The sequence below is a fragment of the Rhododendron vialii genome, chromosome 7a, assembly GCF_030253575.1.
Source record: "Rhododendron vialii isolate Sample 1 chromosome 7a, ASM3025357v1".
Classification (NCBI taxonomy): Eukaryota; Viridiplantae; Streptophyta; class Magnoliopsida; order Ericales; family Ericaceae; genus Rhododendron; species Rhododendron vialii.
Window position 1 is genome coordinate 35,018,722 of NC_080563.1, and position 141,369 is coordinate 35,160,090.

Sequence of the window (141,369 nt, forward strand, 5' to 3'; positions counted from 1 at the left end):
ACATGGCCCGAAACAACATCTTGTCCCACTTCACATCAAATGTTTGAGAGACTAAAGCCAGAAGTCATTCAATGGAACAAAGAACGGAAAAACTTACCATGGCAACAATACCATAAGAAAAGATTACAAATGTAAAACACAATTCCAAGAGACGCTCTTTTTTCTAGCATTGTGACAAAAAGTACCCACCCCACTGAAGGGTGTTTAACTTACTTTTTCTTTTTCCTCCTTTCCAAATTGGGCTGCCTTGTCTACTCTAAAGTTTCTACTTTTGCTCCTTTTAAAAAACCTTCATTAAAGTTCCAAAAATCTAACAATACTTTCAATCTCACATCAACAAAGCCTTTAGTAGAATAAACTCCCTCAACAATTTGAATGGCAATAGACAACTACTAACAAGCAAAAAGTTGTATCAAGATAGATATATATGTAACAACTCGTTCAATACCAGGTACAGTTCTCTGAAACTTGAAAGGGGATTTCGAGTGCATTACCAAAATCTTTCCGCTCGAAGCGAAAAAGCAGACACACTTACATGTACTCATTTTACAAGTGTGAACTTTTAAGCAAAACTCTTTTGCTGAACTATCAATTTTTAGCAAGTAGAAGTAACAAACATAGGAAGAAACTTTGTCAAGCGTTACTTCAATAAAATCACATAAGAAATAGGTGATGATGTACATGTATGTGTAGGACAATCCGATGGTTGATGTCATCAAGGAAGCTTAGCATAATATGCATCTTTGCAATTTTTTCTAGTTCGTAGTGGAAGATCTTATCAAGAATCAGAAATGACTTTATATTTTCTCCTTAAACGATGTCCAAAAGACAAAAAGATCAGAGGGCTCAAAACTTTTCCAAAACCCAGCAGTATGACGTTGCCATATATGGATATTACTATCCTCAAGTACACCGGGGGATGGAGGAGACAACTCAGAGTAAACAGCTGCTAGAAAATCACCATTCACCGAGAAAGCATGACAAAACAAGTTCACTTATCACAAGGCAAATTACCAGAAAATACGAAGTCATTTCGACTCTTCCATATAGACCAATACACATGAGCAATTAAACCGAGTTTGGGCAACCGATCAGTAGATAGACAATCAAACTAATCAAACCATTTGATAGCAGAACCAACATTGAAATCTCATATTTCTGATTTGTGTTATGCCTATCTACACAACTTCCAGGACAAGCAAATCCACTCTCAGACATACATACGAAAACAGAAACACACAAGCATACGCACGTTCGAAAGCCAAACAAGTAGTAATAGGTCAATGAATCAGCGATATTCTAAGGCCGATACTATTCTTTCCAAAACGACGAAATTGATAATTATAGAAAAAATATTTTGACCTTGTAATGAACGACTAGGACTTAGATATTGACTAATGAAGCGCATAACATAACCTTTGACAATCGACCCAACGAGGCGTCAGCTTTTGAAAGCTTGGTAAAATGGTATCGTTTCCAACTCCATCAATGATATCTTGCTCTAGGTACAAAACCAGCCTATCACTCATCCATAGGTCTCCCGTTTCATTGGCCAACCGATTCTTCACAATGTTCAGACCAGAAAACGCCCTCTTAGCAGTCGCAACTGGTAAATACCAATGCTAACGTCAAAAGCAAGTAAACCAATGAGTTCACTGATCTACTCTCCACCAATTTTTTTTTTTTTTTGAATCAGCAAAGAAAGGTTTCCCTATCACTCTCCACCATTTTTTACCAAGCTCACTAATTGTATTCAGCCTTAAGAAGTCATTACTAGAGCGCACATCCAAAAGGTAAGTTTCAAGCTGATTGTCAAGTACCATGAGTTCTATTGGAGAAAAGTCATTTGGATAAAACTCAGCAAGGCACGTCAATTTTTTCTTGTCAATCCTAGAGAACCAGTTAGATGGAATCAAACATGCCACACAAAGTAGCAACTCAATGCTCGAGTCAGGAAAACGAGCATTAATTGGTTCTTGAATCTGCAAGACATCACAGAATACCTCGACCCTGTAGTATTGCAAGTTCGTAATCTCCTGAACTTCACCACTTCTTTGCCCTTTCCTAGTTAAGAGATCATCCATATTAGGAACGTCAATTTCATTGTCTGCACAAAATGTGGAAACCTCATCAAGTAATTAGGAGGTCCAACCACTCTCCCTCATCATGCAAAATCGTCTTTTGGACACTTCAAGTAATTCCACAGCATTCACAATACCGCTATTGTCTCATTGAGATCTATCAAACAATATCCATATTGCATATAAATAATAATGTAAACGGTGCCAAATGAATTAATGTAGTTCAGAAACCGCAATTCCTAAAATTGCAGAGACCTCCGGACGCGTTTTGAATCTGAATTTCAAAGAATATGAGCAAGAACTTGGACCACTAAAAAGGAAAATACAACCATAGCACTGCATTCCAATTGATGATGAAAGAACTTTCAACAGACATTAAGTAGATTGAAAAAAGATGCAACAAGCAGTTTGTTGGTCCGCTTTTCAAAGTGCTTACATCAAACTGAAGGTGGATTTGGATTACATGGTAGCAGATTTGTTACTTCAAGTTGGATATATCAAGGTCCTGCCAACCACATTATATGTTGCTAATACTTCTACTATATATATCAGGTATATATATCTTAATCACTTGTGGCAAAAAGTTTGAGCTCTCGTTTCAGAATTGTGCGACATTATATTGTGTGCTTCCCTAGCGAGCTGTGCGTTTGTGCCTCCACCTTTTTTCGAGAGAGGAGATAATAATTAGTGGGGGAATAATGCGAGGCCAAGTGGAGGGAGTTGAGGAACCGGAGTCTATTGCATGTAGAGAAAAGATGGGAGGGGTGAGTCTTTTGAGGGTGCTGTGGTTTGAGCACATTATCTGCAATAGGCTTTTCCCTTCCCCACTTTCATATACTCTTTTGTTAGTACTCTTATAGGTAGTGGACTTGTCTCATGTTGTGAGATTAAATGCTGTGTTCTCATTGATCCAATATCCGTAAATGTGTGTGGCATACTAAATTTCATTGTTGATCTATCCTTGAATTTTGTTTCTCATCCTATCTAAGGGGTCTGTCGCCATGTACGTTACGTACAGATTTCTCGTTTTGTGGGGCTGATTGGTGTTCTCAGTTTTTGCGTACTCATCGAAATCTTTCAAACAAAATCAATATTGCATATTTTTATATTTCAGTAATCTCATTATTTTTAAGCTTGAAAATTGCAAAAAAATAATAATAAATAACATTTTTGAGTTTGTGGAACGGCCCCTAAGCTAATGATCAAGCGTTCAAGGTCGGTAATGAGGGGTTGGAGGAACAATGGATGCATGCAATCCAAATTCCAAACTAAACTCTAAACTTCTTAAATAGAGGCATAAGGAGTACTTAAAAATCCAATAATAATTATAAAAAAAACAAAAAACAAAACCACAAGTACGACGCTTTCTGTAAAAGCTTTTCTTTTCTCCAGGAGCACCTGAAAAAAGTACGAGGAAGCTTACCATGTTCTCACTAGGCGTCCGGGGAAACCATAGAATCTCATCAAAGCTTTGCTACCGATTGACAATTACTACAATCTTTTCTTTTTGCTAATGTATAGGAGGGAATAAGGAAAGGGAAAGAAACAATTCCTGGAGTTATATAAAATTTGAACCCAATCGTCATGCTTGAACGAAAGTGCCTTGATCAGTAGGCCACTGACAATTATGTCCTCTAGTTTTACTTGTAAAATCGAACAAATTCGTATGCAAACTTCTTACGTGGAACTCAGACCGGGTGGTTGTTCAAAAGCATTTGGTGATTTATTCGTTCTTTCTTTTTTGGCCTAATCCCTGTCAAAGGTACGTTTTGCAATATTATCGCAAGACCGATAACATAACAATCCCCTTAGCAGACTACGACTTCCCATGTCAAACGGAAACAAAAATAAATAGCAAAACGAAACAAGAAAGCAAGCAAGAAAGAAATGATAGAAAACAACGATTTTTAACTTCATAAGTTTTCAAGATTTTCGCCCATTTGCCTAATTGGTCCTTTCAACGCGTCCTATGTGGAAACTTCGTTACTTAGCTGCCATTACAGGGGAATCATCAAGAATTTAATAAGTCTTTCCAAAGCCAAATAAAAATACGGTAGACTAGTACAAATATGCACACACTTATATTATGGGCAGAAAAATCATATGGACAATATCGCGTAGAGATAATATTAGTAACTTTTGTAGGGACTTGGAGTCCAAGTCTTACGGATCTCCTATTTTGTGGTCCTAGTCTTAAGGATCTCCTAATTTGTAGCTATTTGCCTAGTTAGTTTACAATCTCTATATAAGATACCGCAACTCATGAATAAAGAAAATTATCGTTTATCATCAAACACTTGTGTTTAATCAGAGGCTTGGGTTTCTCAATCAACCAAAGTTAACTTGTTGCTTCATTTTTTTTTACCTCTTTTCACAGGGTTCCCACGGACAATAGAAAATCCTTAATTCATACCAGACAATTCAACCCACCCCAAGTGGTTTAGTCAAGTTGGATGAGAAAGAAAATAGGTGATTGTCTATATATCTTTGATGAGGTCGCATGTTCGAATTACACATAGGCCAAAAAATTCCAAACCTTGGATCCACCCGAGAGTTTGCCCAGTCAGTAACTTCACAATCACGGAACTAGTTGAGGTGCACGCAAGCTGGCCCGGACAACGAGGTGTGCGCAAGCTGAACTATCAAGGAGTTGGGGCACGGTGTTTGGGCTCTTACTCACTGTTGTTGTAAAGTGTGAACACAGCATTGTATTTGACCCGTTTGGCCAAGAAGGGTGACAAAGTGGATGAAAATGACAAAGATTTGTGGGCTGATGTGAAGGCCGGGCTCATGATTCTGTCCGACGTTGTATCCATAGGAAATTCCCTCTAGCTACGAAGAGAGAGGAAAAGTTTTGAACTTGTACAAATTTGTGATGTTGTCAACACAACTAGTCTTTGTTGGCGTTCAACTCTACAGAGCCACTATCGCAGCATCAGGTGATCTGGCGCCAATGACTAAAGAGTTTTTTGCTGATAAGTGCGTCGTTTTGTTCGTTATCTCTTGCTCTACAGTTGAATGGCCCAGGATTTATTCAAATTTTGAGGTTTGTTCATGGTAGCAGGATATCTTTATTAGGCAGGTATGCTTCCATTATTCAACCTTATGATAAGTGCATGGTATTGTTTGTTATCTCTTGCGTATTGTTGGGTCTGATTTCACTGGTCAAGCTAAAGGGAAATGAAAGTGAAGTAGTATTGGAGGACCAATATGTGGAGTTAGGATTGCTTCCGAAAAGTACTACATATCCTAGGACGACTCAAGAGTTCTGGCAAGGCCTAGCTGACTGAAACCATTGCAAGGAAACTCTCATCGACATGCTAATTGACAACAAGAGAATTAAAATACAGCTAATTCAAGATGACAAAATTCTATCGAGCAGAATGGGTGAATCGAGCAGAATGCGAGTAAAGAGGACCAATATGTGGAGTCAGGATTGCTTCCGAAAAGTACTGCATATCCAAGGACGACTCAAGAGTTCTAGCAAGGCCTAGCTGACCGAAACCATTGCAAGGAAACTCTCATCGACATGCTAATTGACAACAAGAGAATTAAAATACAGCTAATTCAAGATGACAAAATTCTATCGAGCAGAATGCGAGTAAAGAGACCTCTTTAAAACTACTTTGACTCTATTGTTTCTCAATCCAACTTTTAGATATTGTTGTACTCCTGTAAACAACTGTCTCCATATCTTATTTCCATGTATTGTATTTGATTGTACTGATTCTACTGAATATATTGTAGGCTTATTTGGTCCTTACAAATAAGGCTCGGTTTCAATTTCATCCTCCTAAAAATTTTCGTTTCAATTTTACCCTCATAGTTTTAACACGATTTCAATGTTACCCTTCCCATTAAATTTGGATGAAAAATGCTTGTGTAGCAAACGGTTGGGTGATTATGGGACATTTTTTACACAGTCATCCTCCACCTGTTAAAAAAAAAAACCCTAAAAACCAAAATCCATTCCCTATCTCTTCGTTTCCCCCCAATTTTCGTTCCCCTAGTGACTTAAAACCCTAAACCTAAATCCCCCAAATCATTTCCCTCCAAACCCAGCAAACAAACACCTTCCCTAAATGTTTCCGCCGAAACCCACCCTTAACTCGACAATGTTGGCAAAATCAAGAGAAGAAGATCAACGCGCAGGGTCAACAACTCGAACAGGAGTGGTACACGCTAAAGCCAAGGTAAATCAATGGGATTGAGGTTTTTCGTTTGTCGGCTAAATCTATCTTAAATAATACTTGGGCAACAAATATTAGTATTATAGTATTTTTATTTTTAAACACCATCTTTTTGTATTGTATTCGTTGAAAAACAAAGGCCACAATAGAGATTGGTTGGAGGCAATAAAGACTTGCCTGGGGAATCTTCAAGTCAAGCAACACAAACACAGGTAACAACCGTAACATGCAAGCCGTACCCCCCTTTTCTAATGCTTAACTGTATGTTTAAGTCTTGTTTGTACCTTTTTGTAATGGTTTATATATCGGTGCAAGGTACAAGGGCAGACAAGAGTATTATTGGTCCAAGGGGAGGTCAAAAGCAGGCACCAAAAGGTGGTCCCAAAGCTAGCCCAAAGAAAACTCCAAATGGTAGTCCCAAAGCTAGCCTAAAGAAAACTCTAAATGGTGGTCCTAAGAAGGCTCGAAAAGGTCATTCCAGTGGCCCACAACAGAGGTCCATTCCGGCAAGTTTGACCCAACCACCTCCAACCATTGTGACTCCATCCCAATTCCAGCCACCATCCTCAATTCTAGCCTCCAGTTCTGCTCCACCCGGCCCCAGCACAATGAGAAAGAAGCCCACCACCCAAGGCCCAAACAGAGGGTTGAAAAGATCAAGGGTTAGCAATGTCAGATTGAAGGACATTTATGACTGGACCTAAACGACAAGTTTGGGCTGTACAAACTGTTAAATATGCTGTCCCAATCAATGTTTTTTGTTTATGCAATCCTAGTAGGTATTGTAATGGCCAAAAACTTTAAGTTGGCTTCTTTTGGGTAATTATTGAAGTTAATGGTATTGTACTGGGCACAAACTTGAAGTTGGCTTCTAATAGTATTTGGTAATGTAATGACTTTTGGAGCAGGCTTGGCTATGAAATGACTTCTCTTGGGTAATTATTGAAGTTGTGTCTCCAATGTTTTAGTGTATTTTTGGTATACTGTGATGATGCTGAATCTGATGAGAATCTGGTACCATTATGCTACAGCAACTTTGATTTATGTGATGGCATCTTTTGCTAAATCTGCTACCATTATGCTGAATTTTTTTTTACTACGTTGTTGTTTGCTGTTGGTTCTGCTTTGGATTTGGCTCATGGGGTAAGCCATGTTAAAAGACATGGATTTGGTTCTACTATGGTAACTAGCTCTGTCAATCACTATAGAGATTTGTGGTGCAAACTGATTTTGGAATGTAATTCTGCTACTTTTTTTTGGTCCTTGATTGATCAATGGTTCATGGGGTTAGCAATGTAGTGCACTGCATTAGTTGTAACATGACACATGTTTTTGCATTAGTTGTAACATGAAGTCGTCAACACTGGTTTCTCGCCTCACTTGCAAACCCGATCCCTTCGACTGCTTGCACTGCTGTTTGATGAAGAGGTAGCCATTACTAAGGTCGACAATGCATCTCCTTTGTGATGGTGAGGGTTTTTGGTAAGGTTCACGATGGTTTTGGGGGATCACATTTAATGGGAGAAGAGATTTGAGAGAAGAGTTTTTGGGTGCAGCTGGTTTAGTTTTAGGTTTTAGTCACTGGAGAAACTAGAATTGGGGTGAAACAAAGAGTAAGGAATGGATTTTGGTTTTTAGGGTTTTTTTATCTTTTACAGGTGGAGGATTACTGTGTAAAAGAATGTCCCACAATCACCCAACCGTTTGCCACACAAGCATTTTCCATCCAAATTTAACGGGAAGGGTAACATTGAAATCGTGTTAAAATTCACTACTACAAAATGGTATAAAGATCACGGTCCAAAAATTAAAAAGATCTCACTTTTTGTAAAAGCATAATAAAATGTTATGGACTATAGTTTTAATCTCAGTTATACGAAAAAACTGAGATGGAAAGATTTTTTAATCTCAATAATCTAAAAAGTGATATTGTAAGTTGAAGAATAGATCTCATTCTAAAAAAACTAAGATTATATATGAAAGAATATATCTCGTTTCAAAAAAAACTGGGATGAAAAGATTTTTTAATCTCAATAATCTAAAAGTGAGATTGTAACTTAAAGAATAGATCTCGTCTTTGAAAAACTGAAATTGTATATGAAAGAATATATCTCATTTCGAAAAAACTGAGAAAAAAAGAACCTTTAATCTCAGTCATCTAGAAACTGAGATCGTAATTTAGAGAATACATCACTTTTTTTTTTAGACTTGAGATGAAAGCTCTTATATTGTAAAAGTTGAAAGTCGCTTACTCCTTAATCGACTCCGCGCGCAATACCCTTAAATAAATACCACTCTCAACCATTCTACAAAAAATATTTCGTCAAAAAATGGGGTACTTTCGACAATGAAAATATATTTCATCGCCAAATGGGTGCCTTTAGTGACAAAATTTATGAAGGTTGTGTTTCGTCGCCAAATGTATTTCGAGTATAACTCTATGCTCAGAACTCCATTAATTGAGATAATTCAAATTGGGTTTGAATAATAACATAAAGGGCTACAACTTTCATGTTTATTAAAATTTCTAATTTTAATATTTAAAGGTTCAAAATGATATTCGAAATATATTTTAATGTTAAACCCATATGTTATATATTAAATATTTCAATTATATATTGAAAAGTGTGTGTGGTGCAGTTGGTTGAAGCTTCTATACAAAATTGAAGAGACTCAGATTCAAAACCCAACAGGGAAAAAATAGGAAAACACCATTTTTAATCTCAGTTTTTCAAAAATTGAGATTATTTCTCACTAAACAACCACGGTTTTATAATAAAATTGACGTGTTAAGTTATTAAAGGTCACGGTTTTGTCATTTTTTAATCATAGTTTTTATGTTTTTTGTCACGGTTTTAATTAGTTTTAATCACGATTTTTATCATGTGATTAAAAGATAGGGACTTTTAGTTACACCTTAATAGACCCCGGTTTTAAATGCGAGATTAAAAGTAAAAGATCACACTAGATGACCGAGGTCAATATCTATTTTTGTAGTAGTGATTAACTATGAGGGTAAAATTGAAACCGAGCCTTATTTGTAAGGACAAAATAAGTCTTTAAGCCTATATGATATTGTATTTGTTTGGACTCTCTCTCTCTCTCTCTCTCTCTCTCTCTCTCTCTCTCTCTCTCTCAAATAAGTGAAGTACGCTTGGAAAATCTGTACAAACATATTTCGATCACTAATATATCTTTTCATAGTTAGAAAGATTACACATGATTGTTGAGCCTATCAGAAGTTAGAACTACTATTTTTATTGCCACCGATGATCTCTAGAACTAAGCACCAATGATTATTGCATATAGCAACAGATCTTTCGTCAAACATGGAAATTCCGGATAATGAAGGTAGGCTCGTAAAATAATCATTCGAGTTTTAACCCTTTTTATGAGGGATTTAATGAGATGATAAAATAGGATTCATTTAGTAACCAGATAACAAGTTTTGCAATTTTCCTAATTTAGGTAGGAAGTTGGGGGATTTTGTCAAAATTAACTTCTAGTGAGACTCGTGACAGTGCATCTGCTTAAGCTGGAAACATCTTTTCTTCTATGATTAGGCAAAAGTATCAAAGCAAGGCAATTTTACCAACAAGGAGAGCTATATTATAATAGTCAGTTTACTCAATTAGCATTCCTTTTATAGAAATTAACAGATATGCTTATTGCTGAAATCACATTCTTGTTCAAACATATTTGGTTATAGCTGAAATCACATCTTGAGAATTTAACGTGGATCCAACTATGTAATTGATACTTCATTAATTGAATGATCCGACACAGCCATTCCATGACCATGTGGAAGCTCAGAATTGGTGCTACCACTATGCAGAAAAAATGCTGGCTCTGATGGTACCGGAAGGCTGAGGGAGGAACTACTAAGCATCAGAACAACTGAAGCCATAGTCGGTCTTTCCACGATATTTTCCTGGACGCACAGTAACCCAATGTGAATACATCTTATCATTTCCTGCATGGAACCCGAATTAGCCCTCAATACGGGGTCTATGAGATTTGAAGATGTTCCTTCCCTCCAAGTTTTCCAAGCCTGCAAGATTCAACATGTGACTTAAGTTTCATGGAATCTACCTTCTTTCATGACTTGTAAATGTCATGCGTTTTTTCTTTTTGTGGTAAACAATCTTTCATGGAATTTTCATACTTACGTAGCTTAAAAGGTCCTCTACGTTCTCCCCATTACGGAAAGAGTTGTTCTTCTGACCACTCAGAATTTCAAGAACTAAGACACCAAAGCTAAAGACATCTGATTTGACCGAGAATTGCCCATGCATCGCATACTCTGGAGCCATATATCCACTGCAATGGTTAATGGGGTGGTATCAGTACAAAAATTAATAGGGGAAATTTTATAAATGGTCCCTCTAATTTGCACGAATTCTCATTTTCGTCCCTCTAATATTAATTGTATCAATTTTAACCCTATAATTTTCATTCCATCTCAATTTCGTCCCTCTCCCTGACGCCGTCAATTAAACAAACAGAATTGAAGGGCAAAATTGTCATTTTCTCTCATAGAGGGACTAAATTGAGATTTTATGTAAACCAAAGGGACTATTTTTAAAATTATACATTTTACTTTCGTTTTTTGTAAATAAAATAAAATAAAACCATAAGTAATGTATTTGATAACTAAATTATTTTTTATTGGGTAATTGAACTATATTGAAAAAATTTACTCCCTCCGTCCCATAATATTTGTCCGGTCCGCAAAATGAGGACTACAAAATAATGCATTTCTTTCGAGAAAAAATTTAAATTTTTTTCATAAGTTAAAAGAACTTGTCGAGATCTAGTAAATTGTTGAATTTTTTTTCAACTTTTCTCACAAAAATAGTATTATTTTTACGTCTCCGTTTTGCGGACCGAACAAATATTATGGGACGGAGGGAGTATATTTCATTACACATTACAAAAATATTAAAAAATGCACAAATCAACCCCTTAGCTAATGTCTTTGGATCATCTTATAATCTCTTTATTTTTTCACCCGATAAAAAAAATGTTCGAAATCCATGTTTATTTGTTATTTGAGTGATCTTATGAGTAAGTCCCAAAATAAATACACTTGTACCCATATTTTAATTTATTTGATCTCTTAATATTCAATAGTGTTTCATTGCCTAATTAAACACAATTACAAGATTTTTAAATACTACTGAACAACTTTTTCTTTTTAATCATGTGACAAAGAAAATAACGGGAGTGAAAATTCAATTGAAAAAAAAAAATACAATGCCAAGACATTTAACATAGGGGTTGCTTTTCGAATTTTCTCATATTTTTTGTGATATATACAAGAAAAACTTTAAAAAAATTCAACATATTTTGATTATTCTATATGAAATGAGATGAGAAATATATTACATATGATGTATTTTAATTTATTTGCAAAAACAAAAGTAAAAAATAAAATTGTAGAAATAGTCCCTCTAGTTTGCATGAAATCTCAATTTAGTCCCTCTGTGAGGAGAAATGACAATTTTGTCCTCCAATTCCGTTTGTTTCATTAACGCCGTAAGCGAGAGGGATGAAATTGAGACAGAATGCAAATTATAGGGCTAAAAGTAACATAATTAATACTAGAGGGATGAAAATGAGAATTCATGCAAACTAGAGGGACCATTTATAAAATTTACCCAAATTAATATGTTCAAACTGCATGAAGTCCTTTCCTTGGAATTTATGTGATCAAATACAATGCTTTATCCATAAATGCACCAAAACCATTTGGTAAGAAACAATGAAACATAGTGGCTATAGATATAGGATGGGGCCAGAATTGAAAACTTACTAGGTTCCCACGATTCTACTTGTACTCCCTTGAGTTTCATCCACCACAAACAATCTTGCCATGCCAAAATCTGAAATTTTTGGATTCATGCTTTCGTCTAATAGAACGTTACTGGCTTTGAGATCACGATGAATGATCCTTAGTCGTGAATCTTCATGAAGATAGAGAAGTCCCCGGGAAACGCCTCCGATGATCTTGTAACGTCTATCCCATCCCAATAGTTTGCGCTTGTTTGGATCTATATGTTTTTCCATACATATGGTTGAATCAAAGCTCAAATAAATTTCTAAAAAAGTAAAAACATCGAAATCTTTTGCTTACAAGGACTTTATTCTAACTCTAAACTATCATAAGCTGAAATGGTATTTGCATCAAAGATATATATTCAGATCTATATTAGTCTTACTGAATAGGAAGTGATCAAGGCTTGATTGGGGCACAAACTCGTAGATAAGAAGCCTTTCTGTTCCTTCCAAGCAGAAACCAAGCAGCCTAACCAAATTCCTGTGTTGAAGCTTGGCCACTAGCATAACCTCATTCTTAAACTCTGTTTCTCCTTGTAGAGATTCCTTAGCCAGCCTCTTCACTGCAATTTCTTGTCCATTCAAAAGCCTACCCTGAAAGTGTAATGGAATATATGTGAACCAAACCAAACCACTTTGACCTAAAAGGAATTTTTTATTTGTTAACACGAGATTCAATTACCTTGTAAACGGCACCAAATCCACCTTGTCCAAGCTTATTACCATCGGAAAAGTTATCCGTTGCAATGCTAATAGTTTTAAAGTCATATTGCAAAGATTCCACGATGCTAATTTGATCCTCAGCTTCAGAAACTGCACAAGTTAACAGTTGAGTCAGCGTAAGTTACAAGTAAAATTACCAAGAAGATTTCTGCATTTGGAGACTTTCTTCAAAGATTCTACATAATAAGATTAGCCAACTGATACGGATTGTCACCTTGTCAGTATACTAAAATTTTCACCTGTTTTTCTTTATCTACCTCTGTTTTCGAGGAGCAAGTGATTTCAACTATAGTAAATGGAGGCCAAACTCCACTTAGGGTCAAGATAAACCATTTTAAGCTTACCTTCAACCTTTAGTTTTGGATTCTTCTTCTGCTTCCTCTTTCTTAGAAAGATGCAAACGCAGACAATGAATCCTATCACAGAACCTATTGTCGAAACAACAATAATAATGACTGTTCGAGTTGTATTATCATCCTTTCCTGCAAAATCCAGAAATTCTTTCTTGTAAAAGCACTTTACATAAGCCAAAAATATATTCAAAATGTTCCATAAGGCTGTAATATATAGATGTGAAGTTTTCAAGATCCATGAAATGTAAAATGGCCATCACATATCAGGTGTTTCTCTTTCAGGACTGCACGACAATCATATTCGTTTGATAATTATTTGTCCTGAAAACTAAAGTTGTTTGGAAGGTGATCCAACAGCGCACTATTCCTCATGTAAAACCTTGTCTCGCATGCCATGATACTATGAAGAACCAACAGGCCTAAGTTGTTGCGACATGTATGGAGAGTTTGTGCTCTTACATGGTACCAAAGCTTAGGTTCTAGAAGATCTTGAGTTCAAGACTCTTCATTTACAATTTGTTCCCCGTTTGAATTATGTTTCTCCCCTTTGCATTTGTCTTCGCTCAATGTATGGATGTTTGCATCTCTATGTGCAAGACGGAGTTGCACGTGAGGGAGGGTGTTGAATAGCTTGATATATTATCGGGCCTATCTCCTAACAGCTTTAGCTTTTGGGAGAGTTAGTTTTCTACCGACCCGCCTCACACATACATACATGTGTGACAGGAATGATAAGAATATGTCAACTCAATGCAGTCTTAGCAGCACTACATTTTTCTTCTGTTCAGCATGGGCCCATCAAAAGGAATGTAGTGCTGCCAACACAGTATTTTTGCGGTTCATTCTACAATGTGGTTCGTCCAGATTCCTAAAAAAAGAGGCCAAAAATTAGCCGAAGTATAGCCTTGAGTTACTAATAGTAAATTTGTGCTAGAATTGGCAAGACTCCATGCAGACATGAACATACCTGGCGACGGCGGCGGTGGAGGGGGCGACGGCGGCGGTGGAGGCGACGGTGGCGGTGGAGGGGGGGGCGGTGGCGGTGCAGCACCAACTGAAGATTCCACAAAATCAGACAAATCATACTGAAAAATACAGCTTGGTGTCATAACATTCACAAATCTCCTCCTCAAAAAACCGTCCTTGTAAACTCCCACCGCTGCCCTTAGACAACTGGTACAATCAACAGGTGAAAGGCCAGGGATACACTGCAATAGTCCGTACACAATATTCTCGTACTTATACTGGGTATAATTTTTGTCACCCGTTGCAAACTTAAGGGAAGAATTACCCTCAGCCGCCCTGATTATCAGCTCATCGACCAAATCATCCAAGGTCTTATCAAATTCATCGATGTAGTCTGTAATGTTTCCCCCAAACACGACTCTGGCCGGTTGCGACACCATGGATGCAAAAAATGAGTTGTTAGAGGACCGTACAATACAATGAGAATTTGATCCCCAATCAAGCGCATCTTTTTGGTTTGGACAATTCGTCATTATTGCCTGGATCGAGGAATTGACGCATTCAAAACAACTTTGGTAGGCAAGGTCACCCCTGCAGAGTGCGAGAGCGTAGATAGTCTCGGAGTCTTGCAGTGGGATAGTGGCGGTGTAAAATCCACCGTACGTGCTGTTAGCGGTGACATTGTAAGGGAGGGAAGAGAGAATTAGGTTGCGGTTTACGCCGTACGCGCTGTTTGCAGTGAAATTATTGGAACAGATTTGAGCAATCGTCAGGGGAAGGGTTGCGAGTATACAAGAAAGAAGAACAAGCGAATTCAAAGTGCCCATCAGTAATTGAGTTCAAGAATGACGCTTTCTAAAGGCTTTTCTTTTCTTCAGGACTAGTTGTAAAAGTACTGGAGGAATATCTAGTTTCATGTTCTTTTATCCCAATTTTTTGGGTTAAATAGAGCATTCATGAATTAAAGAGAATACCTACAATGGGTTTATTAACTGAGTCGTTTTTCTTGGTCGTTGTCGTAAATACTACGAGAGAAATTTCAAAGTCAGCTATGGGCCAGAGGAAGGAATACCAAAAGCAGAGGGAGGGTCGATTTCAGACACTAAATTGTACTCCTATAATGGAAACAACTACAGAAACCCACCCCAAAAGCCTAACGAAGCTGCTCAACAAGTTGAACCTGTCACAGGTTTTTTCAAAAGCAATTTGGTGATTCATTCTTTCTTTCATCCTTCTGTGACCTATTCCCTAGTTGAACTTGAACCTATCAAAGGTTTTCAACGATTTCTAACTCCAAAAGTTAATTATCAGGGTTTTCGGTCATTTCCCTTATTGCTTCTTTTAACGCGTCGTATGTGCAAATTTAGTTACGACTCAGCTGCCATTACAGGGGAATCATCAAGAACTTAAAAGTCTATTCATCAAAACCAAACAAAGTTTGACAGAGATAGGAGGGGTCCAGGCAATAAAGAGAAACCATCAAGGTGTGGGAAATTTCCTGCCTTGCTCATGTGGTCAGACCAAATACAATTCATCCTGACCAATTAAGTCACCCTCAGCATTACATGCACCTAGAGAAAATTTCCAAGTAGCCATTTTAATTTGACAAACAAGAGGAGAATTGTACACAATACTCAACGATAGGAACAATCAATAATTGTTGTATAATTGATAAGTGCCGAAATATTAATATTTTGGCCCTCCAAACTATACTTGTTAGTCATCTATATTTGTTACTTGATATTTATTTTGTTTGTAAGTTGTTGGAGCTCGTTGTCCAAGATATTAGATAAAACAAAAAGTTTAATTAAGTTTGGGCTCAAAGTGCAAAAGTGTTGAAAAAAAGGATCGGTCCAACTAACGTGTGCCCAATAGACACACTTCAAAAATGTGTGAGAACAATATTTAAATATTAATTTCCTCCCCTTGGTTGTCCTTTCTATGCAACTTTCTTCAAAAACTAGTCTATGTTTCTGACTTTAATTGCAAAAGACAATTTTACCCTAGAACCATTTGTTTTTGCTTTGCTTTCTCTAACCAGTCATGTTTCTTGCACATACACTTTTACACATATTTTGAACATATAATTTTAAGGGGCCCATCTCGGGTCTCACTAATATGATTCGAACCGCTCATTATTTTTAAAATAATTTTTTAAGAGTTCCTGTAAAAAATTAACTCGATAGGATATTGGTAAGGACTTTTTCAAAAATCATAGGGTGAAACAGTCTAATTCGCATTGCGATTTCTGAAAAAGCCCTTACCGATATCCTATCTAGATGATTTTTTACAGAAACTCTTAAAATATTATTTTAAAAATAATGAGCGGTTCGGATCATATTGGTGGGACCCGATGTGGGCCCCATAAAAGTTATGTGCAAGATATGTGTACAAATGTATGTGTCCTTAGCATTTTTGTTCTCTAACTAAAAAAGGACGCCAGGTTTTTTTTTTTTTTTTTTGGGGGCAGAAGAGCACCACATTTTCTCAGTGCACATTAAGATAGGCTCATTGATGTATTCTATTTTTTTAACTCAAGTGTCCGAGCTAGTTCATGTGTATTTCGACTAATTTTTGGAAACCAATCTCATCGTTCGTTTGTGGGAGTTTCAATTAATGTCAGAGTAAAATTCTGTATGGACTAATTCCACAGGAGTTAATAACACCTGTGAGATTTCGAACTTAAAACCCAAATAAAAATATTTTATTTTACACATACAAAAGAAATACTAAACAACGTCCATTTAGCTTGAACCCAAAAGATAAAGCCAAAAAGAATATAAAATATTTCTTGCTCAGTCAAGACTTCCATGCAAAAAGAAACACTAAAAAAAACAAAGAGATGAACATGTACATACATTGCGATGTCCATCTTATGGTGGATTTGGATTGAAAAGTTAAAAATTTATATTTTTGTCTTTTTTTGAATTTTTTTTGCATTTGTTTGTTTTATGTCAAACTTTTGTTACGTATTGATTCGTCTCGTTGAGAGGAATCAAAAAAGTATAAAATTTTGTTCGAAACTCATAATTTTTGTATATTTTTTACTTATTTTTGTCTTAATTCAAAAAATTATGGGTTTCGATCAAAATTTTATACTTTTCCGATTCCTCTCGCCGAAACGAATCAATAAGTCACAAAATTTTGACACAAAAATAACAGATGCAATTTTTTTTTGGATAAAAAAAATAACTATTTAACTTTAAAAGCCAAATTCACCCTTATTTAGTACCAAATACAGTACATTTATACACTTGCGTATCCTAGAAGAGAACGGCTGTACGTATCCTAAAAGCAAAATGACAGGTTGGAGAGAAAATTGCCCGCCACATGTAAAATTGGTGCCTTAAATATTGGATTTGTTATTAGTTGAAAAGTGAGGGTTAAAATTGTCAAGTTAAGTAAGTATCTTTTTCCTTGAACGAGTCAGAAAACTTTTTCAAAAAAGTAATATATTGGGCCCACTAATCGTCCTCAGGCCGCGGAGATTAACATTTGCCACTGACTTCGCGCGGCAGCTTTTGAAGACCAGGGAATTGGACCCGTCGGCTATGGTAGGAAAGGATTGAAGGGAATTTGCTGTTCACTTGTTCTATAGTAGTACTATGGAGACTAAACGGACATCATCTTATCTAATATTCTCCTTCCGATGGCCGGCTAAGCTAACCCCTCTTCTAGGGTGTAGATAAAGCTCGTAGCTCGAATTTTAAGTAATACTTTATGTTTTGATTTAAATTTTATTATTCGAATCATAATTATATGAACTTAAATGATTTATTTACAATATTAATTCTTTCTATCAAATTTTGTGTATGAATTCTTAGATTTTATGCACGTTCATATAATTGTTTTATGATAACCGGCTGGATGGATTATACTACGTAAGATGCGTCGTGACGATCCTTGCTTGATTAGAGATAGTTTGTACTAGTAAGACGATTCGTGCTATGCGAAAGTAATCCATGCCGATTGGTAATTCATAAATTATCTTTAAGAAATATCGTTAGGGCTTGCAATCCTAAGGTATCGAGCTGGTTGATTCGAGTAGTTGACCTCTAATCGAAACATATTTAGGTTATGAAGGGAAAGAGTGGATTCGAAACACTAGACCTTTTTCCCATTAACTTTGCTCTACTTTTCTGTTGCCTTTAATTACAGTTCAATAGAACGTTCAATAGTTCTAAGAAACAACCAATCAATCAATCAATCTTTCTCTTGGATTAATATAAAAATTAATTGAAATAACTGTAACTCAAGCTTATAATCCCTGTGGAGCGATACTCAGAATACTCATTACTGTTCATTTGAGTAACAGTAATTGTTTCGTTTTATTAATTATTTTTATACGGAAAAGACATTGTCAATAATCAACCATCGACTTTTCTGTGGCGGTTTAATGAGACTAGGTGATAACCTACATGCTACATCCGACGAACATGCTCGTTGGTTTGGAATCGTACGATTTTGTTCGGGTACATATGCATGTAATTTATATGAAGAGGTATAGGAAAACAGAATTTAAGTTTATACTACATAGAAGTTGAGAGCGTATTGGTAGATGCTCAAACGTTTGTAGGTTCAAGTTTATATCACATAGAAGTTGGGAGCATAATGGTAGATGCTCTATACGTACATCCGAATTATTTGAGTTCTGTTGAAATTTGCAATGACACTGTTAGAGATCACTATTGTTCAGCTTTTGGAGTTCCAAAAGTTGCTGAATTGAATAGCTTACGCAACATGGTACTCCGCAGATCAACATAGAAGTTGGGAGCATATTGCCAGATGCTCTATACGTACATCCGAATTATTTGCGTTCTGTTGAAGCTTGCAAAGACATTGTCAGAGATCACTATTGTTCAGCTTTCGGAGTTCCAAAAGTTGATGAATTGAGTAGCTTATGAAACATGGTACCCCGCAGATCAACATAGAAGTTGGGAGCATATTGCCAGATGCTCTATACGTACATTCGAATTATTTGTGTTATGTTGAAGTTTGCAAAGACATTCTCAGAGATGACTATTGTTCAGCTTTCAGAGTTCCAAAAGTTGCTGAATTGAGTAGCTTACGGAACATGGTACTCCGCAGATCAACATAGAAGTTGGGTGTATATTGGCAGATGCTCTATATATACGTACATCTAAATTATTTACACTCTGTTGAAGTTTGCAAAGACATTGTCAGAGATGACTATTGTTCAGCTTTCGGAGTTCCCAAAATTGCTGGATTGAGTAGCTTACGAAACATGGTACTCCGCCGATCAACAGAAATGAATAAAGGTCAAACTAAATGTATCACACCAAGAAAGCTTAGGAAAAAAAATACAAAACCAATGGAATGAGAGGGATGGTGTAGAAAATACCAAGGAACAGTATCAAGGTAAATGTATCATCCATTTCAGTATCTTTAGAAAAATGGATTCGTCGGAAGCACCTTCACAATTTAGTCACCACCCAAGAACACCCAAGAACCACCAGACATGGATCACAAAGTTGGCCTTAACCCCTCCACAAACATAGAACCAGCTCAAAGGGGGTCTCTTGGCTATGCTCACTGCCTAGCTACCTAGCTATCATATCATAAATAAAAGAAAGTCAAGGAAGTGCAAGACTACAAGTTATGATAAAGGCAAGCACAGGTAGCCCTCGTGTAACACACGAGCGTCATGCCCATTGGTTGCAAGATTGAACATGTATCCAAGGCTTGGCCTATGGAAATTGTCGATCATGAGTTTCACGGGGGCCAATTTGATGTAAAGAATATTTTCTCTACATGCCACACGAAAGAAATAAATATGCATAGCAGAGTGAATGTATTGAGGTGAACATCATCCAACAGCAAATAACCATGTAATTCCAAACATCAAAAGGTTGTTATTCTACTATTCATTCGTGGAACAAAATATGAAATATTCCAACCATCACAAGTCACAAGTTCTTGAATAAACAGAAATTCCAAACTCGGGAAGACTAACTATCTTGCTGATTGAACATGCCTCATGACAATCACTAACCTTTATCGAGTAGGTAGCTGCTCAAACTAAACCACAAGTGTGCTGCCAGTGGTTGACTCGCTGAAAATAAGAAGCTTCAAGTTAGTGTTTAATCAATGAGCAAACATCAACAAAAGTAGTTACATGACACTATCTTTTGAGGTTTGTACAGTAGAAGCAATAGAACCTGATGATACATTGACCTGATATAGGAATAGAACATTGAGCATGAGGACCAAGTTTTTTCATCTTACAGGAAGAGGGGATCATTCCATAAATCGCAATGCACAATATTGAATAAACAATGTGTCCAAAATAGTACACATGGAACGCATCTGAGGCTTGCATGATGAATATTCAGATTTCAGCCTTTGCATATAGGAATGAGGGAAAAGGAAAGAGAGGAAACAAAACTGATTCTTCATATACTTAAATGCTCTCATTGCAACACTTTTAATGAGGAATATGGTTAATGAAATGATGGAAATCTTTACAGAAAATTCGCATATAACCATCAACTAAATCCTTGAATTTCCATAGACTGGAAGATGAAGGAAATTACCAACACATGTTGATCGAAACATGGCCCGAAAAAACATCTTGTCCCACTTCACATCGAATGTTTGAGGGACTAAAGCTAGAATTCATTCTATGAAACAAAGAACGGAAAAACTTACCATGGCAACAATACCATAAGAAAGATTACAAATGTAAAACACGATTCAAAGAGACACTCTTTTTCCTAGCATTGTGACAAAAAGTACCCACCCCACTGAAGGGTGTTTAACTTACTTTTTCTTTTTCCTCCTTTCCAAATTGGGCTGCCTTGTCTACTCTAAAGTTTCTACTTTTGCTCCTTTTAAAAAAACTTCATTAAAGTTCCAAAAATCTAACAATACTGCAGTTTCACTCTCACATCAACAAAGCCTTTAGTAGAATAAACTCCCTGAACAATTTGAACGGCAATAGAAAACTACTAACAAGCAAAAAGTTGTATCCAAATAGATATGTAACAGCTAATTCAATACCAGGTACAGTTCTCTGAAACTTGATAGGGGATTTCGAGCGCATTACCAAAATCTTTCCGCTCGAAGCGAAAAAGCAGACACACTTACATAGTCATTCTACAAGTGTGAACTTTTAAGCAAAACTCTTTTGATGAACTATCAATTTTTAGCAAGTAGAAGTAACAAACATAGGAAGAAACTTTGTCAAGCTCTACTTCAATAAAATCACATAAGAAATAGATGATGACGTACATGTATGTGTAAGACAATGCGATGGTTGAAGTCATCAAGGAAGCTTAGCATAATATGCATCTTTGCAATTTTTTCGAGTTCATAGTGGAAGATCTTACCAAGAATCAGAAATGACCTTTATATTTTCTCCTTAAAAGATGTCCAAAAGACAAAAAGATCAGAGGGCTCAAGTGCACTAGGGGATGGAGGAGACAACTCAGAGTAAACAGCTGCTAAAAATCACCATTCATCGAGAAAGCATGACAAAAAGCTTACTTATCACAAGGCAAATTACCAGAAGATGTGAAGTCATTTCGACTCTTCCATGTAGACCAACACACATGAGGAATTAAACCAAGTTTGGGCAACCGATCAATAGATAGACAATCAAACCATGTGATAGCAGAACTACCATTGAAATCTCATATTTCTTATATGTGTTATGCAAATCTACACAACTTCCAGGACAAGCAAATCCACTCTCAGAGATACATACAAAAACTGAAACACACAAGCATACGCACGCTCAAAAGTCAAACAAGTAGTAATAGGTCATTGAATCATTTATATTCTAATGCCTATGCTTCTAACAACACAATTGAGTGGAAATTGATTCAATGGACAGCAACCAATCACATCCTCCAAAACGACGAAATTGATAATTATAGAAAAATATTTTGACCTGGTAATGAACGACTAGGACTTAAATATTGACTAATGAAGCGCCTAACATAACCTTTTACAATCGACCCAATGAGGCTTCAGCTTTTGCAAACTTCGTGAAATGGTATCGTTTCCAACTCCATCAATGACGTCTTGCTCTAGGTACAAAACCAGCCTATCACTCATCTATAGGTCTCCCGTTTCATTGGCATACCGATTCTTCGCAATGTTCATACGAGAAAACGCCCTCTTAGCAGTCACAACCGATAATACCAATGCTAACATCAAAAGCAAGTAAACCAATGGATATATTGTCTTTTCTACTCTCCACCATTTTTTTACCAAGCTCACTAATTGCATTCAGCCTTAAGAAGTCATTACTAGAGCGCACATCCAAAATGTAAGTTTCATGCTGATTGTCAAGTACCATGAGTTCTATTGGAGAAAAGTCCTTCGAATAAAACTCAGCAAGGCGCATCAAATTTTTCTTGTCAAACCGAGAGAACGAGTTAGATGGACTCAAACATGCCACACAAAGTAGCAACTCAATGCTCGAGTCAAGAGAAAGAGCATTTAGTTCTTGAATCTGCAAATCTATGACATCACAGAATACCTCAACCCTGTAGAATTGCAAGTTCGTAATTTCCTGAACTTTACCTTTTCTTCACCCTTTCCCAGTAAAGAGATCAGCCATACCATATTAGGAACGTCAATTTCATGTTCTACACAAAATGAGGAGACCTCATCAAGTAAAGAGGTCCAACCACTTTTCCTCATCATGCGAAATCGTCTTTTAGACACTTCAAGTAATTCGACAGCGTTCACAATACCGCTATCCCTCGTTTGCAATGTCATTGACAACTCATTTGTAATTCCCAATATTGTTTTCAGCAGATAGAGACTGAATACAAAGTCAAATGTGAGCATTACGCCCAACAAGCTGCGTGCTTTTCCTCGGTCTTCACAGCTGCGAACATACCGATCAAGTTAACCAAAGCACTATAGTGTGAGCCACAACACATATCACCAGAAGAGTCATTTCGGTTCTCTTGATTTAAGCCTTGGCCACTTGAAAGCTCTCAAATATTAAGTGCCTCGACAATTTTGGCAGCTTGTTTCTCCCTAAGAATATCTTGATGTTAGCATGGAGCTCCAACAACATTCACAATTCTAGAGACACAGTAAAAGACTACAATTATCTCAATATTAGTCGGTGCCAGATCAACAACAGCTGATTGCAGTTTCTAAGCAAAAGAGTGAACATAATATAAACATGGATTTTCTTCAAGTAAAAGTATTTTGACACCATTTAATTATTCCCGCAAATTATCAGCCATGCCATAACCCTGCCCACGCGATCTAGAAACAACATTCACAATTCTAGAGACACAGTAAAAGACTACAGTTATCTCAATATTAGTCGGTGCCAGATCAACAACAGCTGATTGCAGTTTCTAAGCAAAAGAGTGAACATAATATAAACATGGATTTTCTTCAAGTAAAAGTATTTTGACACCATTTAATTATTCCCGCAAATTATCAGCCATGCCATAACCCTGCCCACGCGGTCTAGAAATACTTAGTCCATTCCACTGCTATCTTGCGCGAGAAAGCACCAGTACTTTTAACATGACCAATACCCAAAAAGCGTTCAATCACCTGCCCCTTTCTGTCCACATACCTTAGCACAACTGCCATTTGATCCTCCTTTGAGACGTCACGGGTTTCATCAATCCAAATAGAAAAGGGTCCATCACCCAGATCCCTAATAATCTCTCTGATTGTTTCAAATGCAGCCACACACTCACTATATCCTTCCGAAGATCAGCAAATGCCAATTCAAGATTTTGAGGACCATCGTCCAATGCAAGTACTGCTTTGATATGTTCATTTTTGTCAGCAGCAAAGTTCAACAGTTCAAGAAATAACCCTTCATTACTTACATTGAACAAATTCTCATCGGGATCACAAAAGAGAAATCCCTGCCTTAGAACGTACCAAACTGAATCAATTGATGCTTTCAAGAAGGTTCGGAATTCATTTTGAGCATGGTCTGATTGCTTAGGAGAAATCTCCTAAATAAGCTGCTTTTGGCCCAGCAAGTCTAGACATTTAGACCATGCTTGGTTTTGAGCACTATTATGGCCTCCCAAATGAGTTTGCAACTTGCCTTTCTTCTTCCAAGATGAGAAGCCCGCACTAACGAAAGATCTACCACCCGCCTTACCTCCATTATCTGGTCTGAAAAGAAAACAACATAAACAAAACACAGCATCTTTTGCTATGCTGTACTCTAACCAGTTAGGACATTCATTAAACCATGCCTGATTGAACTGTCGGAGGGATTGTCCAATTCTTTTCTGAGGATAAACCTGGTTACGAGGTTTACAAGGGCCCCTTTGAAGATAAAAAATTGCTATCCCCCCCCCCCCCCCCCCCCCCCCGGCCCCACCACCATTTTCCCAGACTACCCCCCTCCTTCTCTCTCTCTCTCTCTCTCTCTCTCTCTCTCTCTCTCTCTCTCTCTCTCTCTCTCTCCCTTTTCTTTCTTTTTTCCTTTATACAGTTTGATTCTTTTCTTTTTCTTTTTTTCCTTTTCTTTCCGGTTTGTTTTTTTTTATTTTTTTTATTTCCTTTTATTTTTTTCTAGTTTGAATTTTTTTTCTCTTTAATAATAGGTTCAAGTCTAATTTTAGGCTTTATAAAGTAATTGAGAGAAAAAAAAAGTGTTTCAATTGATCATGTTTATCCGACTGTTTTATTTTTCTTTTTTTGTCCTTCATAGATTAAAAAATATAGTTACGAAAATAAGTGTTTCAATTTTCAATTCGTTTGAACCAGTGCAAAGATGTTATTTTTCTGATCATTTCATCATAAATGGTCGTAATAAATTTTTGGCTCCAAGGCCTTTCAACAAACACCTTAAGACTCATTATTTAGTTTTAAGACTCGCTTAGGGTGTCCATTGAAAGGCCTTGGAGCCAAAAATTTATTATAACCATTTAGGATGAAATGATCAGAAAAGTAACAACTTTGCACCGGTTCAAACGAATTGAAAATTTGAACATTTATATTTGTAACTATATTTTTTAATCTATAAAGAAAAAAAAGGGGAAAAAAACAATCGGATAAACATGATCAATTGAAACACTTTTTTTTTCTCTCAATTACTTTACAAAACTTAGAATTAGACTTGAACCTATTGTGTAAGAAAGAAAGAACAAATTTTTTAAACGTAAGAAATAATAGTTTGATTAGTAGCATGGTTACCTATTGTGTTTTTATGTATTTTAATATTTTGACAATATGTACTCAATTATAATAAAATGAAATTTTATTTCAATTTATTATTGTTCATTACAAGTTATTTTTATTATTCATTGTTAAGACTAATTAATTAACTAATTAAAATAATATAAATTTATTGAGTATAAAGTCAATTTTAATTGAAAATAGAATTTGAGTTAACCAAAAAAAAATAAGAAGGGAGCTAAATGGGAAAAGAAACAAATAAAGAAAATAATAAAAAAATAAAAAAGATTCAAAGTGGAAGGAAATAAAAGGAAATAAAGAGAAAAAAAAAAGAAAAAAAAATTAGCCGAAAAGAAACAAAAGAAAATAAAGAGGAAAAAAGAAAGAAAAAAGAAAGTAAATGATCGGAGGGGGGGAGCAGGAGAAGGGAGGGGGGAGGGGTAATAGGGGAAATAAGGTGTGGGGGGGGGGGGGGGGGGGGGGGGGGGGGGGGGGGGGGGAAATAGAAAAGCAGGCCTCTTTGAAGATATGCCTGTCAGATTTTTGGTCTCGGTCATTGGGATGATAATCCATGATCCGAGGTCGTAGTCCTGGATCTTCGGGAAGATCCATCAAGTTGATATGTCTGTTCAATCAAGTTGATATGTCTGTTTTTTTTTTTTTTTTTTTGAGGTTTTCATGTATATGCAAGTCAGAAAAATAGATACACTGCAAAATATAAATAAAATACAGAATTCTTGATGGGGCTTTTCCCAATCCTCCATAAATTATATGCCCTCCATTTCAAGTAGCAGTTTAGCACAAATGAATCATTCAACGTTTCCTTGGAACACAACATTCCACCATCCCCACAAAGTGCCAAATGCTCTGTTTGGACTTTGGAACATAGGGAAAAGAAAAGAAAAGAAGGGAAAGTTAAAAATTTTCCCATTGTCATGTTTGGTTTGAGAGAAAAGAGAAGAGAAAATGGTAAAACTCTCCCTCTATTTTTTCTACCAATTTCCCTCTTGATCATTTTCCTTTCCTTTCTCCCACTTTCCACAAGTTCCAAATGGAGATATTTTCTCTTCTTTAAGCATTTTATTCATACGAACTCTTAACCCTAACTACCCTTAAGTCTACCCAAAATGCCAGTTTTCTAACCCAATAATATCACCAAACTATCCAGAATATAAGCCAAAACCAGGATTTCCACCCTTGACTGCAACTCCTCTTTGTCAACAAAAAAGAAAACGCTGGAAAATCAACACTTTGCAACTGAGATGACTAAGGCTCTGTTTGTTTGGGGTGAAAATGTTTTCCGCAAAAATATTTTCCTAATTTTTGGTGTTTGGTAGCACAAAAGTTGGGGAAACTTTTTACAAGTAAAATATTTTACACCAAATCAGCGTAAATTAACTTACCACTGAAATCTCCGTAAGTTATTTTACCATTGCTACTCACGACCCTCTCTTCCACTAAATCAACAGTCACTTGCCAAGAATTGGAACTTTCAGTTTCATTCTCTCTCTAGATACACCTATTAGCTATCTCTCTCTCTCTCTCTCTCTCTCTCTCTCTCTCTCTCTCTCTCTCTCTCTCTCTCTCTCTCTCTCCTATGTATTGTATATGTTTACATGTATCTGTCGGTATAAAGGATTCGTATCCAAATTTGTTGCGGAGACATGATCTCCACATCCAACAAAACCCAATTTCTAACATTTCACATTTCATTCTTCCAAAACCGATCACCAGTATGGAAATGTTTGTTTACAAAAGTTCAAAGCACTGTTTTTAAGAATGTACCAAACACCAACAAATAGAAGTTCAAAAATTATTTTACATGTAAAAGATTTTTCATGAAAATATTTTTTGTTGTAAAATATTTTACGTCAAAACAAACGGAGCCTAAATCACAACATTGAACAAACTGTTCCCAACACAATACCCACATATATTAGGATCCCTTGAAAGATTATACAGAATGTGAAGGCACATTACCTTGATTTTTGAAGGGTTTCTTGTGCGGATTTAGAAGGACTGGGCTCTCTGGAGAACTTCTGATATGCCGCCCTAGTTCTCATTTTGGAGGGAAATAAAAACGGGTTTTCCATTTGCCCTATGAAACAGGGAGGGAAAAGTACCGGTGTGGTTTTCCATCCGCTCAATCTCAACCATTCATTCACTCAATAAAGTAATAGCTAAGATATGTTTTCAAGTTTGACCTACCAGTTAAAATCGATTTTCAATTCGGACTATTCAAAATACTTTTGAATGTGCGCGATTTAGCAACATAAATCTTCTTTACGGGACGCCCCGTAAAGAAGTTTTTATCTACTCGATAAAGGGTGTTTTGGTTAAATAATTGAGTCTCAAGTTTTTTTTTTTCCTTAATCAACCTTTTTCGCATTTGTTATTTTTGAGTTCATTTTTTTTATTTATTCAAAAATTGACAAAAGAAATCTAAAAAATAAAGAATTGTGACCAAACATAAATGGTTTTTTAGTAAGGACAAAATTAATCTAAAAAATCTTTCTGTTTTGCATTGTTTTTTGTCTTTAGTAACCTTTTAAAGATTTTGATTATAATTTTTTTTAGATTTCTCTCATTAAAGCGAACCAATAATCCACATAAAATCAACGCAAAACTAATAAATGAGATTTTTTAAATAAAAAAAAACACAATTCTTTAGCGAAAGCCTCCTAAATGGGACTAATCTTTTCTTCCACTAGCGGGAAATCCCAATTAAAATTGAAACCAAATTACATATGGACTGCCCCGATGAATTGTAACATAGCCATGATTTGAATCGGGAAGTGTCGGTATTACATGATGTTTACACCTATTTTTTGCACCAAATTCTAGACCAATACTGAAAGGCCATTTAATTATTATTTAATTATATTAGGCCGAAAAATAAAAATTTATTGGGCTAAAATTTATGAGCCAAGACAATATTAATTGGACCCGATTATTTTTTATTGAGTTCGGTCAGGAGCTTAAAGCTTTTTGGGCTTTATTATTAAGAAATAATTTCAAAGGCCCATGACGATGTTGGTTGGTTAGTATTCTGGAAGAATCTCTCATATAAAAGGAAAAGTGGGCTCGTGGAAGATACAGTACATATTAATTGGCCATTGGCCCATCATCCTTTAATTCCCAAGAAGGTTGTGAGGTGGCTTATTACTCTGATTAACTTTTAGTAACTTCCTATGATATGATAGAAGAAATGAAATTGATTTTCGCGCTTCACTTTTATTGATGGGGCTTCACTTTTAACGTGAAGTTACTAGTAATTTCTTGAATAAAGTAGAACGCTATCAATAAAAAGTGGAACACAAATATCAAAATCCTAAAAGAAAATATGTGGATTTTCTTTTAAACTTCCAATAGCCACCTGTTATCTTCATGAAGTGCACAAGTGGGAAGTTACAAGGACACTTGGCTCGCTATGGTGAAGGTGGGAAATCTCCCTCCAATTCTGTGAAGACCCTTTGAAGCCTATAAATACTAATTCTCAAGACTAAAAAAGGATTCCAACACCAATCAAGCCTAATGCTGAAACTCAAACACAAAATTCCAGCAAGTTTGCTTATCTTTACTTTTTCAATCAGTCCAATCCAATTACTTCATCAAGTAATTCAGGTTGTTACCTTTTCGTTGTATGCCAACTCTATTATTCCCATATATAATAAAGTATTTTATGTTGTTCTTTCTTTCCTACACGGTTAGGAAATATTTAAGTCGATCCACAACCATTATGGCAAACCACGAACCATCATTTTGATCTTGCCCTTAAGATCACAACACTTTCGCTTTCACGGTTACGAAGTCAAAAAAGGATATCCAGTCTTTTATGTTGAACGCGACAAGTCCTAACACGCCCATATTCAGTCCTTGCACCTCAAGGAACTTTTTGTGCAAAACGTACACATGGTAATCCACTTTTATTGTTACATTTTGTTACTAAGAAGATGAAGAAAAATGCTAAAAGTCGGATTTGGTCCCGAACTTTGTTTTTAGATTAAAGATATAGAGATATATTAAAGAGTTAATTCAATTCTGTTGTAGTCTATAAATGAAGCCATATTGAGATACTCCTATTTCTCTTTATAATTGGAATCGTTCATTTTATAATCATTGTTTTTCATTATTTTTGTAAAAAAAAATAAAGTTGGATACTGATAAGTACCTAATAGACTTCAATTTGTGTAAAATTGGGGGTGGCTCATGCCACATCCGCCTCTGTACGCCCCATCCCTATTTGAATATGAGACCATAGAAGTGAGCAAAGCCCTACGTGTCAAGATTTGATAATGGCATGTCACCGGGCTAGGCGAGACATGACATGACATGTGCTTATTCCTGAGCTAAACAAGGCATGACACGACATGTGTGCATGTCAAAGGACTAAGCAACGCTCGCCATAACATATACTACTTGCTATCGGGCTAGGCAAGGCATGGTACACGGGCCAACCCCTTGGGATTTGGAGCCAAGCCAATCCCTTTCTGATATCTAACACTTGGAATATACAGTGACAGACTCGACGTTAAGGCCCTTTGGCTTATTTGCTTATTTCCTTTCTTTGTTTTTCTTGTGTTGTTGAATAATTCCAAACTTTTATGGTGGTTTTTAATGTGTGGAGTCATTTTTGCATGGAGGCCTTTTTTTTCTTCTGTTAGATTTGTCCCACATCGCTCATTCAAGCCATCCAAACTTGGTTAATATATTCTAGAGGCTACTTCACCTATTACCAATTAATTTTAGGTTGGAACTCTCCAAGAAATTAAACACCCTCTTTAGAAATTTATTATCGTGCATCGATTTAAGTCATTGTTTCAAACAATTCAAATTGCATTTTCAGTACTCAGAATTCCATTACAGCATCTTCAATGGTTTTTAGTTTCATTTCGAGCATGCAAAAGATAGTTTTTGACTAATTGCTAGTACAACAAAGGTATATAGCCGAAATTTGAGAAAGTTGCTCTAATGGTGTCAAAATCATTTTTACCTTAATCTATCACAGCCATTTGATCAATTGAATCATGTCACATATTTGAATAAAAATACAGCAACACACACATATATTGATGTGATCAATCGTAGATGACTTTACCATTTGTTGCGTTAAATTTGGCTTTAAAATGACACAATCAGTTTTTGACTTGAGAAATGACTGATCATTGATAAATAGTACTCTTTTTATTATTTTACGTATTGTTATCTTTTATTTTCTAAATAATGGACAAATCTGTTAGTGGTCCTAACTTTTAAGTAAATAGTTTTCGTAGGGATTTGGAGTCCAAGTCTTTCGGGTCTCCTATTTTGTTGGTAGTCGTTATATATCCTATTTTGGAGCTATTTTTCCTAGTCTTAAGGATCTCCTAGTTTGTAGTAGCTACTTTCCTATTTTTCCTGCAGGTTTGTTTACAATCCCTATCCCTATATAAGATAGATATGGCAACTCATGAAGGAAATTACCATTTATCTTCCAAACACTTGTGTTCGATCGAAGGCCTAGGTTCCTCGGTCAATCTAAATTACCTCTTTTTTTGGCTAATGGAAAGAGTGGAGGAGGGGACGACTAAGCGTAGCGACCCTTCTCTAAGCGGGATCATAGAGACGCTAGACCCGCGACGAGCCCTCTGAAGAAAATCCAAAACTCAAAGATGTGCACCGCTCCGGTACCATCTTACCATTGGATAATTACGCATGTTTTGATGACTCAAAACTGATGTACATGCATATCAAAGTCCTATGCGTCCCTATCGCAAAGCATGTAGGTTTTACACCCCACCGTTTTCGTTGGTCTGTTGTATTTCTCTAAGCCCATAAGATAGGTCAATCTAGCTCCATTCTGTGTCCTATGTCCGCACTGATTACCCGAACCGCTTGTTTTTCACATGATGAGTTTTGAAGAAAATCACTATGAAAAAAATCAATTTGATCGGACATAGGATGGTACGGAAACATTATTACTATTGTTTGTCAAAGGGACGGCTTAAGTTTCAAACTTCAACTATTGTAAGCAAAATACAAGATGATTGCATAATTATCGATGTGGATGTCTGATCAAATTTTTTTTTGTTTGTTTTTCCAGATATGGGGGATATGCACGCCAACGGGGCTATCGCTGTCTGCCACATCATCACTCGCCAAATGAAATCAGAGTTCCATTTGGTATGCTCAATCTTGAGATATACTCACACCAACCACATGGGGTCAAGGAGGCTTGGTAGTATGCTCAATCTTTATCTTTATCTTTATTATATACAAGCGGGCAAACTTGCTGTTTTGGCAAAATAATTCATTTGTATTATTTTTTTTTGTTCTTATTCAAAAAAACATTCGTATCCGTTTGTTTTCCGTTGAGTTTTTTTTGATCATTGTTTTGTCATGATGAGAGGAATCTAAAATATAAAAAATTACTATCAAACCCCAAATTCTTTTTGAATTTGGGTTTTGACAATAATTTTGTACTTTTTCGATATATTCATCCCGTCGAGACATATATACCAATAATCCACAGAACAATCAACGCAAAACTAATAAATGCGAAAAAAATTTGAATGAGAACTAAAAAAAATCCATTTCCAAGTCTCCTTTTCCCTTGTCTCAACTTTTTCAAGCTCGGTTCAGTTTTTGCTTTTCTAAATTTTTTTGGGGACGACTAAATAGTAAGTTAAAATTAATAAAGTCAAATTTCCATAACTAATTTAATAATCAAATTAAGCCGAATCACCCCTATAAGAGTATTAAATACTGAACTGGGTATATAGTAGTGTTTACCCATGACCAAAAGAACACTTGATGCATGAATAATTTTTCTATTTTTTGTTAAGAGATAGTTAATTTTTTAGTTCATCAGAAATCCTAAATATTATATTCAGATAAACTATTTCAGAAAAAAATTTAAAAACCTAGTAAATTCTTTTTACTCTTCTTGTCTAATTTTTTATTTTTTATTTTTTAACATTCCCTTGTTACCTTTGTTTTTTTCTAGTTCATCTCGTCAAAAGAAACTAAAAAGGGGAGGTAGTATTTTTTGGACACGAAACTAATTAAAAGGTAGTAGTATGAATTTTTGAATAAAAAAGTCTAACAAAAGCTTATAAAAATTACTCACATGCGACACACAACAGCACGGTTATAATTATTTTATTCATGTTATTGAGTTTGAACTAGATTAAATTTATTTTGACAATTATTAAATTCGAGTAATTTTACAAGAATTTCTAAAACGTGTATTGTACCACTCAGCCGCCGCCGGCCTCCATCCCAGCTTCAATCTGCCAGGGAGTCAGTGATCGACAAAAGGCTAACTACCTATTTCCTCCTGTTTTACATACGAGGCTCCTGCGTCACACCAAGAATTGAAGTTCATGCTTCCAACGCTATTGCAGCATATGAGAGAGAGCTTAAAGAAAAGGAGTTCTATGTTGCCATTATTAGACTTGAGTTGACATCAGTTGGAGAATAGGAAAAAATCTTAAAGTGGAGCCCAAAAAGACGCTGAAGGTTAACGTGAAGTTGGTGTTAGAGAATGTAGTTTTTAAAAAGGAGCATAACAAGGCGTTGACCTTAGAGAATGGAATTCTTAAAGATGAGCAAACATATCTTGCATATGCACATACAAAGATATTTAAGAACCTTTATAGGTTCTTAAACTGACATCCTTGGCTATTTGCAAGATATATTTGCTCCTCTTGAAGAATTCCATCCGCTAACACCAATTCCTTTATTAACCCTCAGAGTCTTTATTTGCTCCTCTTTTAAGGGCTCCATTCTCTAACACCAACTACTTGTTAATCTTCAGATTCTTTTTGTGCTCCTCTTTTAAGATGTTTTTCTTGTTCTCAAAAAGATGTCAACTCAATTCGCATTATGGCAATATATAGCTCCTTGTCTTTGAGCTCTCCACAATAGCGTTGGCATGCATGAGCTTCATTTCTTGGTGCGACGCTGGAGCCTAGTACGAATGCAAGAAGGAATCAAGTAGTTTTATAGTCTTTTCATTGATTAGTGATCGTCGAGGTCCATCTCAATGGCAACGTCGTTTTGCACTGTGTCAACTATAAAAACCCTAACCTTGATGACTCGTGGTTCTTGCTTCTTGATTGATTTGATTCGATCAATAGCGGAGCCTTCAATCTGCTAGTGAGTAACTGATTGATAAAAGGCTAACTAAGTATTTCCTCTTGTTTTATGTACGAGGCTCCTGCGTCACACCACGAATTGAAGCTCATGATTCCAACGCTATTGCATCATATGAGAGAGAGTTTAAAGAAAAGGAGCTCTATGTTGCCTTCATTAGACTTGGGTTGAAATCTGTTGGAGAATTTATATAGGAAAAAAATCTTGAAGTGGAGCACAAAAAGACTCCAAAGGTTAAAGAGAAGTTGGTGTTAGAAAATGTAGTTTTTACATTTGAGCAAAAGAAGATTGCGATGGATAACAAGGTGTTCGCCTTAGAGAGAATGAACTTATTAAAGAGGAGCAAAAATATCTTGATGAACACACAAAAATATTTAAGAACCTTAATGGGTTTTCAAACTGACTTTCTTAGCTATCTGCAATATATTTTTGCTGCTCTTCAAGAATTCCATTCTCTAGGGCTAACTCCTCGTTAACCCTCAAGGTCTTTTTTTGCTCATCTTTAAGAACTCCATTCTTTATCACCAACTTCTTGTTAATCCTCAGAGTATTTCTGTTCTCCACTTGAAGATGTTTTTCCTGTTCTCTAAAAGATGTCAACTCAAGTCTCATTATGGCAATATATAGTTCATTGTCTTTAAGCTCTCTCCACAATAGCCTTGGAATGCATGAACTTCATTTCTTGGTGCAACGCTGGAGCCTAGTACGAATGCAAGTAGGAAACAAGCAGTTACATAGTTTTTTCATCGATCAGTGATCGCCAAGGTCAAGCTCAATGGCAACATCTTTTGGCACTAAGTCAGCTATAAAAACCCTAACCCTAATGTCTCTGGATACAGTTGTGTTTCTACACCTTTTTTTTTAATAGATTAAGGTAAATACTGTTATATAAGCAATGGGGTCTGGGAATAGATCAAGGATTATATGGTAGTAATAAATAATAATAGCATTCATTAGTAGTTTTAAAGGGTAGTCCTATGGTACACACCCTTTATTCGGAGGTGTGCCGTACGCATCATGATTTTAAACTCTTGGATTTCAAAGTAAATAATCCAGACCACACATTTCTTAAATCAATTAATAAAATAAAAAAAGGGCTTAGCAGGTAACAGGTTGTTCTCTCTTCTTTGACTTTCCCTCCCTCTCCCTCATGTGTAAAATACTACAAATTATACAACATAACCACAATTGTTATGACAACACAAAAATTTGATATTTTCTTACCACAATGTGTCGTACCAAAAGAAATCGATCAAAAGATACTAGATACAAGATCAAAATATATCGTTGCAAAATCAATAATTATTATACCTAAACAAGATACATGTCTAAAATATCACAAATTAAATATTGTATAACTTAATATCCTAACAGTCCTGATCGATCATTTTAAAAATATACACACTAACGACATTTAGATTGTTCAGTTAATTTATATTTGGTATGAAACCTAGTCCTCTATTGTAGTTGAATGTAATGTAGCCATGCGACTGTGACACAATAATGACAATCAAATCCGTTGAATTTTTTATGTTTGTTGATTAAGTCACCTACGTAATTTTTTGTCTCTATCAAGTTTAGGAAGCTCCATCATCAGCACGCAAATTGAATAATAGAATGATATTTTTCATCCAATTAAGTGTTTAGCTATAAGCCATCAACTTCATTTTTGGTACGAATGACTTAATTAATATTATGTAAAAGACAAACGATTTTGATAAAAAAAAAAAACGCCTTACGTGGGGCTCAGATGGTGCATTATTATATTTTAATGTTGTATTGAAATTGAACGACGAGATTTGTTGAAGTATGAAACTTCAAGGACTAATTATGTGATTTATTCTAAAAAATAACAACATTCTTAAAAAAAAAAGGAACGAAGGGTTTAAGACTTGAACTCCAGATCTTTTAGATAAATGTCCAAACTCTAACACCTTATCACTATGGTACACAATTGAGAATTTGTAATTCTAAAGGCTATTAATTATATAATATTTTCTTGTATGTAAGGGCTTTATTTTCAGGCTGAAAATTTGAGAAAACAGAGGCCTCAAATGCCTCCATCCTAGTGCTGGGCCTACACTTATAGATCAATATTATAGCCTATGTCATTAGTGTAAATCAAAATGTCGACTATAATAATTTTTTTTGAAAGAAAGTACAATGACAATAAATTTACAAAATTATTTCGATTTTACTTTCACGACCTAATTCCAAGGACCACCATTAAATTTGGATTGGTAGGCATAGCGTGAAGGTTTAACACCGATCCATGTGTCAAATATATAGTGCCAATCGTTAAGTGCACCGCCCTGAATATTAATAAGATTGGGTATTAATATAATTAATTTCACCAATTAAAAAAAGGAGAGTAATTTTCACACTCTATTTTTTGATATTCACACTTATTTTTTTGTACTTCATTTTAGTGTTGAAATTGTATGCATTTGAGACAGTTGGATAATTATTTTTTTCGTGACCTCTCATTTTTCCACGAAGGAATTTTGATTTTTTGAATTAAATTTTGTAGAAAAATAATTTGATTTAGACTAATATTTTGAGAGGAAATTGTAGTTGTATTCAAAAATTTGTGTATAATACTTACTTTTTGGTGAATTTCTTGGATGAAAATTTTGTACGAGAACTTCATTTTTAGTTTAAATTATTGAGGTATTGTGTAGGGACGAATAAGAATTTGAAAAAATAGTGTAGAGGAAATCGAAAATTAAGATAATATGGTGGAAATTTTAAATTTTGAAAAAATAATGTGGCGGGAATTGAAAATAATTAGTGGTATTGTATTTTGTCAATTATAACTATCATTTACTGAACATTCCAATTGAATTTTTTTTATACGATACGTTGTGGATATGAAAACGCCAATTTATGGTGTTGTCATAACAAATGTGGTTATATTACTGAATTTGCGGTATGGTATTTTGCTAATAATAACTATCGTTAACTGAGCATTTCAATTGAATTTTTTTTATACGAAACGTTGTGGGTATGAAAACGTTAATTTATGGTATTGTCATAACAAATTTGGTTATATTACTGAATTTGAGGTATGATATTTTATTGATTATAACTATCGTTAATTGAACATTCTGATTGAATTTTTTTATACGAGACGTTGTAGGTATGAAACGTCAATTTATGGTGTTGTCATAATAATTGTGGTTATTGTATAAAATTTGTAGCATTTTACAAATATTTTTGGCTTGGGTATAACAATTGTTGATTCTGGTACGACATATTTTGATTTTGTTACGGAATATCATACGAGTCAAAAAAATTTGGTACGATTCATTGTGATAAGATAATGTCAATTTATGGTGTTGTTATAACATTTGTGGGTAACATTATTTAATTTTTGATATTGTACGCATATATTTGGTTAGGGTACAAGTATTATGGATTTCAGTACGAATAATTATGGTTACATAATAACAATATTTTTTAATTATAGGTAACCTGCTAATGACCTGTTCAACAGGTAAATTTTAATGTACAAGTCGTAACTAGAATCATAAATATGCATTAGAAAACCAAAAATTGGCATAAGGAAAATCACAAATTGTCATAATTTAAGCATACGGTATACCCTGTGTACCATAGCTTCCTCCAATTTTAAATTTAACTAATCTTAGCGCTTTCCTTTGTATATTCAGACTAAAAGAACACTCTAGCATTGCATTTTGCGATATATGGTTCCGATCAAGGTGAGCGGTTTAGTAAGTGTTCCCTTTCTTCGGAATCCCTTTGAGTCTATCTATTCTTGGCAATTCCTTGTTGTGATTGATAAATGTTTATTCGTTGTCCTCGTACTTATTATTGATGATCATGGACTTACAAGATGCCATACAAAGTTAATGAGTAATATTTTCGATTGACTGATTGCCTTTATTTTTAATTTCTTGATGTTTATCCGTTGGCTTTACAATACGGTTGAAACTATGCAGTGGCACGGGAGCATGTTTATCCGTTGCTCTTTTGTCTTCGGGACCATATTTATGTTTGTGAAAGTTCAAAGAAAAGACTCGTGAAATATCATGATGACTTTGGCCGCTTAATTGATTAGGGAAAAAACTTGTAAAATATAATGTGATTTTAGTGCTCATTAAGAAAAAGACTAGCTAGTGAAAAATTAACCATGTGACTCTACTCCGGCTTAGGAAAAAGCTTTCAGGTGTCGTACATACGTTGTTATGACACTTCATTAATCAGTGAATCATCCCGTTGATACAAGTTGAGTCATTGACTACATCATTTATTACTTCGTTTGTTGATACTATTCATTGGGCCATCGATCCTTATTTTTTGAAATAATTTCTTTGTCATCCTTAGTTATCAATTGTTCATACATATGTCATGTTGTATTCTTTGTCCTCAGCATGCTTGACTAGTCACTGAGCTTTCAACTGATAGACCTATTTCACATTTTTATATGTTATTTCATTAAGCAGAGTAGTGGACTTTGAGGCATTGTCGTGACCCACCGTTGGACCTATTTCACATTTCAATTCGTGTGTAATTTTTCTTGTACAATCATACAACCCGAACTGGAGGGGGGATGCATCTTCAGCGCATTATAGCTGAACATTGATGAGCTCCATTGCCTCTAATGAAATGCGACTTCTTACTTGTTGAAAAAGTTCGTCATGTATTTGCCAATGGCGGGGGATGTTAATAGATCTCTGGAATGACCTCTGAATCTCCCTGAACTGATTTTCCAACATCTTGTGTATTATCCCAAAAGTTTTTTGTAAGGATGACATGGTACCCTCAAATGTAGCTTCAGCCTCGCATATACGAACTCTGCCCTGTAATATAATAATAAATTGTGTTTAAATACGAAAGTTACAGAAATATTCTTTAGTGTAGTAGAATAATGTACATAATTAGTGAAGGTAACAATGCATAAAGTGATTATACCTCTGGCTTGAATTGCTTCCGAGGTGCATACACGTATTTGTCCATGCTGCCACAAACCTATCTCTGTACGGCCTTAACCATGTATTGAGAAGGTATTGTAAGAGCTATGGTGATGTTTATAGTCATCGCACATGGCATTCCACTTCTGATTGAAAGACGTTTCGGTCGTTGAATTAATAAGCAATGCCATGACATGTTAAAGTCGTTAAACGACGGACCAAAGACCCCTCTGCAGTGCTTTATTATACACTAGTTGATGTGCCAAATGCAAAGGATGTGACGTGCTGAGGGAAAACATGCTTCAATGATGCTAAGAAGCGCCAAATTCCGATCTGTAACAAACATCGATGGCAACAATGCCCCCTTCCAAGCATCCATTTCTTTAAGGTACTCATGGCCCATGTCAGGTTCTCTCCCTTCTCATTTTGTAAGATGTGCAAGCATGAGAGAATAAGTGCACATTGTGGATATCATACCCACAACCTCTAATAGTGGTAATCGGTACTCGTTGATTTTGTATATGGCATCAATGACCAATACGGACGGAAAGTTTACAGATAGCTCTAGGCTTTGAGGATGAACCCAAACAATATCTGTGATTTCATTGGTGTGTGGATTTGTAAGATATTCATGCAGGTATCTTTTATTTATTAGTTGACGTAAGACAAACGGAGTAGAACTTAGACCGTCCCGTTTTGCTATGTTATCAGTATATTTGAGGTTGTAAATGCTCTGAGCACTTTTAGTATTTAACGGGTTTCTTTTCTTCAAAACACTAAAAATTTCACGAAACGCGGTGTTGTTCGTCATGTCGTGCATAATTTCTTTCTCCTCTGGTATTAACTTTGATGGGTACTCATGCCTATGAAAAAAATTTACTGTTTCATGGTCATGGAATCCACATTCAACTTTACACCCCACATGACACCCCCTGGAGGTATTGGTATACCTCGCAACTCAAATGGGCACTCGCATTTTTTTGTCCCAATATTCTTTTGCAAGGATTGCCCTTCAACTACATTCTGTGTCGATCTATACTTCTCACTTCTTTTACAACTAAGAATGCACTTTGGCAGCTTGCCACCAATTAAACTACCAAATTTCTTAATGACAACAACAATATCATTTTCCCGACCGACTTTTCGCACCCAAGCTATCACGTCGTCTTTACTTGGAAAAATCTATAAACAAGAAAAAAAGAATATGTATAAGTTGTTAAAGCATCCAACTCCAAATCAATTGGCAAAGAGTGGAGAGGCCGCCAGGCTCATATACTAGTATTGGAGGAGATAATTAACCAATGTGGGACGTTAATGGTATCAAAACTAAAGTTTCGGAGGCTTTTCCCCTTTGTCTGTGCCATAGTTACACTTTCTTTCATTGTGATCCGTGTGTGTGTATTCCGGATCCGCACGTGCGAGTCAGGGGTTGCACATGCGGAGGAATATTGGGATTTGTCCTACATTAGTTAATTATCTCCTCCAATACTAGTATATGAGCCTGGGCAGCCTCTTCACTCTTTACCAATTGGTTTGGAGTTGGATGCTTTAACATAAGTACAATATGATCCAGTCTTATTATAATTTCTGTACTTTTAAATTAAATAAGTAGTATGCATAAGAACAACGGTAATAATTAACCTCATCAGTTATGAATTTGGGTGTATAATCGCAAAAATTATGGGAGACGACCTCCCCACTAAGAATATCATTCTCAATGGACCAACTATCTGAAAATGAGAAATTGTAGTAATCCATAATGTTTTTCTATGTTTTACAAAATCAGTGTGGAAAAGGAGGGAAGAGCCGTAACAGAGGAAGAGAGAAATGATATTGGAAAGATGGTGATGTTTGAGAGATGAGCAAGGATAGGGAGGTGATGGAAGGAGATGGTGATTTTGGAACGATAATGTTGGATATATAAGGATAAGAGGTGATGATGAATGACTATAGTTAAATATAACAAGATAACAAAAAATCTTGTAGTTGTAATTGAAGATAAAAAGAAAATCTAAATAAGTGTTTATAGTTGAAGATAAGATGATAAAAGGAAATCTAAATAAGTGGTTAGAAATAAAATAGATAAAAGATATAAATAAATACAAAATTAATAAATTTAATAACATAAAAGAATTATAAAATTTTTAAAAAAAGAAATTTACTCATGTATATAGTATTAAATAATTAAAAAACATATAAAGTGTAAAATATATAAATAAAAAGACCTAAAAAATAGATAAATGAGTAATTAATTAAATAACGTAAATGGATTAAGAAATTAAATAAAAAATAAAATTAATTACATATCCATAAATAAAAGAAAAAAAATAAAATGAATATTACATAAATAAAAGTGCAAAAAAAGATAATAAAGAAAATAATTCAATAATATAACAGAATTATGAAATTTAAAAAAAAAAAAAAACTGAAAAAGGGGAGGTGGGGGAGCCGGGGGGTAGAACAAGGGGCTGTGGGGCCGGGGGCGAGAAGAGAATTGCTTATAAATTCTTATCCACACTGACAAGTGACAAGGCTCAGAATTGACAAGGCTCACAATCTCATCTTCAACAAACAACCTCAACCAAACCCAAACACAAACACAAACACAAACACCAACACCAAACGCAGAAAACAAAACAACGATGGGCAAGGAATCCGACTCCAACACGAAAAACGGTGCCGACGAGTTCAAGCTGGTCGGGTTCAACAACTTCGTCCGGTCCAACCCCAGATCCGACCGCTTCACCGTCCTCCGCTTCCACCACATCGAGTTCTGGTGCACCGACGCCACCAACACCGCCCGCCGCTTCTCCTGGGGCCTCGGCATGCCCATCGTCCTCAAGTCCGACCTCTCCACCGGCAACCTCTCCCACGCCTCCTACCTCCTCCGCTCAGGCCGCCTCAACTTCCTCTTCACCGCCCCCTACTCCCCCGCAATCGCCGCGGCCTCCGATAACGCTAAATCCACCTCATCCATCCCCACCCTCGACCACTCCGCCTGCCGCGCCTTCGCCGCCTCCCACGGCCTCGCCGTCCGCTCCATCGCTCTCGAAGTCCAGGACGCCGCCCAGGCCTACTCCGTCAGCCTTGCCCACGGCGCCAAGCCCTCGGCCCCACCGATTCCCCTGTCATCAGACGGTGCCGTTATTGCCGAGGTGCAGCTGTACGGCGACGTCGTCCTGAGGTACGTGAGTTTTGGAAACCCTAGCCGTGACCCGGATGGGTTCTTGCCGGGGTTTGAAAAGATGGATGGAACGGCGTCGTATGCGGATTTGGATTTTGGGATAAGGAGGCTGGACCATGCTGTGGGGAACGTGCACGAGTTGGCGCCGATGGTGGAGTACGTGAAGGGGTTCACCGGGTTCCATGAGTTTGCTGAGTTCACGGCGGAGGACGTGGGGACGAACGAGAGCGGGTTAGTTGTATCAAACCCTGGTTAATTTTTTATTTATTTTTGGTTTCCCCCCATGGTGTCCCGCGGCACCGTGCGCGCCTCGGACTATTCCCTTCTCCACAGCGGTTTGACACGCTTACGCGTTGTGTGAGGTGACCCCAAGAGTAACTGGCAAGGGAATCAAACACCTTAGGATGGAACAGACGCTAGGCCAAGACCACCAAGTCAACTCCTCGGGGTTAACCCTGGTTAATTTTGTTAGAGCATCTCCCCTGCTTACTTCAATTTTTACTCAAATGGGAAAACCCCAATCTAAGCATATGGGTAAAAGCTTTCATTTGGTATGAAACTTGTACCCGAATGGGTGAACCCAAATCTAAGAATAAATTTGAGTAAAATGTTTCATTAATGGCATGGTTGTAAATTTGAGTGGCACAAATAGCCTTTTAAAATTTGAAATCTGAGTTCACCTTGATTTGAGTAAAACTCACTTTGAAATAAGTTGGAGTCCGATAAGGGAGTTGATTTTGTCTTCTTTTTACTCAAATTTTGAGTAAAAATCTGAGTAAAAGCTTCATTTGGTATGTACCATTCGAGTAGACAAACTCAAATTTAAGTGTAAATTTGAGAAAAAAGCTTCATTAATGGCATAATTGTAAATTGTGAAGAGAAAAGTATGTGTTTGAGTCAACGATTGCAGTGAGAACAAGGGCTGGAATGGAAAATGATTTGTTGGGCCCGTTGGATTCGAGTAGACAAACTCAAATTTGCTTTTTGCTTTTTCCATTACTTCTATGGAAAATTTCCCCTTTTTGTAACTAAGAACTGAAAAGCTTTTATGAAAAAAAACCAATAAGCAAAATAGATAAATGATTTATTAGGCCGAGGACAGGGGGACCAATGAGAGCGGGTTAGGCTAGGTTTGGCTTAAAAAGTTAAGTTCAAATTTTTTTTCTTCTTTATGACTTATTTTTATCCTTTTTAAAAAAATTATGAGTTTCGATCAAAGACGAATCAATAAGTCACAAAAATTTGATGCAAAACTAACAAATACAAAAAAAATAAAAAATTTTGAATAAAGACGAAAAAAGTTAAACTTAACTTTTTAAGCCAAACCTAGCCTTAGTTTTATAAAATCTTGCTCCTTAATTATGTTACCGAAATGGATTTATTCGGCCTGTTTGATTTTTTTACATCTTGCTTTTATTTTTACCCATATTTTGTGGACTCTTTTAGCATTTTCCATTGCTTTTATGAAAAAATTCCCTTTTCTGTAAAGGAGAACTGGATAACTTAAAAAGAAAAGAATACCCAATACCAAAAATAGATAGACAAATTTGGCCTATAGTTTGCAGTTAGCAAAATAATACAGTGAAAACCAGAAACACCTTGAACACCAGAATCACTGGCAGTAGATAAGGTGGTGTGTGCTTTGAGTCTTGAAAAATATGTAACTTGTATACTATATGTTCCAATTTTTTGGGGAAATAAGTAACAAAGAAAAGCCATATTTGTTACGTGTTGGATATACAATCTACATCGTCAAGGAGTGTTATTCTGACATGATCTTTAATGGTAGCGTATAATGAGTCAATGACCGCCTAAAGTGCTCAAAAATCACAGTACTATGGCCCATTGGCTGCGCTTTCAACAGGCGTGTTTTAATAATTAATACTCCATTAAGTACCCAAAATGCTGGATGTTGTTCCTCTCATTGGAGACATTGGTATTATATCATCAGTATACTAATAAACTAGCTCATTGCTATAAAACATTTCCGACTGTGGTTAGCAAAAAACTAGAAAGCTGCAAATTACTATAAAACATTTCCAACTGTGGTTAGCAAAAAACTAGAAAGCTGCAAACATTTCTTTACGATAAATTGACAGTTACTAGAACAAAACCCAATCAGTCACCTCAAAGAATGGACACATGATTTTTAACTGTGGGGGTGAACACATATAGTAAAAAAAATTGGAACGAGATGTAGAAAACTCGATGGTGCAGGTCACTAAATTTGGAACGGCAAATTGAATGAATGAATTATGTTATATAATTTTATTAATATGTTCCAACAGGTTGAATTCGATGGTGCTGGCTAGCAATGATGAGATGGTGTTGTTGCCGATGAACGAGCCGGTGTTTGGGACTAAGAGGAAGAGCCAGATACAGACATATCTGGAGCACAATGAGGGCCCCGGGGTGCAGCATTTGGCGCTGGCCAGCGAGGATATATTCAGGACGTTGCGGGAGATGAGGCAGCGGAGTGGGGTTGGTGGGTTTGAGTTTATGCCGTCACCGCCGCCTACTTATTACCAAAACTTGAAGAACAGGGCGGCGGGTGTGCTGAGTGATGAGCAGATTAAGGAATGCGAGAAGTTGGGGATTTTGGTGGATAGGGATGATCAGGGTACATTACTCCAGATATTCACCAAGCCTGTTGGAGATAGGTACGTTAAGGACTGCATTTATGATTATCGGTTATGTCTTTGGCTCTTTGCAGGGAGTACATACATCATGGTTTAAGGTCAAACCAAATTTTCTGAATGCGGAAAACCTTTAGCTTACTTTATGACTAGAATCTTGAAGGAGATGAGAATATTTTTCTAAGATTCACATGATTCCTGCATTTGAAACGGATTGAAGTGGAAAAGTGATTCTTGATGACCTATGCAGCAGGGAACCACATTCTCAAACAAAGTACTTTAATTTCTTTAAAAAATGTTCACTGGCTAATATCCAGAATTAATCCAAACATTTCGTTGGAATTATCTCAGCCATAAGCTTACCTTATGGCTGATTTGTGATTCCTATTAATCAGATTCCTCTTCCTACTAAAAGATTAAAGGCATTCGAACCTAGTCTTGTGTCTTTCTTGAGTCATATGTGAATCAATCTATCTTGGTTTAAAGCAAAACCCAATTTGTTGAATGAGCAAAACTTTGAACTATTGACTTTCTATTTAATTCTTCTTTGTTGATTTTGGGTTCAAACTTATATCTAGGCGATATTGGTCATGTTTTGAAAGCAGACTTGGCTTGTAGCTTTTTGTGCTTTGGTATCCAATAGCTTGAAGTAGTTGTATTTTCGAGTAATTGTTGTCTGGAGCGAAACATGCTGGGCTTGTTCGTTTGGGGTACTCAAAACCCCTGCGCACGGTCCCCAATAAATTTTCTCTATCTTTCTCCACTCATTACACTTTAAAACCTCCCTCAAAACCCGAATTGAACAAGCCTGCTAAGTTTTCTGCGCATCACACTCGGTATATTCTCTTCGTGTAATGGCCAGTCGGAAAAAAATCTCCACCCATGCAAGTTGCTGTAGGAAACTTTATCTTGAATGATGATTGGTGCGGATTAAGTCAAAGTTCAATAATGATAGGCACGCTAGACAGGAGGCTGTGCTATGAACCATTGCCTGGTGAGCATGGTATTATGCACCTTGTGACAACAGATGGCAACTACTGTATTCCTTCTCTAGGGAAGACAACTGTTGCAGCCAGGACAATGATTTGCTCTCAGTCCAATCTAATTTATTAGGGATTCTTTTATCTGGACACCCTCTGCCTATTTTGAAGTGGATATATCAGTGGAATACGTATCAAAAAAAAAAATTGGATATACCAATGCAATGGGGAGTTTGATGTATGATGTATTTCTTGTTTGGAGGCTTGACCGTTTTGTACAAGATTCCTTTGGTCTTCTGTTGTTTTCATAATTATCTGCCTTGTTTGTGTGGGGCTTCCAATTAAGTGATGCTTCGGTATAATTCACCGCCAACAAAGCATTCCAGATATGTAATTGTAACTTAGTAATCTTGCTAAGATATGTAATTAGATGCTTATCATGTTCCTTTGTTACCACAATCTTCTGATGAAATGCTGGGAAGTGTTCGAGTTCGAGTTTGAAAAACCTTTTCAAAAACTATCTTTCCCATTGAATATTCTGCTACTGGAAACCCACACACCACACCGCCGCCCCCCAATCCCCAATTTTGCTCCTTGCATATGATCTAGATGTTTGTGAACATGATATATGTGCTCTGATCCTTGTACTGTATGTTCTTGAGCAGGCCAACCCTGTTCATAGAGATAATCCAAAGAGTAGGGTGCATGCTCAAGGACGATGAAGGGAAGGCATATCAAAAGGGTGGTTGTGGAGGATTTGGCAAGGGAAACTTCTCAGAGCTCTTCAAATCCATTGAGGAATATGAAAAGACACTTGAAGCAAAAAGCATTGCTGATCCAGCTGCTGGCGCTGCATGAGAGCACCATCCTTGGTTTTTGCAGCCTTTGTGTTGCGCTGTTGCAAAGGAGAAGTAGAAAAAGAATAAGAAAAATAAGCCAACAATAGTGTTGAGTAAATGATGAAAAATGCTAGCCATGGGCGGTGGTTACGATTTCATAACTGTGTCGGAGTATCTGAAAGTTGTATAGAAGTATACGAAGGTGAATTGAAGTGCGAAAAGAGTGTTGAACGTCAAAATTTGTTGGCATTTTCAATAAAGGCAGAATCAACAAGTTATTAGTGAGACTGTGTTTGTTGTGGTGCTTTAAATAGAACTTTTGTCATTGCAAGTTCATGGTTGGGTTTAGTTGATGATGTCATATGTGTTGGCTTATGTCATTTGTCTGTTATTTACTTTGTCTGTATTTTGTTGGTCTGTAAACATAGCTACTTGCCCAAGTCACCTATAGAATTGGGCTGTGAAATTCTTCGCTGCTGTTGGATGATCATGCCATATGCTGCCCAAGTCACTCATGGTTGGCCACCCAAGACGAAGTGTGACTTGTGATTTGGTGATTCCACTCACTTGGACGATGGATCCATGTTGTGAAAATGAAGCCTATTCTCGGCTTGATGATTAGATGGGATGTTGCTTGTGTCAGGTCCCACTTGGTTCGGAAATCAGGATGATATAATCGCTACTCCTTGGGATGTGCATGCTATCATGTTTGTTATCCTATCTCATGTTGGAGCTCTGCAGGTATTCTGCTCGATGAGGTATGTCTCTTCTTTGAGACTTCAGATGTACTTTTATGTGATTTAATGAAGTTTTTACTTATGGCTACAGTGAAGTTGGACGGTTGGTATATTTAACACTTAAAGTCAAAAAAAAAAAAATTTCACAGAAAGTTGCACATTGTTAGAGTTTGTCCCACATTGGTTAATTATATTCTCCAAAACTAGTATATGAGTCTAAACAGCCTCTACACTCGTCAATTTGTATTGAGTTGGATGCTATAACATGATGTTAGAGCTAGGGTCTCGGAGAATTTGTTCCCCTTTGTTTGTTCCATAAGTGCACTGTTGTTTGTTGTAATCCAAGTGTTATGGATCGTTTGATTAACTCTCCACGTGCGAGTCAAGAGTCGCACATGCAAGGGAGTATTGGAGTTTGTTTCACATTAGTTAATTATTTCCTCCAAAACTAGTATATGAGTCGCCTCTCCACTCATTGCCAATTGGTATTGAGTTAGCATCTAACTCAATACCAATTGGCAATGAGGGGAGAGACAACCCAGGCTAGTAAACTAGTTTTCGAGGTGATAAATAGCCCATGTGGGACAAATTCCAACACTACCCCGCATGTGCGACCCTCAACTCACACGTGGAGAGGTCAACAAAGAATTTGGATCATATGGATCACAGCAAAATAAAGTGCAATTATGGCACAAAGGGGAAAAGCATCCGAAAACTTAGCTATGATACCATGTTAAGGCATCTAACTCAAAACCAATTGGCAATGAGGAGAGGCAGCCCATGCTCATGTACTAGTTTTCGAGTTGACAAATAACCCATGTGGGACAAATTTCAACACATGTAATATTACGTTCCCGAGAGATTATGTTTCACTGCCACCCAATTAACAAATCAGTTTTTCGAGTATCTATTTTGGTCTATTTCATAATATCCAGGTGATAATCTACTGGGATTGTAAACTTATTGAAAACTCGACGTGCTCCTAGAAATTTTTAACATGGCGTTTTGAGACCAGATGCGTTGATCCTATTATCACACTTCTTATGGCCTTGGTAGGTTACGGTTGATCCTATTATCACACTTCTTATGGCCTTGGTAGGTTACGGTATGACAATGATCCACTAAGTTTGACATTACTTCCTAGAGTTGTGCTTCTAGAGGGGCTGGTTCAGGGTATTGCTTAAGCTCAACTTGTGGGAGGCCTTTGCAGAGACGTGGATTTGAAGGGAGTAATGGTAATTTTTGGTAATCTTTACTCAATAGCTTAAAAGTTTTAGAAATTCGACGCGAGAGTTTCTTTAGCTGGTCATTCTACGAATCTACCAACCGCTTGAAATATTGATTTAAGAAAGCTAGAGTCTTCTAATATAGAGAGCTAAACCGACTTCCTTTTAGTTTTGGATTTTGAAGGATTGATTTAGGTTTTCCACAGAATCTTATAATTGATTTTCTCTTTATAAACAACGCATAGGATTTTCTTTTTTGGGTTAGGTGGTTATCAAAGACAACATCAAAGCAATTTGCAGGGAAGATATTAGCTAGTGGTGACCGTTGTATACAGAACCCATCCTTTTTGTTTTTTTGGTTATACACAAGGAAGGCCTAAGCCCTGAACACCAAAGCCACTGCTAGCGACAGATCTTAATCTGCCAATGCCATCAACATCGTTCTGCAAATACTCCAGGACCTCCAAAGCAGCTTGCTCGTGGATTAACTCTCTCTGCTCCAATTTTCATACATTTTGGCTCTGTTTTATTGCCACTGTGATAGTGGTGACCATTTGCTGAAATCGTTCGTAATTTGGAAGTTGGGACTTATGTAAAGTTCAACGCAAATGGCCATTTTATTGAGCCTCTTGTATGGAGAGAGATTGGGTTTGATAATGAAAAATTGGTAGTTCTGTTTAATTTTTCATGAAGTTGCTGCTAGTATTTAGATTTCCAAATTAAAAAATAAATAAAAAAATTGATTTTTTCTATACCAGGAGCATGAATACGTATATGCTGGCAAACATTTTCAAATGCAAAACCAATCAAATGATAGGTAATCAGCAGGTTTCTCATAGTCGTGGTTAAAGGAATACACACGCAGAGAGAGAGAGAGAGAGAGAGAGAGAGAGAGAGAGAGAGAGCAGTGCCACTGGAAGAAGGCTCCAGTTTGAGCAGTGCCAGAGGAAGAAGCTAGGCTCCAGTTTTGTTTGTGCTTTGGTTCCCACATCATCTAAGCACAAAAAGTGAGAGAGAGAACATGACTAATAAAAGAAGCAGACAGAGAAGGGGAACTCATACTTTTCTTGGCCTTTGGCTAAGATCAAGTGTAGTATCTATTCTTATCAGTCTAATACTTGATACGTGAGTCATCAATTAACATGATATTAAATTAATTTTTTGAGGGGTAGGGACCTATTATAGTAGCTTGCTAATTGCTATTGGGGTTTCTTGAGCGTTGCCTTGGCGTTGCATTATTGCCTTGGCTTGGTGCATCTCACCCAAAACAAGTTCTAAATTTTATGTGTATGGACCGAAAGAGATGGAGACTGGGATTAGTAACATTCAAAGCAGATGTTCATTGAGACTCGTTACATTAGCATGCTTATGAATCTGCGGTTTATTCAAATTTATGAAACATGATAATTTGTTTGGATTAGCTTATGGGAGTGTATCAATTCGGCCACATTTAAAGCTACTAGTTTGATTTGAACTGCTCACGAATAAAATATAGTTGATCAGATTCTCTAAAATTCGAACATATCGAGATCCTCTAAAGTTTGTGGTGAGTGGATTCTATCGGAACTAGGCAGGCTTCTCTGCAGTCCATATGTATGTGGACTACAGAGAAGCGGTTGTGAACCTTCGGATGGTGTTTTTAACTGTCGAGATTTTAAAAAAAAAATTCAAGGGAAAATTTTAACTTTTCTCCGGAAAAAGTTTTATAAAGTTTGGACCATTGAATGCAAAGAAAAATGGCTGAGATTGGACTGTATGGACTCTCTGCAGTCCAACCGCAAAGAATCCGCCTCCATTCTGTCGTTCCTCATTCCCTTACTATAAAGGTTGTCATCGGGTGGCTCAACCAGCCAACTCACTACCTTGGCCTGCCCAGGGGCTAGGCCGTTCGGACTTTTTTGGCAGGCCGGACTACATATCGCAAATCACTACCCGACCCCGCCCACGGGCTAACCAAATTGACGAGCTAGCAGGCCAAAAGTCAGGCCGGGCTGGCGGGTGGGCATTGAATTGAATTGTGCACTGCTGCTCTTTAAATTGAATTGAATGTCCTTGGGCTTGAATTGTTCACGGCGTCACGGGCTAGCCCAAATATTGTTCACTGCTTTTGTGCGAAAAGTGCCGTGTGGCCCATGTGCAGGACTTGGGATGATAAAAAGTGGCATGTGCATGTGTGCTAAAATATGAGTCTTAGGTGATTTTTGGGCTATCGGGCGGGCGGGCCAAGCAAAAATCTCTAGGTTCAAGTCTGGCCTATGAAAAATTCGGGCTGGGCTAGTCTGTCCGTTGAACGGACTCGGGCCAGGCAATAGACTAATGGGTCGAGCAGGCGGCAATAGCCTAAATGATGACCCTACCTTTAGTAGGGGCTTAATTGCAAGAACACCCCCTAAACTATCGCGTTTTGGCAAGTTCACCCCCTTAAGTTTAAATTCGAGCAACTTCACCCCCCAAACTACCAAATTCGAGCAACTTCACCCCCTCCCCCATTTTCCGTCCATTTCTGTTATAAATTTGGATGGAAAGTTTTCACATTTGGTACTGGTACCGAATTTTAGGTGGTACTGGTACCCAAACTTGATATTGGTACCGAATTTTAGGTGGTACTGGTACCCAATTTTGAAACTTTCCATCCAAATTTATAACAGAAATGGACGGAAAATGGGGAGGGGGTGAAGTTGCTCGAATTTGGTAGTTTCGGGGGTGAAGTTGCTCGAATTTAAACTTAAGGGGGTGAACTTGCCAACACGCGATAGTTTAGGGGGTGTTCTTGCAATTAAGCCTTTAGTAGGAGTACAAACTTGTGGTGAGTGGTTTCTCTCGTTCTTCGTTCCCTTTCTCTTTGTTAAGGGGGTGTTCGGACAAATAAGACAAAGTGGCTTATTTTTTGTCCTTATTCAAATTTTTTTCGTATCACTTGGCTTATCCTCATTTTTTTTGGGAATTATTGCATCTTCATAACGAGAGGAATCTAAAAAGTATAAAATTTTGATCGAAATCCAATATTTTTTGAATAAAAATGAAAAAAGTGGCTTATTGGCTTATTTTTGTTTTTATGTGGGTTTGTTTGGCTTATTTTTTGTGGGAAAGCCAATGGCTTTTTTAGCCGAACAGGGCCTATAGGGTAGAAAATTTTGAATTGCTATTTATTTTTAACTAACTAAAAGAAATGATACTTGAGAAAGTGTCAAATTTTGAGAAAGAAACATATACATAAAGGACGAAAAGTCTGAGGTTCCCAACCGGGAATCCCGACTGGATTCCCGACGGCCCTCCGACCCACTCCGGCCACCAGACGGTCGATCTGAGCCGTCCAAAATTTCTAAAAAAAAAATCGAGTGGGCCTACTTGAGGACAAACGGCATTCGACGTGTGTATGTGGCTGATCCAAACACTCCATTTTTGTGTGTAAAATAAATGGAATATTTGGATCAACTACCTACACACGTCGGATGTTGTTTATTCCCGCATAGGTTCGAATCAACCGTCCGGTGGCCGGAGTAAGCTCGAAGGGCCGTTGGGAATCCAGTCGGGATTCCCCCGTCAGGAACTGTAGCACCACTCCATAAAGGAGTAGTCTTTCTCCTTTGTTTCAATACACCCGACAGAGATTAAATTGTAACACGGCCCCGCCGTGTACAAGGATTGTGCAGCAAACCCATTGATCAACGCCACATCACCATGGCTCATCCAGCACGTTTAATTCTTCTCTCTCTCCGGTTACTTTTCTCACACTTTAGTTTAATTCTTTTAGACTATTTATATATTAAAAATATCATTAAAAACTTAATTATTTTGATTTTCAAAATTCAATTAAATCGGTGCGAAGATTTTATTTTTCTGATTATTTTATCTTTAAGAATCATAATTAAATTGTCTTTAGAACTTTCATAATTATGTATCTACTCTTTATTTAAGATCCTATGGAGCAGAAACTTGATTATAAGAGCCCTAACGATAAAATGTAATTATGACCATTGAGAATAATAAGTTCAGAATAACAAGATCTTCACATCGGTTCAAACGGATTAAAAATTGGAGCACTTAAGTTTCTAACCATATTTTTTAATATATAAACGGTCTAAAAAATTAAGTGTTCCAATTTTTAATCTGTTTAAATCCATGCAAAGATCTTATTATTTTGATCATTTTATTCTAAAGGGTCATAATTAAAGTTTTTTTCTATAGGGCTCTCATAATCAAGTTCCTACTCTATAGGGTCCTAAATAAAGAACAGATACTTAATTATGAGAGCTCTAGAGGCAAAATTTAATTATAATCCTTTAGAATAAAATGATCAAAATAATAAGATCTTCACACTGGTTCAAAATATTCGCCTAACCAGACTAATAAAAATCCTGATTTCACTGTCGTATGCCATGGCGTAGTTAGTATATCTGTATAGATTGTATAGAGTCTCTGTGAGCAAATAAACAAGCTTGGCTTCAAAATTTGCATTCAGAATTCACATATCCAGAGTTCTTTCTAAACACATGCCTTGGCATATCACACAAGTCCTAGTCTCTCTGTGTCAAATGGGAAGTTGAAGCCAAAGAAAAAAAGAAAACCACAAATAAACAAACAACATCAAAACCAACATTCAGGAGATGTATCGCTCCTTCCGACCCCTTTTTGTATGCTTGTTGCGTAAAATCGTGTCATTTTGACCTTGAAAAATAAGATGCTTGCAAGAATATTTTTTCGAACTTTTTGAAAGCATTCAAAATACTCGAGATATTTTGAATAATGTAAAAAAAATTCAAAAAATTATTTTGAGAAGTGATTTATTTTCGGAGTTCAAAATGGCATGCACAGTCTTTCGTAGAAAGCAAACAAAATGAGACATAGAGAGAGTTCATGTGTAGTTATTAACATGGACAACAACCATAATTCAATCAAATTATGGGCTGTAAGTAAGAGCAAAAAGTCTACGCTCACCGCTCATCTTTTACCGCTCTCCCATCGGTCTCAATCTCACCGTAGAGACCGTTGATTGCCGAGATGGACGGTGAGATTGAAAGGTGAATGTGAGCAGTAAAAGATGAGCGGTGAGCGTAACACCGCTGAAGAGAGGGTTGGATCAGTTAGTCTGAGGGCCCCTTCCTGAGTTAATAGGTGGCCGTGAAGGTCTCCTCGCAGCTGTTGTTGCAGTATCTTCCTGCATTCATTTACAATACAACATCAAATACGTACTCTAGTTACAACTAAGAAAAAAACAAATCTGGTTACTCATATAGAGTGTACGTAGGGCTGATAAATGTACCGAATGAGTCAAATAGTTTACGGTTGAAACTTGGTTTGAAATTTTGACAAATTTTAGAAATATATTCGAGTTTGGCTTATTAATAAGACAAATCAATCGCAAATGAGCTTTGATCGATCAAGCCGATCAATCTAGAGTAGCTTGAATGTTTTAAACAACATATGTCAAATGAGAGCAATAGTATGTTCGAACTTGGTGCGAATGCTTAAAGCGCTTCAAAAAAACATTGAAGTATATAATAAAATTTATGAAATAAATTTATCACAAACGATCGCTTTTAAAATGGCCTTTTACCAAAAATATAGTGAAAACGACCCTAACATTGCTTATGAAAAATTCTAAGAGTAGATTCTGCACACATGATAGGAAAGAGAGGAGGTTGACTATACACAATCAAACTTCGGTATGGGCTCTATCACAAAGTATATACTAGCTCTCACACCAATTGGCCTTATTCGTTTTGGGGTCTCAAAATTCCTGAACGCGGTCTCTAATAAATTTTTTCTATTTCTCTCTTCCCACTCATTACTATCAAGAAACCTCCCTCAAAACAGAACAGGGTAAATGACTTAAGAGTTAAGAATGACTCCAAGAGAGAGAGAGAGAGAGAGATGGTCTTACAAGTGATATTATAGCAGAAGAAGCTAAAGCAGGGTCTGGTGTGGAAGGTGAATCAGCTGCATCTGGGTCGTCAGTTGTTGAAGCTGCTGGATCCGTTGCTCCTGATCCCCCTCCTCCAGCGTCTGAACAAGTAGAATCTTGGACAGCACTTGCTACATTTAGTACTCCACAATTTTCTGAACTTATAGAAGAAGAAGAAGAGTCCACCACCACCTCCTTCTCCTCCCCAGATTTTGTAGATTCGTGGTTCGACTCAAAAAGAAAAAGAAAGAAAAAAGAAAATACAATCACCTTCATGAAGAAAGCATAGTTTATTGGATTCACTAGAATATGAATGCATCCTGTTTCTCTTAATACTTTTGGCGAATGGATTCTCTCATTTCCCATTACCTTTGCAGTAGGCTAGAAATTATGAATTGTTGTTTGACGAAATAGAACCAATGGTGCTTCGAAAAGTGTCGAATTATGAAGAAGAAAAGTACATCGATCATATATATTTATAGTGGGTTACCGTGGGTTAAGGAATGTCAAACTCTTGACATGAACCAAGTTATTAACGCTCTTTTTTGTCACTTCAGCTAGACCTCAAGTTCAGAGATTATCAATCTGAACCCCAAGAAGTTCCTACTATGAAGGGAACACATTCAGCTTTCAAACAGGGGAATGTGCATGAGGTGGTTACGATTGATTAAGTTTTTAAATTTACCATCTTAGTGGGTTAGCGTGGGTTAAGGAGATCGAGTCAAACTCTCAACATGAACCTAGTTATCAACGCTAGCTAGCTCTTTAATTACCACCTGATCCAGATCTAAGGTTAAGAGATTAACGATTTGAACCCCAAGAAATTCCTAATTTGACGGGAACATGTTAAGCTTTCAAAAAGGGATATGTGCATGAGGCGGTCACAATTCAATAAGTTTTAGTTTACCATCTTATCCCTCAAAGCTAACTCAAGCCAGCTAAATTTCGTCATAACTTTGTCTAGTTTGGGGGTATTTTAGGAAAATGAAATATTCGCCCAACGACACTGAATCTTGATTTTTTTTATTGGTGGAAATTGGCTTATTGCATCAAGTATATAATGTACACAATACCTAGGAGAAAATAAACAAGCCTGACTTCAAAATTTACATTCAGAAAATACATGTCCAGAGTTCTTTCTAAAACACTTCCCTTGGCATATCAACACAAGTCCTAGTCTGTCTCTCAATCAGAAAGTCGAAGCCCAGGAAAAAAAATAACGAAATGAAACCAAAAAAAAAAATGAATTTAATATGTAGTTATATATGTACCAACATATATATTAACACCTACCGATATATTTGTGGGGGGCCGGAATATCCATGGTTCGGAAGGTCCAGAGGGTTCTTTCGTACTCAGAACCAATAGGGCAGGACCCTCAGTTCGCTTGTAACATCACTGCACATCGTGGGAAGGCACTCGATCTGCTGTTCCGCTGAGCATGTGCTAACCCCCAGAGGCTCTCCCAAGCGTATTCCCTTCCTGGCATGTTTTACCGCATGATCGCTCGGTAAGACCTTAGCACATTCGGCGGTATAAAGCTTTCATTCGGAAGGTACGTTATCATTCGGGAAAATATCTCAGGAATAGTGCTTACAAGTGGGAATCAAAGGGTCATCTAGAAGCTTTCTACTTATGGCCGAAAATGACATGATCTAGAAGTTTTCTACTTATAGCCGAAAGTGGCATCATCTACTTGTCCAAAACTCAAAGCCTTGCCTATACATAAGAGGTGATACCACAAGGTAAAGGATCTAATCTCTCTCATTCCTACAAACTTCACTAAAAGCATACTTTCCTCTAACTCTCGGGCTCTTACTAACTTGCTCGTCAGAGCATCTTCCCGGAGGTACACTCCCCTTCGGTTTTTAGGTACCCAGTTCATCGTTCTATATACCCTTTCACCATACAACAGCAAGGAGGAAGAGGTTCAAGGATTTCTTCAGCCCCCACAATATTTTTACATCCCACAGCTTCGGCAGATCGCTTGGCCTTGTTCTACAAAGACGAAATTATGGGGTGCAAGTAATTAAAGCTAGAGGAGGGCTGGGGTTGGATCACTTAGTCCCATGTAGGGCCACTTCCAGAGTTAATAGGTGGTCTTGAAAGTCTCCTCCCAGCTGTTCTTGCTGCATCATCCTATTCATTTACGGCATCAAATAAGCTGATTAACCATCCAAAATGTAAGCATACAGAGAGATATACCAACTTAAAATTTACAAACCACATAGAGTGTCAGACCTTATGAATTGACATCCATGTTTGCCTCTTCACTTGATAATTTAAGTGTTAGAAATCCGACACAAGAGTTTCTTTAGCTGGTCATGCTAATACAGAGCTAAACCGACTTCCTTAGTTTTGGATTTTGGAGGATTGATTTAAGTTTTCCACAGAATCTTATAATTGATTTCTCTTTTATAAAAAAAAAACGTATAGGATTTGCTTTTTTGGGTTAGGTGGTGATCAAAGACAACATCAAAGCAATTTGCAGGGAAGATACTGGCGGTGACCGTTGTATGCTAGGCTGCTTAGATGGGAATTAATCTACTTCATATAGAAGCCCATCCTTCAATTTTCATACATTTTGGCTCACTTTTATTGCCACTGTCATAGTGGTGACCATTTGCTTAAATCGTTCATAATTTGGAAGTTGGGACTTATGTAACTTTCAATGCAAATGGCCATTTTATTGAGCCTCTTATATGGAGGGTGATTGCGTTTGGTAATGAAAATTTACAGTTGACACATGCTTCATCATATTATGACATGGAATGAAGGAAAACTCAGAAGTTGTGTTACCAAAAATGAAACCAATGCCATATTGAAGATTCCTATTAGCATCACAAAGTCTGAAGATAAAGTAGTTTGGGGCCCCTACAAGTCTGGCAAATATACTGTCAAGTCAGGATATGTCCAAGCTTACAACTTGAAAGCTAGAGTGAGAATCCAGAGGCCCTCTTCTTCTCGTAGTATTCCTCAGAAAGTATGGACAAAGCTCTGGTCCATTCCCACCATTCCAAAGGTACGTAACTTTATATGGAGAATTGTGTGTAATTGGATGGCATCTAAGGAAAATCTCTACAAGAAGAAATGTGCTCACTCCCCGCTTTGTCCGATCTGTGAGAAGGAAACCGAATCCATTGAGCATATTCTGTTCAGATGTTCATGGACTAAAGCTATCTGGTTTCGGTGTGGCCTAACTTACTGGATTAACGAGAAATCAACAGTAACGGTGGATAAATGGGCGGAAGATATTCTATGTGGTAGCATGGCTAAGGAAGCTGGAACTGAGGTGGTAGGTCTGGTGTTTCAAGTTTGCTGGTCCATATGGAAGGCACGTAATGATTGTGTTTTCAATGGTAACCTTCCTAACCCTAATAGAACAATTGCCATGGCAAACCTTGCAAACACAGATTACCTCTAGGCCACGTACGTACAAGGTTAGTGAAGGTAGGGGGGTTCTCAATAATCCTAGAAGAATGGAAAGGTGGGTTCCCCCCCACCCTACCCCCTAGTCATTGCGTTAAATTCAATTGTGATGGAGCATTTTCGTCTTCCCACAGCAAAGCTGCCTTTGGTTTTTTAGCTAGAGATAGTGGTGTACAAGCTCTTTTTTGGAGATCTAGACGAATCATTGCCTCCTCGGCACTCTTTACAGAAGCTTGGGCCCTTCGTATAGCGTGTGGGGCTGCTACTGATATGGGCACTATGGATGCAATTTTTGAATCTGATTGCAAGGAGCTGATCGACTATTTTTTGAAGGAAGGCCACCACTGCCAATGGGAAATTTCTTCGCTGGTTGCTGATGTCAAATGTTGGGCTAAAGGGAGAAACTGGAAGTTCTCATGGGTCTACAGGGAACAAAATCGTGCAGCTCACAGGCTTGTTTCTTCAAGTTTTGATAGGAATTTTTGTATTTATCCAGGTTGTATCCCTCCTGGGATTGAGGATCTCATTGCTAGAGAAAAACCCCCTTAGTTTTTTATTTTATTTTATTTGTATCTCTGTTTGTCATTTCAAAAAAAATAAAATCTTCTATATGAAGCTGCAGTTTGTTCAAATACTTTTTTGGTTACGCGTGGATTTTTCTTTATGTGCAAGTCCTAGGCCATTACTATTCGTACGTATCATGGCAAGAGAAATTTATGGAGAATTTACAGTAGACTATTGCAAGTTAGAGCGGTTTCTATTATTCTCCTCATGAAATTGGTGGTTCTGTTTAATTTTCCATGAAGTCGCTGCTATTATTTAGATTTCCAGATATAAAAAAAATCGATTTTCTCTCTATCGGGAGCATGAATACATATATGCTGGCAAACATTTTCAAACGCAAAACCAATCACATGATAGGTAATCAGCAGGTTTCTCGTAGTCGTGGTTAAAGGAATACACACGCAGAGAGAGAGAGAGCAGTGCCCCTGAAAGAAGGCTCCAGTTTTGTGTTTTGCTTCCCACATCGTCTAAGCACCAAAAGGGAGAGAGATAAGATGACTAATAAAACAAGCAGACGACACATTCAGCACTCATACCTTTCTCGGCCTTTTGGCTAAGATCAAGTGTAGTATCTGTTCTTATCAGTTTAATATCTGATACGTGGGCCATCGGTTCACATGATATTAAATTAATTTTTTGAGGGTGAGAGGCTCATCACAATAGCTTGCTATTGGAGTCTCTTGAGCGTCGCCTTGGCGTTGCACTACTGCCTTGGCCTGGCGCACCCCACCCAAAACGAGTTCCAAATTTTACATGGATGGGTGTTTTGAGCATAAAGATTCCACTGACCTATAAATAGTGGACCTAACCCTTGGCTATAAACAGTGGACCTAACCCTTGGGGATGCGGAAATAGACGAAAGACTTGGATTAGTGTTACATTCAACGTAGATGGCCAGTTTATTGAGCCCCTCACGAAGGGTTCGGTGATGAAAAATTACAATCGCATGTTTCATCATTTTAAGACCCCTTTCCTATCCTACGACGAATCCATCGCCAATGCCTGTTGCCGCTTCAAAGCCATAGCCCAGCCGAAGCCTTAATCACCGGGTAGAAGAACCAGTTAGCGGCCAGGTTTTCCGGTGACGAAAGAGTAAACTGCCACTGAATCGATAGTTGGAAACTTGGAATGGCTGGTGAATAAAATTGATGTTAATGGCTCTGCTGGAATTGGGTGACATTTTCTTTTGTTGTACTGGAATTCGTTTCAAACGAAGGGCGATATTTTCTACTATTGTTTTTGGTTGTAATTGCTCTGCTACCCTGATATTATTAGGGCTTGTCCTAATGTGATCAGTTCTATATGCTTTTGGTTGGAACCTTTCCAACTAATTGCGTTTTAGAGGATTCGATGGGGCATATGATTGTCGAGTAAGTTGGGTGCCAACTTGTTGGGATGCTTCCATCTTGTTGTAATGTCGTCTTCCTTCTTATCCATTTAATCTTCGTAACTCTCCAAAGGTTAATAAAATCTTGCTTTGCTGTTAAAAAGGGAACGTATTAAGCAGTTAAAAAGGGATATATTTGCATTAGGAGGTTACAACTCAGTAAGCTTTAAAGGGCTAACTGAAGTTGCCAAAATTTCACAACCTTGTCGAATTTTCTGTGTATTGTAGGAATATTCAACAAACCAGAAAAAATCTTGATTTCACTGGTGCGTGCCATCGGTCCATTGGAGTGCGTTTCCACATAGACTACAGGCTAATGGTAAAAGTCCAATTATGTGAATGGATCGAAATAGATGAAGAGTGACCCAGTTTATTGAGCCTCTTACACGGAGGGTGATTGGGGTTTGGTGAAAAAATTACAATTGCATTCATCATCTTATGAAGTTGCGGTTTGTGCAGATTATGCAATCTGATAATTTGTTTCGATTAGCTTATGCGAGAGTATCATTCCGGCCCCATTTTGAAGCCACTGGTTTTGATAAGGGATCTGTTGATTTTGCCGTTCATGTAGAAAATATAGTTGATTGGATTCTCTAAAATTCGAACGCATCCAGATTCTCTAAAGTTTGAATGGATTCTCCCGTTCCTCATTCCCGTCATATATGTATACATAATGGGTTAGCGGGCGTTGAGGACAGTCCAAACACAACGTACTCTCGATATAAACTAAGTTATAAACGCTACTTACGACTTGAGCTAGACCCTCATGTTCAGAGATTAACAATCTGACTATCTGAGCCCCAAGAAGTCCCTACTTTGCAGGGAACTTATTAAGCTTTTGAAAAGGGATATGTGCATGAGGTGGTTACCATCTTCTCTAAATTTCACCACAACTTTGTCTAATATTCGGAGTATTGAACGAAATCAAAATATTTGCCCAAGTAGACCGATAAATCCTGACTCCGCTGTTGTGTGCCATAGGCATGCTTGTGTACTTGTAGAGATTGTATAGAGTCGCTGTGAGCAAATAAACAAGCCTGGCTTCAAAATTCGCCATCAGAATTCACATATCCAGAGTTGTTTCTAAACACGTCTTGGTATATCACACAAGTTCTAGTCTCTGAGTCAAACGGGAAGTTGAAGCCAAAGAAGAAAAAAGAAAACCACAAATAAACAAATTAACAACATCAAAACCTACATACGGGAAATATATTACTCCTTTCGTCCCTTTTTGTATGCTTGTGACGTAAAATCGTGTCATTTTGACCTTGAAAAATAAGGTGCTTGCGAGAACATTTTTTTCGAACTTTTAACTTGAAACCAGTCAAAATACTTGAGATCTTTCGAATGATGCAAAGAAAAATTCATAAAAATATTTTGGCTAGTAATTAATTTTTCGAGTTCAAAATGGCACGGTCTCCCGTAGAAAGCAAACAAAATGAGACGGAAGGAGAGACGGGTTGGATCAGTTAGTCTGAGGGCCACTTCCAGAGTTAATAGGTGGCCGTGAAGATCTCCTCGCAGCTGTTGTTGCAGTATCTTCCTGCATTCATTTACAATAAAACATCAAATACGTACTCTAGTTACTACTAAGCAAAAAAACAAATCTGGTTACTCATACAGAGCACTGTACCCAGGGCTGTTAAACGTACCGAACGAGTCAAATAGTTTACTGTTGAAGTTTGGTTCGAAAATTTAACGAATTTTAGAAATGTATTCGAGCTTGGCTTGTTAATAAGACAAATCGATTGCAAATGAGCTTTGATCAAGCCGATCACAAATTTATGGAATAAATCGAATGCTTAAAGTGCTTCAAAAAAACATTGAAGTATATAGTAAAATTTATGGAATAAATCGATCACAAATGATCGCTATTAATTAGCAACCGAACATGAGATTGAACTCAAGTGGTCGGTTCGTTTATCAGACCCTATGAAGCACCGACACCTCTAGAGGTCGAGATATCGCAGTGTCGGACACGAGGACACAGAGACACCGCAAGGATACGTACGGGACACGCCACGTGGGGTGTCCCATAATTTAATTTGAATTTTTCATGGGGACACGGCGGGGACACGGCTGGGGACACTGATGGGAACACCGCAGGGGTCAAACTGTAATTTTTTTAAAATTTTGGGGGCCAACCTGTAATTTTTGAAAAAATTAGGGGTCAAACTGTAAATTTTTTAAAAAAATTTGGGGCCAAATTATAATTTTTTTTAAATTCATGGGTGCTAAAAAATAATTATTTATTTATATATATATATACACATAGCGTGTCCCCATTTTTTTAGAATTTCCGTGTCCCGGTGTCGATTTCGGTGTCCGAGTCGGTGCATCATAGATCAGACCTAACCCTAAAGTGTACCTATATCTGCATAAATTACATACAGATATATCAAATTAAAAACATCTTGTGATATTGTTATCCTGGGGCATACCCCTGTAGTCCCCATTGTAAAAGGTTGTTTTTGCTGGTATAAAATTAAATTAGGGAGATTTTTTTATAGGTCCATTATAGCATGTTTCTAATTCACCCAGTATATTTCTAAAATTTCTAACACCTTTGATCCACTAATAATTTTAATGACAAAAATATCCTATGTAAAAGAAACAAAGGTCTTGTTTGACGAATACAAAAAATGTATTTTTTTCATTTTTTTGGATCTTGTTGCAACCACATAACCACCACCACCACCACTACAATGACTACAGCCCCCACCACCACCTCCACCATCACGCCGCCGCCGCCACCACCACCACCACAACGCCGCCACCTCCACCCATCACCACCTCTACCACCACGCCGCCACCGCCGCCACTACCAAAATGACAACCACCATGCCACCACCACCACCACCACAGCCACCACAATGCCGCCACCACAATGCTGCCATCACAACCACCACCACCATCACCACCACGTCACCACCGCCGCCGCCATCACAATGACCACCACCATGCCACCGCCACCACAACTAGCGCCACCACAACCACCCCGCCACCATCACCAACACCACCACTGCTACCACCACGCCGCCTCTATCACTCCACCACCACCACTTCTTCTTTACAAAAGCGCCTTTATTTGCAGTCTAAAAGTGCAATCTAAATTTTCTCTGGCATTGGTGTTCATTTAACAAATTTGCAGTCTAAATTCTCATTGGCGTTAGTGTTCATTTGATAATTTGCAGTCTAAATTTGTGTGTAAACTGCAAATTTGCATTTTTACTACAAAGTTTACGAAAATGTCTTTATTTGCAATCTAAATTTTCTCTGACATTGGTGTTCATTTAACAAATTTACAGTCTAAAAATATAAATTTGCAGTCTAAATTCTCAGTGGAGCTTGGCTGAATTACAAATTTGCAGTCTAAAAATGCAAATTTGCAATCTAAATTATCAGTGGAGCTCGGCTGTGATGATGGTGAACACGACAGTGGTGACCAGGTGGTGCTCGGCGGTGCTGATAAGGTCCGTGGGTGGTGGTGAGGAGGTGGTGGTGGTGGCCGGTTTCTGTTGTTAGGAGATGGTGGGCTCGGTGATCGGTGGTGCAAGGTGGTGGTGCAAGGTGATGAGGCGGTGCGTTACGGTGGCGTTGAGGACTGGGTCGGTGGGGAGGTTAGAGAGAGAGGGATGAGAGAGCGGAGGAGGAGGAGAGAGATTCGATTGGTAGTGGCTGTGATGTAGTAGTTGTGGGGATAACGTTTAAACTTAAAAAGAAAGGGCAATTTTGTCCAATCAAAAAGTGAAGCTGGACCCGAGGCTTTAACAAAAAGAATGGACTGGACTAGAGGTGTTTTAGAAATATAAGGTGGACTGGGCATATTATTAAACCCTATAATGTACCTTACAACAATTTTTTAAATTAAATTACCCCAACAAAAAAACTTGGAAATTAAACTTACACTGTCAAGAGAAATTTTTTTTTCTAATTAAAGTGTCCGGGCCAATTTATGCTCAGCTCGACTATTATAGGGCACAATTCTACCGCCCACTAGCCAAAGCTCAATTAAAATCAGAACAAAGCTTTGTATGGACATGTCCCAAAGGAATTGTTAAAACCTGACAAGTTTTAAATTTGAGATCTTAAGAGAAAACAACTCCTAAATCTTAGATTTTGACCACCAAGTCAACCCCTTGAGGCTAACTACCAAAGAATTTGATATGCGATGGACACGTTATGCACTCTAATAGTATTGCTTACGAAAAATTCTAAGAGTAGATTCTGCACACATGATTGGAAAGAGAGGACAAATTGTTTAGTACCTTGGATTATTTCTCACCAATATCGGTATGGGCTCTATCACAAATTATTGCTCCCACACCAATGTGTAGAAGCACTGAATGAATCCATGAGAGAGAGAGAGAGAGAATGAGAGAGAGATGGTCTTACAAGTGATATTATAGCAGGAGAAGCTAAAGCAGGGTCTGGTGTGGAAGGTGAATCAGCTGCATCTGGGTCTTCAGTTGTTGAAGCTGCTGGATCCGTTGCTCCTGATACCCCTCCTCCTCCAGCGTTTGAACCAGAAGAATCTTGGACAGCATGACTCGGTTCATTTACTCCTTTTTCACCATCTTTTTCTGAACTTATTATAGAAGAAGAAGAGTCCTCCACCACCACCAACTCCTTCTCCTTGATCCCAGATTTTGTGGACTCGTGATTCTCAAAACCCAAGCACCTCAGGAAAACCCTTATAGCTTCTTCAAGATAACAATACCATGGGGTATTATCAATAACTGTTGTATTGTTTTTCACTTCCTTTTTTGATGTAGCATCCTCCATTATTTCTAGGTTCTCTGATGACACGATCTTGTCACCTCCTCCTCTTTTATATGCCTCCCTCCTTGATAAGTCACATAATGCAAGTGTGTGTGCGTGTCCGTAAGCATGAGTGTAAAAATGTCTTCCAAAAAAAACATCTTAAACAATTAAAATTCGGGAGTATGAGGATTGAAAGCACAAGTGTAGAGCGATGATTGAGAGGAAAATGAAAGACCATTTTGAAGTATTACGTTTCGGGAGTACGGGGATCGAAAGCACAAGTACGGAGCGATGATTGAGAGGAGAAGGGAATGCCATTTTGAAGTATTACGTGACTAAGCTGTCTCCTACCCTCCTCCTCCTAGATATTCAATTCAGGAGTAGTAGTACAATTCACGACACCCAAAATAGTACACCCTCCAGGAAACAAATCAACAGTTCAGAACTCTATTTTGAACGAGTTTTTTAAATTTGAACCGCTCATTTATTTTCATGGAGGGTTTTCCTGGCATGGGTTTTCTGCACTGTATGATTTGGGTTTTCTGGACCGTATCATTTCTGTTGGAATTTGGGACCGGTCCAGGACCAAATCGGATCGCCCATGTGGGCATGACCCGATGACCCATATATTAAAGAGTCCTATCTCCTCTTGATGATAAGATAGGAGAAGTTAAAATAATTCTAATCTCTTAGGATTAGAAGACTTTTAAAATATCTAGGATGCTCTTTCCATTTATTTCTTGCAGGATGTTCATAAAGAACACACACAAGAGATATACAAAAATGAAATAGAGTTCTGAGAAACTCTCTCTCTCTTTTCGATAGTTCTCTTTCTGTCATTAAAGAGCAATCCGAGCTTTGCACCGTGGAATAGGAGGTGATACTCGATCCTTGTAGTATCACTCCTTCTCAGGAATTTATCGTTAATTTAGTACATGATCGAGAATTCATAATCCATTTACACCAAGATCCAGTTCAGTTAAAATTTGCAAGGTAACCCAAATCACCACTATGGTTATATTTTTCTGACATTGTATTCAACTCAATTTTTGTAATGAATGACTCTGCAGCGGTTGTTGGCAGTCTACCTCGGTCTTCAGTAGAATCTTAAATGAAGTATTCAACAAAACGACACTTCTCTTCTCTGGCCCATTCCGGAAACGGAAATAAATACTTATTTTTTAAGAAGGCAATTTCAAGTTTAAAAATTATGTGTTTACGTAAATAATTTTCCTACCAATATAGATCTTGTTTGATAGATCTCATTGAGATCTTTTATACGGTGAAAAAAAATTGAAAAATAATTTTTCATTTATATTATTTTTGAATTTGAAAATGTGAAATAAGTACTTATTTTTTAAGAAGGTGTTTTAGAACGGAGCCTAGTGTCTTTCATGTTACCAGAAATGTTTTTTTTTTGGAAATGTTACCGCTCTGTCCTCCCAATAACCAGTATTTTGAATCTCTTCAAAAAAACTATTTATTATGCTTTTTAATACATAATATTTTCTTTAATAATATGAATCTTTAAGCTCATATCACTCTGCATTTTTATGAACTTAAATTAAATTTAACTTAAATATGAGAATTTGTCATTTTTTTTTCGCATTTGTTAGTTTTGCGCCAAAATTTTAACGGCTAACAAATGCGAAAAAAATATTCAAATAAGAAAAAAAATTTCAAATTTAAGTGAAGTCCATAAAAAAGGAAAAAATTATCACTTGATCCTAGAGCAATCTCCAAAGCCATGCGATATTATTTTGGGAAAATGACGGCCCATGACGTGTTTTGATAATTAATATCCACCAAGAACAGGCTGAGAATATTTGTTAATGCTGAAAATGTCCTTGGCGGATATTAATTATCAAAAAACGTCTTTAGCTGTCATTTTCCCTATTATTTTCACTACACATCGGTGTATGTTCCATCATCGAGTGTTGTTGTGGGTTTTGTCTCTCCGACTGTATTTTTTAACTTTTGGTTGGAATTTCTTCCTTTAGGCCATCCACAATGGTATAATCAAAAATAGATAAACAAACGTTGACACATCAGCTTTTGATTATTCATTTAAGAGGTTGTTAAACTTACCAATGTTGAGATTCACAATAGTCGCTTCTAGTCTATAACCAAAATAAGGAGTTCACAACAATTTCACTCCCCCCCCCCCCCCCGTTTTCCGACATTCACTTCTCTTCATTTACGTATTTTTTTGGGCAAAAATATATCGATTATCTCCCTTAATTTTGGAAAAAAATTAATCTGTAACTTCCTTCCCTACTATTATAATTTTTTTTTTTTTTTGTGGGGGGGGGGGAATAGAAACGGGAAAGAAGAGTGAAATACCTTAATCCGATGACAATGCGTTGAATTGTAGATGATCGAGAGATATGAACTTCACTTTTGGAGGGAAAGAAAGAGAAATAGTTTGTGGGTAAAGTGGAGAAGATATAAAGTTGGCGAAGAAGAGAAGAAGAAAATACCAATTGAAACATGCGTGTATACAAATTTTGGAACTAGTTAACTTATGTGATATAGGGTCGATAAATCTTGATTATTGAAAAATGTTGCTAGTTTTAATTATCCAAAGCCTAAAATTTAATTATTTCTAAGGATGTTGCTAAATTTAATTATACCATTGTGAGTCATCTTTTGTACAAATATTGTTAACTTTAAAAATAATTGATTTTTTATTATATCACTGTGAATGGCCTCATACCTAGTAAATTGTTACTCCACTTTTGTTGATAAAAATTAAAAAAAAATATTCCACCATCAAGTGTGTGGCTAATGCACGGCCATGATATTCCTCCAGCTGGTACTCCTGGAGCATTAAATAATTACTTCGATAAAGGTAACCAGTCATAATCTCTAACTTTGGGATAGTTAATATCACTTCATTTATTGATAGTATTATTATGTAAAAAAAAAACATTAATAATACGAGATTATATTTTTTCCGCCGGAGGTTGAAAACCTCATTTTTTTCACCACTGCCTTTTTGTGTCCACCGTTTATTTATTATTATCTGAACCATTCATCTTGTAAGCCCAACATAATAGTATATCCACGCAAAAAAATAAACTTGATTAGGCATCGTTAAGTATATAAAAAAATATTTACCCAAAAAAAAAAAAGTATATAAAAAAATTAAATTTTATTTTGTAAAATAGGCTGTTTATCGTTATAATTATTTACAGAATCAGACTGTGCATTTTATAAACCAAAATTCAAATTTAGTTATACATATTGATGTCCGATCAAGCTAATTTTTTGCATGAAAATACTACCTTGCAGGTCTTACAATATGAATGATTTAAATTACAACAATAAATACTCGATGGGACGCACAGTGGGTTGCAGCGGAAAAGTGTCGTTTCCACCTGCGGTGGATAGAATTAATTTCTACGTGGGGTATCCGTTTCGATGCCATCAGCAGTCAGCTAGCACGTGGAAGACTTCTACATTTGTCAAAGTAACAGTTGGTGCAGCTCGTTAAGTTTTACAGTATAATGTGTAGATTTTCTGGTTAAGTTTTTAAGTGAACTCTAGCCGTAGCCGAGATCAAGTTAAATAAAATTTCATGAGCCCAGCTGCCTAGGTTTTGAATTGAACTCAAACTTTATAATCCTAAAATTTTATGTTATCAAGCAATTTTTTGTCGTGCAGAATAAGGGTAAACAGAACTACGTATCCCGTCTCCATCCAAATCTAACAGGAAGCTTGTATAGTTATGGACAAAATTTTTGTAAGAAATACATACAATTCGAACTACCGCTAAAGTACAATTTCTGCATCTATCACTTAGTTGTATTTCATTTTTTGTTATTATTTGAGACTGGTTCTCTCTAATAGCCAAACAGCTCGGAATAAGCACAACGAAAATACTACAGACACATTAAATTGTCACACCACTTTGCCACACCATCTAAGCTCGCAGCTCAATTGTATGGGCATAGGAGTAATAAATATAGAAACTAGTAGCCTACCTGCTCTAGCTAGGGGGAAATAACAATAAGCCAGATGACAGGTATTAATAACTTGGACCCGGCTTCTCTGCAGTCTGCAGAAAGCCAATGTTGTATCACAGCTGTTCATCTTTACATTCAACAGTCTAGATTTTAAAAAACTTTTCTAGAGAAAAGTGAAATGTTTTTTTTAAATCTCGACCGTTAAAAACATCATCCGACGGTTGCGAACACTTCAACCTCACCTCTACGGTCCAAATGGGAGTTGGGGGAGCTGCTGTCCCTTTAAGGGACAATTGCCTGCTGTCTCGGCCAAAGGGGCCGTGCTTCAGTCTCGTTCCAATGATCGAAAACGTTAACTTCGTAGAGCTCGTCGAGTTGAACAAATATGTAACAAATCAGCTCGATCGGATTTCATTAAGTACCTAATCGAAACCTTTTTGTCTTGAAAAGAATGGATCCGAAACACTTGATCAAATCTACTATAACCCATTATTAGCAAGTTATATGTGTTCCGATCAGGCACTTATCCGATCAAACTGGTTTTTTGCATACTTGTTCAACTCAACGAGCTCTACGAAGTGAACGTTTTCCCTTAAAAGGACAACAGCTCCCCCAGTCGGTCGAAATGTGGACTGCAGACAAGCTAACTTCTGGCTTTTCCTTCCTTGTCTAGTTGTCTCTTTATAAACACCTGCTCTCCATACTGTTAAAATACATAGATTAACCAACTTAGATGTCATATGGGTCGGTCTTGTTTAAAACTCAATTTTAATCCCCCTGCAGTGACATGCATATTGGTGCATGGCTTCCTTGTCGTAGTTTGCTAATTTTAGGGCCTTTTCTTGGGCTCATCTCACATCTGAATCGTTCATCGAATACACACTACTGGATAATGAAAAGTCATTTCTTCCTGAAAAATGGCCGGGCTCTGTTGGATTCCGATCTAACTAGTGAGGGTGGAAATTAAATGAAATGTCTTCGGATCAGGTAGTAATCTAGTATTTCTGATAGGCCGTAAAATTAGCAAACTCTGCAGTTGGGAAGAAATACTGTAGGGAAACCGTCTCTATTGAACTTATCACATCATCAATTCAATTATAGGATTTATGATGATTGGTGAATTTAATATGTTTTTTCAGCAAAGTGGGCTATTTCCTTGAGTTCTTTGAGCTTGCATGGTTCCTTTATAAAATTCATCTTGCTCAAAATAAAATAAAATAAAAAATGGGACCCATAAAGTCAAAGGGGTAAAAAAAAAAATATATATTCAAGTTTGGCGCGCGAGTCTCTTGGAGCATTTGTGTTGCAAGTGACTTTTCAACTTGCCACGTGTATCTCCAAATCAATATTTTGTATAGAAATTTGATACCTTCTTTGGAAGTGCTCTTAGTGATTTATTGTTGTGAGCCGAATGTATTCCAAATTGCAGACTAGAATTTTTGATTTTGAATGAATGTTTTCCTGACAGACCTAAAAAATAAACAGTTTAGATGGTGAAATTAATCAAGTATGAATCAACAACAATCAAATGGATTGTACTAGGGACAAGTCTTAGTCCTAAGCATGATCCCAAGAGCATGACCAACACTTCATTGGCTTCGTGTGAAATTTTCTCCAAAGTACATGGAACATACACAAAGATGATACAGTGATACACTATGATTGGCACATCTGCGAGACCACTAAATAATTTGTGTAATGAGCTCACTTTGGCCACACAAGCGGTTTCTCGGAGGCCTCTTGTGGGGTCCGGCATCTCGTGGATTTCGCAGCTGTTTCATTGTCGTATGGTGGTGGTGCGCGGTCCTGGCGGTTGATTGGGTGTGCCGGTGGCGGCACATGTTGGGTGGTGGCAGTGGGTGATTGTAGATTCACAAATTAGGATTAGGTTTGGATTCTTGAGCTTGACTTGGCCTGGTCTTTTTGGCTCTTGCCCATTTGGGTGTGTGGGTTTTGCCCTTTTAAGAGTTTTGGACTCTAGGTGTTTTTCTTTTATGGGGTCAGCCATCTAGGTGTTTTTCTTTTATTCTACCTTCGGTTAGATTTTCCTAACTTAATATACCCTTATTAAGTTTTTTTAATAAATCCTTATTTTTGCCAATCAAAAAATAAAGGTGTATTTTGCGGTGAAAATTGAAACTTTCACCTCAGAAGCTTGCCTGGCAAGGACTAAAGCGGGTTCAGTGGGCCCATTCACAGCAGCTTGTCAAGCCTCACATCAAGTTTGGATAGATAGTTGTCTTGAATATTGAGAGTGACTTTTTCCTAATTTCAACATATCTGATTTTCTCTGATAAAAAAAAAAAAAAAAACATATCTGATTTTCTTAGGCCGTGTTTGGGATTGGTGAAGGGCTTTCTCACAGAGATAGTAAAAAGGAAGAGGTATTTCCCTTCACAATTCAATAGTGTTTCTAGCTTTCGCCCTTCTTTCTAACACTGCAAGAAAATCGAGACCTATCAACGGTTTTGTTAGTGACGGTTCAAAAAACCATTGATAAAAATTGGGCCTAGTAACGCTGCAACTTATTAAACCAAACAAACCCCAAAGATGGGGATTTAAACTGTTCGAAATCTCAAATCTATCAGCTCATTCCACTGGTTGCTACTATAAATGAAGTCTTACCCGTTACGAGGTCCGTGGGAATTTTTGATCCAGAGGTCATAGGATTGAAGCCAAAAATCGTTTTGGGCCAATCCAACTGAGCACTTATCTACCCGATTGGTATTTGATAAAGGGAATAATGACGGTTCAGGATGTGTTTTGATAGTTAATATCCGTCAAGAATATGCTGAGAACATTTGTTAATGCTGAAAATATATTTGGCGGGTATTAATTATCAAAACATTTCATTGACTGTCATTTTCCCTTTGATAAAGGCCAACGAGTGATTTTACGGGTTTGGCATGCAACGGTTTCTTCTTTACTTTCTTTCTTCTTCTTTTTTGGGAAAATGACAATCAATCACATGTTTTGATAATTAATACCCGTCATGGATATACTGTCTCTGCATATCCTTGGCGGGTATTAATTATCAAAACACGTCCTGAGCCGTCATTTTCCCTTCTTTTTTCCCAACTGTCAGGGGTGTCTGGGTCAGCTTATACGCACCTCGACTAATCCTCTTTCCGGGCCGGTCAAAGAGACCATCCACACCGAAACTAGGAGATTTACAAAAAAAATCTTTCTTACAACCTGACCTTAAGAATCCAATCCTGGTCAATTATGTGAGGAGGAACAAACATACCAATCAACCGGACTCACTTTTGCCGCATCCAACGGTTTTCTCCGTTACGTGTTTGCATAATAGCATCATGGATATTGAATCTACAATGTTATCTTGCTTTTAATTTGCAACATTTTGGTGAAATAGGTTGGTTGGGTTCATCAGTTGCTTTGCTGAATTATAAATATGTTGTTGAACCATCTTATTTCGATCCATTTTTTGAATTAAAGATGATGTATTGTGAGAGAATGACCTGTCTCGTAAAATAAAAAATAAGTATTTAAAAAATAAGAATCTTAGCGGAACGAGATTTAAATTTACATTCTTTTCGGTTTGATACGGCAAAAGCAACTTTAAATGTTAAAACATTTAATTTTGTACAAGTTCATTATGTTTTTTGTTCCTTTTCTTTTTAACATCGGAAATATGTCCATACGAGATAAAATATTTCATAAAAGACAACAACAAAAAAAGAAGGGAAAACGAAAAAAAAAAAAGAATCAAAACTTTGAAACGTCAAAGTAAAAGCTTGAATAAACCCCTCCCTTGACCCAGATCAAGAAGGGGACTATGGAGATGCACAAAAGTGTGAATAACCCTGCCTTTGACCCGATCAAGAAAAGAATTATTGAGGTGCGCAAAAGCTGTTTCAAAAAGAGTCCAACATCTGAATACAACAAACTGTAAATTTGTTTCAAATTAAGGTAAAGCAACAAACACAATTAGACAAAAATGGGGTCTCAAAATCTCAAAAGTGGTCCTGATTAGTTGACTCTATCTCTCTCTTTCTCTCGCGTGCAATGAAAATGGACAGGTGATCCCTTCCCGTAACCAAATCCTTGTCAAATCGGAATATCGACTAGGATTTGAGGCCCATATCAGTGGTCCTACCTTGTATGCATTAAGGTTTGTTATTACACTTCTCCCCCTCCCCCCACCACCCCACACACACACGGGTAACAGATCGTGTCGGATTGTGTTCGTATCGTGTCAGTTGGGCTCGTGTCACAAATCACCCAACTCGAACCCGACCCATTTAGGATTCGTGTTTCTCGAGTCGTGTCATTTTCGTGTTTCGTGTCAGAAATGCTCAACAATAACCCATTAACTTCGTATCCGGTTCGTGTCGTATTATCATGTCCGTTGCCCAACTCTATATAGAATTACAGATATACCATATATTATACATATATGTTCATGTTAATGGGTGACACAGGTTAGCAACCGTATTGATCGTGTCAATTTCGTGTCTCGCGTGTTCAACCCGAACCCGACCCATTTAGAATTAGTGTTATCGAGTCGTGTCATTTTCGTGTCATAAATGTTTAACCCTAACCCGTTAATTTCGTGTCCTGTTCGTGTCGTATTTCGTGTCCGTTAACCCCCCCCCCCCCCGGCGAATTACACTTAGGCTCCGTTCCAGAACACATTTTTAAAAAATAAATACTTATTTCACATTTTCAAATTCAAAAATAATGTAAATAAATTTTTTTTTGCACCGTATAAAGATCTAATCGAGATATTTCAAACAAGATCTATATTGTATATTTTTAGATTTCATTAAGCCTATTATTTTTTAATTTGGAATTGTCTTCTTAAAAAATAAGTACTTAAAACCTATTCTGAAATGTGGCCTTACAAAGTATTTTTTGTTTCTTTATTTGCCCTACAAAAATTATTTTCACCTTTATGTCCATTGCTAGTGACTTTTATTGCACTTAGTTCCAAAGGTTGATCCCCGTGTATGGACTATATACCCGCAAGGGTCTTTTATTCGGGAGGATATGAGTATAATAAGATTGGACTATATATCCAAGAAAATCTTGTATCCGATGATCTCTAGCTAATTTTTTTAATAGTCGAATTAAATCTTGTATCTGATGATCCCTAGCATGGATCGTGTAATATTATTATTTGATTCACAATTCATCCTATAGTACTACATGTCTTATTGGATTGTAAACCAAAGGGAACCACATAGTGAAAGCAATTCCAATAGCGTTAAAGAGCTAAATAGCAATGAGTCCATCTATCCATGTGGAGTGAGACTTGGACAACTTAATATTATTTTTCTAGAAACAATTAGTGTTATTGATGTTTATTATTATTTTATATATTCTTTCATCAAATTCTTTGAGATTTATTATTAATCTCACAGAAGATGAGCTAAAACATTATGAAAGATGGATCAAAGTTAAAATAAAGAGAGAGGGTAAAATAAGTCTAAAGACAGCGAAAAAATATTTATTTTTTTAACTTCTTTCATTTTGTAAAGTTTAGTTGTTTTTTTCCATAATGTTTGCTTTCAAAATTTTGTTTGTCAAGCCGAATGATTGAATCTAAAATTGAACACGAATCTCATAAAATTTCAAAAAACAAGAAAAAAACTGTTACAATAATAGTATCAATTACTTTTTTCCCAACACACATGAGTCACATTGGGCAGAATCAATAATTGGATCAAATTGAAATCAATTCAAAACTTGAAGTGCCAACGCTAATTCCTTTCGTTTTACGCTAAAGTAGCAAAGTGATACTACTTCTAGGGGCAAAGTGTAATTAACGCTGTCTATCTGTCTATGTGAGTTCATACGAATCACGACGTCGTTTGGCTGAAATGGGGCAGTTCGGTCAACCACTCCATCGTTGGGGCAGCCTCAAGAAAAGCACTGCACGCACCCAAAAAGGTTAGATAGATAAACACACTCTGCTCTATGAGTAGAGAGAGAGAGAGATCAAGATACCCCTAGAGAGAGAAAAAGCATAGCGATACAGAAGCCTAAAAGGTTTCTTGCACACAGAGCGAGCTAGAGAGAGACAGAGAACAAGGGTTCTGTTTAGAGAAATAAATTCAAAGACAAATAAAGTTTCCACTTTTTTTGAATCTTTACCGGGTGTTGGGTGTGCAGATCTGCTTTAGATTCTGGTTTGGGCCAAGAAAGGTGGAGATTTGGGTGAGTTGAGAGCTAGGGTTTGTGGGTTTTTGAAATGCGGGTTCTGGGTGTTGGGTATTTGGATCTACATTTGGATATGGATATGTGTGTGTAGGTGGATAAGGTACGGCGATGGAGAGAGAGGTGGTGTTGAAATCATGTCTGTTGTGGTTGCTACTGTTGGGTCATCCACTGAGGTTCATTTATGCCAATACTGAAGGTGTGTTGATATTCTTTTCTTGGATTTTCCGCTTTTTGTCCAATTTTAGTTGGAAAGGAAAAAGTTTGTGCTTTTATTTATTTTCATTCTGGCAATGATTAATCTGTGTTTGTTTCTTGACTGGAGATTAGTTTGAATCACAAGAAAATGGGGAATTTCAGTAGTTATGGTGGTGGTTGTGCTTCTTGAAGTGTTATAAGAAATCTGCATTTATCTCATGTTAATCCTCTTTGTCTATGACTTCTTACATGCTCCCTGTTTAACTTGTCAAATGTTTAGAGTGGAAAGAAACTAGGTTGGAAAGGTGAGGTTTCTATCGGTTGGAAAGAAAATGTGTAGAAGTGTTTTTCATTTTTCTTGCTTTCAGCATTGATTGTTTTGTATTCTTGAACTATTAGTGAAAATGTTGGATTCAATTGATATTCTGGATTCCCGTTTCGGTACATTTGATGGTTGCCTTTATCTTGATATGTGCCTCTTCCTTTATAATGACTTGTGAATATGTTCCTGGACCCTGTAATGTAGTGGTCCGATACGCACAGGATGGGTGGTACCCAGAGAACAATGACTGTGTTCTATATTTGGAACATGCTGTAGTTTATCACTGGTTAAGTCCCTTCTCAATGTGCCCGTGTATTGCCTTCAAACTTTGTTGTCCAACTAAACATGGACTACTAGATGAGTGTTTGGAAGTCATGGAAAGAAATAGTAATAAAACAAAAGAAGTAAGAAAGAAATAGAAGAGAAAGTTGGTTATTTTGCCTCTGATAAGGCTTTGCGAAGAACATTAAGGAAAATGAGAAAGGAAATAAGTTTTCTTTGTTTGAGTATGTTGGGAAACAATGGGAAATAAAGAAGGCAAACTACTAAGGAGAAAGAGAATGAGTAAAGAAAAACAGAGAGAACTCAGAGAAGTATGAAGAAGAAAATTTTCTCATAGATTTCTCTTTTTGTCTCAAGATAGGAACCAATAGAAGGAGAAAGGAATTTTTTCCCCTTTCTCTTTCTTGCCAAAATTCCAAACTGTTTCCACCAATTCTGCAATGTTGTATATTGAGACTTATGTCTCTTGTGTATGTTGAATTTGCTTCTTTTTGTGGCATTTGAAGAAGGCAATGATCTATTTGATCTACGTGGTCCATAATTTTGGTGTAGCATGTGTTACGATCTTACTGTCAATTTATTATAGCTGGCTGTAACTACTTTGGATTGCATCTATGCACAGGTGATGCTTTGCATAGCTTGAGGGCCAACTTGGATGATCCTAATAATGTGCTGCAGAGTTGGGATCCTACCCTTGTCAATCCCTGCACTTGGTTTCATGTTACTTGCAACAATGATAATAGTGTTATTAGAGTGTAAGTTTCGCCATAAGCACTCTCCAAAGTTAGCTAATGAGTTAGCCATTGTGTTGTGTATGATACCCTTCTCTCTTTCTATATTTTTCCAGTGATCTTGGCAATGCAGCTTTATCTGGTCAGTTAGTCCCACAGCTTGGCATGCTGAAAAATCTACAGTACTTGTAAGTTCTCTTTTGTTGCTGGTGTTATTTTGAGATGTTAAATTGACGCACCATCCCCTTCTTTTTGGTTTTGACCTAGACAATGGCATCAAGTATGCACTTCTCCTGAGAAAAAAGTTATTACCCTTTTCTAGTATTAACTGGCTACTGGTTTCGTGTTCTCTCTTGCACATACTGCAAACTGTTAGTTTCTATGTAACCTCAAAGGCTCAAATGACAGTCATCTTCTGTAGTAGGCTACTAAGGCTTCACCAACTAGTTAAGTAGTTTAATTTTGTTGAGAAAAATTGAGCTTTCTGCATCGAAAACATTTCTTCTGTGGTGTCTCTTACAGTGTACTTGACTGACATCTCGGTGACCGTGCATGATGATGTTTTGCACATATGTTTAAAGATCTTACCAAACCTACAGTGTACTTGGCTGACATCTCGGTGACCGTACATGATGATGTTTTGCACATATGTTTAAAGATCCTACCAAACCAAACCGAGCCTTATGTCCCAATCACTTGGGGTCGGCTACATGAATCCTTTTCCTCCATTGAGTTCTGTCAAGGGCCACTTGTTCACACAAACCCATTATACTCGTATCTTCTCGTTATCATATTTGGATTCATGTCATAAAGATCTGACGGGCTTTTTACGTGCTGGCTGTCAGCTACTTAACGAACAACCCTCCTCCTTTATGCGCGCTTGGGACTGGCTGGGAAAGAAAGATAAGGCTCTAAGCACGAACCAGGCGGAGTTATATGTTTAAAGGTCTTGAAAAATAGAAATTCTGATTTGTATAGAATTGGAAGATTTCATTGGAATTAATGCTATGTAGCAACTTTGCTGCCAATTTTCCATTTGAATTTGTATAACTTGATTTAGAGTAAGTAAACCTTAGAAGAAAACCTTGCAGTGCAGCTTTGTGAGAACATGATAATACTATGCCTGAAGAACTTTGAATGCCCTTCTCTTCAATGTACTTATATTCTGCAATTTGCATTCTAAATGTTTTCTAGGGCCTGATTATGAGAAGTTTAAGCCCACTGTTGTATCACATAAAAATGTTAGACGCTTTTAGAATACTGGGTTTCATTTCAGTTCTGATAGTTCTCCTTATAATTTGCATGACCGCCCTTAGAGCACTTCAAGGGGCGAATTACTTCGACAGTAGATGGCTTTATGCATGTTTTTAGGCGAATTTATTTGGAATCGTATGTGATATTTTGAGACTTCTCATCTGCATTAAACGAATGAGTTGGTTAATGACAGGGAACTTTACAGTAATAATATCAGTGGACCAATTCCCAGTGACCTTGGAAACCTGACGAACTTGGTGAGCTTGGATCTCTACTTGAACAGTTTTTCTGGTCCCATTCCAGACACTTTGGGCAAGCTGTCGAAACTGCGCTTCCTGTGTGTATTCTCGTCTTCCCCTTGATTTTCTGCCCAATATCTCTACCACCGTTTCTTTATTGTTAGTTTTATGGTCTCATATTTTGTTTTGTTGTTGCTTTTATTTCTTTTCTAGTTACTAGCTGGTGTGAGACTTGACAAGTGACTAGTACCTTGGTGGTGACAGACTGATAGCTAAGGACTTAATGGTGGCAAAGGGCGTAGTGGTAGTGTGGTACTGTTAACTGTTATTCTGGTGTTACTGCGAGACAAAAATAGAGACATTACCAAACATGTCTCATTTTGATTTCTAATGTTTACAGAATATCTATTTACCAAAGAGTTTTTTTGTTACTTTTCAGTTTTGCAAAAAAAAAAAAAAAACAAAGAAAAAGAAGTGGAATTCAGCTTCATAATTTTCATAAATGTAATGCGTAAAAGTATAAAGCTAAAGACGTTACCAAACGCACCCATAGGGTTGCAATTTTTATTGAAACAGACGGTTGGAGGAGAAGGGAGGATGGAAGGAAGGATAAGGGCACTGGGAAATGATTAATTAGAAGGAACAAAAGGGGAAGAATTGCCTCCATAAGAGATGAAGGGGAAGAGGAGTGTTAGAGTAGTCCCACATCGCTTGGGTAAGGAATGGGAGATGAGGCCCTACGGGGTCCTTCACTTGTGTTAGTTCCCCGCCCGCTCTCATTTACTAAAAGATTGCTTTTATAGTTTATAGAAAATCTTTATGTCTTTTCGATAATAATATTTGGGACCTCCACTCATTGCCGATTGGTTTTGAGATGGATATAAAATTTCCACAAAGAGCATATCTCTATTGCTTGAAAGAAATAAATTGATTTCTAGAAAAATCCTCATTCGCACCCTTTTCTTTGGTAGTTGGCTAATCAACTAACTTCTAGGGCTACAAATCTTAGGGGTTGCAAGTTGCAGTGGTGTCGACTCTGATATTGCAGTTATAGGCTTATAGTGCTAGTGGTTAGGTGGTGGTGTTTGTCCAGTAACTGCAGTTGCGTAGAGCGATGGTGGTGGGAAATGTCTTTCGTTACATAGTGATGTTCAAATCAGGCTTCTTCGTTTTCTTCTTCCTTTCATTTGTATGCTGCTTTTAGTTACACCTTGAATCGCTTGCATTAATTATCTCCAAAACAAGAAAACATTCCAATTAGAATTGGGTCTTCCGACTTTTTCCCCAACTTGAGTCGAAATGCTTTCGAGTCAACTCTGAAAGAAAAAAAGAGGTGTTCTATGTCCATTATTGGCATATCTGAAGCCAAATATGCCTATAAATTCTTGCTGTACCAATATTTCAATCATGCATTTGAGCCATGATTGTGATGCCTATGAAACCAAGACGGTGGCAAGTCTAGGACAAGGGAAAATAGTATAAACTGGATATCCTTCGTTTTTGAGATTCATTTTTGTTATTTTCCATGATGTAGAAAATACTGGATAGATTTTTTTTCCATGATGTAGAAAATACTGGATCTATCCCAGGGGCTTGGCTTTCAGCTACAATGGCCTTTGCAATATTCTGCGTGTACCAACATGCGTCCACACTCAACATCATATAGGATTTTTAGTTCTAGGAGGCTTTTATTGTGATTTATAGAATTTGAATTTATTGTGATTGATCTTGGACTTTAACATCCTCTTCCAATGCCATGTAAGGATAGCCGGCTCAACAACAACAGCTTGTCGGGTCCCATTCCTTTTTCGTTGACTAATATCTCATCACTGCAAGTCCTGTGAGTACCGAGTTGCTTTATTTCTCTCTCTCTCTCTCTCTCTCTCTCTCTCTCTCTCTCTCTCTCTCTCTCTCTCCAGTCAGTCATGTTTTTGTGTTGCACTGCTATGCAGGGATCTATCAAACAACCGTCTCGAAGGAGGAGTTCCAGATAATGGTTCCTTTTCGCTATTTACACCCATCAGGTTTCCTGCTGATTATTGGACCCACAATTCATTTCTGACTGACTGGTTTCAAGGATAGTGCTGAATATCTGCTTTACCAATTGCAGTTTTGCTAATAACCTGGATCTATGTGGACCGGTTACTGGACACCCTTGCCCAGGATCTCCTCCATTTTCTCCGCCACCTCCATTTGTCCAACCACCTCCAATTTCATCACCAGGTGATTGTTCTGTATCAGTCTCATTACTTGTTGCATGAACTCATCTATCAACTGGTATCAACTATTTAAAGTTATTTTAAGTAGGTCTTGCATGAGCGTTTAAAGTATCAGCTAACCAAATTAGGCTTTCATGTTACTATCCAATTGCAGCCCCCCCCCCCCCCCCCCCCCCCCCCCCCCCTTTAACTATCATATTCTCGACATTGAAATTTGTCAAAATAAAATGAAATGCAGGATACTTGCATTTCAATTATGTGGAATCTATCTCCTTTTTCTTTGTCTAATGTGGTTTTGATATTTCAATACTGCACCAATTCGATTTCTGGTTGCTTGTGTCTTAAATATGATTATGTAACATCCTTGTTCGACGCGTTAATGTGTTTATATTGCTGTTCTGTATGGTGTGGTCCTTGTGAAAGGAGTGAAATTTGCATACATCATTCCAGTTATTCACATTCTTTTTTTGTTAAAACTATGAAAATAGGAGGGAATAGTGCCACTGGAGCAATTGCTGGAGGTGTTGCTGCAGGTGCTGCTCTTCTGTTTGCTGTGCCTGCACTTGCATTTGCATGGTGGCATCGCAGGAAACCACAAGAGTATTTCTTTGATGTTCCTGGTTAGTGGTTTGTTGGAGAAGTTGCTTGCATTGAATCGATTGATCACTTACCTTACCGTTTGAGTTTTGATTACCACTTGTTTGTGTTTCGTTGCAGCTGAAGAGGATCCAGAGGTTCATCTGGGGCAGCTCAAAAGGTTTTCCCTTAGAGAATTACAAGTTGCAACAGATGGCTTTAGCAATAAGAATATCTTGGGTAGAGGAGGATTCGGTAAGGTGTACAAGGGACGGTTAGCGGATGGTACGCTGGTGGCTGTAAAACGTCTAAAGGAGGAGCGTACACCTGGTGGGGAGGTGCAGTTTCAAACAGAGGTGGAGATGATTAGCATGGCTGTGCACCGGAATCTCCTTAGACTACGGGGATTTTGTATGACACCGACTGAACGGCTTCTTGTCTATCCCTATATGGCAAACGGAAGTGTTGCATCATGTTTAAGAGGTAATTGTCATAGGATTTCTATAACATTTGTTGATGCTTTATTTCTGTTGCTTTCACACAAATTGTTCCCTTATTTCGATGGCTGTAACCTATGGAGCACAGACAATCGGGGACATGGACGCACCGGGATACATAAGAAGTAAGAATTGCGAGTGAAAAATCAAACATGATAAACGCTTGTTCAATTTATAATATTTGAAAGCAAAAGATAAGAATTTCATCTTAAAATATTACTTTCGGTTGTTTCTGGAGAGTGGAGACAATATCCATTTTAACAACTTACCACAATGTAGGGTATATATCATGTGTTTTTCTCCCATGACCCCCGAGTGTCCGTTTCTCCGTCTTTTGAGAATTGCCGTATCTCATGCTTCTTAGGCTGTAACATTAGTGTCAAGGATCAGCATTACACCACCATTTGCTTTCATGCTTTGAACATAAATGATATCAGTTCTAGGATCAGTGATGTGTTTGTACTTTAGGTTGTCTTAGTGGGAAGAAAGATTATTATACTTAAATCTTTCAACTATAATTTTGTCATTTATCTGTGTATTTGTAGAACGCCCCCCAAACGAACCACCTCTTGACTGGCCGACAAGGAGACGAATTGCATTGGGTTCTGCGAGAGGACTATCTTATTTGCATGATCACTGTGATCCAAAGATTATTCACCGTGATGTAAAAGCTGCTAATATTTTGTTGGATGAGGAGTTTGAGGCCGTTGTTGGAGACTTTGGGTTGGCTAAACTTATGGATTATAAGGATACCCATGTTACTACTGCTGTACGTGGCACAATTGGGCACATAGCTCCGGAGTACCTCTCCACCGGTAAATCATCCGAGAAAACTGATGTTTTCGGGTATGGAATCATGCTTCTGGAGCTAATAACAGGACAAAGGGCTTTTGATCTTGCTCGCTTGGCAAATGATGATGATGTCATGTTGCTCGATTGGGTATGCACTCAAAACGATTACTTTAAATATTTACTAGTTTAATGGTACAATCTGTGCACTAATTTCCTGGAGATAATCTGGAGTATCCACTTAGTTTTGTTTTACTCGGGCGGTGCGTGGATTGATATAGGAATCTGCTAAGGGCAAGGCTTGCTGTTTGGAATCTTGGTCTGATGAAGTGGCTTTTGTTGTCCAAACCTAGCCCTGTGAATAGTAGAGTTTAGAGCCCCTTCGGATGGCGAGGATTGATGATAAGAGAAAGGTTTGGGTTTTATCAAATCTCACTTTTATGGGGAGAAATGAAGAAGACTGTAAATAAGTGATAGGATTTCTTCCTTTTCTTTTCTCACCCTTTCTCACCATCCAAAGGGGCTATTAGCTATTTCTTTCCTTCCACAGATACTTGCCCTCTTTGGATCAGAAGTTTCTTACCCATCTCTAGTGAATCAACCTATATCTGCTTCATCAGCTGGATTCACTCATCAATGATCCGAACACAAACTTAGAGGGCATCCTAATTCATCAGCTCTAACATCTGACATTCATGTATCTTATATATTCAGGTAAAAGGTCTTTTGAAGGAGAAGAAACTCGAAATGCTTGTCGATCCTGATCTGCAAAACAATTACGTGGAGTCGCAAGTGGAGCAGCTCATCCAAGTTGCTCTGCTCTGCACGCAAGGTTCCCCGATGGACCGGCCAAAGATGTCGGAGGTGGTGAGAATGCTAGAGGGAGATGGCTTGGCAGAGAAGTGGGATGAGTGGCAGAAGGGTGAAGTCCTTCGCCAAGAAGTTGAACTAGCACCTCACCCTAACTCCGATTGGATCGTTGACTCCACAGAAAACCTACACGCTGTTGAGTTATCTGGCCCAAGGTGACACTCTCAAAGAAATTACTGAAAACTTCTTTTTCTTTCTTTTTGGATATAAAGCTTTCTTCCTTTTCGTTGTTTTTTCTTTCTTTTTCCTTGTTTTAACAGTCATCCTGTAAGCCTACCGTAAGCTCTTCCTGAATTATATTCATTACATTGTGAATAGAAATTTGTATTGACGGGCATTTTTGTAACCCAGTTACCCAAACCGATACATTGTGGTGATACTCAAATTAGTGCCTTTTTTGGCCTTCGCGTTGTTATTTATGTTGTGTTTTCGTTTGTAGATTGTGAATTTCATCTGTGCTTGATTGCAACTGTAGCTTAGAATGTGGTACATGATGGGAATCTGTGGTCATTCTGCTGTACCAATAGATTTGGTATTGGGGCCTCCAATACCAATTCCAGATCCCCAAGCTCCGCCCTTTGGATTGTTATAGGGCGGAGATTCGAACACCCTAGGAAGTAAAGGTTTTTCCATGAAGCTAACAGATGCCCATTGCAGCCACTTTTTTAACTACTTGAGTAATCTCTTTTTTTATGACATGATGTTCGGGCCAGTTTGGTTTGCGCGCATCTCTATTTATTTTGGGACCTAAAGTTAAAGACCTGACAAACTTTCCAGTGGCCCCAAGATTTTAGAATGTTTTCCGTGTCTCGTATTTTCTCAGTGTGCGAAGTTGCCATATCTCCCATTTTGTGGTAATTTATTGGACCTTAATTTTAAGAGTTGCTCTGAAGGGGGGAGAAAAATGTCAAGTACAGGTTCAACTCAAACCACCCAAGTAGTAAATTTTACAACCTCCGAAGAATATAGCCATCCAACCGGGATACTTAGCCCAACGGTTTTATAGCAGCACTTTGAGTGCAGCAAGATTGTGAGTTCAACTCTTTTGAAAAAGAAATTGAGACCTTCGTCGGCAGGTTGAATAAAAATTGGCAAGATTGTGAGTTCAACTCTTCGAAAAAAGAAATTGAGACATTCGTCGATGGGTTGAATAAAAATTGAAGTAGTGTAAATTAAAAGAAAATGTACAAAAAAAAAAATAGAGCCATACATTCCCAACTTCAAAGTTATATTTTTTCCTGTGATCCAATACCATAAAACAAAATTTCTGCATTATTTTCCTCCACTAGAAGTAAATATCCAAACAATAGAAGATTAAAATTCACATTGAACAATTCGGAATTGCTGGACACATATATATACTGGTAAAACCACATGCCAGTTGAACAAATACAATGACAAGCCTCCAACTGAAAACGGCAACTAAAAGAATGGTGTTACGAACTCAGAGAGCAAATTGAAGGTCCATTAAGTCGGGCTGAGCAGCAATATCTTCCAACTGCTTCTTCACACTCATATCAATCATGCTCGACCCGGTATGTCCATACCTAACAGTGAACCCTGCCAGAAGAGACGGATCAATCACCGTCTTGATCCTTACGTTCTTCGCCCCCGTCAGTCTCTGCACTCCCTTTGCGATCTGGGCCAGGTGCTGCGACTCCAGTTTCACCACGGACGAAACAACCGCCACCTCCGTATCAGTCAGTTTGTTGTAAGCGATTTCGAATTCGCTCAAGATTTCATGGATCAGCTCGATCCGGTCATTATCGATCAGGATGTTGATGAAATTCGCGGTGTGGGGCTGGAGTTTGTTCTCCGATGCGAACTGGTCGACAACCTAATCAGGAGGGGAGTCACGAAATTTGATTAGTGACAGCCTTACGATAAAACATCCAAAAAGCTTGTTGATATTTACAACTTCAACAACTGCAAGACAAAATGAAAATAGATTGACACCGTCATTTAACAGAACTACTTTGCAGAATTTCTCATTTAATTATCTGATACACATTCAATCCCACAGATGTTGAAAAATTACCACGAGTGGCAGCCTAGAGGTTTAGTGGTTTACCACCTAGTCGTAAATAGCTCACTTCCTCTGGAGATTGCAGGTTCAAGGGGTACAGACGATGTCTCCCGTGCTTTGCAATCCAACTGGCTCGGCTAGCTTGCGGTGCGAAGGTAGAAACCTATGGGTCATTGATCCCTCGCAGGGCTGTACGAGTCTCTAGAGCCCCTATGGTCACGCCATAGCAGATTGCTATAGCAAGTTGCCCTTCCACTCTTACCGAGAAGAAATATTCTAAATAATTGTCCATAGAACCTTCACTAAAATTAGAACATGTGGCATTTGTGAATTAGCAGCTAGATACGCCTTTCTGATTTTTCCCTTCTCACAAAAACAACTTATAGGTGTTTCACCCCACTGTCCAAAATTCCAGTTGTCACACTTTTACACTACACAATAGAGGAGAATGGGAAAATTGGGAGATCAAAATGGAAGAAAGAGCGAATGAATGAGGAATAGAAATGCAAGAAAACAATAAAACGAGTGTTAATTGCAAGATTTATATTTTGATTTTTCTAAGAGAACTACTGATTTGGGACATCTCGACATGAAAATATGAAGTTAAGAACTGACAATTTGAGACGTGGGGATGCCGATAAACAAAAAATGAGACGGGGAACATTTTGTATAAAATTCTTATGGATCAACTTAGAACAAATTCTATCAATTGTATCTAAACTTGTATTATCTTAAACTTTCTGGGTCAATTCCAATCAAGTGGAATCACTTTGCCCCCGTTCAATTTGTGAAGCCTGATCTAGTCTTGATTTGTCACTTCGCAAACTATGTGGGGGTGTCCAGAGGCATTGCCTATGGTGAGGCTCGGGGGCACGAAACCTCGGCAATTGTAATTGGTGATGTGAAACACAGAATATAGTATAATGGATCATACGCGCGACCAATGTAACTATAGAAAGGCATCATTCGAGATATGCAATGAATAATGAAAACTAGTGCCGAATACGAGATTGTGTGTTGGATTGGGCAACGCCACAACAGCCCCACCAATCACCATGACTTAGCTTATCCATTTCTTTGTTTCAATCTCGAGTTGTCACAATTACTACTCCCTCCGTCCCATTTTATTTGCTCCCTACTGGAGAGATGTGTCATTTCTTTTCGAAATAATTTTTGTGACAAGCAGTTTCGTCGCCTATTGCAAGTGCAATGCCAAATACTAGCACGGATGTTCAATTTTCCGTTTCTACGATGCTACCCAAGAGACGCCTGCTCATTGCCGACGGTATCACCGTGTCATGAGATTGTGTAGTGGCTCCTTGGCCTTTCATGAGGGACCCGAGCGACGAGCTAAACCTCTCGACAAGAAGGCATCCTTTGGGCACGCACGGTGGCATTGAATTTTTTTGCACCATTCAAAAGTGTCAAAAAAATTCAAAAAATATTTCCGGAAGCACCTTATTTTTAAGGTTAAAATCACACAACTTTACGTGAAAGCAAACAGAAGATCTCAACAATCACATTTATGCTTTCAAAAATTCTCTAACCACACATACTTACACATCTAATTTTACACACACACTCACAGTCATGTGGGACCCACACATGATTGCGAATGGGTGTGGTCGTAGAAGACTTGTTTGTACCTCTCGTTTCTCCTCGATCTCGATGATAGGGTTATTGAAGAACTCGGCGGCCTCAGGGTCGGAAAACAGCTTGGCCACCTTCTCCACGTCGGCGGCGGTGGCATCTAGGGTTCCGGTTTCAACCGCCACCGCGGACAGCGCGGAGGCGTAGCTTTCGGAGGCCACGTCCGCCGCCCTGACCCTCAACGTGCCGCCCCGTGGTTTTTTCCCGGCTGTTTTAACGGCCGGCCTGGGGATTCTAACGGCGGACGAGAAGCCGCCGTTGAACGGGGCTGCCCCTGTGGCTCTGTGGGTGTGAAATTTGGCTGTGATTACTCGAGTAGATAGGGGTAGTCTGGAGTGGAATGTGATCGGGGATTGTTGTAGAGCTGCTGCCATTTTGGGGGAGAGAGAGAGAGGAGAGAGGGGCAGGAGAGAGAGAGGGGAGGGCTTTGGTGGAGATTGGGGGGAATTTGATTTTGGTGGAAATGGACGGTTGAGATTTAAGAGAGGGGAGTGATGGACGGTGGAGAAGAGATTGATTATCTTGTGTGATTTTGGAGGAGGATGGGCCGATGGCGTCTTATCTGCCGTAGAACAGATAGAGAGACGACACGTGTGTGATTGTCATTGGAGGGCATCAGTGCTCTTGGCACAAAAGTTTTTGGCTCCATTCTTGCATTGCGCTCGTTCTTTCTCAATCATCGCTCATTCAAATTTTTCAAATTTTAGTAGTTTATGACGGATTTTAAAGATATTTTCAAGCTCGCATTTTCACTCATGCATCCACGTACGAATTATGTGACTAAGGACGAAACAAGTAAAACAAGGGTATGTATTTTAGCTAGTTAAAAGATGTTACTCCGTCCGTTTCAAATTGAAAGTTTATTATTCTATTTGGGGTTATTCTAAAATGATGGTCCTTTTTCAAAATGAAAGGAAATTTTTTGTGATTTTCCAAAAGTGGGTTATAAAGTTGGTAGAATATAGAGGTAATGATGGAAATGATTAGCATTATAGATGTAATTATTATATGTCCCCTTAAATAGTTGCAATCTTCAAAAGGGATTCTCAATTTAAAACGGAGGGAGTAGTATCTTCTAGTGTACTTGCAAATTGAGTGGTAGCAAATTTATGAGCGCCCTATAACCCTTGCAGTGATCGAGAGTTCAAACCCTCATCGATCACATGGCTTTTTCTTGAAGGATGTTGATTTTGACATTCTATTTTTAGCTATTGACACTTTATTTTTATTTAAAATTATCAGATTATCCTTTAAAGTAGATGAACACTAACAAAATTTAGGATAATTTAATAATTTCACATACAATAAATACAAAAAATAAAATGCCAATGGCTAAATGTGGAGTGCTAAAATCATTTTCTTTTCTTGAATTAGTTGTAGAATATGATTTGCTTTGTTTAAAAAAAAAAATTATACTCCTACTTAGTAACTTTTAAGTACACACCCCAACAATGAACGATTCTGCTGGTACAGCAGCTGCTGTACAACAGCCCCGCACAAATCCTTTTTGCGCCCGTCTCGAATCCTGGAAAGATGATCGGGACCGCTCATTTTGTTCAGCCTAATTTTGAAGCAAAGTTGGATGATTCGTAAACACTTTTCCCAATATCGGATTAAGGTGATTTTTTACAGGGACCCTAAACAAAATGAGCGGCTCCGATCATCTTTGTAGGATCTGAGACGGGGCGCAAAAGGGGTTTGTGCAGGGCTGCTGTACTAGTAGCATTTCTGCCCCAACAATACTCTCTGTTTGAACTGAAAGTTCGTAAAGTTATTGTTTCACTCTCACAATGACACAATCAGCTCTAACTGTGCCTCTCCACAAAAATACCACCACTAGTGTTCCACCCAATCCCACTGTGTGCAGGCACCACCACCACCACCGTTGCTTGAAGCGCTCTCCAAACTCAAAAATTCATCATCTAATTCATCCTTTAAACGCTTCAAAGTTCAAATTAACCCAAAAATTTCTAGTTTGAGGATGGGCAAAAACTCTCTAGCCCAAAACATTTTTGATCTATTAATAAGGAAGAAGAAAGCATTTGAAATATTGGAAGATTGGATTTATTCGCCCTGGTGTGAGGAGAGTGAGGGGGGAAGTGGGAACTGTTGATGGCTACAACAAAATAGGTACTCCCTCCGTCCCTTTTTTAGAGTCCAGTATTCTATTTTGGGCTGTCCCTTAATAAGTGTCCATTTTGTAAAGTTAGTGGGTAAAAGTTGATGTATTGTCTATTTTGCCCTTAAAAGTAGATTCCTTTTTGAAAAGTAAGTGAGGAAAAGTGTAATGATGATGGGTAAGTTGGGAAAGTGGATGAAAAAGTTAATGTGAAAGGTATAATGAATGATGTCTTTTTAATAAGTTGGAGTTACGAAGCAGGACACTTAAAAAGGGACGGAGGGAGTAGTACATAGGCTACATTAGCTCGCTAGCTGGATGTGGAGAAGTACGGTAAATTAAACCAAATTACCTAACCCATAACTCAAATGCATGGCTAGCTAGCTTAAATAGCTAAATATTGCATTTAGGTAGGCTTTTGCACATGCCCAAAACACATGAAAACACATTGAAGAATTTAAGGGCTTTGAGCCCCTGTTAATTTCGGGCTGAAAGAGTGCTTCATTAGATCGAGATACTAAAGCCAGTATACATAAAATTCGAAAATCCTATAGATACCGACCGGTACCGTAGGGAAATCGTAGGGATGGCCGCGATGGGCCGTCTTTGGCCACTAGACAGCCGATCCGAGCCGTCCAAAAATTCTATAAAAAAAAAACGAGGGGGCCTACGCAAGATTCAATGGCATCCGACTCGTGTAGGGTACTCAATCCAAACACTCCATTTTCGTATATATATGTGCGCCGTCCAGTGGCCCGTCCCTACAATTTCCCTACGGTACCGGTCGGTACCTATAGCAATACTCCAAAAAATTAAACTAGTGTTAACTTTGGGTTGGATCCATAAAATCGAAGTTCATATATAGGCTCTCTCATCATAGATCGAATTTTGATCAGATATCTGATTTATTTATTTTTAATTCGAATCCAGATTGCCTTTAAATGAGTTTGCAAGATGCGGATCTGTGCAGTATTGACCAGCCTTCATTCAAGAATGAATATCCTACCTAATGGTATGTGGACATTAACCTCGACCAATATGATTTTGTTGTAACCATGTTGCTCAGTTAACCTCGACCAATATAATCTCTTTTCCTTTTTCAGCACTATTGTGTAAGGTGGTTTTGGGACTGCAGCAATCGTGAGGGAACGTCAAGTCACTCCATACATCGCGGTGACAATAAATTCAAAGGTTACGAGTAAAAACAAATAAGTTACATTGGGTTTACATTTTTTTTCGTTGCGCTATGGTGGAGGGTTGCCCAAGCCCGAGGTTTTGTGCGGCTTATCCCGGCGTTGGCTCTGCTTATATTAATAAAAATCAAATACAAGTTACACGTACTTCTTAAAAAAAAAGAAGCTACACTTGTTACAAGCTTGACTTGTTAAAAGCCAAAGCCAAACATTTTATTGAAGTTCATTAAACCTTAAAATCAATCTTGAACAACCTACTATTTGGCTGGTTTAGAACATGCTATTCTCAAGAAACATAAAAAGCTTCGAGCTCGGTACCTTTTTTTTTTGGCTCTTCAAGTTTTAAACCCAATTCCACACTTCCACTAGTCCTTACTTGGTTCTTTCGGCTCGTTTAGTAGCAATCTACACATTGTCAAAAATTATACCGATACCGGTACATACTGTACCAAAGGAAAACAGTACCTCTACCGATAATAATAACAACCTTGCTGGTCACCATAATATAGTTGTTCAAAATTGATCTATGCCCTTATGGTCAATATGCCAAGATATTCAAGCTTTCAAGCCATTACTTAGGTGATAGACATAAGGGAAAAACTAAGGTGTCCCCGTTTATGCCTCCGAATGGTTAATGATATGCATTTGAGTGGTTATGTTATGTTTCCGAGTGATCAATGACATAACATTTTTTTAGGAGGACACCAAAATAATAAAAGTGTTATGCTTTCGAATGATTATATTATAGGGGGTACGGTATCCCCAGACAATAAAAGATACCATAACATTATCCACAAAATATCCCAAAACTCCAGTACTGTATATATAGTTTATGGGCAAAATGGAAACATCACAGAGTCGTCACCATCAATATAAAGGCATGGAAGAAGCAAGTGAAGAAAGAGCTCATTTAAACCAAAATCTGAGCTTCACGTTTATGGCGGGCCTTCTTCAATTGACCCCCTTACAGTGTTCTTCATCTATTGTCTGGGCACGTGAACTCTCTCATTTTTCCAATGTCAATTGATTGTGTTAACCCTTTTCCCTTATTTCAATATTTTCCCACAAAGGTTAATGTTCGTAGGGTTAATAAATTAGATTACTTATTTCATTTACGTACCTAAATCAGGACTATCATGTGAATCTTGTCATCTTTTATTCCGAATTCTTAGTCACATAATCCTTTAAAATGCTCTGTGCTCACGCTCTCAATCTTTGCACTCACAAATGTTAGTAGTTTGGGATGTGTTTCAAAGACGCTTTTCCGCTTGCGCTCCCGCACCCGGAAGTGAATTATGTAACTTAATTCCTGAAGCTACAAGTTTCTCCCTACAACAGTGATCAGTTCTCATTGACCCTCTCAGAAGAAACTTAATTAAATAGACATCGGGACACTCTTCATTATAAAAATTAAAATTAAAATTAATAGACATCGAGTTAACCTTAGAGATATTATCTGCTCTCTAAAACTCAAATTAATCCCTCTGTCTCAACCGTATCACTTGCTTTAGCAACAACTTTTTTGCGCGTTTATATTATTGTTTGCTATTTTTGTCTTCTTGGTGTTTTTTTTTTCATCTTTTTTTTTTTTTGCACTTAAGGTCCATGAGAAGTGCTAACAATTAATTTCGAATAAGCCAAAAAATTTCCTCAATTTAAATGTATTTAATTCCTCCAATCTAAAAAATGAACTTTATTTTATGGGTATTTTCCCCCCAAATCTTTTGATTTAAATTTGGAGGGCTCACCAATACCTGTGAAAGACTTTCAAAAAGTCGCCGTGGATCTTGTGAACTGCCTCAGATGTACATCCCACATTCAATTCATGCCCCTTTGGCTCCTTTATTTATAGCTCATATAATTTATTGTTCACCTTGTCCATAACCACTTGTGTGGTTGCTTCATTTTAAGGATTCATACATAAGAGAGAGAGAGAGAGAGAGAGAGAGAGAGAGAGAGAGAGAGAGAGAGAGAATGAAGAACATTCACACATTTTTGACCATTTCAATCCTCTTCATGATACTAACAGTCACTAAAAGCCTCTTGCCCCACCATTGTAAGCACATTGTTATCCTTTGCAATCTATTCTAGGAGTAGTATTTCTTTTTAGCTCCATATGTTTGTATACTATAATTTGTAATTTAGGTCCATTAATTTCTGATTTCGATGATTTTTCCTTAGATATTCCGAGCACCTTCAACGAAAAAGTTACTTATGCCAAAGATGATAGTGACAAGTACCACGAGGTTTGTTCTCCAGCTTATACATGACATAAAAAGAGAATAAGCATACAGTTTTTTATTTTTATTTTTTTACATAATGATGTGACTCAATGAACTTTGAAATAAAACACAAGGGTGATGGTCGTTTTGAAAAGAAACTGCCATTAATTCCACATCATTCTAGTCATGTTTTTTTGATGAATTTTCCGTGAATATATTATTTTTCCTTTGCAAAATGACGTGTTTCATGTGGGGTCTAATTTCGCTCACTCGCTTCAAAGGGGTGACCATATTTTTGATCAGCAACATAAATTTATTGAAAACTTGACAAATGGTACATCGAGATAAGCCAAATACAAGCCACAAAAGTTGAGACCTCTCTTATATGTTGTTTTAGTGGAGTTCGGCCGCTAATTTTAAGTCAGCTTCAACTCATTTATAAGTATATATACTTGCTTGGCTTTGAAATTATGAGAAATTAATATTTCAGAATGGAGCAAAGGTAGAGCTTGGGATGGAACTGTACCCAACAGGTTCAAGCTTGCCAGACTGCTCCCATGCATGTGGGCCATGCTTTCCTTGCAAGAGGGTGATGATCAGCTTCAAGTGTTCAACCGAGTCTTGCCCAATTGTTTACAGATGCATGTGCAGAGGCAAATACTATCATGTGCCTTCCAACTGACCAAGTGGTTTCAAATTTCTGAACAAAATTGCCACAGAGTAACAATGGAGCTGCTGATTTCTAGTGGTGATGACTTAAAGTGTTAGTTTGTAGTTTGTTGGAGCATTTAGCTAGGCAGAACTTTGTTTCCCTTTCGGCCAAAAACTTCTTTTTGGCATTAGGAAGAGAAAGAGAAAAGAGACATGGGAAGTCTCTATATGTATGTAGGCATGATAGAATGAGTTTTGTGACTTGTGAGTTAATTTGGTTATTAGAATAGAATGTGTTCTTGTCTTCCGTTTTTAGCCTAAAATGCAAGCAACTTGAATGTTTATGACTCTATGAGTGTTTGTCTTGATCAAGAGTGGTTCAAAATAATCAAAATTAAACCAGAGAAAATGACAGCCCAAGACCGGCCACCTAATAATTTTTCAATCAGAGTAATCATTAGATGGTCTTGGTGCACCACGACGTGGGATCTCAACATCCTTCTCTACCACAATTTCTATGGCGTACAACACGTACACCAGGTTGAATCTATATGGAATGTCTGCTAATGAGTGTTTTATATTTAACTAAGCGAAATCTGCTTCTTACGTGTCTCTGGCTTGAATTTGTGTAAAACCACATTCCTTTTCGAAAAGCCAAACCTCACTGAAGCTCTTGCAATGCCTTCAATAGTGGTAAAATAAGATTTACACAAGAATAATGCTAGGCCAACAGATTTGGTATGCATCCATTGAAAAATAAAAAATAAAAATTCTCATCATTGTAGCAAAAAATTGACAAAAATCAGTTGTCACATGTTTTATAAGAATTTTAGTCCTTTTCTTTTCACACATTAGAAGACTTCTACAATTCTATTCCTAACCCAATTCGACCCATTAATAAATTTATCAACTCCCTCTCTACAGAAGACGGACCCACGACCTCATACACTTAAGTGCAACTACACCACCATTGCTAACGGTTCAAATTTGTACAAAAAATTGGATAACTAGCATTATCCCTTCAAATTCTTCATGCTGAAAACTTAAAAGCAAAATTGAGTTCAGATTTTATTTGTGATTGTTCTTGAGCAGCCAAAGTTGCCATGTAAAGACAGTTCAAAAAAAATTGACATCTGAAGTGAGGCTTCACAGTTTTAACTCGTTAAGTATATTGTTTTGCCCAACTCGTAACAGGTGGATCCGTGGCGCAATGGTAGCGCGTCTGACTCCAGATCAGAAGGTTGCGTGTTCGATTCACGTCGGGTTCAATCGTTAATTCAACCCCTTTTTGGGTGTCATTATCCTTTGATCTGCTTGACTGCTGCTCTCTCTTGCGTGTTCGATTCACGTCGGGTTCAATCGTTAATTACCCTTTTTGGGTGTCATTATCCTTTGATCTGCTTGACTGCTGCTCTCTCTCTCTCTCTCTCTCTCTCTCTCTCTCTCACACAAACTTTTTGTCAATTTGATCCTGGATTTAGCTTTGTGATTCTTTGAAACAAACGTTCAAGTTTGATAAGTACAAGCGTTCAAGCTGATGCGATTTGATAATACCTAAACCAATCTGATACTCTTTTCATAAATATATAAACATTTCGAAACCTACAAAGTGAACAACTTGGATCATTGAGTGTAATTGGAGTGAACTCTATTTTGCATCACATGGGTATCCACAAGAAGACAAAAGTAATGCCCTTTTTTTCACATTTGCCTTTTCGGGTTTTGCTAGAAACTGTCCAGTGGGCATCCACAAGAAGACAAAAGTAATGCCCTTTTTTCCATTTCTTCAAATCAAATCATCTGTCAAGAGTTTCTCCTTTCACCTCAATTATCCCAATTATTTAGTGCGTGTCTCTACACTTTTTTAATGACCATATTACCCTTCTTTTAGCTTTTTCTTTGGTTTTCTTTTCATCATGCAACTTTTCACTTTTTTTTTTTTTTTATCAACGCTTTTCACTGTTTCTGATTTCCCTTTTTCATTAAGGATGGTTTTTTTTTTTTTTTAAATACGGAAGTTACATTAAGAACTAGTACACAATTGGTAACAAATGTTCCCTCAATTTTCTAAACATAAAAGTTCACTTTCACTTGTTATTAGACCCGTTCCAAAAAACTTCTTAAAAAATAAGCAGCTTATTTAATATTTTCAAATTCAAAAATAATGTAAATATAAAAACATATTTTTGATTTTTTTTGCACCATTTAAAAGATCTCGATAAGATCTATCAAACAAGATCCATATTGCTAGAAAAATTATTTGTATAAATACATAATTTTTGAGCTTGAAATTGACTTCTTAAAAAATAAGTACTACTTATTTTCGTAAACTCATGATTTTTATCTTGTTTATATTTTTCAATTTACTCTATAATTTTTTTTCCAGTAATGTTTGCAACAATGATGGCCCTGGCGGCGATGTGATTGGCCGTGATGGCTTAGTTCCGGTAATTATGGCGGAGTCTATGAAGATTGGAGAGTGAGATTCCGTTCCGGAACACCTTCTTAAAAAATAGTAAATATTTATTTCATGTTTTCAAACTCAAAAATAATGTAAATAAAAAATAATTTTTGAATTTTTTTAACATCATATAAAAGATCTCGATAAGATCTTTCAAATAAAGATTTTTCAAATAAGATCTATATTTCATATTTTTAGATTTTAGTAAATCTATTATTTTTTTTAGTGTAAAATTATTTTCTTAAAAAAATAAGGACTTATTTTCCGTTCTAAAAGACTGGAACGGGACATGAGAGAGAGGCCGAGAGATATTGCCCCTCGTAATTTTGCTCCTGTTGATTAGTGATCCAGTGGAGTACTAAAATCTAGAAAAACTTTTAAGAGCTACTTTCGTAATTTACTCTTCGCATTTATCATTTTGGCAGACCTTTAAGTGTGTACAAACATGCAGGTACTGAGCCAAGTCAGAATCTGCACATTCACGTGCGCGTGACCCACTCCTGACAACTCACGAGGTTGTCTCCAGCATTTGCCTTTTCATAATGAGTGATGCTACAGACCAGGACATCAGCGCATGCCCCAACCCATGCTTACTATGATTGGTTCAAGTTATTATCCTGTGCGGTGTAATTTAGTTACACGTGGTGCATCTATAATATGTACTAATTACTCTTTTCCCTACTACTTCTTATAATTACAGTTCAATCCTAATTCTGAAATGGTTTTGCTCTAAGATACTGACGTTGTGCTTCAACTAACTGTTGCTCTAAATCTCTAAGCTTATTTTGTTCTTTTCCTATGAATCTAGTAAGAGTGGTACTAGATCTAGGTCTGCTTGTATATAAAGTTGTATCGAGAAGTCTACTTATTAAAAGGTTTTGAGTAAATATTTCTTCTTCTAATCTACGAATGTAAATCAAGATATGTTCTTCTTTGTTCATGCATGCAAAGATATAAGCTTATAACCAAATATTTGTGAATCCTACTCGGTACTTACCACCACATGACCCAGATAAACTGTTTAAAATAGACTGGATATTTATAAATGGAATAATATATCTGATTACCCATTAATTAATCTTTCTTTTCATTATCACCTTATTTTATGTGTCAAAATCTTTTCAAAGAAATTCCTTACTTTCCTTCTTAACCTACCTCCGAATACTATGTTCCCTCAACGCCACTCTCTGGCAAAAATGGGTTTAAGACTCAAGAAGGCTTTATGGTTTAAAGGCCTTAAGTCATTACTTCTTTAAAATTTTGAATTTTAAATACCGATGATAATCAAAACTGGATTAAAATCTTTGGGTAATACAGACATATAATTCATACAATATTCAACTTATTTATGATCATGGGGGTGTTCCCTTTCGAGAGTCCCTAAAGAACAATAAAGAACTGAAGAGAAACTTACAATATTATTACTGCAAACTGCTAATTACAAAGATCAAAGGCTCCACTGCTGAAGATTGACTCGACCAATTACAAATGCAACAAATGCTTATAGATAGCAAGTGTTCAAGTGTTAGGAGAGTCGTGAGTACAACTGAAAGACTCAACCCTATTTATAGACTGACTCAAAATTAGAATGACTGGCAACCTATTAAGAAAAGAGATCCAATTTTTTCAAAAGAAAAGTAGATGCCGCGTGATCACTGGCCCGCATCGTCACATCCTTCAACTTTCCTTTGAAAAAGAAGTCCCTCCATTATTGTTACAAAGATAGATGTCCAAAAGTAGCTGAACACATTATTTCTCTGGCTGGTGAAGAGTGGTTGAAACAGTAAAAGTGGTTGATTTTTCTCTGGCTGATAAAGAATGGTTGAAACAGTAAAAAGTGGTTGATTATTTCTCTGCTTTCGGTGAATACTTCCAAATCACTTAAAGTATCAACCCATGTGATGACAGGGTTGCTATCCATCATGGTGGGATACTTTTACTTCTTATCCTTCCATGGCATTGTTGAGATTATGGATGGCTTCATCATCGAAATCATAATCTTCATCTCCCCCATGATCAGATGGATTTGATAAATCTTCTCCTGTTAGCATTGCTCTTTGCTGGTCTTTCTGTTCCAAATAATATCTGACTAAATTATCATATCCTGTTTCAAAATGAAATTTTAATTCTGGAATGTGATCATTGGATCTAATTTTTTGAAATAGGTCTTCACATACTAAAGGTGCCTTCCCATAATCATATAGACTATCATAATGAAAACTTTCAGTTATGGTGAAGGCAATGGCATGTCTGATCTGCTTTCTTATAAAATTTGCTTCGCAAATCCATGGATCATCATTATCACAGTGATAAATTCTTCTGAGGATTGTATTTGCAGGATTGGTGTTGATGTGAATATTGTGGTAAGCAGGGATGAGTTGTCCCGTAGATGTCCATTCTGAAAGCTTTGATTCCACCACAACTTCGACTGTTGTACCTTGATCTGCTATGGAGTTAAGAACACATGCTGCAATTTTTCTTCCAAATCTGCTAGTGTCTTCTGGGTCATGGAATATAATTTGTTGAATATATCCAAAAGAATTACTTCTGTAATTTTCACCTTTTTATCTTTGAAGTTAAGGTAAAAGGGTTTGAAGTGCTTCATGTCTATGTTGGCCATAGGGATGCTGTAGACAAGTTGGCATGTACAAGCCATCCGCTCCAAAGGTGTCTGAATACAAGTTGGTTTGATCTTTGGACATGGAACAACATCTTTTTCTTGTAAATAAAGGGTTTTCCAGGAAATAGTGAGTCCTGGAATACAGCCTTCATTCTGGTTGATCTTGATCAGTTCTGAGAATAAGAATTCCTAGAAATGAGCTCTATCTTGCCTGGCTAAGTACTGAATATGATGGATAACATCTGGGGGAAATTTGAAAGAAAAGTGGTTGCCTTTGGTTGCAAAAGCTCTATTGGATCATATTCCTTACTCCACTCACTCTTTTCTTCATCTTCCAGTGGGGAAGACTACTTTCTCACTTTTACCAGTGGGGTAAAAGGGCTTCTAATCTTCTTGAGCTCCTTCTCTGATTCTAACAACTTCTTTTTGAGAGTTGTTATTTCTTCTTCAAGCTTTTGTTGATTATTGATCAACTGTTGGTTAGCCTGTTCAAAATCTTGGTTTCTTCTATTTAAAAGTCTAAAATTTCTAGTCATTAATTCGCAATGACCACAAAATCTTATTTGCTGAGAAAATGGCTGGTTAGAAGATAATTGGTTGAAAACCTGGTTATTTTCAAAACCTGCAGTCTCAAGGGCTGCCTGAGTATTTAATTTTCTAGAAGATTCTGAAATGTAAAAATTATTTCCAATGGTGCGATTTGCCCATTGATTTGCTTCTGCAAAGGTATGAAAACCTTTCCATGTTGAAGAAGGAATTCCATCTACCTTTTTTAAAACTTCTGGCCAATAGGAATAAATCCTTGGGACACTGCCTATGGCTACACAATAAAATGAAAATCTTTTTGTTGGGTTTGACCCATTTTGTTGATTAAAGAAAATATTTAAAGCATTTAAACAAGTTAAGAATCTAGGAACATCTTTGTGAGAATCTCAAAGATTATCTAAAAGACATTTCTGTTCCTCACTGATATTGTGGATGAGGTACCTGAATTTGGATATGGATTGTTTTGGAAAAACTCTGAGAGTTACACTTCCAAAGATTAAAAACTTCTGATCTGTTCTGGTTGAACTAGTTATATTGCTGAAAGATGCCATCTGAAAAATTGAAAATGTTAGTATTTATTTCCCTGGATAAATAATCTGCTAAAGTGTTTTCTTTTTCATATACTGTATAACCACTTCCTGTTATTGTATCTACAAAATTAAGCTATCTACGATTACTGATCTTTTTCTCATTAAGAAGCTTATGAAACTTAACAATTGCTTCGCAGTCTGTTCTAACTGTAAAGGGTTTAAACAACCATAACTTGAAGCTATTAATGGCATTAATAACTCCGAGTATTTCACAATCTATGCTGGCTAAATTTCTCTTTTCTCTATATTTTCCACTGGAATATCTACAAATCTTTTCTGTGAATTTTGCTGAATATTTGGTAGGTTTGCTAAGGAGTATTGCTCCCCATCCTTTTTCACTAGCATCTACGTCTATTACTATGTAATCAGATTCTAATGGTAACTCTAGTTCTGGTAAATCTCTACAAATTTTCTTGATTTTTCTGACAAGATCTATATCTTACTGGTTGAAATATTTTTGACCTGTTGGGATCGTTTTACTATATAAAGGTTCTATGATTTTACTAAGATCTTTTATAAATGGTCTAGCATAATTCAAGGTTCCTAAAAATGACTAAAGTTTCTTTTTATCGTCTATCTTATCGGGAAATTCTAGGATCTTCTGTATAATGTGTGGTTGTAACTGGATTTTTCCTTTCCCTATTCTTGCTCCTAAATATTCTATATATTTCTTGCATAGTTCCATCTTCTTTTTGCTAATGATTAAACCATTATTTATAAATAACTGAAATGTTATCATGAGATGTCTGTAATGTTCTTCCTGTGTTCTACTAAAAACAAGAATATCATCAATATAAACAAGAATAAATGAATAGTATTCTTTGAATATGTTGTCCATTTTTCTCTGAAAAATACTGAGTGCTGTTTTTAAACCAAATGGCATGACAATCCATTCATAACATCCTTGAGAACATGTGAATGCTGTCCATGGTTAGACTGGGATCCAAAAGATTAAAAATGCAAAAATGTAAGTACAAAATACAAAAGAGGCAAAAGGGGTCTTAACTGTGAATATCTAGAAATTCCGGTAAAGCATATAAAGGTACTGTAATTTGCCTTAAAACTTCTGAAAATATTGGTCTACACCATAATTATCTTAATGCCTTACACGTAGTTGTTCTTTCAACACTCAATTATTTTCTGGCATGTCCTGTTTTGAGTCGTGGGTCAGTATCTTGCTTCCTAGACTTTCTGTTTCATAATAGAACTAATTTTTGTAAGCGAATAATGCAAGATCTACACATTGGTTTAAAGTTAAATCAACCTTCGATGATTTTTCACATTTAAACTATGATTTTTTTTTTTTGAACAGCATATTTAAACTATGATATATCAAATGGTATGTCTTTCATCATGACATTGTAATTTCTTTTCATTATAGGCATGTAAATGTTTCATCAACTGATTTTTGTTAACATGCGAATTAATAGAAATATATACTCCTGACGTCCCTAATTAAATATTCGGACCTCAAACCTAAGCCTCTAAAAATATGCATTTTTTTTTGTTAATTTTTTTTACAAATCAATAGATATCAATGAATTCTTTCAAGTTAGGAATTTTTTTTGAATTTTTTAACCAAAAAAATACATATCTTTAAAGGCCTAGATTTGCAGGTCAAATATTTATTAGAGATATGGAAAGTATGTTTTTTTGTATTTGGATGGAATATTTGGGGCAATTTTATACCTTATGGAATAAAAGTTTGTGGCAATATTACAAGGAAAATGATATTGACACTCTAAAAATTGATGCAGACACTCCAAAAAATAAAGGAAAGTGACTTTGGAATTACACTGATTTTGAAGTGCATGCATCAATTTTTGGAGTGCCAATAGCATTTTCTTATTACAATTACAATGGGGTCAAAATTTCTAATCAACGTACAAACTTCTATCTCCATTATATAAATTTTAGAACATTCAAAATTGAGTGGGTCAATTGGCCCCCTTAATTCCTTTATATGGCTCCGCCCTTGACGTGATAGATTTTTTTTTTTTTTTGGGTTGGTAAAGATTGTTAACCCTTGACATGAATTTTTATTTTTTTTTGAACCGACCCTTGACATGATAGATTTTTTTGTTTTGTGGTAAAGATTTTACTTGATCAAGTAAAATCCTAAAAATTGATAATATATAAATCAGAAAGAATTTCTAACAGTTTGATGAGGTCATGAATTAATTGATCCTTTCAGACACCAGTTAAAAGATACTCGTGCCCAATCTTGGATCTTCGATTTGTTAATGGAAAATGAAGAGGATCGAGGAGGAAACATGCATGAATAATGAAATTTTTTTCATTGAAAATGAAACAAAACAATTTCACTGTGCTTAATTTTTGTTTTATTATTTTCTTCTCCGTTTCTTCTCAAACTAAAGGGGAAATTATAGTTACCCCCTCTAACTATGCCTCGCATACACTTACCCCCCTTTAACTTTGTTTTTTGGCACTTAACCCCCTCAAACTAACGGAAATTCAAACGGTCATAACTTCAAACGGTCATAACTTCTTCATCCAAAATCAAAAATATGCAAATTATATATCGATTTCGAGGTCTTGAAGTCAGCTTTCTAATGACACCAAAATCACATCACGATTCAAAGCACACAGAAAGTTATGATCAAAATGATCTTTCTGTCTACCAGCCCTTACTCTTTTGATCATAACTTTCTGTGCGCTTTGAATCGTGATGTGATTTTAGTGTCATTAGAAAGCTGACTTCAAGATCTTGAAATCGATATATAATTTGCATATTTTCGACTTTGGACGAAAAAGTTATGACCGTTTGAAGTTATGACCTTTTGAATTTCCGTTAGTTTGAGGGGGTTAAGTGCCAAAAAACAAAGTTAGAGGGGGGTAAATGTACGCGAGGCATAGTTAGAGGGGGTAACTATAATTTCCCCCAAACTAAACAAGGAATAATTATTCTCCTTTCCTTTTTTTTTCCGAGGTTCCAAACAAGCCCCCATCCTTTCTTTTCCCTAGTTTTCGGCCATTTTCTGGCAACTATCAAGTAAACTCCGGCTGTCCATTTTCTGGTAAAGTAATTGGTTTGGTGACTAGGTTTTTGCATTTGGAAATGAAAAATGACTATCCATCCCTCAATTGAACTTGCTCTAAAGCTTTCTCCCTCTTTGTGTTGTTGGGATGGGAATATTGATAAGAAGAAAATTGGTTGAAACGAAACTTATTGAAAACGCAAAAGGTATGAATTTCGCACTCTATTTTTCTCCAATCCATTTCTTTTTCAATTAGATAAACAAAATTTAAGAATTGCTTGCATTGGGTGGTTGACCAATAGTTGCTGGATTTTGGTACGTTGTTTACTATATATTATGTTGAAATTTTCTACATTAGCAGTTGAGTCGAGTACTATCCTTTTATTTATTTCTTCATGAATGGTGTGTTTCATCTGAGTCACATAATACGCGGGCGCGCTGCTATGGGAGTGTGAGTACAAACACGAAAACATCTCTGAAAAATATACCGAAGGATTAAAATTTGTGAATGCGGAGATTGAAAACGCAATCACAGAGCTATAATTGATAGCGAAAGCGTATACTATTTTGAGAGTTTCATCATCAGCTACCTAACCCTCTGTGCGTTGTTGGCGGGAACTGACGGCTATTAAAGTCACCCATAGAGGAGAAAGTTTCCTAGGGCACCAAATAGCCCACAAACAGTCGGAAGCCAATTGATTCCCTACTTGCCCAATTATCGTTTTCCCTTCTCCGGCGAAAATTCCCGGCGGCAATCGGATTCCCTCTCCGTCGACGAGCCAATTCCTAGGTTGCTCTCTCTCTCTCTCTCTCTCTCTCTCTCTCTCTCTCTCTCTCTCTCTCCTGTGTGTGTGTGTGTGTGTGTGTGTGTGTTTGTGCGCGCGCCCCATACAATCTGAAATGATTCTTTGCATTGGGTTGTGCTTCTTTATAGACAATTGCTCGTGCGACTCAATTCTTTTAAACATCAACCGTTTAACGAACACATCGCCCTGATATTGTATTCAGCTAAAAGTTGAGTTTGTTTATGATCTTGTATTGTTTTGTGTTGTAGTTACTATTTGCTGGTTTTAATTCTAGAGACCCATAGACTGTCGTCCGTTGCATTGTCAATTGTGTTTTTGACTGAAATACTACTTCAGGCACTACCTATGGATGCAACAAGCAGCTCAGAAACTCCCCAAGATACTGTATACGAAGAGATTGAGTCCTTCTTCGACTCAGCACCGCCTCTAAAAGATGGCGCAGATATCAGTAGAAAATTAAATGAATTCATTGCGAGGGATTCTCAGTCAACAGGCAAGTTTGTTTCTGACGGTTGTTTTCCTCTTGCGTCACTGCGTCCTTTTCTATGCTATCTGTTTGCTTTGGAGATTGTTAAATTGACTGATGTTTTGCGTGTATTTCAGGAGGTGGAGGAGCTACCAGGGTTGTGTGTGTGACATCTGGCGGTACAACAGTTCCTTTGGAGAAGCGATGTGTTCGTTATATCGACAATTTTAGTTCAGGTCACAGAGGGGCAGCGTCCACAGAGTAATTATGCTGTATCTTATGTGTATTATGTTGTTCTAGGCTGTTAGTCTTTTTTATGCCGAGATGAATTTTGTTGTCAATTGCAGGTATTTTCTGAAGGCTGGGTATTCCGTTATATTTCTCTACCGAAGGTGCATTTCTCATACCTAACGAGAAGGGGAAATAGAATTCTGGTTCTCCCCTGTTTTTGCTTCTATTCACCCAGAAATACATTATTGGTCCATGAGGATGTCATATTTACATTTGTTTTAGAGTAATAATAGTAGAGGATACTGTATGGCTATGTATGCAGGGGAACCTTCCAGCCGTTTTGTAGATCTCTTCCAGAAGATCCATTGCTTGAATGTTTTGAGGTCAGCAAGGAGCTTAATGTCCAAGGTAGTTGTTTTGTATGGGTACTTTTGACAAGTACATTATATGATCGTAAAAAATGCGCTGAAAGGCTCACATACACTTTTTAAGTAGCAATATAGTATCTTTTTATAGTACGACACTTTATAAAAGTAGAATGATTGTTTTCTTGCTTGAAACCATTGGAGAGCAGGCTGAATGCAGCCAGAGATTAACTGAACTGAGCACTAGGAAATACGAATAACTAAGATGCTTGAAGTTGTTTTGACTATGACAAAGCCCATGATACCCATCAGCTTTGGTTTAAGAATCTTGAAATTTTCATTGTACATTACGTCAGAAGTTGCCGACTTACTCAGTAAATATTGATCTTTTTCCTCGTTTTGTTTACACTGGAGGACCTTCATGATAGCACTCTTTTGTTAAGTTTATTACAATTCTATCATGAATTAGATTGTGGTTGTATCCTTTAACCATCGATGCTTCTCAAAAAGTGAATATTTCAGTATTTTGTTCAACATTTCAGCACGCCAGTCACATTCTGAAGCAGTGAAGAGGGCCATTGGTGAACATTGTGCCGTATGGATCGTAACTCTGTCATATAATGGTTTCAAAGTTTTCACTGCAATGTCATTAAGGGTTAGCTTTGTAAAGACTGAGCCACTTAGGGATTGCATTTTATTGCAGGCTATAGATCAAGGCTATTTGTTGAAACTTCCCTTCACTACTATATTCGAGTATCTCCAGGTTACCTCCATTGGCATTTTAAATGTTTCTCTGAACTCTGACTGATGCGGTGATTGACATTTTGCGGTCCTTTTTATTCTTCATTTGTCCATATGAGGGTTTGGAAGTTTGTCTATGTACAATGATGAGTGACGTCTTCTGCATTCTTCATTATGCTAACTGTTCATGCATACACAGTCTTGGGTTGAACTCAAGCCCAAAAACTAGTTGTTGAAGTGAGGGTGTCCTCATGCTTAGATACCTCATATACTTAGGTACCCGGGCAATGTGGGACTTTGCTTAACACCCTCCCTCGTGCGCAACATGTTCACTCGGCAGCAACTGCCAATGAAATCAGACTATTGATTCCTCCCACTTTGTGCATATATGTTTATTACCAACCAGTTTCATATGTGTAACAAGGGTTATCGACAATAGAGGGAAGGAAAAGCAAAAGGAAAAAGATTTCGGGTATTCTTGCCATCAAAATTCTTTTTCCTTTTCGTTAGTTTTCATTTGTTTAGTTCATAATAAATGATTATTCAGATATAAGAGTGTTCTTATTCTCATACATAAATAGGTGTATAATGTGCAAGAAGCGAAAGTTGGTCGATTAATCCTCTCACTTCAATGTTCTAGTTTCTCATACACTAGCCAGAAAAGTTCCATTATCCTGTAGGCTGGATTACCATACATAAATAGGTGTATAATGGGCAAGAAGCGAAAGTTGGTCGATTAATCCTCTCACTTCAATGTTCTAGTTTCTCATACACTAGCCAAAAAAGTTCCATTATCCTGTAGGCTGGATTACCAGAAAGGCCAATAGCAGGAAGGAGAACCTTGCAAGCCTACATGATTAATTATGTAGGAGGACCAGAAAACTTGACCACCTCATTACCTCTTCAGTATTCAGGCACACAACAATCAAGTTGATAATCTGTTCTCTTAGTGCAAATAAGAAGAGCTTGGTGTAGTGGTCCGAATATTCTAGTTCGGCCACAATCACTACATTCGGCGAAAGGCAACTAGGCTCGGCCATGTCCCCACAATGCTCCCTTGAAGCTCGGCTCGACCCGGAGCTAGGCAACTGGGCTCGGCTATATCTCCCACGATGCTCCCTCGAAGCTCAGGCTCGGCCCAGAGCTAGGCAACTGGGCTCGGCCATGTCCCCACAATGCTCTCTCGAAGCTCGGCTCGACCCGGAGCTAGGCAACTAGGCTCGGCCATGTCTCCCACAATGCTCCCTCGAAGCTCAGGCTCGGCTCGGAGCTAGGCAACTGGGCTCGGCCATATCTCCCACGATGCTCCCTCGAAGCTCAGGCTCGGCCCGGAGCTAGGCAACTGGGCTCGGCCATGTCTCCCACGATGCTCGGCTTGGCTCGGAGCTAGGCAACTGGGCTCGGCCATGTCTCCCACGATGCTCAGCTCGGCTCGGAGCTAGGCAACTGGGCTCGGCCATGTCTCCCATGATGCTCCCATGAAGCTCGGCTCGGCCCGGAGCTAGGCAACTGGGCTCGGCCATGTCTCCAATGACAGCTCACACTAACCGCCTTATCCGCTACGTCACGGGTGAAGTCAGCCGACGCGTGTCAGACGCATAGACGAACTTGGAGAGCAAGCCAAGAATCCTCTATAAATACCAAGGGATAGTCGGCCTAAAAGGTACATCGTCTCCTACCCTCGAAACCCTAGTCCTTTGCTTTTCTCTCTCTGCACTATTCTCATCCTCGCGCCGGAGGGCCATTCCGGGGCTCCTCCGATGTGCTCTTTAGTCGTGCTTCGTGGTGCAGGTTAGGTTCAAGGGAAAGAGGTTAGATCCAAACGAATAGCAGTTCCAGAGGAAGCAAGCCACGTTCATCGGAGCCCCACAATTGGTGAACCTGACGTGAAACTTCTTCTTGGATCCGCGGCGGCTCCGCCTCCATCTCTCTTCTCAACTTCCTCTCCCTTTGAATCAAACCATCGTTTCTTAGCCAAAATGGGTGGAGGACAACCAAACATACTCCCTCCCCAGAGAAAACAACCATCACTCCTCCGATCGGCGGCCATATCTATGTCTCTATGCCCCCTATCGCGGGGCTCTCTCCCGCCTCAAGACGCAATAAAGGTGGGTTTGGCAAGGTTCAGTGACACAAAGAAGACACTCCAATGGATCTCCTAGTTAGGGGACCGTCCAAAACAACGACTACAAAGACCCTGAAATGGTTGATACACAACCGAGCCACATAAAGCTCGAGGTCGGCGGGAGAAGGGGCTATCACTACGAAAAGTCCAAAGACAAAATCCAAACGATTGTTCGGCGCTTGTGCCATCAACGGCCTTCGGCCAACCCTCAATTGTCGGGGCTTTTTAGAGTTCAATCGACTATTCGGTGCTTGCGCCATCAACGGCCTTCGGCCAACCCTCAATGGCCTTCGGCCGACTCTCAACCGTCGGGGCTTTTTAGAGTCCAATCGACTATTTGGTGCTTGCGCCATCAACGGCCTTCGGCCAACCCTCAATCGTCGGGGCTTTTTAGAGTCCAATCGACTGTTCGATGCTTGCGCCATCAACGGCCTTTGGCCAACCCTTAATGGCCTTCGGCCAACTCTCAACCGTCGGGGCTTTTTAGAGTCCAATGGATTGTTCGGCGCTTACGCCATCAACGGCCTTCGGCCAACTCTCAACCGTCGGGGCTTTTTAGAGTCCAATCAATTGTTCGGCGGTTGCGCCATCAACGGCCTTTGGCCAACCCTCAACCGTCGGGGCTTTTTAGAGTCCAATCAACTGTTCAGCACTTGTGCCATCAACGACCTTCGTATCAAGTCGGCCAACTCTTCAAACTGTTGGGGCTTTTAAGAGTCCACACGACGTTCGGCGCTTGCGCCATCAAAGACCATATCGGTCGGCCAACTTTCTCACGCCGGGGGGCTTCCTAGAATCCATATGGCATTTGGCCCTTGCACCATCAAAGGCTCTCATTATGGTTCGGCCAGACTCATTGTCAACTTCTCCTGTACTCTATTTGTACTAGAAGAAGTTGAGGGGCTATTGTAGTGGTCCGAATATTCTGGTTCGGCCACAATCACTACATTCGGCGGAAGGCAACTAGGCTCGGCCATGTCCCCACAATGCTCCCTCGAAGCTCAGCTCGACCCGGAGCTAGGCAACTGGGCTCGGCCATATCTCCCACGATGCTCCCTCGAAGCTCAGGCTCGGCCCGGAGCTAGGCAACTGGGCTCGGCCATGTCCCCACAATGCTCCCTCGAAGCTCGGCTCGACCCGGAGCTAGGCAACTAGGCTCGGCCATGTCTCCCACAATGCTCCCTCGAAGCTCAGGCTCGGCTCGGAGCTAGGCAACTGGGCTCGGCCATATCTCCCACGATGCTCCCTCGAAGCCCAGGCTTGGCCCGGAGCTAGGCAACTGGGCTCGGCCATGTCTCCCACGATGCTTGGCTTGGCTCGGAGCTAGGCAACTGGGCTCGGCCATGTCTCCCACGATGCTCCCATGAAGCTCGGCTCGGCCCGGAGCTAGGCAACTGGGCTCGGCCCGGAGCTAGGCAACTGGGTTCGGCCATGTCTCCAATGACAGCTCACACTAACTGCCTTATCCGCTACGTCACGGGTGACGTCAGCTGACGCGTGTCAGACGCATAGACGAACTTGGAGAGCAAGCCAAGAATCCTCTATAAATACCAAGGGATAGCCGCCCTAAAAGGTACATCGTCTACTACCCTCGAAACCCTAGTCCTTTGCTTTCCTCTCTCTGCACTATTCTCATCCTCGCGCCGGAGGGCCATTCCGGGGCTCCTCCGATGTGCTCTTTAGTCGTGCTTCGTGGTGCAGGTTAGGTTCAAGGGAAAGAGGTTAGATCCAGACGAATAGCAGTTCCAGAGGAAGCAAGCCACGTTCATCGGAGCCCCACACTTGGATAGCATGTTTCACTACCTAAATAACAGTAGTTCTCGTGTTTAGTAGTTGTGATGTGGATTTGTACTGTTTTGGCAATATTTTTACACAAGAAATGCATTTTATGAACTTTAAACATGTTTTGCAAATACAACTGCTCAAATTGCTTTTTACTTGATAAAGCTTGCCTTCGATTTTTCACCTAAGTAATAGTCTTCTTCTGTGCAAGTTTCTTCAACTTGACTTCTTATTTTTGGGTGCATAGCTGGCCTTCTTATATGCTTATTATTGCAGCCTAATTCCTGACTCTCTTTATTTTCTGCTGCTTTGCTTGATTCAGTGAAGCAATTGTTTTGATTTTTCATCGTTTTTCCATGGGCAGATTTTACAGTTGATTGCAATGTCGATGAAGAATCTTGGGAAATGTGCAATGTTTTATCTTGCAGCTGCCGTATCTGACTTTTATGTTCCGTGGAAGAGCATGGTAATGATTTAGTTTTTTGTTTTCTTTTTCATCGTGATAAGGTACTTAAACGATGTAGACTTTTGTGTTCTGTGGAAGAGCATGGTAATGATTTTGTGTTTTATTTCCTTTTCTTTTTCATAGTGAAAAGGTACTTAAACTATGTATGTTTTCCCTTCACTGCTGGTGCCTGGAGCACAGGAACATTGATACCTGCTGTGGTGGTGGTTGCCTTGGAACTTTTGTAGTTGTCGGTCACTGTGGAATGTTGCATCTGATGCTCCTGCACTAATAACCACATACATGTTTAGTAACGTCACCTGCCTGTGTCCAACATGTGTCAACCACATACACTATTTGGCACACTCTGAACATGTGTCGGATACGCTTAAATATGTTTCCAACTGTTTAGTATATATTTTCTTGTCACACATGCTGGGACACGCTGGGGACATGCTAGGGAAACATTAGAAGGTCCGTGCTTCTAGCTCCTGCACTGTATCAGGATGCATCACACCTTTTAGCTTTGTCCCTCTCCTAATTATATTCTGAGTCAGTGCAAATGAAATCTATAAATTCAGATGCACGTGGAAATGTTTTCAGACATCATCAACTTGGCAATCTTACACAGGAGAAATGGATTCGTCGCTGAAAGCATATTTTCAATGTACTAGAAAGTATTTGTTAAAAAAGGTGTGCAAGAATATTTTTTAAATGGTTATGGTGGATTGATATGCTCTTGACATCTCTCTTACAATTAGTTCTTCCATGCCCATAGCAATAGCAGACATAATCCACGTGGTCAATTAGTTCTTCTCTTCTATACGTTGGGACTCCACACCATTTTCTGCATCATCAATGATTACTCCGTGGAACATTACAGAATTGAAGATCACTTGAGCTAGGATTTACTTCTCCCCAGTTGATATCCTTATTGGTGATTTTGTAACAGGTGGAGCATAAAATTCAGTCTGCATCTGGTCCTTTGGATATGCGACTGGTTCAAGTCCCGAAGATGCTTTCAGTTCTCCGCAAAGATTGGGTTCCCATGGCCTTCTGCATATCATTCAAGGTTAGATATTTACTCCCATGATTTAGATTATCCCAATTCATGGTTACTTGAATTGGTTAAGGCTAAACCATCCTGATGGATTGATGAAAACCAACTAATGAAGTATCTAGATTGATGAGAACCAACTAATGTACTCCATAAACAAAGGCTCCCTCCATCCCATAGTCTCTTTTGGGAATTCCTACTTTTAAGAAGCATTCCAATTCTAGTTCGAGGACAGTAATTTCCAACATTACAACCATATTCTCACTTTTTTGAAGACATAGTCGTTGGTAGTGGTTACGGTTAGTTTTTTGAAAACCTTGTACTTTTATACTTGTGACTTTTCCAAAATGACTATCGCTTTGTGACATCCAGAGATGGAAGATGGACTAGAGATTTGGAATGAGGGAATAAAACAACGAAGGAGTCAGTTGTCTTGGAGTCTTTGGAGGGTAAAGCCCCAACCTCCAAAGATGAACAAATCAAAGAAGTCAGTGTAAAGGGTTCACTTTCTATTTTCTTCTCCTATTTTTCATTAAAGGTTCATTACCTGGTGGTGGTCCTAACTTCTTGACAAAGATTAAAGTTTCATTATCTTGGAGTCTTTGGAGGCTTGCGCTATACCTAATTCACCTCTCAATGACGGGGCTAACCCTAAGTAGCCTTCTCCATTTGTCGTATGATCCAAAAATTCGTTACAACTTGTAGGCGAACATATTGATTCTGCTAAATGGTGCAATCTATCTTCTTCTTCAGGAGTTTTAAATGAGGTGCTATACGAGTGAAAGTTGCTATATTTAGATGGGCTCTGACTGTAGCCCATTTAGATAACCAAATTTTCCTACGCTGACCATGGATACATCCTCCTCTTTTTTCGTTTCTTTTTTTCCCTCTGTTCCCCCCTTGGCTCAACAGCTCGAGACAGATTCCAAGATTCTTCTAGAGAAGGCAGAAATGGCCCTTAAAAAGTACAAGATGCACTTGGTAGTAGCGAATGAGCTTGAGACTCGGAAAGAGGTTGTTGTAGTTGTCACCAGTAGTGAAAAGATTTCAGTCCACCGGGACAAAAATGAAGCCCGTGCTGATGTAGAGAGTCCTCTAATCAAACTCCTTGTGGAGAAACATTCGTCTTACATTGAAGGTCCAGATTTTTGATTTCTCAGCTTACACAGCGTAAGGTGACAGATTCTTGCGAAATTGTTCAAATAATGCTATTGCTCTAATCTTCAAGCAAAGCCCTATGTAAGAATGTTGCGACATGTTTTGATTCCTTGAATTGATACAAAGGTTTCGAAGAGTCCAGAGAGAAGCGCCAAAGTATATTTTCCTCATGTTTTTCTCTTTATTTATACAAAGATTTTGAGAGATTCAAAAGCTTGTTCCTTGTAATGGTAACTTTTTTTTGTTCTCTTCTGATATATGTTATCTGCAAAGGGGTTATTGCAATTACATTTGTTTGATTAGCGTTTAGCTCTCCCTTTCGTTGATCGGCTGATCACAGTACACAGTTCATTTATTCTTCTACTTTTTTTTTTTTTTGATGTGTTTTGAGGAAACACCGCAATTCACCTGGCCCTGCTCAAATGCTGCGTCAAACAGGTGGGAGGATTCAAAATTGCTACCACCAGAGTCAAATTTCGCATGTCAGGGTCTACTGTGTGTGGAGCCCACTCATGTACTTGAATGTATGTGTTAATGTGCGGTAGTAGCACAATTGGGGAAGATTTTGCTTCTACCTTCCCTTAGCCTCCAATGAACTTTGATGGCTTCAGTCTTACGAAAGCACGTGCGCAGAGAGAGTCTCTCTCTCTCTCTCTCTCTCTCTCTCTCTCTCTCCCAAGTCTCCTTAGATACATAATCCACACTATTTAGTTTACTATGTGACAGAAGACATTCGCTTTTTCCCCTCGACGAAAGTCAGTATTATCTCACACATTATGTGAGAAATCTCATATATCCATAATCCACTAATTCTGAAGCCTGAATTCCACATGAAGTGTTCTCCATCCCTTCAACACAATTCATTTTACAACAGGGGAATTCAATATAAAACTTCAATTTGATCTCCTCTACCTACATACAGAAACACTATGATTCACATCTGCAAACTTGAGAAGCTACTTTACAAATATTTACAGATTTAAATGTAAGTCTGACAATACATAAACAAAGGAGAGAGAGAGAGAGAGAGAGAGAGAGAGAGAGAGAGAGAGAGAGAGAGAGCACTTTCTAAGTCTCCTTAGATATATAATCCAATACGATGCTCATATCTGGTCTAACAAACGAACCATCATCGTATTGTTGAAAATTGAAATTCTTGGGTCTTTTTTTTTTTTTTTTTCTTTTGTCAGAATATTGTCTTCTTCGCGACCATCTAAAAACTTAAAACATTCAAGAAACACATCATAACAAGCAAATCTGAGTATTTAGTGAAAAAACAGCAAACAAAACCAAGTATTATCTCAACATTACACGAGAAATAGCATATATCCATAATCCACTATATCTGAAGCCTGAATTCTACATGAAGTGTTACCGATCCCTTCAATACACTTCATTTTACAACAGGGGAATTCCATATAAAACTTCAATTTGATCTCCTCTACCTACATACATGGAAACACTATTATGATTCACATCTACAAACTTGAGAAGCTACCTTACACATATAAACAGATTATAATGTAAGTCTGCAATACATGAACGTAAGATACAACTACGAATATATATATATATATATATATATATATATATATATATATATATATATATATATATATACTCTGCAAATCCGATGATGCTAACGATGAGATCCTAAAAATTGTAGGCAGGAGGTTGTTCACGGGGACGAGCAGCCCAAAGTGAGCTAAGAGCGCGAAGTCGGTGAAAGTACTCTCCCAAGGCAAGCAAGCCTCGAGCTGCTTGGCGGATTGTTAAGATGCGAGACATTTGCTGCAGAGTTTGTTGGCGAAGGTGATCGGCCTGTTGGATAAAGAAAGGAAACAAGAATTCAACAATTAATACATACGGTTATTAACACTATAATTGCAATATCTCAGACATATTGTAAAACTAGCAAGTGTGCACGTGCTTCGCACGTGAAGTACAATCAGAAGGGATTTTACTTTGACGAGACGTATCCTAAAACTACTCAGTGGATGTGATCAAAATGTTACCAAATAGCATTAGAAACTATGCAATGACAATGTCAAACAGAATTTTTTTTTGATCCGCGTCAAACAGAATTCAATATCTAATTTTAGTGCATTATCATAGCCAAGAACGACTTCAAAGATCCATTGCTCCAAGTATATTTTTACTTTTGAAGAAAACCTATTTGCTAAATCTCAAACTGCAATTAGTTTTGGCATCAAAAGTAACGAAATAAGTGCCTTTAGAGTTATCCCCTGCATTTGAAAACATTGTGTTGGGCATAAATATAAATGCGTACAAGTTCTACATGAAGTTTTCTCAACCTAGAAAAGACAAGAACTTCATTAACGAAAGATAAATAGTTCTATGGGAAGCTTATTTTCATACAATAATTACTCAATGGATAAATCAACACGCATTGTCGCTATAAATCAATACACATTGGAAGTATTACTGCAAGTCCCAAGCCTATAGAAAATTTGAACCCCTTTGAACAATGAAGTAAGTTGCCGACTTCAGGGCCACCACATCAAAACTGAGCTTTAACCCATTACGCAAAAGTATGATTCACAAGATCTATGAAAGGAAGCACCAACCAAATTACGGCCCACTTGTAATTAGCCACTTCGCCAAAAAAAAAAAAACGTTGTAATTAGCAAGGTAACAAATGTATTGATCTATACACATCAACTTCAAATTCTAGTAGAGAGAATAGCTTATTCCTTTTTGTACTATGTCCTTAGCTTATTTCGGTTTTGTAACCTGTAATTGCTTCTTGTAAGTAGGAGTGTAGACTTTTGGTTAGTTTGTGGATTTGGAGCAATTTTGCAGTTTTGAAATTAGGGGGTCACCATGGTCACTTTTTACCATAGAATACGGTGCTGCGAAGTATAATTCATTCATCCTTTTTAATCAGCCTATCTGGAACTTAAACTACCATCCGATAAATACTATGTATTAATCGGCACAAGGAGAGATCACTATAAACGTTTTTTATTTCTAGAAATATGTTTTGTGATTACTAAAACAGACAGCAAGGAGCCTGTTAATCGTTACAAGGAGGAACTATATTATATAGCTTTGCAAATGCCATTGCTCCTCCTCAAAGCAACACAAAGCAAGAATTGAGCACTTTTCACCAAGATCCTGTTTCCTAAGCAAGCGCAGAAAATGTTAAACCCAAATTTTGGGCCAATTCCAGCTATTAGCTTCTGGTACTAGAATCACTTTTTCCACGTTGTTGTATGAAGGGCCAAAGGCACCTTCCACTATTGCGAGTCCCTCGGAAAAGATGCAGCAAAAGCTTAGATGTGTTTCCTAAAACTAATATTTTACACAGTTAAGCAGAGCCTAGCATGAGTGGAAACCAACTTTTACAGTGAAAGCCAATAACTTGGATCCCCTAATCTTTCTTACCAATTGATGGTATCGTATAGTAGGGGATAACTACAAATTGGACGTTACCAATTCTGGTCTCAAAAACGAATGTTGCAAGGAACGGTACGCCTAATGCGTATTGTACCTTTAACACCACAAAGTGGCTGCTCTCTTATTCGAACGTGCAATCTCAGGATGAGGGTTCAAATGATGACATTCAATTCCCATTTTCTCCCAAACATGAATGAGAAAATTGATAGAGAAGGCTTACAGATGCTCAAGAGAGGGATCCCTTAAGGCTGTATTTGGATATAGGATTTATTAGGGAAGAATTCGTGGGGGGAAAGGAAAAAGATTAAATCTGGACCATTATATATATATATAAGGTTTTCCTTTCCCTTATCGTTTTCCACCATGGAATCCGTAATTCAAATACAGACAAAATGCATTTAAATTGATTTCCTCTTCCATGAAACGATATATTAAAAACCTTCTCAATCATGATAATGATACCCACAACTATCTCAAAACAACAACAAACAAAAATACTTAAGAAGTTGTCGATTCCACTTATTTCCTTCCAATTAATACCACAAATTAAACACAATTACGATGAAGGAATAGTGTCAGTTATGTGGGGAAAATCACTTGACAGTGAGAACTGAGAAAATTACCTGGTTCACAAAGTTCTCCAATGCATCCAACTTCTCCATTACAGAAATCATCTGAATACCATGATTTCCCACATCAGTGAAATCAGCTGAAATGCCCTGGGCCAATGTCTGCTGAAGTCTATCTATTCCCTGTGAGAGAGCTTCTTCAGCTTGCTGAGATGATAGTCGCAGGTTACCAACAGCCACAACTTGTGGATCGGTCAAGTTCTCAAGTTGAGGCATTAAAACCTGTAACAAGTATCTCAACAGTAATTACACCATTCATAATAGGAGTCTGATTTATTTGTTTTTATCATACTTGTGAAAACAACAACGATGTTCATCTTTCAGATAAATAATCAGCACTTCTAACTATGCAGAGTATTCACACAGGTGTGTATCCCACAGACTCCACAATTTGAGGCTCCACACCCAGGAGTGGGCAAACAGGCCAATACATAGGGGATGAGGGAAGACAGTGCTATATTGAAACTTCTGATAGAGAAAGAAGATACATAAAGTTATCAGCTAAAACTAATTGAATTTAACATGAAAACTGGGAGTTCACAAACAAAACCAAATTAAGAATAAAGATGCTATGCACTTGCACAAAAAACAAATAAAAATACCTAAAATGCATCAGACCTTTGGTTTTTGGTGAGTCGGGGGACCATTAAGGGGAGAGAATGAAAATTTGATCATTTTAAAATTGTGCATCACAAAATGGTTCTCTCTCCAAGGAGCAATGTGTTGAACAACATGATATACATTTTGCTTGGCACATTTCCTAGCAACTTACGTTTCTGGGATAATTGGTGACTAAACATGCTAAACAAAACCTTGGCTTTGGGAGATCTTGAGTTAAATCTCTCCATTTGCATTTGTACTTGTGTTTGCATCATAATTCTCCTCTTTGCATCATGTTTCACTCTATGTATGCACGTTTGCATCTCTAAGTGAAAACAGGGGATGCAAGTGAGGCTCCATAAATACTGTTGGGCCCTTTTCCTTACAGTTTAAGAATTTAGGACAATGGTGATTTAACAGGGCACCAGGGCCTCCAATTGTCTTCTCCTAGTTCCGTCCCTGCACAAACCCATGAGAGTGTGGTGTGCATTTTTTAGTGTGGTGGTTTTCTGTGTAAACTTTTCTCACAAATGATAAATGGAAACATAGACGACCATGAACATGATATGCAAAAACTATCAGATGGGTGACCTCCAATTTTCGATAACTGAGTTAAAGGAACTAAGCATTACATTTAGAAGTTCCGATGGGCGGAATCCTCCGAGCCAAAGGAAAAAGCGCTCAACTGATGTTCTCCATATGCCAGACATCACATAGAAGACATCAGCCTTTGCAGCATCTGCTTTCATGCGGAAGAGATCGCAGTAATGACTCAAAACAGAGTCCACAAGTATACGGAGCTCTACGTCGCTTATATGACCTTGCAATACCTTTCTTAGTTCACAATTGTGCTTTTGTTGCTCTTCAATCCAGTGTCCATACTCCATCTCAAATGAAGTAACAGCTGTAGATCCACATTCAGGACTATGTAAATAAAAATTTAAGTGAAAAAGATGTGGGCACAAAATGTCTCACCAGAAAACAAGAGAAGAACTATGAGAGTGCATTTGATAACTAAAGCATAAGAACCCATTAGTAAATTGTGGTACTTAAAAAGGGTGACCCAGTAAAGTATATTGGTTCTGTTTTGAGCCACACCAAATTATTTGTACCAAATTTAAAATCCAGATTGCAAGCATGTGTTTAAAGTGATTATTGGTACTGATAGTCTGAGAGATCTGTGGTAGGTTGGTAATTGATAGCCAAAGCACAAACCATTGAATGTGGTTGGTATGGTGTGAATTTCAATACAAAAGATCAGCTCACATATCCTTCAAAAAGAAATCAACCTATTCATTTTATCTTTGAACCAGAAATAAAGAAAAGCGATCAACAACCCGCTCAATTAAACCCAATAATCAACCCAAATATCAACAATAGGATACGCAGAGCCGCGAAGCGCTTTCTCATACACAAAGTTGACACTATGAGAATAACCAAGATGTTCCTCATGCTCTGCGTACTTTTTCCAATATAAGTGACAGAGGAAAGACTTCTAGAAATGCTTCATGCACTTTCTATATTTTAAAAATATTATCCTGCACAAGGAACAAAGATTAGGTTAACCTTCAGCGGAAAATAACAGCAGTATACAACCAACCATGCAAATCAAATTACATGCCTCTCCCCCAGCCTCGACAATCAAATCATTCCACATTTCAATATTCATAGGATTGCTTCTAACCATGCTCCGTAAGTCTTCTTCTCTAGCATTGAATGCTACTAAAATATTTTAACCAAGGAAGATTATAAATTTCATAAGCAGCTTGTATCATACATTCTAATAAAGTTGGAATAATCATTAGACAAAAATTTGAATTATACCTTGGCAATAAACCTGAAAGATATAAGGGTAAGAAAACCCCTTAAAATAATTCATGTGATACCTTCCTGTACCCTTCCACCCCCGATCCGAGCCCCATGAATTCTTTACCGCATAATAATCACGCCCATCATCTATTCCATAGCCTACAATCAGTAAAGCATGAAGTATGCTTTACTGATTGTGGGCTATGAAACAGAGGATGAGCGTGATTATTATGTGGTAAAAAATTCATGGGGCCTGGATTGAGGGGTGTAAGGGTACGGGAAGGTATCACATGAATTATTTTACTGGTTTTCTTACCATCTCTCGGGTTTATTGCCAAAGTATAATTCAAACTTTTGTCTTGTAGTTATTCCAACTTTATTGGAATGTACAATAAAGTTGCTTACGAAATTTTCATTCTTCCTTAGTTAAATTTTTTTTAGTAGCGCTCAATGCTAGAGAAGAAGACTTATGGAGCATGGTCAGAAGCAATGCTACAGATATTGAAGTGTGTAATGATTTGATCGTCGAAGTTGGGAGAGAGGCATGCAATTTGATTTTCATGCTTGTGTGTATAATGCTATTGTTTTCCGCTGAAGGTTAACCTAATTTATGTTACTTGCACAGGATAATATTTTCATCAAAATACAGAAAATGTATTCCTCTGTGTCACTTAGATTGGAAAAAGCACGCAGAGCATAAGGAACGTCTTGGTTATCCTTAGAGTGTTGACTTTGGGTATGAGTCGGCACTTCGTGGCTCTGTGTATCCTATTGTTGATACCTGGGTTGCTTATTGCACGCATTCGGTTGAAGTACAAAAGGAAGGTGCACTATCCGAAGGTAAATGATTTTACTATTGTCATGAAGTCCACTAGTAGAGCATCATACCATCTTGGAGGTGAGAAGATAAATAAGATACAAACAACAGGTACCAGTGGTAGAGCCAAGATTTTGACCCCGGGGAGGCCTTTTAGTACTTAGTAGATATATTTTTTGTCGGAACGTATACTTATTATATCATAAAGTTTTTGTACCAATCATTTTGTTTTTTTTTCTTTAAACCACTTCAACTGTCACGTGCTTATTTTCTATTTATGGAAGAAATTGAGAAATGAAAATGTAAAATAACCGATTTCTTATCAAATCAAACCTAAATTATTAAGATTATAAGTAGCTACACACGAATAATTATGAATAATATTCAAAATAAGAACCTGAGTTTATGCACACAGAGAGAGAGAGACAGAGAGAGAGAGAGAACCTGAGTTTACAGGTCCAGACAATCCTACATGACCAGTGTTTAGTGCTCCCCCGATATACACACCCTGCGAATAAGTATTCCACTGATCAATTAGACAACTAAATGATAATGCTTTGTCAACAAGAAAAGGCATAAATAGTCTACCACTCACCTGCTGTCTAACGCTAGCAAGTTCCTGCTCCAACTGCGTTAACTTCAAACGATATGTTTCCAATTGCTGAACATAGGCCTGTAAAAGACATAACAACAGAACTGAATATGTTAAATGTCATAAACCTAAAGGACTTCCATGCCATGAACTTGTGACTATGCATTTCTCGGTACCTTCTTTCGCAAACGGCTTTTACGGGCAGCTTCACGATTCTGTGCTAGACGTCGTTGTACCTATACAAACAGACCTGACTAATTCTAACTCCCAAGATATAGCAACGCTGAGTTGACACAAGGAGAAAGTAGAGATAAAGGTGAAGGAGTACCTTCTCGGACATTTTGTTGGTTTCTTGATTGTTTCCCGAAGGGCCTACTGAGTCATAAGACGTATATTCTGACTGAAGTATTCAAATCAGGAAAATCAGTTAGGGGATACCCACGAGGCGAAAAATGACTCTGAATCCAACAAGACGTATATTCTGACTTTTGTGCGTTTTCACCTTGTTGTCTAGTTTTGCATCAACTTGTGCATTTATACAAACAACTGTCGTGTTTGGGATATTCTCGCGATTAAATGTGCTCTCCCACATGCCAACATGGTGGATAGGCTCATATATAGCCATGCTTCCTGGATTAGCAAATTGAGTTGATCTAGAGCTCATACTTTCTATTCACTGACAACATGGCAAAAGTAAAATAACTCAGTTGCAGCATCACACAAATGATATAATTTCATGTATCTCAAAAACCCATCACCAAAAAAGAAGAAAATAAGAAATAAAGCAAGACAAGATAATAGAATCCCCAATCGAAGTTCACAGGCAATTGGCTTCGTAATGACATTTCTGTGCAGCTTAAATACTCAGACACTCAGCGCTGGACAAAATGACAGTATTCCGGGCAAAATTCACATTTATGAACCTACTTTTATTTGCCATGGTAGTATTGGGCTGCACTTTTGTCAGAACTAAAAAGAACAAAAACGAAGGGAAAAGGTAAAAAGAGCTACTTTCTTTACTAGATTCAGAGATGCCAAAAACACAATGATAAGTTAGGAGACTGGGGAGGTAAATCCTTGATGGTCTGTACAAATTTGGAACAAGGTATATTGTTGACAGATAGCTAGCAAAAATCAACTACCCAAGCCACCAAGCTAACATATGCCTGTACCGATACCATACATACTACATGCAAACATATCTACATGTGGAGTAAACCCAAACTAGGACACACACAAAATCGCAATAAATAATCAAGCAAGAAACAACGAACGCACGAGAAAACGATTTACGTGGTTCGCCAATCAGCTAATTGGGTACATCCATTGCCCACACTAGTTTTCCACCGTGTATTGAATGAAGAGAGTGCAAAATACATCGGCTGTTGCATATAGCGGAAATATATATCCCATGGTTTACATCACCAATTACCATAATACCCGTAAACACTAGGTTGAACCCCGTCGTAGTCACCAGAGTGGCAAGCCAAAACCGAATCAGGCTTACCCTAACCCAAACACGACATGCATACACACATATGCGTACCAGGATGAGTACCAATTTGGAGCTGATCAAAACAAAGCAAAACTAAACTAGAAAAACAAAAACAGAGAAGGTCCTGACAAGAGAGTGGTGGTTATGCCGTTGTGGAGGTGGTAAAGATTATACGTATGGATTACAGGTCAAAAGTAATAGGCTAACTACTACTACTACTACTACTATTTGATTAGCGGCTTAAAACCCACTTTAGTCACCAACAACTCCACTGTGGACAAAGAAATTTGGGGTTCATTATTGAGCTGAAAGGCATGAATATGTATGCACAAAGGGAAGACTTTTTCACAGAGCATTTGCGTGAAAAAAGTGTTCACGGAGCCAATCGCGACGGTTCGGATGTTAATGAAACTTTTTCGAAAAAAAGTTAATCCGGAAAAGTTTCACTAAAATCCAAACTATCAATGACGAAATGGACGGCTGAGATCGTTTGGCTTATTCACGGCATGGCTCTTCTGTGAATAAGCCAATCTCTACGCACAAACCAAAATATGTATCAGAAATTCAATCGCTGCAGAAAGGGAAAAAAGTACGAAGAACACAAATAAAGGAAGAACTTGGTGACCCAATAGCGAAAACAAAACAAAAAATTGGGAAAAAAAAGTCTGTACGAAGAGGGAGAGAGGGAATGAAGAGATATGATACAGGGAATAATGAATCAGGAGACTGACCTAATCATTTGATTAGGAAACCAAAAAGCTGCAATCCGTTTAGTACTCCATTAGCAATCAGAAAAATCTTCAACACTGTACCATTGATTTGAGACCCATAACAGTATATCAGTCCAGAAGAGATTCCAAACCATAAGAATCCCTTTAAAGAGGAGAATAGAAAACCAATGGAGGGAAGCAAAAACAGGAAGGAACAAGAATGATTGGTTCTATAAATAAGGGAGCAGAGGTCTCTGCTTTTGGGAAAGCTAAAGTCAACAGTTCAGCTTTGATGTTGTTTTTCTATACCAAAAAATATACTACTATACTTATATATTTAACTTTTTTGATCGGCAATAATATGATTATGATAAAGATAACTATCTTCATTATGGGAGTATTTAACTCTGTAAATGCGCAACAGCTCATACGACGTCCCTTTACCTAGTTACCTACACGGCATTTAAACTGCACCACCCGATGCCGCGGCGGCGGCTGCCGTGAATGGTCGCCGGAGACGTGGGGTTAAGCACTCTAAAGCTAGAACCAAGGAGGAGCGACCGAGCGGGCATAATTGTTGTCAATACATGCGTAGTAGTAGGAAGGTTTGCTCCCTCTCGGCTATATTTGATCAGCGAGATAATGGTAGAAGGTGAAAAAAGGTGAAAATTATATTTGTTTGTGTTCACCGGTAAGATTGTCCTAGAAAATGGTAGAAAGCAAATTTTCCGTACAATATTCTAAAGCTGAAGAGCTTGCTTTATTTTTTTACTCACAAAAAGTGTAGACAATTTATTTTGTTGTGAGTAAAAAATATTTACTTTGACTTTCTTATTTTCTTGCAAAAATTTTCATATCCTAATCAAACGGATGCAAGTCTTTTCTTTTACTTCATTTTCTCTCATTTTTATTTTTCATTATAATCTTCTTGCTAATCAAACAGACCATAAAGTCTGAAACCTCTAGATGCTATCAATTTCTTAGGGGTCAGTTTATACAGAGTTTTGCTTTAGCTTTTATTGAGCTCATCGCAAGTGGACAGTGAAATTGTACCTAGGATAGTCGAGGTGCACAGCTGGCCCAAACATGTGAATTATTAAAAGAAGGAGAGGAGAAGGAGCGTTGATAAGGTGGTTAGAACATCTCCAGCCTTCCTAACCAAAATGCCACTGAAAATGTCAAATTCTATTTTACCTCGCCACAAAATACATTAAAGTTCCAATAGCCTAACGAAAGTGACTTTCAAATCCCCACCCCCGCCAACGATCTTATAGTTCAATAACACTTCTTCACATCTTTTACATGGAAGGTGAGAGATCAATTCTCGTCACGAGCGCGGATTGCTTAGTGGTACCCCTTCCTCCTCTCCTTAGGAGTAAACTAGATATCTATTGAGTGACAAAAAAAAAACCCAACCCCGCAAAGAAATTACAGTAAAATCTAACACTCCTGTGAGTGCCACAGTGTCGAGATGGTCGTGGCGAGTCACTGTGGCAAAGCGGAATAACAAGGGTGTCGGTGAGGCTGCTGGTTCCCCTCTTGAGCCTGCCAGCTCAACAAAACCTCTGAACCTGAGGAGAAGAGAGGCTTCTGAAGATGCTCTTAATAATGGTGTCAATTAAGATTGTCCAGTGGATGAACCGAACTGTCAAATTCGGATCAAATCGAACCAAACCAAGGCATGATTTAATCTACTGTTTAAGCTGATCAAGACAACTTTTTTTTTTTCGGTTATACAGAATGTCCCGAACTAACTTGCGACTGAAGACAAGTTATTCCATTTCTTAAGCTCTCACTCCAGAGTTGCAGTCAAAGCTGGAAGATACCCTATTGCACTAAAAAGATTCGAAAGGGAATAATTCCTAGAACGGCTACCACACGGAATGCGAAATATTGCACTGCGAAACTGTTACGGAATGATCATATGGTACTACTTGTATGTTGTACTACTCCTACTAATCATTATTTCACGTGTTCCTCCACTTCAACTGTACAAGTGTACAACCCCAATTTGTTGAGCTACGAGACATCATTCTGCCATTGTTGGGGAGTAACGTGCAGGACTATATTTTCTTAATATTTCCTCTAACGTGCAGTTGCATTTGTGGTCTCTTTTTAGTTTTATCATCGAGCAGACTTTTTTTCTTGTCTGTTATCGTAGAATGTGAATTGTAAAATCTTAAAATGTGGGATAGAATGCCCCTGCTTTGATACTATGTGAAAACTGTATATCCAATTCAAAATCAATTGGGGCAATGGGTGAAGAGATCCCAATATCATATTAGATGATCTCATTTCACTCCCAAACAATACGGGACTCTATTTCTCATTTCACTTCTAAGGAATGTGAGACTATATTTCCTTAACCACCTGGCTCTCCAAGGCCCTTTACCATGCACCATACATTCACACGGAGCTCAGGTTTAAGTATATGAATCCCACGTACCTGTACGATGGTAAAAACCCTTGGAGCACCAAATAATCACTTTTGTCGTTCAATGGGCTACATACACTCCGCAAAACACCACTTCCACATGCAGTTTGGGTTTTTTGTTGGTGTCAAAATGTCTTTGATCGTAGAAAAATGGTGTTGTTATAACAATGTTAAAAAGCTAAAAAAAAAGTAATGTTATTGCACTTATCTGTCTCATTTGGTCACAATCTCAAATCATTAGGCATTTCATTTTCTGATACAAATGGCGAGGGGTGGATAATGGGGGACTAGGATTACCACCCATTGGTATTTACAGTGCCAGAGCCATATTTTGGCGAAATCCAAGTCTAACCATTTGTATTTGTTGATTTCAAAAAAGGACAATATGCTGTCGTTCTCTCAGATCATCCAAGCCATCTGATTTGCATTGAAAAATGGGAAGAGTTTGATCCAACCGTCTTGATTTGAATTTGTCAAAATGACACCAAACTAGTGCATCAATACGTACACTGTTGTTTTTTTTTTTTTGGCCCTTTTGACACATTAACAAGCCAAAAACTGATTTTGTTTAAGTCATTTTGGCACCAACAAATATACTTGCTCTAAAATTTTACCCAAAAAAAGGTTGCCAAATTATAACTTTGACACCCAAAATGGCAATGTATGGAGTTGCTGCTCTAATTAGTCAAAACTCAGAAGGATGAAATTTGTGACAACTATAAATCTCTGTCCTTTCCATTTCCCTTACTAAATTTAAAATGAGTAGGTTTTGTCAAAAAGTCATTTCCCACCATATTTTCTCAGTTTCCCTATCCTTTTTCCCTCACTAAATATGTGGTGCACATATTTACAATATTCTTGTGCTGCTTTCTAGTTGCTTTTTCTCTATTTTAATGTATGGAAATAATGATCTAGAATAGTTTCAGGATCACATTCACACCAATCCGACAAAAAAGAAGGCCCTGTTTGTTTTCCGGCCATCCTCTTCTAGGGATGGAGACAGACATTATTGTGTACGAAAGAAATCCCTGGGTTGCTCCATCACTTTTGAAACCCAATTACTTATCCATCCAAAGCTTTTGGAAAAGAAATGGACACTATATATATATGCTTTTCTATCATGACTCAAAAGAAGCTGGGGGTGGCCATGGGGTGATCTTACTTAGTTTCTGCCTCATAAAGGTTTGCCAAATTGCTATGTTTACAAGGATCAGGTACTTTAGTGTCGGATTGGCAACAAGTTAGTAGATAAATATGTGTTACCCAATAAATACACCACGCGTGAGAAGAAAGATTAAGAAAAGAAACAGAGAACGCAATGTACGTAGGTTTTACGTGATTCCCAATTGTGCAGGTGAGTATACTACATTCATGGCTCACATAAATTTTCGCTATTATCAATTGAGTGAAGGATGTAGTATGGTTACATCGGTTGCTTATAGTAAATATCTATAACCTAGGGTTTACTTCGTGAACTATACCGTAATACCTCTGTCTACGTCAAATCCCCGATAATCACAGAAAAGCAAATTTAACCGACTCATGCTTCACAAACCCGAGGAGAGCCCTGTTATATACAATTATAATTTTCTAAATATCGTACCAGTCATGAAACTATTCTTTTTCTTCATACGGTATGTATGGTATCAATGTGTTGTCAGGTATCGTTTTGATCACTATAAATATTTATCTGTCAAAAAAAAAATTGATTATTTCTAAACTTTGTAAGAGATTTTCCAAATACATGAGCCTTGGATTGGGGAAAAGCCAAAGCTCATGAAACAAAAGACTAGTCGGACAAGAGATAGTACAGAGCTAGAGTCGGTAAGGATGACGTATCTCTTATTACAAGAAGTCTGAGAGTACAATGGTGGAGACTTCTTCCTTTTATAGAGAAAGGAGAAACATAGAATTTAGGGAAGTAAAAATGTGCAAACATAAAGATGCCACATGGCTACATCCACCCATTCCCTATATGTATTTCCTTGGATATATTCATATCTTACTCTCGCCGTCTCCATTCTTTTGTTCCTCGTTCTATCCCAACTGGATAAAAAATTAATTATATTTCATAACTTTTAATTGATTATACTATTTATATACAAGATGGATCTTGTTTGATAGATCTCAATAAGCTCTTTTAAACAATATTTTTAAAATCATCTAAAAGATTACAGATTGCCAAATATAATTAATTGAAAAGTGACACTGACTCCCAAAATGGACTAAATAGTTGGGACAGAGGGAGTACATTATTACAACGGACAAACAACTTTAACACCGATAGGGCTGCAAGCAAGATTAGCTCGAGCTTTGGCTCGCTTACTAAACGATCCAAAAATTTGAGCTTGAGCCATAACGATCGAGCCGAGCTTAGTCATTTACTAAACGAGCATTTTTAATCGAGTTGAGTCTCCCTTAACAAACCAAGCTCCACGCGACTCGTTTACTAAACAAACCGAAAACTCGAGCTCAGTTCATTTGCAGCCCTAGCCACCGTATAAGCGAGTACTGAACGTAGAAAAACTAGTTCGTTTTGGTGTTAGTTATGCAATCTCATTTCTGTTACTAAATTTTGTGCTAGACTTCTCATTTGTTAGAACAGAGCTCCTATCCAGTTTTTTCCGTCAACCCGGTCTAGTTTTGGGTCTTTGTGGGCCCGGAACAAAACTGGAATGCTCATTTTGTAAAACTCGTCGAGTAGGAAAAAAAATGAAAAATTTAATTTTTCCAATTATTTTCTATCATCCATTTTTTCTTGCACAAATTTGTTTTGTTCATATGCCTATCAATGTTTCATCAGGCTAATTTTTCACACAGATGACGTACTCGGCGAATTTTACAAAATGAACGATTTCGATCATCATTGCAAACTGTCTACAAAAGCTCAAAACTGAACGGGACTGGACCAAGACAGGAGCTAGCTTTGTCCCATTTTTTTTTCCCCTAATATTGTATACGTCAGGGAGGGTTAATAAAGTGTTAATAGGTTAGTCCACAGGAAATTTCAGAAACTATCCATAATCCTGAATTCCATATACCTACAACCGAGTTCGAACCCTGAGGACATGAGTTACAAACTAGGACAGGAGCCCATAATTCCTACAGTCCATTTGTTAATTACTACTAGCTAGTTTGTTTTTTTCAGTTTTGTGGCAAAGTGTAATCAGGGTTGCACTCATGACATGCCCAACTCAGATAAAAAGCAGTATAGCGTCAGATTAGCAACACAGTCGCAAACAAACAAATAAACTAAAGTAAGGGAGAAACATTATTAATGGCACAAAAACAAGATTGCCAAATGGCAATAGAAGTGGCAGTGGCAGTGGCAGTGGCACATGCCCCATCAATTGATAATTGCATCCTTTTCTTTTCTTTTCGTTTCTTTAATTTTTCTATACATGATCAGCATAAAAAGTTTTTTTTTTTTTTTTTGAGAGGGCAAGTGGGATAGGAAATTAGCCCCGTTCCGTTAAGGTTGTTATTTTTCACTTAACGAGACAAGTCTTTCTCTTATAATACATTACCTTTAATTCAAAAAATAAGTACTTATTTTAGTTCGTGGAACACACCCTAAACTCTAAGCAATTAGACTAGTATCTTGGCTTGAAATTTAGGTATGTACTTCCCTCTAAATTTCAAGTTTGATTCTCCTTGCTAGTAACTCTTGGACCACCTCACCTCAGGTGTAAGCGTGAAAATGACTGTGGGGATTCATTCGAGGTGCGCAAGCGGGCTCGGGACACCCTACATCACCTTTAAAAAAAAGTGGGACAGGACATTTAGGCTCCGTTCAGTTGCCAGGAATATTGTACCGGAAAGTTATTATCAGGAAAAGTTAAGTAAAGTGAAATAAAAGAAAAAGAAATCTATTTTTCTGTGAGTGTTCATCTGACAATTTTTTTTTACAGGAAAATTAAAGTTTAGTGGTTCATTTGCCGGGAAAAGACACTTATGAGAAACTTCTTTATTTTTATTCTCATGGCTAATTTTAAATAAAAGTAACTTTGAGAGCTAAATAATAGGCTATCATATTTCAAAAATTAACACATACGGGAAATGTATTTTATCTAATGCAAAGCCTTAACATGAAATAAAAAAATCGACTTGCAATTCCATATTCAATTTGCTATATTCTGAATAGTCATGCAAATCCCCCATTTAAATTGACATTCTCTAATAATCAACCGTACAAATGAAGTTTAAAAAATAAGTAGATGATAACTAAATAAATAAATATTAAACAACCGTGCTTGATTACTGGTCGATGCAAAAACTCACTGAAAATTAGTTAGTGCAAAACAAAATTGAAGACCAATGACAAGATAAATAAATACTTTCAAAAAAAATAAACTACCAATCTTTTTCCAAAACAATTATCTCAGAAAGCACCGTAGTAGTCGAAATTGTTGTTGCTCGTGTAAATCTCAAAGTGTCTTTCTAAGAACCTAATTCGTATTTTTTGGTCTTGGCGTCATTCACTTTTATTTTTACCCGCCAATTATTTTGGCCCCCACAATGGAGAAATTTTTTCCCGTGACACAAAATCTTATGCTTTTGGCCGGATCACTTTTGCAAGAAAGTAAATCTTGCAGGAAAACTTAAAAACAAGTTTCCCACAACTTTCCTGCCAATTGAACACTACAAAAGTTATGGAAAAATTGATTTTTCCATCCTTTCTTATACTTTCCTGACAACTGAACGAGGCCTTGAAGAACTTATCTTGATTAAAAATGATAAACTATCATTAATGCTCTCTACTATCTTTCCGTTCTATAATTCTACCTCATTACAAAATAATTCGTACTACAATTTTTCATATAAAAAAGTAATAAAATTTTCAAGAAAGAATTTACCCATTTAAATATAGCAATTAGTCTTAAATTTGTGCAAAACCTAAAAGTTTATGCACAGGTAATCAAGGATTCAATGTTCTTGGCGAGCTCTAAAAAGTTTTCGATTATTGTTGTTGAGTAGTTTTGCTTATGTGCTTTTTTAAGGTGGGGCATTCGGGTAACTCTCTCTTCGTCCATAAGTTAATGCCCATCCCTTTTCTAACCCCGGTAATTTAAATACTAATGTAAGCAAATCATAAATCATTAACCGAACAAATAAAAATGTAAATAAGATCATACTTAGCTTTGAAAATTGTTGAATGAATCTTCTTTTGACACCAAAGGGGAGATTCTTTCTTAGCTTCATAAAAGGTAGTAGTATTTTGTTAGAACAATACAAACTTACTTTGCCAAAAGATTACATAAAGTACACGCAAGTTAATAATATCATGAAAAGGTGTTCCAACAGCTTGGGGGTCTCCCTCAGTACGTAACTTGCAAATTGCAATACATGAAGCTCGAGATAGACTTATTCACGGAGCAGTTGTAAATAGGCTGTTTATGGAGTCACGCGATCTCAGACGTTCTTCGGCTTCGGAGGGTCCGGATTTAAATGAAAAGTTTGACTCTTTCCGGAAAAAATTTCATTAACATCTGGAACATCCAAATACATTTGAACGATCACAATTGACTTCGTAAACAACTAATCACGGCAGAATGGAAAAAGATTTTCTCATGCATGTAATAATTAACAAGTTAAGCAAGTAAGTTTGCGCCACGTAGTGCAAGCTAAATGGTCGAACCAAGATTTGGTTTAGAGAAGATATTACTTTTAAGTTTTTTTTTTAGTTACAAGTATAAGAAGAACACAAGTATCAGAATTACGTCAAAATTGAAAATAAGTTCGCCAATTACTATTACCTCAACCCAACTAATAGCCCTTAGGGAGTGTGTTAGCATAATATTAAAAAATATTATGTTACAATGTTTCCTAAGTTTCAATATTATGTTTCCCGTTTAAGCTAGGTTAATATATATATATATATAAACTGCTCGGATGAAGTACTTTCCGGTCATTTTTTTTGCTGATTTCTCGCGAGGACCCTTAAAATCACGTTCTACACACATTGAACGGTTCAGATTTTCAAAATTTGATCGGAAAATGAAAGTCCCGCATTTTAACAAAGTGAGGAATCCCTCACTTGATCCGTGGTATATATATATAATAGAATATATCCTACCAATTGATTATTAGTGGGATGAATAGTTAAATATTTCCGTATTTCCTAGTTGGTTTAGGTTTCGTTATTATACATGTTTTTTAATTTGTTACTGTAATTTCTTAGTCACAAAATTTTATGGCTTATATAAAAACATGTTAAAGTTATGATTTATCCGCTTTTCTTAACTTGGTAGAAAGGTTGTTAGGCTCTTGCTTTCTATTGTTTCCCCTCTGCTAAAACCTAGGGTTAGGGTTTCCTCTCAATCCTTCACAACCAACACCGGTACAATGTCGTCCTCTGCTTCTTCAGCGACCGAGAAGAAGATTGTCCTGAAGAGCTCCGACGGAGAGACCTTTGAGGTCGAGGAGGCCGTCGCTCTGCAGTCGCAGACGATCAAGCACATGATCGAGGACGACTGCGCGGGCACTGCCATACCGCTGCCCAACGTCACTAGCCGTGTCCTGTCGAAGGCGATCGAGTACTGCAAGAAGCATGCCGAGTCGCCGGCGGCTCCCGAAGACGACGATCGCGCGGCCGACAACACGCTCAAGACCTTCGATGCTGAGTTCGTCGACGTCGATCAGGGCCTCCTGTTCGACTTGATTCTGGCGGCAAACTACCTGGATATCAAGAGCTTGTTGAACCTGACCTGCCAGACCGTCGCGAACATGATGAAGGGAAAAACTCCCGATGAAATCCGGAAAAAATTCCACATTGTGAACGACTATACTCCGGAGGAGGAGGAGGAGGTCCGCAGGGAGAATGCGTGGGCCTTTGACTGACAGATCCAAAGATGATCCGTCACTTTCAGTCAATTTATATTTTTTAGGCTTAAGTACTACATAGGAATGGTTGTCTATTCCTACTTCTTTCTTTCTTTCTTTTTTTGTGACGGGTGGTATATGATTACCTCCGACTTATGTGCTAACATAGTTGGGATGTAGGTTGTGGGTTATGAATGTCGTTTTTTTCATTTCTTGTTAATCTTTGTAACTTCGGTTATTTGATTAATAAAATTTCAAAAATTGTCCATTCTATGATCACCCAATTCAGTTAGCAATAGGTAGTATGTTTTGTGAGGAGCACATGGAACAAATTTACCTCATTTTTTTATTTTTTTTAAAACTCGACAATGAGTACATCGAGTAAAGGAACCAAGTCAAATATAAGCTACATGACATGCCATGAACAAATATATGACAAGGAAGAGAAACATCCAGCGAAGTACTACAGTACAAATCCGCTTCCTATCATCCAAAAGACATGAAAAATCTAGCAAAACATTGACGGCATCTTGAAAGAGCTTCAGAACTCGTCCAGCATTGCGAAACAGCATTAATCCTTCTTCAATCCAAGCCATAATTAATAAGAAACAAATTAACTGCAGTCATACCATCTTCACACATCATCTGGAGAAATTCAGTATGGACCAAAACTAGTGTTGAGGCATAATTTTGATCATATAGCAGCAAAGTCCAGAACCAGCATCACGTCATAGCATACCAGCAGCAGCAACAAAAAACTTATGAGCTAGTTGCAAAGTTCAGATAGAAACCAGCAGCTTTAACTAGCAGAAAGATTAGATTTCCAGAATCCACATTTTTCTTTCTTTTATTATAAATATATAAAGTCCTCTAACCTATATGAAGGCATATTAGGGTTATGATTTAAATATAGTTATAGTTAATAATACACCATTCCGTTTTTCTTAACATAGTATCAAAGCTATGAGGTTTAGGTCCTAAAAAATTTTTGCGCTTGGCGGACAGCCAAAACTTCGTTGCTGGGCACTTGTAGTAACATTTAACTGTGCAGAGACCCGTGTTTTATTTCCTTTTCTTTAATTATTTTATGTGCGACATAATTGGTTTGAGCCGAATTTTTTATGCTTCGGTGTATGCGTACGGATGTTCGGCGAATAGTAAAATTATGCGTTTCGATGTTGTGGTAGTGTTTGAGAATATGGTGAATGTGTTAGTGTTGATCGGGATTTAAATCGGTTGTTTGTCTCTAAAAAATCTAGCTAAGTATAAGAAAAATTACTTTTCGAAAAAATATCGATTTATGAAATTAAAAATAGCAGTAATTGTTCCTTGATTTATTCTAAGAGAAATTGTAAATTTTCATAGTCGTACATGAGGGGCAAGGTGGTGTTTCGTCTCTTTTTCTTCAAAGAAAAATGTGCAATTTTATATTTTGTACTTAAAACTGAAAATCTAGATTTTTCTACATTTGGAATTTGAAGTTTTTGATATTGCCATTAGTTTCAAATGGGGGGCATTCTTAACTTTGGAGGATGAAAATAAGTGTACGGGTTGAATCTGTGAAGGAAAGAAGAAGTTTGGAAAAATTCCCTTGAGGTACCGGTACCACATTTTCTTCGATACGGGTACCACTCGAGCAGAACCAGAACTTTTGTGTTCGAACAGTTGTTTATTAACAACAGTCCAGCAGTAAAATGATCAAGTGAGAACTGTACCATCATGTATAAACACCATACACCAGGGTATCCAACTACTATTACTACTATTCTATTCACCTAAGTGATTAATTGTTGCCCCTACAAATTTCAAACATGGAAAGTGGATGTTGTTGATGATGTTTGGTTGGTTCTTCTTTCTTGGAAATGCTCTCTCTTTATCCAAGTGCTTGGGCAAAGCAAGATCTTTGCTTACCGTCATCAAGTACTTTTCCAATACTGGTAGGGGGTGTGAAGATGAGGCCTTTTTGAGCCCACTAGAATTGCTTTCCTCAGATGTGGGTGGTGTCCAAAAAAAGTGCAATCCAAAGTGGTAAAGCCAATTCTTTAGGGTTCCATAAAATTTATTTGAGGGGATCACATACACATTATGCAAGAAAGAGGAAATGGAAAGATTCTCGTAGGCCAGCCATTTTGGGAATACTATTTTGGTAGTGTCATCCAAAGAAAATCAATGAGCGACACAGTAGTACTGTTAGTGAACTTTTCTAGAATTGCCTAGCTACTAGCTTGCTTGACGTGACATGATCAGATTTTTCGCATTATTCAGCCTACATTAATCAACATAGAGAATGTCGACATCGACTTCTTGCGCGAGTGACTTGAGAGTTTAAGTCACCGGAATCAGCCTTTTGATCAATAACAATCAGCAGAGAAGGCAACGTATAACCGTAGGCTACAGATCGACGAGTTGAGTACTAGTTGTCCAAGACCTTATTGCTTTTAACGGGACCGTTGCGCAGCAAGTGCATGCAACCCAACACAAAGACAACTAATTAAGCAATGATCGATCACGATAGAAGAAGCTGTAAGAAATTGATTCTTCAATGGAGAAGGCTACCTAGTGCTAACCGCTTTCGAATTCAGTTATTGTAGTAAGTAGGAGCGTTGTGCACCAAGTACGTCTCTCACCGTAGAGACAAGCAAGCAGAATCCAAGAAACTGCAGTAGCAGTAAAACCGCTACTTACTGACCATCTCTCTTTTAAGTATCGATCTGCTAGGGAGCCTTGTGCACTGGCTACAACTCAACACAGTCACACAGAAACAGAGAAGTTTGCCTACCGACTCTCGCTCCTAGGAGTGATTATTTAGTGCTCTTAGAGCACCGCCACACATTTGTGTGCATGGAAGCTACACAATTGGCCGGTGGTTGAGCATCACGTGGCAAAACTCCAAGAGCAAAGAATAATTTTTCCTCTTCTAGACCCTAGTCTTGTATGTCGTATGCAGAAGCAGGGCTGAGCACAAAGAAAATTGGATTTGATGAAATTAGCGCACACTAAGGTCCCCCCATGGCCTAATTTTTTGTGGGCTTTGGGTTGTTTTTTCTCATTAGGAAAGACTAACTTTTTAGGTCTTTTTCGTCGTCTTATGTGAATTTTTTAAATTTTGGTCTATATTTTATACTTTTCTGATTCTTTTCATCGAGACAAACAATTTGATTTAAAATTTGAGCCAAATCTAGTAAGAATTTAAAAAATAACCAAAAATATCGTGCCAATGATATGAATGTGTTTCATTCGAATAACAAAAAATATCGCGCCAAAAATTAGCGATGACTCGCGATAATGCACACTAATGATATGAATGTGTTTCATTCGAATAACAATAAAAATTCTTCATGATATAACAGTAATGTGCGGGTCACATAATTGACAAAATACAAGAAAAGAGAAAAGTTAGGCAGAACCCATGCCACTACATGATCTGTGTGATGCTAGAAACTCAATTTTAAGAAAAACCATTTTCTCGTCAACCATTAATTGTGTTGCCTTTGGAAAAAATCCATCCTCCGGTCGATCTCTCTTAAGTTTTGGCTAACCAAGACACTCAAGTTGTTCAGATCATCAACGGCCAAATGCTCGAATCCTCCACCAGACAAGCACTGGTACATGACCTGAGTCAGCTGCTTATGCTGGTTCTCCTTCCCCAGCTTCGACACTTTCTCGTTCATTGCTTCGAGCCTCTGCCGGGCGAAACTTTCTTGGTCCACCATCTTCCTGTTCTGTTCCAGCGGCGACAAATTCCTAAACCTCGAAATGACACGTTGAGCTTCCAACTGGGAAGGCCAAACATTCGGCTCGAGATCGTTAGGTCTAAATATGATGGCGCACGCGTCGATCCCGCACAACGTTGTGATCTCCTCTGCCTTCTTCATTAAGCCACTCTCCCTTTTTCTTAAGGTGACCCTTCTTGCAGAGTCTTTTGAAATGTAAGTAAGGTTCACTTTGCTTCTTGTCATGTTTTAAGGTATGGTTTGGGGAACGAAAGATATATAGGTTTTGATAGTATTCTTTCTTGTCCCAAGAGGCTTTATTTATAGAGGTAACAAGATGTGTACAACTTGTGCAAAATCCAACTTGGATTGGTATTTATGGGGACAAATTAATTGCATCTTCTGATATTTGTAGGGCACATTTATGGCGAAATCCAATCATTTATTTGTCATTATGTATGAACATAAAATGGTGGATTTGATTTGTTTTGAATTCAAACCCTAAAATTGTATATGACAAACGCATTCCTGCATTAATACCATTATTAATAATACTGCCGGTAAAAGCAATATTTGGCGTTGTGTCTATTTGTACTCGTCATTTTTTTCTTTTTTAATTTCGGTAAGTGAAATACACTCCATTCTAAAATGAAAAGAAAAAAAATCGTATTGGTAGTGTCATTTGGTCTGTAAATATACCAATTAGTAGTAACATTTACCGCCTACAGTTAGAAATTTGTGTTCAGTAGGCATTTTATCGAGTGCCATTTTGGTCCCCAATTTATTGAAAGAGTGCCATTTTGGTCCCTAGAGTACCAATAGCAAACATTCAGTCCCCGAGATTTGGAATTTGTGTTTATTAACTCTCAATTACTCAACACTGGCTTGTCTATCAAATGCCGTTTATTAATAATGGAGGACCAAGAGCACACACGTTTTAAAAATTAAAACCCAACCTATGGTGTGCTCTGGTGAAGCCGGGTTGTTGGTAGAAAGCGAGAGCAGGCAACTAGCAACATTCTTGACACATGCAAGTTGGACGAGATCGAACGGAGTGTGTGAAGTCGGACGAGAATGGATGGGTGACGAAGGCGTAAGAACTTGTCCTAATACATAGGGGACCGAAATAGTAAATAAGCCAATGAACTAGATAGTAACGTGAAATTTATTGTAATATTAATGTGATGATTAAATAAATGACAGACAACATAATGAAGAGAAAAGTACATCAACAGATGGAAATATATATATATAGACACAAATATATATATATAGACAGACACAAATGCACTTTAACAATTTAGTAGGCTGTTTTTAGCATTTTTCTTAGTTCAAAAAGCAACTACGCTCAAATACTCAAATCCTTCGCCATTCAAGCACTAGCACACCAAAACCATGACTCTCCTTGCATTTTTCTTAGATGGCTCTCCTTGCATCGATTCTCCATCTCTTGTTCTTGTTTCATCAGTTACTCCTTAGGGGCTATTTGATAAAACTGAAAACTGAAACTGAAAGCTAAAAAATTAAGTACTGAAAACTGAATGCTGAAATTTTTAAGCTGAAAAGCTGTTTGATAAATATATTAAGTACTGAATTAAAAAAATGATGAATTAATTTTGTTCCAATTCTATCTTAATTTACTAACGGTCACAATATACTTTTGGTAATGGTGGTGGAGTGGTGGTGGGGGAGTGGTGGAGGTAGTAGGAGTGCTGGTAGTGGTGGTGGTGGTGTCGTGGTGGTGGAGTGGCGGTGGTGGTGATGGTGGTGGAGTGGTGGAGGTGGTGGTAGGAGCGGTGGTGTGTGGTGGTGTAATGATGGTAGTGGTGGAGTGGTGGTGGTGGTGGTGGTGGTGATGTGGTGGTGGAGTGGTGGAGCTGGTGGTGGTGGTGGTGTAGTGATGGTAGTGGTGGGGGAGTGGCGGTGGTGGTGATGGTGGTGGAGTGGTGGAGTGGTGGAGCGGTGTTGGTGGTGGTAGGAGAGGTGGTGGTGGTGGTGGTGGGGGTGGTGGTGGTGTAGTGATGGTAGTGGTGGTGGTTGTGGTGGAGTGGTGGTGGTGATGTGGTGGTGGTGGTGGTGGTGGAGCTGGTGGTGGTGGTAGTAGTGGAGGAAGTGGTGGTGGTGGTAGTGGTGGTGGTGGTGATGTGGTGGAGGAGGAATGGTGGTAGTGGAGGTGGTGGTGGTGGAGTGGTGGAGGTGGTGGTAGTGGTGGTGGTGGTGGAGTGGTGGAGGTGTTGGTGGAAGTGGTTGTGGTGGTGGTATGACGGTTGAATGTAAGTACACAAAAATTCAGCCAGAATTAAGTAGCTCAAAGTAAGGGCAGCAAACGGGCGGATTTGGGTTAAATTGGGTAAGTTGTTAGTGGGTTGGGTCTTTAATGGGTCAATGACCCATTTAGACCCATTAACTATGAGTCTAATTACCCATACCCAACCCGACCCATTTATTTTAAAGCAAACCCGACCCGCCCATTAACCCATTTACATATATACTAAAAATTATGATCAAAAAATTAGAAAAGTAAAAAAAAATTATGATCGAAACTCATAAATTTTTTCAAAAAGATGAGAATAAGTAATTTTTTTTGTCTTATTGATTTTTTTTTTGCTTTTATTCAAAAAATTATAAATTTCGATCAAATTTTTTTACTTTTCCGATTCCTCTCATCAAAACAAATTAATAAGTCACAAAAGTTTGGCACAAAACAAAAAAAATACAAAAAAAATTTGAATAAGGACAAAAAAATAAGTCAATTTTTTAATCCAAACCCTTTGCGGGACTACTATGAGAGAAATTTATTCATGGCGGAGCACAATTTCACAGGTCCATTCGCACAATTAATGGATGAAATGTGTTTTCAATTTTGACTGGTCAAAATAATTGTTACCGATCACAATTGATTTTTAATTCGGATCATTCAAAATATTTTTGAACGCGTGCGATTTAGCACAAAACAATAAAAAAAAAAAGAGAGAAGGCCATGCTCCTGGGTGGGGTGGGGTGGGGTGGGGTGGGGGGAGAGAAAGAGAGGAGAGAGAGAGAGAGGGAGAGAGAGGGAGGGGGCCGTACTCCTCAGGAAATACTTTCATTGCCCAATTGCAAGGGTGGGGTGGGGTGGGGTGGGGTGGGGTGGGAGGGAGGGGGCCGTACTCCTCGGGAAATACTTTCATTGCCCAATTGCAAAAGAGACAGAATTTGGTGGGTTACTTTCATTACTTATTGGGTCATTTAAGTTGACCCAATTGATGCCCAATTATGACCCAACTAATAATGGATTAGCTGGGTTTGAACTCATTCTTACCAAACTAATAAATGGGTTGGGTTGGGTCAATTTTTTAGTTGATGGGTCTGGGTTTGTTAATGGGTCTGGGTTCAATTTGCCACCCCTAGCTCAAAGCTACTTAATTTTTTTCAACTTTTTAGCCTATATTTTAAGTGGTACTTAATTTGTTAAGTAATATGAAATGTGGTTATCAAACCTACTGAATCACTTATTACTTAATTGATTCAGTATTAAGTGCTGAATTTAGGTTATCAAACAAGCCCTAGTCTTTAATTTTCAGCATTTCCCCTGTGAAACTCTTTATAATTTGTTTGGCCTGCTGCTACAGAGAGGTTCCACTCACACCCATTTTGACACCCAATCTCAGCCATTCATTTCAATGGCTGAGATCAAAACACACTCTCTCCTCCCTCTCCCCTCCTCACCCTATCACATCCCTTTCTCTGTAAACATATCGACGTCCCTGACGTTATCCCTTCCTCCCTGTAAACACCCGATGCCCTCTCCCTTCGCCCCTCCATCTCAGCCACCTCCATCTCTTGCGAGTCTCCTCTCCGACGCACCTATCTCCGGCAAGGATCCACTTCTCCGACGACTCTCTCTCTCTCTCTCTCTCTCTCTCTCTCTCTCCATATCCACTCCTTCATCCCTCTCTCTTCCACACGCGAAGCCACAAAAGCAATGGTAAAAATTCATCCAGCACTGTTGGACATTGAATTAGGTGCTCTGAACTTGGGTATTCTTCTTCCTTAAAACTGGTGCTACTCTATTTCTCACTTTGTGTCTCTTAGATAAATTAGGGCTTTTTTTCAAATTTTCTTGAACTTGCCGATTGTCATATGGTGTAATTTAATGGAATATGGTATACTTTATTGGGATTATATATATGTAGTTTATTGCCATATGGAGTATTTTATTGAGTTTATATTAAAAGTTGGGTTGCTAGAATTTAGTGGTCCAATAACTTGCCGAAAATTGTGTTACCTTCTTCTTCTTCCTTCTTTTTTTTTCCCATTCAATGTCATTTACAATACAAAAATTGGTTATAATTTTCTTTGCCCTGGATGCTTGTATATTGAGTAATTTGATTTGGGCTAATATTCACCATAATAAGTGTTCACGACTTGTGAAGGGTGAACAATGGAAGTAACTTTTGGAGTGATGATGTCGAAGTAGATGGTTTTTAGATTTCAAATAACGATGTGCAAGGGTTGAAATCACTGTCAAGTGAGATGTATTTTGAGACAATTGAACAAGCATGAAAATATTATGAGGACTCTGGTCGACAAAATAGTTTTTGGATTCGCCGGAAAATGGGTTGCCGGCCGGTAATTGGGTTGCCGGGCAGAATGGGTTCTGGGAAGGTGGGGATGTGTTGGGGGAAAGAGGGAGGGAGAAGAGATAGGGTGAGGAGGGGAGAGGGAGAGGGAGGAGAGTGTATGTTTTGATCTATGTCATTGAAATGAATGGCTAGGATTGGAGTGTCAAAATAGGTGTTAAAATGGGTGTGAGTGGAACCCTTCCCTGCAAGGGAATTTAATAAGCCATTCTATAATTCAAAGGTCTATGAAATTAAAACCATGGAAGACAATTTGTGACACATCCACACCTGCAATAACTTGTCATCTTATCTTATTTAATAAAACGGTCATTTTAATAATATATCGATTAAAACCCAAATGATAAGATTGAATGATATTTGCCCTGCGACTGTCCTTGCAGAATCATTTGCGATATTGACGATGTTAACTTTTCTTCTTTTCATGTTTGAGGAATGATTTGAGGAAAGGAAAGATAGGTTATATATATGGTACTATTATTTTTGGTCTCAAAGCCTTTATTTGAGAACAAAACTTCTCGGCAATTTTATTGAGAACCGCACGAGCTACAGTTTGTCATTTGTTGGCCCTTTGCCAACCTAATTTAGTAATCTGTTTCGTTCATGTTGTAACTCTTGTCGAAACACATTGACAGATGTTCAATCCACATGACATTAGATCCAAATTATGCATTTCGACGAGTTCTACAATATGTGCGGAATCGGTTATTGAATTAGGTCTAATAAGGGACCGGAAAATGGCCAAGTGCAGCCGCGGTTCCCAACGGATTTGCTGAGAAGCTCTATCGACAAATAAAGGCTATTGGGATAGGAAATAGTACCGTGTAAACCTATCTTCTCTTCCCCAATTCATCCCTCAAACATGACAAATAGCTAACTTAACCTTACTAATATTGCGAATGATTCTGCAAGAAGAGTCACGTTCAGAAAAACGAAAGGAAGGCCTAATGAAAAAGGCAGATGAGATTACCACGTTGTGCATGACTTACTAGGCGTGTTGATGTGTGCGCCATCATTTTCAATCCTTACAATCCCAAGTTGAATGTTTTTGAATTAGAGATAGGGTGTTGGCAATCCCTTGACATTGTGAATCCGGCTTTTATAAGCCCACATCATCACCCATGCACGAATCCCATCATTTTTAGTGGGGTCATTAACGGGGGATTATGGATATGTGTATATTTGTTTTCATAAGATATTTCTTTTAAGTACAAAAGATTAAAGATTTACTTCATAAACAAATGCTCTAAAAATAGATAGAAATACTATAAGCCCATCACCCATGCACAAATCCCATCATTTTCAGTAGGGTCATTAATGGGGCATTTATGGATATGTGTGTATTTGCTCTCCTATGGTATTTCTTTTAGGAAAAATCTAAAATCAGCCCACTGGGTTGACAATAAAAAGTGTGAATGTATATTAAAAAGTGTAAAAATATATATATAAAAATATGTGTTTTCCTTATTCTCTTGTGTGCTTATTGTCAACCCACTGAGCTGACAATAGAAAGACTGTTTCTTTTAAGTACAAAAGATTAAAGATTTACTTCCTAAATAGACGCTCTAGAAATAGATATAGAAAATAAATTACAACTCGATAATTAGGGATGTAATTAATTGTGTGTTTTGTCGTGAAATTTGTCAATACAGAGAGACCGTGACCGGTGGTCCTGTGTCATCTCCTTGAGCCGATTCTCCATCTCTTGTTTGATCATCAGTTGCTCTTGTGTCTTCGTGATGCCTCGTGAAATTCTCCTGGTTCAGCATTATTTTATTTTGTGCTCCAACTCAGACATATTTCTAAATCTCGCGATAACATGTTGAGTTCCTGATTGAGGCCAAACTTCCGGCTCAGGATTGTAAAGGCCGAAAAATTACAATAGCGCACACGTCAACTGCACGCATAGTGTCATACGTTTTCTTCGCGAAGCCGAAATTTCTTGGGGGCGGCTTTCGTTGTAGAATCATTTCCCATGTAGGCAAGGGTCCTTTTTTCTTCTTGTCATGCTTTGAGGGATAATCTAACGAATGTTAGATTATGATGTTGGTTTTTCTTTTGCGGCAGTAGTCTTTTTTTTCTTTTTCTTTTTTTAAGAGGCAATCAATTCATTTCACAATATCCGAAGGTAAAAGTCTGAAGGCTACAACGATTTCATCAGAAAATACAAGAAAGAACCAAAACTACTAAAATCTAGACACCGGAGCAGGTGAACGTAAATAAACACTCGCAAGTCCTTTGTACTAGTTGGTTTATTAATACTCTATGTTTCTAATTCCTTAAAAAAAATAATAATAATAATCCAATTCTTGATCATAGTGATAATTCCAAAATAACTATGAACCAGCACGACAACTATAAATCTACATATACTTCAATATACACGCTAGTATTACCTCTATTCACAATGTCTAATGGGTGACAATCAATCAACTCACAAGGGTTTTTCGTTTTTTACTTTATACTTTCTTTTTTATGTTTTTTTTTTTTTTTTGGAACATTTTTGTTTTCTGAATAAGTCAGCCATCTTACAAGATTTACATGTTGCTCCATCCTGTTGTCCAGTTTTCGAATAGTCATCATCTTCCCCAAACCTATGAATGAAAAAAAGAAGTCACCATCATTAGTCGGCACAAAATATTGGTGCGATCCCATTTCTTGGAAATACAATACTAACGATAACAAAAGCTTTCCCCGAATGAATATACAGTTGACCATATCCAAAATGAGAGAAAACCTTAATTGTATCTATCTGTGAGTTATTATCATACACTGTAGATCTCAAGGTTCAATATGCATTACAGCCAAGGAAATGGATGAGTTAAAAAGTAGAAACTGGAGTAAAAGATTTGGAGATTCGCCGCCTCTCAGCAGCAACAAACACGATGGACAATACTTCGATCAACCAGAAAATATATTCCAACATCTATATAGCATCACGAATTCGAGTTCTAAAAATCAGCAACTATTCAGAAATTAAGCACATCCAAAGGTGATTCCTGCGTTCAAAATTTTCTGTAGTTTGGTTTGAGATTTTGGATTCAGGTTGATTGATGCCATATTGTGTGGCCCTGATTGAGATGAATAAGATTCAGAAACTCCCGGTCTAGTTTTGTATTTAGATCAGATAACAGATTTGGAACTGCCCCCAGTTAACAGGATGGCAAAACTCGACATACAGCAGCAAGGACAAGCAAAAAAGCTGTGCCAGTGTAAGCAGCACGTCACATAGATAGTTTTCTAAACCCACAAATAAAACATGAGGACGATAGAATGTTTAGGGGCACTGATTCAGTGGCTAAAACTCGGGC

At 37.8% G+C, this 141,369-nt stretch overlaps 11 protein-coding genes, 4 long non-coding RNA genes and 3 other non-coding genes across 33 annotated transcripts in view; 10 read left to right on the forward strand and 8 right to left on the reverse strand.

Annotated features, from left to right (window-relative positions):
* Positions 1 to 9,893: 9,893 nt before the first annotated feature.
* Positions 9,894 to 15,141, reverse strand: LOC131333923 (cysteine-rich receptor-like protein kinase 44). Its single transcript, XM_058368744.1, has 7 exons — positions 14,153 to 15,141; positions 13,177 to 13,314; positions 12,792 to 12,922; positions 12,493 to 12,703; positions 12,087 to 12,324; positions 10,441 to 10,591; positions 9,894 to 10,322 (listed from the first exon to the last, which is right to left on the reverse strand). Exons 1-7 carry the CDS (start codon positions 14,976 to 14,978, stop codon positions 10,017 to 10,019), a joined length of 2,001 nt encoding a protein of 666 aa, XP_058224727.1. The 5' UTR covers positions 14,979 to 15,141; the 3' UTR covers positions 9,894 to 10,016.
* A 4,860-nt stretch (positions 15,142 to 20,001) lies between these two features.
* LOC131333931 (uncharacterized) lies at positions 20,002 to 27,695 on the reverse strand. The gene is made up of 2 exons (XR_009201974.1): positions 27,277 to 27,695; positions 20,002 to 20,224 (listed from the first exon to the last, which is right to left on the reverse strand). It is a non-coding gene; the product is annotated as an uncharacterized LOC131333931 (long non-coding RNA).
* On the reverse strand, positions 22,502 to 24,446 carry LOC131333930 (uncharacterized). The gene is made up of 2 exons (XR_009201973.1): positions 23,726 to 24,446; positions 22,502 to 23,214 (listed from the first exon to the last, which is right to left on the reverse strand). It is a non-coding gene; the product is annotated as an uncharacterized LOC131333930 (long non-coding RNA).
* A 2,848-nt stretch (positions 27,696 to 30,543) lies between the features above and the next one.
* On the forward strand, positions 30,544 to 34,349 carry LOC131333306 (uncharacterized). The gene is made up of 3 exons (XR_009201772.1): positions 30,544 to 31,239; positions 31,379 to 31,516; positions 33,493 to 34,349. It is a non-coding gene; the product is annotated as an uncharacterized LOC131333306 (long non-coding RNA).
* A 6,517-nt stretch (positions 34,350 to 40,866) lies between these two features.
* On the forward strand, positions 40,867 to 46,339 carry LOC131331971 (4-hydroxyphenylpyruvate dioxygenase). The gene is made up of 3 exons (XM_058365952.1): positions 40,867 to 41,781; positions 43,839 to 44,210; positions 45,832 to 46,339. Exons 1-3 carry the CDS (start codon positions 41,009 to 41,011, stop codon positions 46,022 to 46,024), a joined length of 1,338 nt encoding a protein of 445 aa, XP_058221935.1. The 5' UTR covers positions 40,867 to 41,008; the 3' UTR covers positions 46,025 to 46,339.
* A 2,687-nt stretch (positions 46,340 to 49,026) lies between these two features.
* On the forward strand, positions 49,027 to 49,230 carry LOC131334937 (U2 spliceosomal RNA). Its single transcript, XR_009202339.1, has one exon. It is a non-coding gene; the product is annotated as a U2 spliceosomal RNA (small nuclear RNA).
* A 3,162-nt stretch (positions 49,231 to 52,392) lies between these two features.
* LOC131334151 (uncharacterized) lies at positions 52,393 to 64,134 on the reverse strand. Of its 3 annotated transcripts, none has more exons than XM_058369037.1 (2): positions 63,649 to 64,134; positions 52,393 to 53,126 (listed from the first exon to the last, which is right to left on the reverse strand). In XM_058369037.1, exons 1-2 carry the CDS (start codon positions 64,036 to 64,038, stop codon positions 53,049 to 53,051), a joined length of 468 nt encoding a protein of 155 aa, XP_058225020.1. In that variant the 5' UTR covers positions 64,039 to 64,134; the 3' UTR covers positions 52,393 to 53,048. The 3 variants fall into 3 exon arrangements, with proteins under 3 accessions (XP_058225020.1, XP_058225021.1, XP_058225019.1); XM_058369038.1 differs by lacking the exon at positions 63,649 to 64,134 and adding an exon at positions 53,853 to 54,536; XM_058369036.1 differs by lacking the exon at positions 52,393 to 53,126 and adding an exon at positions 60,274 to 60,796 and having other exon boundaries at positions 63,649 to 64,114.
* LOC131335014 (U2 spliceosomal RNA) lies at positions 58,399 to 58,596 on the forward strand. Its single transcript, XR_009202408.1, has one exon. It is a non-coding gene; the product is annotated as a U2 spliceosomal RNA (small nuclear RNA).
* A 9,767-nt stretch (positions 64,135 to 73,901) lies between the features above and the next one.
* Positions 73,902 to 82,580, forward strand: LOC131333126 (somatic embryogenesis receptor kinase 1). Its single transcript, XM_058367476.1, has 11 exons — positions 73,902 to 74,364; positions 75,590 to 75,722; positions 75,815 to 75,886; positions 77,146 to 77,289; positions 78,960 to 79,031; positions 79,144 to 79,215; positions 79,302 to 79,414; positions 79,899 to 80,030; positions 80,128 to 80,469; positions 81,029 to 81,423; positions 81,987 to 82,580. The coding sequence occupies exons 1-11, from the start codon at positions 74,277 to 74,279 to the stop codon at positions 82,299 to 82,301; spliced, it is 1,878 nt and encodes a 625-aa protein (XP_058223459.1). The 5' UTR covers positions 73,902 to 74,276; the 3' UTR covers positions 82,302 to 82,580.
* An 816-nt stretch (positions 82,581 to 83,396) lies between these two features.
* LOC131333037 (ATP synthase delta chain, chloroplastic) lies at positions 83,397 to 86,342 on the reverse strand. Its single transcript, XM_058367340.1, has 2 exons — positions 85,815 to 86,342; positions 83,397 to 83,979 (listed from the first exon to the last, which is right to left on the reverse strand). Exons 1-2 carry the CDS (start codon positions 86,190 to 86,192, stop codon positions 83,587 to 83,589), a joined length of 771 nt encoding a protein of 256 aa, XP_058223323.1. The 5' UTR covers positions 86,193 to 86,342; the 3' UTR covers positions 83,397 to 83,586.
* Positions 86,343 to 90,842: 4,500 nt separating this feature from the next.
* LOC131333409 (EPIDERMAL PATTERNING FACTOR-like protein 6) lies at positions 90,843 to 92,337 on the forward strand. The gene is made up of 3 exons (XM_058367913.1): positions 90,843 to 91,186; positions 91,312 to 91,376; positions 91,843 to 92,337. Exons 1-3 carry the CDS (start codon positions 91,105 to 91,107, stop codon positions 92,032 to 92,034), a joined length of 339 nt encoding a protein of 112 aa, XP_058223896.1. The 5' UTR covers positions 90,843 to 91,104; the 3' UTR covers positions 92,035 to 92,337.
* Positions 92,338 to 93,199: 862 nt separating this feature from the next.
* TRNAW-CCA (transfer RNA tryptophan (anticodon CCA)) lies at positions 93,200 to 93,271 on the forward strand. Its single transcript has one exon. It is a non-coding gene; the product is annotated as a tRNA-Trp (tRNA).
* An 8,484-nt stretch (positions 93,272 to 101,755) lies between these two features.
* LOC131333522 (phosphopantothenate--cysteine ligase 2-like) lies at positions 101,756 to 110,683 on the forward strand. Of its 2 annotated transcripts, none has more exons than XM_058368083.1 (10): positions 101,756 to 102,009; positions 102,362 to 102,518; positions 102,629 to 102,752; positions 102,839 to 102,883; positions 103,045 to 103,130; positions 103,630 to 103,682; positions 103,791 to 103,850; positions 108,100 to 108,201; positions 109,133 to 109,252; positions 110,150 to 110,683. In XM_058368083.1, exons 2-10 carry the CDS (start codon positions 102,371 to 102,373, stop codon positions 110,387 to 110,389), a joined length of 978 nt encoding a protein of 325 aa, XP_058224066.1. In that variant the 5' UTR covers positions 101,756 to 102,009; positions 102,362 to 102,370; the 3' UTR covers positions 110,390 to 110,683. The 2 variants fall into 2 exon arrangements, with proteins under 2 accessions (XP_058224066.1, XP_058224067.1); XM_058368084.1 differs by having other exon boundaries at positions 101,882 to 102,009; positions 102,274 to 102,518.
* On the forward strand, positions 103,857 to 108,093 carry LOC131333523 (uncharacterized). Its single transcript, XR_009201831.1, has 3 exons — positions 103,857 to 104,409; positions 104,532 to 104,802; positions 107,744 to 108,093. It is a non-coding gene; the product is annotated as an uncharacterized LOC131333523 (long non-coding RNA).
* Positions 110,684 to 111,681: 998 nt separating the features above from the next.
* Positions 111,682 to 120,694, reverse strand: LOC131333548 (transcription factor TGA3-like). Of its 5 annotated transcripts, XM_058368120.1 has the most exons (10): positions 120,505 to 120,658; positions 118,765 to 118,955; positions 118,591 to 118,662; positions 118,439 to 118,498; positions 118,266 to 118,343; positions 118,115 to 118,178; positions 115,677 to 115,948; positions 114,439 to 114,666; positions 112,003 to 112,216; positions 111,682 to 111,956 (listed from the first exon to the last, which is right to left on the reverse strand). In XM_058368120.1, exons 2-9 carry the CDS (start codon positions 118,924 to 118,926, stop codon positions 112,049 to 112,051), a joined length of 1,104 nt encoding a protein of 367 aa, XP_058224103.1. In that variant the 5' UTR covers positions 118,927 to 118,955; positions 120,505 to 120,658; the 3' UTR covers positions 111,682 to 111,956; positions 112,003 to 112,048. The 5 variants fall into 5 exon arrangements, with proteins under 5 accessions (XP_058224103.1, XP_058224101.1, XP_058224106.1 ...); XM_058368118.1 differs by having other exon boundaries at positions 111,682 to 112,216; positions 118,765 to 118,938; positions 120,489 to 120,694; XM_058368123.1 differs by having other exon boundaries at positions 111,682 to 112,216; positions 115,731 to 115,948; positions 118,765 to 118,938; positions 120,489 to 120,668.
* Positions 120,695 to 129,158: 8,464 nt separating this feature from the next.
* Positions 129,159 to 129,996, forward strand: LOC131333269 (SKP1-like protein 1A). The gene has a single exon (XM_058367715.1). It carries the CDS (start codon positions 129,247 to 129,249, stop codon positions 129,739 to 129,741), a length of 495 nt encoding a protein of 164 aa, XP_058223698.1. The 5' UTR covers positions 129,159 to 129,246; the 3' UTR covers positions 129,742 to 129,996.
* Positions 129,997 to 130,417: 421 nt separating this feature from the next.
* LOC131332953 (agamous-like MADS-box protein AGL80) lies at positions 130,418 to 133,682 on the reverse strand. The gene is made up of 2 exons (XM_058367260.1): positions 133,263 to 133,682; positions 130,418 to 130,489 (listed from the first exon to the last, which is right to left on the reverse strand). Exons 1-2 carry the CDS (start codon positions 133,680 to 133,682, stop codon positions 130,418 to 130,420), a joined length of 492 nt encoding a protein of 163 aa, XP_058223243.1.
* A 6,581-nt stretch (positions 133,683 to 140,263) lies between these two features.
* The window catches only part of LOC131333273 (uncharacterized), a 15,204-nt gene continuing 14,098 nt past the window's right edge, over positions 140,264 to 141,369 (reverse strand). For all 9 annotated transcript variants that reach the window (XR_009201764.1, XR_009201763.1, XR_009201762.1 and 6 more), the window contains one exon: positions 140,264 to 140,652. The gene's annotated coding sequence lies outside the window, so the exon portion shown is untranslated. The remainder of the gene's footprint in view (positions 140,653 to 141,369) is intronic.

What these genes read in the sequence shown, in the direction of transcription:
- LOC131334151 (XM_058369037.1), bottom strand. Translation starts at nt 64,038, where the DNA reads ATGGAGGATGCTACATCAAAAAAGGAAGTGAAAAACAATACAACAGTT. An exon ending in CTCCTGCTATAATATCACTT is followed by an intron (nt 53,127 to 63,648) that starts GTAAGACCATCT and finishes AAATGAATGCAG; the next exon opens with GAAGATACTGCAACAACAGC.
- LOC131331971 (XM_058365952.1), top strand. Translation starts at nt 41,009, where the DNA reads ATGGGCAAGGAATCCGACTCCAACACGAAAAACGGTGCCGACGAGTTC. An exon ending in GTGGGGACGAACGAGAGCGG is followed by an intron (nt 41,782 to 43,838) that starts GTTAGTTGTATC and finishes ATGTTCCAACAG; the next exon opens with GTTGAATTCGATGGTGCTGG. An exon ending in ACCAAGCCTGTTGGAGATAG is followed by an intron (nt 44,211 to 45,831) that starts GTACGTTAAGGA and finishes GTTCTTGAGCAG; the next exon opens with GCCAACCCTGTTCATAGAGA.
- LOC131333923 (XM_058368744.1), bottom strand. Translation starts at nt 14,978, where the DNA reads ATGGGCACTTTGAATTCGCTTGTTCTTCTTTCTTGTATACTCGCAACC. An exon ending in GATTTGGTGCCGTTTACAAG is followed by an intron (nt 12,704 to 12,791) that starts GTAATTGAATCT and finishes TTACACTTTCAG; the next exon opens with GGTAGGCTTTTGAATGGACA. An exon ending in CCTTGATCACTTCCTATTCA is followed by an intron (nt 12,325 to 12,492) that starts GTAAGACTAATA and finishes AAAAACATATAG; the next exon opens with ATCCAAACAAGCGCAAACTA.
- LOC131333522 (XM_058368083.1), top strand. Translation starts at nt 102,371, where the DNA reads ATGGATGCAACAAGCAGCTCAGAAACTCCCCAAGATACTGTATACGAA. An exon ending in GAGGGATTCTCAGTCAACAG is followed by an intron (nt 102,519 to 102,628) that starts GCAAGTTTGTTT and finishes CGTGTATTTCAG; the next exon opens with GAGGTGGAGGAGCTACCAGG. An exon ending in CCTTCTGCATATCATTCAAG is followed by an intron (nt 109,253 to 110,149) that starts GTTAGATATTTA and finishes TTGGCTCAACAG; the next exon opens with CTCGAGACAGATTCCAAGAT.
- LOC131333269 (XM_058367715.1), top strand. Translation starts at nt 129,247, where the DNA reads ATGTCGTCCTCTGCTTCTTCAGCGACCGAGAAGAAGATTGTCCTGAAG.
- LOC131333409 (XM_058367913.1), top strand. Translation starts at nt 91,105, where the DNA reads ATGAAGAACATTCACACATTTTTGACCATTTCAATCCTCTTCATGATA. An exon ending in AAGCCTCTTGCCCCACCATT is followed by an intron (nt 91,187 to 91,311) that starts GTAAGCACATTG and finishes ATTTTTCCTTAG; the next exon opens with ATATTCCGAGCACCTTCAAC. An exon ending in ATAGTGACAAGTACCACGAG is followed by an intron (nt 91,377 to 91,842) that starts GTTTGTTCTCCA and finishes TTAATATTTCAG; the next exon opens with AATGGAGCAAAGGTAGAGCT.
- LOC131332953 (XM_058367260.1), bottom strand. Translation starts at nt 133,682, where the DNA reads ATGACAAGAAGCAAAGTGAACCTTACTTACATTTCAAAAGACTCTGCA. An exon ending in TGAACAACTTGAGTGTCTTG is followed by an intron (nt 130,490 to 133,262) that starts GTTAGCCAAAAC and finishes CTTTGCAACTAG; the next exon opens with CTCATAAGTTTTTTGTTGCT.
- LOC131333548 (XM_058368118.1), bottom strand. Translation starts at nt 118,926, where the DNA reads ATGAGCTCTAGATCAACTCAATTTGCTAATCCAGGAAGCATGGCTATA. An exon ending in AAAGCCGTTTGCGAAAGAAG is followed by an intron (nt 118,344 to 118,438) that starts GTACCGAGAAAT and finishes TGTCTTTTACAG; the next exon opens with GCCTATGTTCAGCAATTGGA. An exon ending in GCCCATCGGAACTTCTAAAT is followed by an intron (nt 114,667 to 115,676) that starts GTAATGCTTAGT and finishes TACTTGTTACAG; the next exon opens with GTTTTAATGCCTCAACTTGA.
- LOC131333037 (XM_058367340.1), bottom strand. Translation starts at nt 86,192, where the DNA reads ATGGCAGCAGCTCTACAACAATCCCCGATCACATTCCACTCCAGACTA. An exon ending in AGATCGAGGAGAAACGAGAG is followed by an intron (nt 83,980 to 85,814) that starts GTACAAACAAGT and finishes CCTCCTGATTAG; the next exon opens with GTTGTCGACCAGTTCGCATC.
- LOC131333126 (XM_058367476.1), top strand. Translation starts at nt 74,277, where the DNA reads ATGGAGAGAGAGGTGGTGTTGAAATCATGTCTGTTGTGGTTGCTACTG. An exon ending in ATCTCATCACTGCAAGTCCT is followed by an intron (nt 79,032 to 79,143) that starts GTGAGTACCGAG and finishes ACTGCTATGCAG; the next exon opens with GGATCTATCAAACAACCGTC. An exon ending in TCGCTATTTACACCCATCAG is followed by an intron (nt 79,216 to 79,301) that starts GTTTCCTGCTGA and finishes TACCAATTGCAG; the next exon opens with TTTTGCTAATAACCTGGATC.